We start from the raw sequence: 143,336 nt of genomic DNA on the forward strand, positions 1-143,336 counted from the left end.
TTGGTTTTTTGTTCTTGCGATAGTTTACTGAGAATGATGATTTCCAATTTCATCCACGTCCCTACAAAGGACATGAACTCATTCATTTTTTATGGCTGCATAGTATTCCATGGTGTATATGTGCCACATTTTCTTAATCCAGTCTATCATTGTTGGACATTTGGGTTGGTTCCAAGTCTTTGCTATTGTGAATAGTGCCGCAATAAACATACATGTGCATGTGTCTTTATAGCAGCAAGATTTATAGTCCTTTGGGTATATACCCAGTAATGGGATGGCTGGCTCAAATGGTATTTCTAGTTCTAGATCCCTGAGGAATCGCCACACTGAGTTCCACAATGGTTGAACTAGTTTACAGTCCCACCAACAGTGTACAAGTGTTCCTATTTCTCCACATCGTCTCCAGCACCTGTTGTTTCCTGACTTTTTAATGATTGCCATTCTAACTGGTGTGAGATGGTATCTCATTGTGGTTTTGATTTGCATTTCTCTGATGGCCAGTGATGATGAGCATTTTTTCATGTGTTTTTTGGCTGCATAAATGTCTTCTTTTGAGAAGTGTCTGTTCATGTCCTTTGCCCACTTTTTGATGGGGTTGTTTGTTTTTTTCTTGTAAATTTGTGTGAGTTCATTGTAGATTCTTGATATTAGCCCTTTGTCAGACGAGTAGGTTGCGAAAATTTTCTCCCATTTTGTAGGTTGCCTGTTCACTCTGATGGTAGTTTCTTTTGCTGTACAGAAGCTCTTTAGTTTAATTAGATCCCATTTGTCAATTTTGTCTTTTGTTGCCATTGCTTTTGGTGTTTTAGACATGAAGTCCTTGCCCATGCCTATGTCCTGAATGGTATTGCCTAGGTTTTCTTCTAGGGTTTTTATGGTTTTAGGTCTAACGTTTAAGTCTTTAATCCATCTTGAATTGATTTTTGTATAAGGTGTAAGGAAGGGATCCAGTTTCAGCTTTCTACATATGGCTAGCCAGTTTTCCCAGCACCATTTATTAAATAGGGAATCCTTTCCCCATTGCTTGTTTTTCTCAGGTTTGTCAAAGATCAGATAGTTGTAGATATGCGGCGTTATTTCTGAGGGCTCTGTTCTGTTCCATTGATCTATATCTCTGTTTTGGTACCAGTACCATGCTGTTTTGGTTACTGTAGCCTTGTAGTATAGTTTGAAGTCAGGTAGCGTGATGCCTCCAGCTTTGTTCTTTTGGCTTAGGATTGACTTGGTGATGCGGGCTCTTTTTTGGTTCCATATGAACTTTAAAATAGTTTTTTCCAATTCTGTGAAGAAAGGCATTGGTAGCTTGATGGGGATGGCATTGAATCTGTAAATTACCTTGGGCAGTATGGCCATTTTCATGATATTGATTCTTCCTACCCATGAGCATGGAATGTTCTTCCATTTGGTTGTATCCTCTTTTACTTCCTTGAGCAGCGGTTTGTAGTTCTCCTTGAAGAGGTCCTTCACATCCCTTGTAAGTTGGATTCCTAGGTATTTTATTCTCTTTGAAGCAATTGTGAATGGGAGTTCACTCATGATTTGGCTCTCTGTCTGTTGTTGGTATATAAGAATGCTTGTGATTTTTGTACATTGATTTTGTATCCTGAGACTTTGCTGAAGTTGCTTATCAGCTTAAGGAGATTTTGGGCTGAGACAGTGGGGTTTTCTGGATATACAATCGTGTCGTCTGCAAAGAGGGACAATTTGCCTTCCTCTTTTCCTAATTGAATACCCTTTATTTCCTTCTCCTGCCTGATTGCCCTGGCCAGAACTTCCAACACTTTGTTGAATAGGAGTGGTGAGAGAGGGCATCCCTGTCTTGTGCCAGTTTTCAAAGGGAATGCTTCCAATTTTTGCCCATTCAGTATGATATTGGCTGTGGGTTTGTCATAGATAGCTCTTATTATTTTGAAATATGTCCCATCAATACCTAATTTATTGAGAGTTTTTAGCATGAAGGTTGTTGAATTTTGTCAAAGGCCTTTTCTGCATCTATTGAGATAATCATGTGGTTTTTGTCTTTGGCTCTGTTTATATGCTGGATTACATTTATTGATTTGCGTATATTGAACCAGCCTTGCATCCCAGGGATGAAGCCCACTTGATCATGGTGGATAAGCTTTTTGATGTGCTGCTGGATTCGTTTTGCCAGTATTTTACTGAGGATTTTTGCATCAATGTTCATCAAGGATATTGGTCTAAAATTCTCTTTTTTGGTTGTGTCTCTGCCAGGCTTTGGTATCAGAATGATGCTGGCCTCATAAAATGAGTTAGGGAGGTTTCCCTCTTTTTCTATTGATTGGAATATTTTCAGAAGGAATGGTACCAGTTCCTCCTTGTACCTCTGGTAGAATTCGGCTGTGAATCCATCTGGTCCTGGACTCTTTTTGGTTGGTAAGCTATTTCTCCCATCTCTTCTTTGTTTCCTTTATCCTCTTCTCCCATTTTCTTTTGGAGTTAGTATTTTAAAATTCTTAGTTAATCTCCATGCACTACTGGCTTATTAGCTACATTCTTTGTTTTGTTTGTTTAGTGGTGGTTCTAGGATTTACCATAAATATATATATATATATATAAACTTATTTCTATTAACTTCCAACTAATATTATTCTACTTCACATTTCACCTATTATATGAGAACTTCACAAGAGTATACTTCTGTGCCCTCCCTCCCATCCTTTGTACTAGTGTTGCCATGCATTTTATTTCTACATATGTTATAAACTCCTATAACAAATCATTACTATTTTTTCTTTAAACATCAGTTTTTTTTTTTATCGTGGCAGAAAAAAACCACATAGCATACAATTCACCCTCCCAACAATTTCCAAGTATAAACTATAATATTATCAACTACGTGCCCTTTGTTGTGTGACAAATCCCCAGAACCTCCCTATTCTGCGTGACTGAAACTCTACATCCGCTGAATAACTCCCCATGTCCCCTCCGTTAATTATGGTTTACAGACTTTAAAAAATAATAAAAATGTTTTCATAGGCACTGTTTCCAGCACTTTTTATTCCTTTGTGTAGATCCATGTTTTCATCTAGGATAATTTTTCTTCTACCTTAAGAATTTCCTTTAATATCTCTGCAAGTGCAGGCCTGGTGACTATGAATTATCTCAGTTTATTTTGGTCTGAAACAAACTTCAGCTTCTCTTGATTTTCAAAACAGCATTATTGAAGTGTAATTTACATACCATCGATTCGCTCATTTTCTTCATTTTAGAAGAATATCTTCTCTGCATATAGAGTTCTAGGTTGATGGAGTTTTTTTGCTTTTGTTTTCTGTTCAGTACTTTCAAGATGTTATTCCTTGTCTTCTGGAACTTGCTGTGTTTCTGATAAGAAATTTGCTTCCATCCTTGTTTGTGTTTCTCTTATTTGTATTTTGTGTTTTGTCCTGATTGCTGTTAATATTTTCCCTTTATCACCACTTTTTAGGAATTTAAGTATGATGTGCCTTTATGTGCTTTTTTTGGTGTTTATGCTGCTCTGGGTTCTTTGGGCTTTGTGGATCAACAACTTTAGAGGTTTTACCATATTTGGACAAGTTTTGGATTGTTTCTTAAAATAGTATTTTGTCTTCCTCCTCCTGTTTTTCTGTGACTCCAATTACAAATATATTCAACCCCTTGAAATTGTTCCATTGAGTCTCTGTTTATTTTTCCCACCCTTTCTTCCTCTATTTTTCCTTTTGAGTAGTTTTTATTGTGTCACTGATATTTTTTCTCCAGTTTCTAATTTGCTAATAATTCCATCCAGTGATTTTTTTCATGTTGTATTTTTCATACCTAGAAGTTCCATTTATTTATTTATTTATTTTGAAACGAGTCTCATTCTGTTGCCCAGGCTGGAGTACAGTGGTGTCATCCTAGCTCACTGCAACCTCCGCGTCCCAAGTTCAAGTGATTCTCCTGTCTCAGCCTCCCAAGTAGCTGGGATTACAGGTGCCCACCACCACACCTGGCTAATTTTTGTATTTTTAGTAGAGACGGGGTTTCAACATGTTGGCCAGCCTGGTCTTGAACTCCTGACCTCAGGTGATCCACCTACTTTGGCCTCCCAAAGTGCTGGGATTACAGGTGTGAGCCACCATGCCTGGCTTAGTTATTTTTAAATCTTCCATTTCTCTTTTCATTATATTCATATTTTTCTTCACATTCCTGAATATATTAAACATATCTATGATAGCTATTTTGTTTTCTAATTCCATAATCTTTCTCATTTCTGATGTTGTTTTTATTGACTATTTTTTCTGTTGTTTATGGATCACATTTTGCTGTTTCTTGGTGTATCTGTTATTTTTGGATTGGATGTTAGGCATTGTGAAATGTATGTTACAGAATTTTAGTGGCTTTCTCTAAAGAAATTTGGCCTTTATCCCGTGAGGCAGCTAAGTTACTTTAAGATCATATTGATCCTCTTGATATTGAGAATTGAGTCTTGTTTTTAAGTTTTATGAGAGCTGGTCTGGAATAGTCTCTACTCTACAGATTTTTGTTTGTTCGTTTGTTTTGAGACAGAATCTCCCTCTGTTGCCCAGACAGGCTGGAGCACAGTGGCGCCATCTTGGCTCACTGCAACCTCCAACTCCCGGATTCAAGTGATTCTCATGCCTCAGCCTTCTGAGTAGCTGGAACTACAGGCATGCGCCAGCACGCCCAGCTAAGCTTTGTATTTTTAGTAGAGATGGGGTTTTGTTGTATTGGCCAGGTTGGTCTCAAACTCCTGGCCTCAAGTGATCCACCCATCTTGGCCTCCCAAAATGCTGTGATTACAGGCTTGAGCCACTGTGCTCAGCCAGATCTACAGATAATTTTGCTCTACTACTAATACATGACCCTTCTGTTCTTTACTAAATGCCAAGGGTGTTTAATGAAGACTCTTCACTCTGGCTGGTCAGAGCTTGAATGTGTCCTAACCTTGTGTGAGCTCTGATAAATTTCCACTTTACAACCCTCTACATGTTCTTTATCTAGCTTTGTGGTGTTCACCCTTTTGTGCATGGCTTAGACTTTGGCATAAACTCAAGGGGACCCCTAAACAGATTTCTGAAGCTCCTTTTCTATAGAGTTCTTCTTATGTATAACTTTGCCCTGCTACTTGCAACTACTGTAGGCTCCATGAGTGCCAGTTTCTGTTCACCTCAACTAAACAAGACTTCCATACTCTCCTGGGATCTGTTATCCTGCACCATGGTCCAGAATGAATCCTCAAGGAGAAAGTTTAGGATTCATAGGGCTTACTATGCTTATTTTCCTTTTCTCAAGTTCACAGTTCTGTACCATTTGTCTGATGTATGAAAAAAATAGTTTCTTATATTTTGTCATGTTTCCTAGTTATTTTGGTAGAAGCATAAGCATGGGCCCTATTACTCCATCATTGCTCAAAGTGAAAGTCAAGACATGTATTGCTTTAAGAGTGTGTAATTAGGCTGGGCGCGGTGGCTCACGCCTGTAATCCCAGCACTTTGGGAGGCCGAGGCAGGTGGATCACAAGGTCATGAGTTCAAGACCAGCCACGCAAACATGCTGAAACCCCGTCTCTACTAAAAAAATACAAAAATTAGCCAGGCATGGTGGCATGGGCCTGTAATCCCAGCTACTCAGAAGGCTGAGGCAGGAGAATGGCTTGAACCCGGGAGGCAGAGGTTGCAGTGAACCGAGATTGTGCCATTGCACTCCAGCCTGGTTGACAAGAGCAAGACTTCATCTCAAAAAAAAAAAAAAAAAGAAAACCCAAAAACAAGATAGCCCATGGAACAGAATAGAGAGGAAGAGACAGGCCCCCACATATACTGTCCTCTGATTTATTACTAAAGTCCTACTGCAATTTAGTGGGAGGAGGAAGATCTTTTAAATAAATGATAGAGAAAAAAATGAACTATATCCCTACCTTACATCATCCATATAAATTAATTGGGGATGGAGCATAGACGTATGTGTAAAAGGATAAAGCTTTCAAAACAAACCATGGGAGAATATCTTCATAACCTTCAGGTAGGCAAAGATTTCTTTTTCTTTTTTTTTTTTTTTTTTTTTTGAGACGGAGTTTTGCTCTCCGGGCCACCATGCCTGGCTAGTTTTGTATTTTTTAGTAGAGATGGGGTTTCTCCATGTTGGTCAGGCTGGTCTCAAACTCCTGACCTCAGGTGATCTGCCCACCTTGCCTCCAAAAGTGCTGGGATTACAGGTGTGAGCCACCGCGCCCGGCGAGGCAAAGATTTTTTAAACAGGACATAAGAATAACTGAAAGAAAGACTAGTAATTGACTTCATTAAAATAAAAAACTTCTCCTCAACCAATCACAAACTTAAGACAGTATAAAGGCAAACCACAACTGGGGAGAGAATGTTTGCAATACATATTTTGGAAAAAGAACTCATAACTGGACTATATCATGAACCTTTTCAGAGCAATTTTTTAAAAAGACTGACAACACAAGTTTCAAAAAGATCAAAAGACTTGGATAGACATTTCGCAAAAGAAGATATCCAAATGGCTAATAAACATTTCTAAAAGTGTTCAACGTCATTATCTATCAAGTACAGGCAAATTAAAACTACCATAAGGTAGCACCTCATATCCATCTAATTTTAGAATGACTAAAGTGAATAGGCTGAGAAATCTAAGAGTTGGTGAAGATATAGAGAAACTAGGAGTCTCATATATTGCTTATGTGAGTATAAATTTCCATAAACATTTTAGAAAACTACTAGGCAGCATCTACTAAAGCTAAGCAAACATATAATGCATGACTGGGCAACTCAGCTCCTGGGCTGAGTATATACCCAAGAGAAATGAATGCATATGTCCACTGAAAGACATGTATATAGCATACTCATAGCAGCATTAATAGTAATAGCCCCGAATTTGAAGTGAACCAAATGTTAGTCAACAGTAGAATGAATACATTGTGGTATAGTTGTATCTGGAATACTACACAGCAATGACAAATGATTAACTGGATGCAATAACATGGGTGAACCTCACAGACATAAAGTTGAGCAAAAGAAGACATGAAAAATTACCCTCTTTGGGCTCTCTTTTTATATAAAGTTCAGGTAAACTATTGTATGATGATAGAGTTCAGAATAGTGATAATATTTCTTGAGGGGTATTAGCTGATATAGTGCATAAGGAGACATTATGGGGTTCTGAAAATTCCTATATCTTTATCTGATGGAAATTACATATGTAACAATGGATCTGTACACTCAAGATTTGTGCACTTTGTTGCCTATAAATTACATCCCAATTTAAAAAAATCTTGTATTTCTTACAGCAAGCATAAAACTAATGATGTGCTAATTATTTTTGACTTCCATATTTTCTTCTGGTAGTTCACATTATATATATTAAAGTTAGTTGTTCAACATGACTCTGGTTCCTGCACAATCTAGTTGAATGGAGTAATAGTTACATTTTGAAATTTTATGTATGCAGTGGTTCCTTGGTATCCATGGGAGGCTGGTTCCAGAACCCTCTTGGATACCAAAATCTGCAAATGCGAAAGTCCCTGATATTAAATGGCATAGTATTTGCATGTAACCTATGCACAGCCTCCTGTGTACTTTAAATCATCTCCAGATTACTTATAATATCTAATGCAAGGTAAATGTTATATAAATAATTGTTATATTGTATTGTTTGGGTAATAATGGCAAAGAAAAAAGTCTGTGTATGTTCAGTGCAGACACAACCATTCATTTTTTTCCTGAATATTTTCGATCCCTGGTTGGTTCAATCCTTGGATGCAGAACTGTGGATACAGAGGGCCGACTGTTATTTCTTCTCTCACTATGTTGCCCGTTAAACTATTAATTTCATTTTGAACTCGCCATCTCAGACAGTGATTGTTTATCATTACTTTTTTTATCCATTTTACATGTTTGTCCATTCTATCATCAAATTTCAAAATCGTTTCTACTAAACCTAGAAAATAGATATTTTTCTTTCCTGGAAATAATGTGCTTTTGTTGGCTAAATATCAAAACATAACATTATTCTTTTAAGAATATCATGCCAACATTTTATATCAAAGTTTATATTCATTTAATACTCTCAATTGTTGCTATTTTTAAGCCTTTTTTTAGATATAATTATTAGATACAATTTCAACAGCTCTGGATTCAGAGAGACAGATATCGATGTGTTCTTTAATAAATTGTGGTGTGTGTGTATGTGTGTGTGATGTAAGGCCCTCTAAAGCACAGGGACCAGAGATAGACTCCTTTTGCCTCAATTCAAAGAGGCTACTGGCTGGGTTCATCTGTTTTTTTTGTTTGTTTGTTTTTGTTTTTGTTTTTTTTTCTGAAAAAAGATTTTTCTGTTTTATTGTCTTTTACATTTAAAAAAATTGGAATGTGGAAACAATTCAAAGACTACAAAAGGATATATAGAAAAAGTGAGTTTCTTTCGCTCATTCCCACTGCCTTTGCGTCCCAAGGCAGCATCCGGTCCTGGGCACTGTGTCTCCTCTAAGAGGCTTTCCACACACATCTAAACACACACACTCTAACACTCGCTCCGTTTCCCCCACAATCCGCAGCATGCAGCCTGCTGTGTCCACCTCACATATGCACTGGACCTTGTCCTCACTGGGACGTCCAGATGAGTGAGTGGCTACAGAATAGCATGGCTGGTGAGCGCCTGGTGAGCTGACAAACCAGCTCTCCAGAAAAATTCAGAGCTCTGAGCCGTAGCCATTGCCAATGCTCATGGTGTAAATATTGCACCGTGGCTGGGCCAAGCTACCAACAGTCTAACAACTGACTGGCGAATTGTCCAGAATACTTTTTTTTTTTTTTTTTTTTTTTTTAGTATTTATTGATCATTCTTGGGTGTTTCTCGGAGAGGGGGATTTGGCAGGGTCATAGGACATTAGTGGAGGGAAGGTCAGCAGATAAACATGTGAACAAGGGTCTCTGGTTTTCCTAGGCAGAGGACCCTGCGGCCTTCCACAGTGTTTGTGTCCCTGGGTACTTGAGATTAGGGAGTGGTGATGACTCTTAACCAGCATGCTGCCTTCAAGCATCTGTTTAACAAAGCACATCTTGCACCGCCCTTAATCCATTTAACCCTGAGTGGACACAGCACATGTTTCAGAGAGCACGGGGTTGGGGGTAAGGTTATAGATTAACAGCATCCCAAGGCAGAAGAATTTTTCTTAGTACAGAACAAAATGGAGTCTCCTATGTCTACTTCTTTCTACACAGACACCGTAACAATCTGATTTCTCTTTCTTTTCCCCACATTTCCCCCTTTTTCTATTCGACAAAACCGCCATCGTCATCATGGCCCGTTCTCAATGAGCTGTTGGGTACACCTCCCAGACGGGGTGACGGCCGGGCAGAGGGGCTCCTCACTTCCCAGACGGGGCGGCCAGGCAGAGGCGCCCCTCACCTCCCTCCCGGACGGGGCGGCTGGCCGGGCGGGGGCTGCCCCCCATCTCCTGGACGGGACGGCTGCCGGGCGGAGACGCTCCTCACTTCCCGGACGGGGTGGCTGCTGGGCTGAGGGTCTCCTCACTTCCCAGATGGGGCGGCTGCCGGGCAGAGGGGCTCCTCACTTCTCGGACAGGGTGGCCGGGCAGAGGCGCTCCTCACATCTCAGATGATGGGCGGCCGGGCAGAGACGCTCCTCACTTCCCAGACGGGATGGCGGCCGGGAAGAGGTGCTCCTCACTTCCCAGACTGGGCGGCCGGGCAGAGGGGCTCCTCACTTCCCAGACGGGATGGCGGCCAGGAAGAGGCGCTCCTCACTTCCCAGACTGGGCGGCCGGGCAGAGGGGCTCCTCACTTCCCAGACGGGATGGCGGCCAGGAAGAGGCGCTCCTCACTTCCCAGACTGGGCGGCCGGGCAGAGGGGCTCCTCACATCCCAGACGATGGGCAGCCAGGCAGAGACGCTCCTCACTTCCCAGACGGGGTGGCGGCCGGGCAGAGGCCGCAATCTCGGCACCTTGGGAGGCCAAGGCAGGCGGCTGGGAGGTGGAGGCCACAGCGAGCCCAGATCATGCCACTGCACTCCAGCCTGGGCAACACTGAGCACTGAGTGAGCGAGACTCCGTCTGCAATCCCGGCACCTCGGGAGGCCGAGGCGGGCAGATCACTCGCGGTCAGGAGCTGGAGACCAGTCCGGCCAACACGACGAAACGCTGTCTCCACCAAAAGATACAAAAACCAGTTAGGCGTGGTGGCGCGCGCCTGCAATCCCAGGCACTCGGCAGGCTGAGGCAGGAGAATCAGGCAGGGAGGTTGCAGTGAGCCGAGATGGCAGCAGCACAGTCCAGCCTCGGCTCGGCATCAGAGGGAGACCGTGGAGAGAGAGGGAGAGGGAGAGGGAGACCGGGGAGGGGGAGGGGGAGGGGGAGAGGGAGAGGGGTTCATCTGTTTTTTTCCCCTAACACCTGTTTGTAGTAAGCAGTTGTAAATATCCCGATATTGAGAGCACTTCTCATTTCAAATATTTAGTTCTGTTGTCCCCATAGGAAAGAGTGGCTAACATTTACTGAGTGTTTCCTATGTGCCAGACATTGTTCTAAGCATTTTACATTTATTTACTCATTAAATACTCAGCATTTACTCGTAAGAATTCTGTAAGTCCGGACGCAGTGACTCATGCCTGTAATCTCAGCACTTTGGGAGGCCGAGGTGGGTGGATCACCTGAGGTCAGAAGTTCGGGACCAGCCTGATCAACATGGCAAAACCCCATCACTAATAAAGATACAAAAATTAGCCAGGCGTGGAGGTTCACACCTGTTACCCTAGCACTTTAGGAGGCTGAGGCGGGTGGATCACTTGAGGTCAGGAGTTTGAGACCAGCCTGGCCAACATGGTAAAACCCGTCTCTACTAAAAATACAAAAATTAGCTGGGTGTGATGGTGCATGCCTGTAATCCCAGCTACTTGGGAGGCTGAAGCAGGAGAATTGCTTGAACTGAGGAGGCGGAGGTTGCAGTGAGCTGAGATCATGCCATTGCACTCCAGCCTGGGTGGCAAGAGCGAAACCCTGTCTCAAAAAAAAAAAAAAAAAGAATTCTATAAAGTAGGTACCATGATTATCCCAATTTTACAGATGAAGAGACTGGATAGAGAGGTTAAGCAAATTTCCTAAAGCATTGAAACATCCCAAGAATGTCAACACTTCGGTATTAAAAGCTTCTCTCTTAAGTCTGGGAGAAGCACAAAAACGTGTTTGTCATCAAATCTACCTATCCAGCCCCAACATTCCCCTGGAGTTCTAATCCCATAAGTCCAACCGAGTACTAGAAATGTTATTTTACATGTTCCATAGGCATCTTCAACTCATGTTCAAAATCAAACTTATAATTTTCTCCTCCATACCTCCTTTCCCTCCTGTGTTTCTTATTTTAGTGAATGGCACCACAATCCGCTCAGTCATCCACGCCAAACTCTGGGATGATCTTGGGCTCTTCTTTCTCCTACCACCGAGTCCTTCTTATTTGAACATATACATGCATACTGACAATGTTCTGTTTCTTGATCAGGGTTGGTGACAGGCATATGTTTACTTTGTGACATAGTTATCAAATTGTACACTTCTAATTTATGCACTGTATGCAGATATATATACACATCTATATACATATACAATGCAATTACAATTTAATAAAACTATTTAAATTTTAAAAATTTAATTCATTAAAAATGAAAAATGTACTTTAAAAATGTACCTCTAAAACTGCTTTAAATTATATAAATGTAACAGAATGCCATGATTAGGTACGAATTAGGGCTCAGGTCTTTCGGAGAAAAGTTAGGCAAATCTCTTCCCTTTGTATCCATTTGTATTTACGATTTACATAAGGCCTGAGTAATCTCTGAAGAGAAGTCGTGACCTATTTCAGACATATTCAAATATGACTATGGACTGCGGGTGACCCCCACAGAAGCCGGAGGGCAGGGAAGGAGATCAGAAGTCAGTGAGGGAGACTCACTATAAATAGAAGGAGTTGGCACATGAACCAACTCTAGCAATAGATCGTAAGTAATGGAACGGAGTGCTGGTTCCAGGTACAAGACAGAGGCTGATACTGGAGATGATTTAAATTTGGTCACTCCAGTGGTAGATGTGCACCCTGGGAGACATGGGTTATGAGTTTGAGTTGAAAGAATGAAACCACTGATCTCTAAAACGTAATGAGGTTTAGTCAACCTTACTACGATCCCCTCCTCTCTTCCACTGAGTACTCCTCAAAGGGAGCATCTCTTTCTTACTTCCAAGGAGCAAAAACACAAACCTTCTCCCTTGAATGCAATGCAGCCTCCAAGTTCCATGGCCTTCAGGCTACGGCCGAATTCCCGCTCCACCTGCATGTGGCATGGCTGCGTTCCTGCTTCATTGGTTCCTAGCGGTGGTGGTGGTGGTGATAACATCAGCAGGGATAGAGTTACAACAGGAGTTTGACTCTTGTGAAATTATTAGGGCCTGAGGTTATGGAGTCCCTGCCTGGATGTCCATGGCAATGAGAAAAAGAGCCATATAACTAACAGCTCAGGCAATTTCACTGCAGGACTTCTCCAACTGAGCATAACACAGAAAAATCATTCTCTCCATTTCACAAGAGATAACTTTAATCTCAGGCATCAAGCCAAAGCAGCAGCATTTCAATTCCACTAACAATGGCACATGGCAATGATTGGAGTCAACTGCCACTGTGGAGAGGCCCTTCCCTGAATGGTTGGGTTCTGAGTATGCAGATTTATGGCTTGGCTAGCCATGGCCTAAAGCCTCCACATTTTGCTTGCTTGCAAAAATTCTAGGTTAGCCAGGCATGGTGGCTCATGCCTGTAATCCCAGCACTTTGGGAGACTGAGGCAGGGGGATCACTTGAGCTCAGGAGTTTGAGACCAGCCTGGGCAATATGGTGAAACCATGTCTCTACAAAAAATACAAAAATTAGCTGGCCATGGTGGTGTGTGCCTGTTGTCTCAGCTACTTGGGAAGTTGAGGCAGAATTGCTTGAGCCTGGGAGGAGGAGGTTGCAGTAAGTCAAGATTGTACCATTGCACTTCAGCCTGGGTGACAGAGCAAGACCTTGTATCAAAAAAAAAAAAAGAAGAAGAGGAAGAAGAAAAGAAAAATCTCAGAAAGTTTGAGATTTCTGCTTACCTTTATGAAATTTTTATTTTTTTTATTTTTAGATGGAGTCTGACTATGTTGTCCAGTCTGGAGTTCAGTGGCTATTGACAGGCATGATCATATCACACTGAAGCCTCAAACTCCTGGGCTCAAGCTGTCCTCCTGCTTCAATCTTCCAAGTAGCTGGGACTACTCAGAAGTGGCCCCTGCACCCAAACCTTTGTGAGATTTTATAATACCTCAGAATGAAAGTCTAGGATGCAAGAAATAATAAAAAAGCAAATGGTAAATATGTGGATTAATAGGGCCGGGCATGGTGGGTCACACCTATAATCCCAGCATTTTAGGAGGCCAAGGCAGGAGGATTGCTTGAGTCCAGGAGTTTGACACCAACCTGGGAAGCATAGTGAGACCTCATCTCTACAAAAACTAAACAAAAATTAGCTGGGCATGGTGGTGTGTGCCTGTAGTCCCAGCCACCTGGGAGGCTGAGGTGGGGATCGCTTTAGCCTGGGTGGAAGAGGCTGCAATGAGCTGAGATTGTGTCACTGCACTCCAGCCTGGGTAACAGAGCAAGACACTCTGTCTCAAAAAAAAAAAAAGATAAATATAAGTAGATCTTGAGTGTATAAAACTGTAATAATAAGGTCTAGTGGGTTTTTCAAAGGTACAATTAAAATATAAGACAATTGTGTGTGTGTGTAGGTATACATATATATATATAGAGAGAGAGGAAAGAATGGAGTTACAGTGTGTCTTAAATTTCTTGTATTTTGGAGTCTGATTAACTTCAGACTTTGATAAGTTAAGTATATATGCTAAAATTTCTAGAGCAATCATTAAAAGAATAGAAAGAATGTATAAATTCCAAAATAGTTGTAGGAAATTTGAAATAAGAGACATTCAAGAGAAGTGGAAATCCAAGTACCATTTCAGAATGATTACACTGTGTGGGGATAGTGGTAAAAGATGAGGTTAATGATATAGGAATCGACCTCATAGGTTGTGATGTATAAAATATATAATATATATATAATCTAAGCTTTATGTATGTGTGTGTGTGTGTGTTTATGAAATCCACCAGAACTTATTTGTGTGTGTGTGTGTGTGTGTGTGTGTGTGTTTTCCAGACATGATCTCACTCTGTCACCCAGGCTGGAGTACAGTGGTGCAATCATGGCTCATTGCAGCCTCGACCTTAACCTCCCAGGCTCAACCAATCCTCCCACTTCAGCCTCCATGTAGCTGGGACTACGGGTGCATGCCACCACTCCGGCTAATTTTTTTTTGTATTTATGTGAAGATGAGGTCTTGCTTTCTTGCCTGGGCTGGTCTCAAACTCCTGGGCTCAAGTGATCTGCCCACCTTGGCCTCCCAGAGTGCTGGGATGACAGGCGTGAGCCACTGTGCCTGATCTGGATTTCCTTTTAATTATTCTACTTGAAATTTGTTGGGCGTCCATAGCTTGATATCTTCATCAGTTCTGGAAAATCATCAGCCCTTGTCTCTCCACGTATTGTTCCTGCTCCATTCTCTCCCTCTTTTTTGGGCTTCCAATTAGACATACCTTGGACTGTTTCATGTTCCCTTCTTAACTTGTCTCTCACAGTCTCTCTCTAGGATGCTTTTTGTGTGTATTTTTCAGCTCTCTCTTCTTGCTCTTTGATTCTATTAGCACCTGCTTCCAGTTGGCTGTAAAACCAATTTATTGAGTTTTATGTTTCAGTTATATTTTTCACTTCTAGATGTTCCATTTAGGTCCTTTCCTTATTTACTTGGTCATTCTTTAAAATTTTCTGTTTTCTGCTCATATTTTGTCTTTTATTTTTTAATGGACTTAAGATTCATAGAATTGGATAAATCATAATTCTTGGTTTATGGTTCACTGTCATCAGTGCACATGGACCTCTTATTTGTGTATGAGTATATATCTGCAGATATTTGTAAAACAATGTAATAAATGCCTAGATTCCCACCACCCAACCCAAGAGCTACAAGAGTACTCTCCCCAACTCTCCCCTATCCTACAACTCTGCCTCCTCCTTTCCAAATTTGTGATTTATACTCTGGTTTCTCTTCAAATTGTATAAATCTTTCGCCTTTTACCAAATTTGTGATTTACATTCCCTTTGTTTTTATAGTTTTATCAAATGTATATGTGGCCTAAATATTATTCAGTTTTAGTCACTTTATGGTATATATAATCTTCTAGGACTTTTCAGAAAAAACCTCAATGTCATATTCACTTAGATTTATTCATATTTTTGCATGCTCTATATAATATTTCATTGTGTGACTATTTTGTGATTATTTTATCCATTCTTTTGTTAGTGGGCATTTGGTTGTTTCTAGTTTTCTTTCCCCTACCACGAACAATCTTGCTATGAATATTCTTGTATCTGTCTCTTGATTAACTATGAGCAGAAGTTCCATTGGGTACATATTAATAACTAGTGGTGAAATGCTAAGTTTTAAGTGTATGAAAGATTAGTAGTCGGCCAGTACACATCAGCAGAACTATTGGCTAGCATCTGGTTTGGCTGGATCTGTTCTGCTCGGTCAGTCCCGTGTGGTACTGGTTGTTAAAACTTTGTATGTTATCCTTGAGGGACTATGAATGGCAAACTTTGCAAGCCAAATTATTTTAAAATGCTTATTCTAATCTATACACCACCAAAAAATGTGTAAGAAATCCTATTGATTCACATTCTGTCCAACAGTTGAGATTGTCAGATTTCTTAATTTTTGCCAATCTGATGAGAGCACATTGGTTTCTCATTCTGGTCTTCATTTGCATTTCCCTTGTTACTAATAAATTTGAGCATGTCCTCAAGCATGTATCTGCTATATGTGTTTTCTCTGAGAAGTGCCTGCTTATGTATCTTGCTTATGTATCTTATGTATCATGCATTTTTCTATTTGATTGCCTTTTTCTTATTGATTTGAAGGAGTTCATATTAAAAAAAATCCTAGATCCTGATTCTTGGTCAGTTACGTATGTTACAAATATCTCCTCCCCATTTATAGTTTATCTTTTCACTTTCTTTAAGATGATTTATGAATAGAAGTTCTTAACTTTAATATAGTCAAAGGTATCCAGCTTTTCATTCCTAGATAGTGCTTTTCTTTTTTTCAACTTGTTTAAGAAAATCTTCTTAATTCAAGGTCAGAAAGACATTTACCTATACATCTGTGATGGTTAATTTTATGTGTTAACTTGAGTGAGTCATGGAGTGCCCAGATACTTGGTTAAACATTATTTCTGTGTGTGTTTGTGAGAGTGTTTCTGAATGAGATTAACATTTAAATTGCAGACTGAGAAAGCAGATCACCCTCCCCAATGTGGATGGGCCTCATCCAGTTCATTGAAGCCCTGAGTAGAATAAAAAAGCTGAGTAAGAAAGAATTCTTTTTCTCTGCTTGACTGTCTTCAAGCTGGGACATCAGTTCTTCTTCCATCTTTGGACTTGAACTGGAACTCTACTATTAGCTTTCCTGGGTCTCCAGCTTGCCTTACTGCAGATCTTGAGACTTCTCAGCTTCTGTAATTGTGTGAGCCAATTCATTATACTTATCTATCTACCTGTCTGTCTATCTATGCATCTATGCATCTATGCATCTATCTATCTATCTATCTATCTATCTATCTATCTATCTATCTATCTCTATCTATCTATCCATCCATACACACACACACACACATACACGCGCACACACACACCTTTGTTGGTTCTCTTTGTCAAAAGAACCCAGACAAATGCAACTTCTTTTTATTTATTAATTTTTTTTGAGACAGAGTCTCCCTCTGTCACCCAGGCTGGAGTGCAGTGGCACAATCTTGGCTCACTGCAACATCCACCTCCTGGCTTCAAGTGATTCTCGTGCCTCAGCCTGCCGAGTAGCTGGGACTATAGGTGCGTGCCACCACACCCAGGTAATTTTTGTATTTTTAGTAGAGACAGGATTTCGCTATGTTGGCCAGTCTGGTCTCAAACTCCTGGCCTCAAGTAATCCACCCACCTTGGTCTCCCAAAGTGGTGAGATTACAGGCGTGAGCCACTGTGCCTGCCTGCAACTTCTGTTAAGAGTTTTGCATTTGACATTTAAATCATTAACCCAATCCAACTGGAGATGAATTGTGTATTGTGTGAAGTAGGAATTCAATTAATTACTTTTCCAAATGGGTAATCCTTTCCCCTCCTTTTTCCACTTATCTGCCATGCTGCCTCTGTTACATATCTAAGTTCCACATATAAATATGTTTTTGAGCTCTCTAGTCTATTGTACTGATCATGTTGTCTCTCTGAGCCAGCATCACATGGTCTTGATGCTATATCTTTTTAATAAGTCCTGATCCTGATAAGGCAAATAACACCTCTTTATTCTTCTTCTTCAGAAGTGTTTAGGTTAATTAATGAGATCTCCTAGTACCCAGTTTGGAGCTTTTAATACCATTTTGAATTAAAAGCATTCTAAATCCTTGGAAAAAATGGCTATTTTGTACAGAAAATGCACAAAATTAATTGAAATGCTTTCTTGTATTAAAAAGCAAGGAAACTACCAAATATGGGCTTGTGAAGGACCCAGCAGCCAACTTAAAGAAGCTACCTTTGGTCAAATTTGGGAAAAATAGAGCATAATAGAAGAATACCTTCAATGGATTAAAATATATCAAACATGTTTAAATGCATGAGTTCATTATCTTACCAAAGGCCGGGCACAGTGGCTCATGCCTGTAATCTCAGCACTTTGGGAGGCTGAGGTGGGTGGATTACTTGAGACCAGGAGTTCAAGACCAGCCTGGGCTACATGGCAAAACCCTGTCTCTACAAAAAATACAAAAATTAGCTGGAGGTGTTGGTATGTGCCTGTGGTCCTAGCTATTCTGGAGACTCAGGCAGGAGGAGCTTCTGAGCCTGGGAGGTTGAGACCTCAGTGAGTCATAATTGTGCCACTGTACTCCAGCCTGGGTGACACAGTAAGACCCTGTTTCAAAAAAAAAAAAAAAAGTTATAACTTTACCAAAGAAAACCCCACAAAATCCTTATTAGTCACCTTTGTAATATGCAAGAGAACCAAATTATTACTTTTATTTCATTTTTATTGAGTTAAAAAAGACACATACTAAAGTGCATCTTAAAAGTATAGATCTTAATATATACAACCTAATGTACAACCTTAAATGTATTGATTGATGAAAATTGACCTGTATGTATATCTATGTAACCATTACTCAAAAGATATATATATCTACTAATGGAAATATACAACACTACTAATGAAATCTTGCCCAAAAATTGAACCTGTATCTGAGCAAACCACTAAAACTAATTACAAGTTTACAGGAAATATAGGTGATAGAGAAATATGATAAAACTTCAGAGGCAAAATCCAAACTGGGAAATTCTCAGGATAAATGATTTGGTTTCTTCAACAAATACAATTGCTGGAATAAAAAAGAAGGAGGGAATCTACAGATTAAAAAAGACTTAAGTGGGCCGGGAGCCATAGCTCATGCCTGTAATCCCAACACTTTGGGAGGCCGAGGTGGGTGGATCATTCGAGGTCAGGAGTTCGAGACCAGCCTGGCCAACATGGTGAAATCCATCTCTACTAAAAATACAAAAATTAGCAGAGTGTGGTGACGCGTGCCTGTAATCCCAGTTACGCTGGAGGCTGGGGTGGGAGAATTGCTTGAACCCAGGAGGTGGAGGTTTCAGTGAGCCAAGATCATACCACTGCACTTCAGCGTGGGCAACAGAGTGAGACTCCATCTCAGAAAAAAAAAGCTTAGATTACATCAATTGATTATAATGTATAAGAAAAATCAGAGAAATTTGATTGGATATTTAACTAGATATTTAATGATTATTATGATATTAAGAAATTATTAAAATTTTTAGATGTAATGGTATTGTGATTATGTTTAACAAAAATTTTTTTATTATAGAGATAGCTACTAAAATATTTATTGATAAAGTACAATGTTTAGCAATTGCTTCAAAATAGTACAAAGAGAGGAAGAGTAGAAAGTATAGATTACGGCTGGGCATGGTAGCTCACATCTGTAATCCCAGCACTTTAGGAGGCCAAGGCAGGTGGATCACCTGAGGTCAGGAGTTTGAGACCAGCCTGGCCAACATGGTGAAACCCCGTCTCTACTAAAAATACAAAAATTAGCTGGGCATGGTGGTGCCCACCTGTGGTCCTAGCTACTCAGGAGGCTGAGACAGGCGAATTGCTTGAACCCGGGAGGCAGAGGTTGCAGTGAGCTGAGATAGCACCACTGCACTCCAGCCTGGGCAACAGAGCAAGACTCCATCTCAAAAACTATATGTATATATATGTATATATATGGATTAGACAACATTGGCTAAAAGTTTATAATAATTGAATCTGGGTAACAAATACATGGGGAGATATTTTTCTATTTTATTTAAAAAATATGTTTGAAACTTGTCATGATAAAAAGTTAAATTGTAACTTAGTTCTTGATTCTTAACTTTTTCATACTAATTTAAGAATCAGGTTATCAAATTGCATGTATTTTGATTGAAATTGCATTGAATCTAGGGATTAATATTGGAAGAACTGACATCATTGCAAATTATAATTTTTTAATCCATGAATGTGAAATATTTCTCCATTTATTAAGTCTTTTAAAATGACTATCAGTAAATATTCATAATTTTATTAATCTTTTATTATATTTATTATTAATATATAACTTTTTGTAATGATTGTAAATGGTATACTTTTAAAATTATGTTTTATTATTGTGCAAATATAAACATGCAAATGACTTTTGTATATTGATATTTTATCCAGACTCCTTGCTAAATACAAGTACTCTAACAATTTGTTTAGATTCTTTTTTATTTTCTAGTTAATTATTATGTCATCTGAAAATAATGATAGTTTTATTTTTGCCTTTTTAATCCCAATATGCGTGCACCTAATAAAATAGAATTAAAATATATAAAGAAAATTTGATAGGGCTACAAAAGACAAGAGGTAGACAATCCTCCACCATGGTGGGAGATTTCAATACATTTAAAAAGTTGTTGATAGGTCAAACAGATAGAAATTTAGTAAATATGTTGAAGATATGAACAACGAAATTGAAAAACAGAGACTTAACATATACATAATTCTGCTTCTTACGGTCAGAGACTACAAAATCTTCAGAATTGTCTTGGTTGTCCAATTGCTGCAGAAACTTGGTAGTGTAAAACAACTACAAGTATTTATTATTTCTCAGATTCTGTGGGTCAGAATTTAGGAGTGGCTTAGTTGGGTGATTTTGGCTTAAGATTTCTCATGAAATTCGGAGAGATGTTGTCAGGAGCTGCAGTCATCTGATGGCTTGACTGGAGCTGAAGGATCTGCTGTCAAACTGACTCACTCACATAATCACCAGGTTGGTGCTAATGGCTGGAGGTGATGCAGGACCGATGAGCCCCCACATTGGGGCTTAGCCCAGGAGGGTCCTTGGCTTCACCCAGGAAGGAATTCAAGGGCTAGCGGTGGTGGTTAGACAGCACCTTGTAACTTCTATTGAAGTGGCCGTGCACAGTAGCAGCAGAGCTGCTGCTCCTTGAAGAGCAGGGCTACCCTACTGGCAGTGTGCCCAGAGTAGCAGCTCAGAGGCAGTTCTGCACTCATATTTATACCTACTTTTAATTATATGCAAATTAGGGGGCAGGTTATGCAGAAATTTCTAGGAAAAGGGTGTTAACTTCTGGATTCATTGCCAGGTCAGGTCATTGCCATGGAAAGGGGCAGTAACATCTGGATATTGCCATGGCAATGGTAAACTGACATGGCACACTGCGGGGGGCATGTCTTATAGAAAGCTGCTTCTACCGCAGCCCTGTTTTAGCTAGTTGTCTATTTGGTCCCGTGTCCCCACCTCTGGAGTTGAGTCCCACCTCCTACCTCAGAAGGAGGGCTCACTTCCTCCCCATGTAGGTCTGCTTGAATGTCTTCATGACATGGCAGCTGGCTTCCCAGAGTTAGCTATTGAGCTACCTCAGACAGCAAGGTGAAAGCTGCAATGTATTTTATGATCTAGCCTAAGGAGTCATACACTGTCATTTCTGCAAATTCTATTGCTTGTACATGTTATCCCTATTATCCAATGTGGGAGGAGGCTACCCAAGGTCAGACATACAACGAGATGAGAGTGAATGAAGCCACCTTGGAGACTGACAGCTGCGCACACACACAGAACATTTACAAACTTTGATCACATACTAGTCACAGAGCAAGTTTCAACAAACTTCAAAGAATAAGTACCATACAGGCAAGATTCTTTGATCACAATTCAATTAAGTTAGAAGTTAACAACAAAAATATAAACTAAATATTACTATCTAGAAATGAAAAATACACTTCCAAATAACTCATAGGTCAAAAAAATCATAATATGAATTTAAAAATACTTGGAACTAAATGATAATGAAAACATATGAGATGCAGTGAAAACAGTTCTTTAAAGATAGTTTATAGCCTTACATATTTATATTAAAAAAGAAGAAAAGCTGAAAATTAAGGAATTAAAACAGTTCTTTAAAGATAGTTTATAGTCTTACATATTTATACCAAAAAAGAAGAAAAGCTGAAAATTAAGGAATTAAAACTGTTCTTTAAAGATAGTTTATAGCCTTACATATTTATATTAAAAAAGAAGAAAAGCTGAAAATTAAGGAATTATATTTTCAACTTAAGCAGTTACTTAAAGAATGAGTAAACCCAAAGAACGTAGAAGGAAGTAGATAATAAAAATGGGAGCAGAATCAACAAATTAGAAAAGATACAACAGAGAAGATCAACAAAGTTAAGAAGCTAAGCATTTGATTCTTTTTCTTTTTCTTTTTGAATAGAGACAGGGTCTCACTATGTTGCCCATGCTGGTCTTGAACTCCTGAGCTCGATCAATCCTCACACCTTAGCCTCCCAAAGTGCTAGGATTACAGGCGTGAGCCGCCACACTTGACCTAATTCTTTTTTTTTTTTTTTCTTGAGAAGGAGTCTCGCTCTGTCACCCAGGCTGGAGTGCAGTGGTGTGACCTCAGCTCACTGCAACCTCTGTCCCCTGGGTTCAAGCGATTCTCCTGCCTCAGCCTCCCGAGTAGCTGGGACTACAGGCGCCTGTCACCACACCCTGCTAACTTTTGTGTTTTTAGTAGAGGCGGGGGTTTCACCATGTTCTCCAGGCTGGTCTCGAACTCCTGACCTCAAATGATCCACCCACCTTGGCCTCTCAAAGTGCTAAGATTATAGGCATGAGCTACCACACCTGGCCTAATTCTTTAAAATGATTAAAATATGGATCTCTGGCAATGTGAATCAAGAAAAAGAAAGCAGGTACAAATACATATTATAAAGGAGGACATAATTATAGGTAAAGCAGAGATTTAAATGATAAAATAATTTTATAATAACTTTATGGCAATACATTTGAAAACTTAGACAAAATAGACATATCCTTTAAAAATATAACCTATTAGAAGTGGTTAAAAAATAGAAAGCCTGAACTAGTACTTTAGGTAGTCCTGTGATATGGTTTGACTCTGTGTCCCCACCCAAATCTCATGTTGAATTATAATCCGCAGTGTTGGGGGAGGGGCCTGGTGGGAGGTGATTGGAAGATGGGAGTGGATTTCCCCCTTGCTATTCTCATGACAGTGAGTTCTCACAAGATCTGGTTGTTTAAAAGTGTATAGCACTTCCCCCTTTGCTCTCTCTCTCCTGCTCCTACATGTGAAGACGTGCTCAAGTCCCCTTTGCCTTCTACCGTGATTGGAAGTTTCCTGCGGGCTTCCAGTCATGCTTTCTGTACAGCCTGCAGAACTGTGAGTCAATTAAGCCTTTTTTCTTCATAAATTACCCAGTCTTGGGTGAGAACTGGATAATTTACAGCAGTGTGAGAATGGACTAATACATCCTGTTAAGGAAATAGAAGCAATAGGAAAAAAAAATTATAAACACCAGTTCTACAGATGAAACACATGTCTTACACAAATCTCACAAAAACTTACAAATATCAGATAATTCCAGTCTTATACAAACTTTTTCAGAGAAAAAGAAAAGAGGTGGTTGGGTGCGGCTACAGATTAGCTGGGCATGGTGGTGTGCCTGTAATCCCAGCTACTTGGGAGGCTGAGACAGGAGAATCGCTTGAACCCTGGAGGCGGAGGTTGTGGTCAGCCGAGATCGCACCATTGCCCTCCAGCCTGAGCAACTTTGAAACTCTGTCTCAAAAAAAGATAAAAAGGAAAAGAAAACAGGTAATACTCCCCTAACTCATTCTACAAGGCTAGACTAACCTAGATGCCAAATCACAGAAAACAAAGAGGAAAATTCAGGCTTATTTTTGTTTATTAATATAGATGCAAAAATCCAAAACAAAATATTTGCTGATTGAATCTGATGATATTATCTATGTAAAATAAACCATAACACTCTATGAGTGAGTTGGGTTTATCCCAGGAAAGTAAAATTTAATATTAGGAAAATCTCTAAATATAATTGAACACATTATATGATCAAGTGAAAAGATCCAGCCTTTGATTAATTTCAACATACATTTGACAAAAACTCTCAGTAAATTAGAAATAAAGTGGAACTTCATTCACCTGATCAAGACGGGTCTCCAAAAACCCTATAATAAATGTCATCCTAAAGAAGAACTGTCAGAAACATTAAAGTTATGAACATGACAAATACACCCACCATCACCGCTTCTATCCAACATTGTACTCTAGGACCCAGCCAGCACAATAAGACAAGAAAAATAAGTCAAAGGAGCAAGATTATTTTATTTCTCTAAATATACTCAACATAGTTATTTTATATTCTGTGTCTCATAATACTATTAGTTGTTATTTGCAGGTATTTTTCTACTATGTGTTGTTTTTGCTGGTTGTATCAGTTAGGGTTCTCCAGGGAAATAGAGCCAGTGGTCTATATGTAGACATATGGAAGGGGATTTATCAGGGGAATTGGCTCACACAATTATGAAGGCCAAGAAGTCCCACGATACACTGTCTGAAAGCTGGAAAACCAGGAAAGCCAGTGGTGTAATTCAGCCTGAGCCCAAAGGCCTGAGAATTGAGGCAGACAATGGTATAACTCTCAGTTTGAGCCTGAAGGCTTGAGAACCAGGAGCTCTGACGTCCGAGGGCTGGAGAAGACGGATGTCCCAGCTCAAGAAGAAAGCAACTTTGCCTTGCTCTGCCTTTTTTGCTCTATTTGGGACCTCAATGGATTGGATGATGCCTGCTTACACTGATGAGGTCAGATCTGTACTCAGTTTACTGATTCAAATGCTGATATCTTCTGGTAACACCCTCACAGACATATCGAGAAATAATGTTTTACCAGCTATCTGAGTATCCCTTAACCCAGTCAAGTTGACACATAAAAATGAACAATCACATTGTTTCTTATTTACAGTGCCATGTTTCCTTGTGTGTTCAGTGACAGACATTTAACTGTGAGTTATTCATTTTCTTTGGAATTTTATCTGTGGAAATTATTTGAGGCCTGAGACAAAGATTTACATTTGCTTCTGCTGGGCACCTGAGGCACTACCAATCTGGTACATTTTATACCAAATTCTTGGCTTGAGTTTTTCCAGATCCTTTAGGTAAAGTGGATCTGACTGCATGTGATGTGAAATTTAACTCGTAGTAATGGATACTCAGGAGGTGATTCTTCCTTCCTACACTCATTACTACTGCCAAGGTTTAAAGCTTGCAATTTTCTTACAATTTCCTAGGTTTGGGGATGAGGTTTTTTCTAGCTCTCCTGTACATTGAGAGTACAGCCCTTTGGGGTTCTAAGCTTACGCAGGGGAGTATGTGACCATCTTGGGCAGACTCGGGTTTTATCTTTTATCTCTGGTGCCCTGAGAGATCATGAAAACTGAAGTTAAATTTCATCTGTCAGCAAATGACCCTGTATTAGTTATTAAATGCCATAATATTGCGGCATAATACCATACCATACCAAAGCTCAGTAGCTTAAATTAATAAGCATTCATTATTGCTCAAGAGTCTTCAAATTGGCTCGACAGTTCTTCTCATTCAGCTGGTCTCATTAATGTGTCTGCAGTCAGCTGTGGACAGGTAGATATCTCTGCTGCTCTTGCCTGGGCTCTCTCACATGTTTGGAGATCTGCTGGCTATAGGCTGGTCCATGATGATCTTGGCTGGGACGGTTGGGATGGTATAGCTCTCTTCCACCTTGTCACTCATCCTCCAGCTGTCTCAGGCTTGAGGCTTGTTCTTATAGTGAAGGCAGGAGACCAAGAGAAATAGTAGAAGTATTCATGTCTCTGAAGGCCTAGGCTCAGAACTGGCACACCATGACTTCTTCCAGATTCCATTGGCGAAAGCAAGTTACAAGTCCACTCAGATTTAAGGGGTGGGAAAGTAGGGTCTGCCTCTTTTTTTTTTTTTTTTCTCCTCAGAGATCCTTGTTCCAAAGAGTCCACCTGTTGATGCAGGGAGTTGCAAAGTCACAGGGCAAAGGAGATGGATTCGGGTGGAGATAGAGAATTGGTGCCCTTTTTGCAACACATCTTTCACAGCCTCCAAGGCTAAAGTTGGCTTCAGTGCTCTGCTTACTTCTCTGGTTCTGCCTTTACCTAGATTTTGGCTGGAGTGATTCTTATTTTCTTGCCAGCACATTGATACATTTAAGAATATTAAAAATGTACATAGTTATACATATATATTCTCTTCTTTATTGTGTTTTAATAAAAATATTTTATCTTTTTTTTTTTTTTGCTATTTATCATGCTTTCAGTGGGAAGATCAACTAAGGCAACTGTCATACTGATTGACACTGAGTCTCTGTCTTTGCACATGTGACTCTCTACCTGAAAGTCTCTCTCCCAATCTTTGAGACTCCATTCAAATGCTTCTTTTGTGCTTCTTTTTTTTTTTTTTTTTTTTTTTTTTTGAGATGGAGTCTCGCTCTGTCGTCCAGGCTGGAGTGCAGTGGCATGATCTCTGCTCACTGCAAGCTCCACCTCCTGGGTTCATGCCATTCTCCTGCCTCAGCCTCCCGAGTAGCTGGGACTACAGATGCCCGCCACCATGCCCGGCTAATTTTGTTTTTGTATTTTTAGTAGAGACGAGGTTTCACTGTGTTAGCCAGGATGGTCTCGATCTCCTGATCTCATGATCTGCCTGCCTTGGCCTCCCGAAGTGCTGGGATTACAGGCGTGAGCCACCGCACCCAGCTTTTTGTGCTTCTTTGACTATCCTCTTCACCTAGGCAGAGCTAGGCCCAGGGTGAGCCCCTTGTCCAAAAATTATTAACAATTTTAAGACAGTGACAGCAGAATATTCTACCAAGAGTGATGCCCTTCTACATGTGGGGCTCTGTACGACTGCACAGGTCACACTCCCATGAAGCTGGCCCTGATAGTAATTATTGGTTTACATCTCCATCTCCCTTATTAATCACTTATTAATCACTGGATGGCTATGGGAGAACACTGTCTAAGGTAAGCCTGTCTGATTAATCTGTATGCCCCCAAGAGGCTAGCAAGGTGCCAGGTATAATCAGTAAAGGGTTGTTGAATGAACAAATGAAAATAACATTGTGTTCTCAATTCTAAAATGCACCAACTCTAATAGCTTTAACAGAAAGGTAGAAGAGCCATATTAAATGTCCCTGTTTATTGTAAGATGCTTTCCAGTTTCAGAATAGTTTACAAAATACAGGTCTTAGAACTGCGAAAACACCGTGGTGCTTTTTAACATCCTCTATCACAGCTGTTCTTTTTTTTTTTTTTTTTTTGAGACGGAGTTCCAGGCAGGAGTGCAATGGTGCAATCTCTGCTCACTGCAACCTCTGCCTCCCGGATTCAAGCGATTCGCCTGCCTCAGCCTCTGAGTAGCTGGGATTACAGGCGCCCAACACCACACCGGGCTAATTTTTGTATTTCGGGTAGAGACAGGGTTTCACCATGTTGCCCAGGCTGATCTCGAACTCCCGACCTCAGGTGATCCGTCTGCCTTAGCCTCCCAAAGTGCTGGGATTACAGGCGTGAGCCACTGTGCCCGGCCGTCAGCTCATCCTTTTTTTTTTTTTTCTTTAAGACTGAATCTGGCTCTGTTGCCCAGGCTGCAGTGTGGCACAATCTCAGCTCACTGCAACCTGTACCTCCCGGGTTCAAGCAATTCTCCTGCCTCAGCCTCCTGAGTAGCTGGGATTACAGGCACGTGCCACTGCACTCGGCTAATTTTTTGTATTTTTAGTAGAGACGGGATTTTACCATGTTGGCCAGGCTGGTCTTGAACTCCTGACCTCAGGTAATCCACCCGCCTTGGCCTCCCAAAGTGCTAGGATAATAAGCATGAGCCACTGCGCTTGGCCCAATGGCTGTTCTTATGCTCCACGGAAAGTGAGATGTTTCCTTCAGTTCTAAAGTGGGTTCCTGGGAACAACTTTCTTATTTTCATGACATCTGCTCTTGACTGAACCCTGGGCTGGAAATGGTCTGCAACCTCACTTCATGATTGAAGAGACAATGAACTGTTCTTGTGAGCAGCAGGGTAGGTGACCAATCTACTAGTCTCTTACCAGACTTCTAGGTATCCCTTGGGAAGAGGCTCTCCAAGCCCCTTATGTTATTTAATGTAATGTGGCATCTTAAAACATCATCTCCCTGGGGAAAAGAGGTCTTGGCTCCCAGTTCTAGCTCTTCTGGGCCTTTGGCTTCTCCTTTCCGTGCCTCACTTTCCCCCTTTATACAGGGAGGAGAGCCGGTGGCCCCACAAGGAAACAGAGAGCAGGGAGTTGTTGGGGTGCGGGGTGGGGGCCGTTGAATCAGAACAACTCCAAGGTATGTTCCTAGAGAGGTGGACAGTCTCTCAAGCCTCCCAAGCCCACACCTCACCATCCCAAGCTTTCAAGACCGGAAAAGATAGAGGAGGGAAGAGGGCTTTAAGGATGCCCACTGAACCTCCACCCCCAACTTTTAGCGCCGGAGGCAGTGTTCCCTCACACCCACCCTGGAAAGCCGGAATCCGGAGCCACCCCTTCCCCCACGTCTTCAGCCCCTCCCCCTGCGGCTTCCCCACCGTGGCCCCCTCCCCCCCATTACAGCATCGCTCTGGGCGCCAAGACGGATTCAAGCCAGGGGACTGCTGCAGTCAGCTCTCCGCCTCTCGGCTCCCGCAGCCTGTGTCCGGGCTCTGCAGCCTCCAGCTGTGCTTCGGACAGTCCCTTTCCCCCAACCCCGACCCCGCCATGGCACAATCCCAGGCTCAGGGCCCAGAGGCGGGCGGGCACAGTGGGCACGGGCGGGGGCCCAGCACAGGCGGCAGGTACAGCGGGGTTCTCCCTCCACACTGGGGATGCCTCGGCTGTGCGGACTGTGGGTGGGGGACGCCTGCCAGCGGCTCCGAGGCCGGGCACAGCGCCCCATCCTGGCAGGGGCTGGGGCCGAAGAGGGGGGCTCCCTGACCCCAGGCCAGGAGCTGAGGTTAGGCGGCCGACCGGGAAAGCCCGAAGGAGAGTCTCCTAAGCGGACGGGCCTGGGGGCTGTGTGTGACATTCAGGGCGTGACTGCCCCTCGGCGGGGGGCGAGACCCGGTCCGTGAGGCTGAGCTGGTCCCCGCCCGCCCGCCCGCCGCTGCCGGGCTTGGGTCCGTGTGCCCAGGTCGGCTGTGCGTGGCCGTGACACTTCGGGTGCCTGTTCCTGGGTCCCCGGGGAGGGGGATCTCATTCCTGCCCCTACGCTGGGCGCCCCCAGCACCGTCGCTCAGCGAGGTGGGCGCTCCTCCGGGACCCCGGCGGCCGCCCGCGGGCGGCGACCTCGGCCCTCCTGGGTCCGCGCGGGGGCGGGGAGCTCGGTTCCCCTCCCTCTTCCTCTCCCTCTCCCTCTCCCTGCTCGGCTGCCCTGCGCGGGGGCGGGGGCGGGGGCGGGGGCGGAGCGCGCGGGCGGGATCCCCCCGCCTCCCCTTCCCGGTCCCCGGGAAATCCAGCCTCCGTGGCTTGGCCGCCTCCCGCTTCCGCGCCCGCTGCCGCTCGGCGCTCGCTTGGGGCTCCGCAGCCGGCGCGGCCCCTCAGCTGGGGGCTCCGCAGTGCCGGGCCCCGGTCCCTGCCCGCCTGCCCAACGCCGCAGCGCCCCCGGCCCGGGCCGCCGGCACCATGTAACCCGGCCGGAGCCCGAGCCGGGCCAGGTAAGCCGCGGGGAGGAGTGGGGACGGGGCCGCGCTCGCGGCGCCCTCTGCAGCGCCCCCCAGGCACGGCCCGGCTGCGGCCCCGGCGCCGCCCACGCCCCGGGCTCCGGCACTCGGCTCCCGGCCCCGGGAGGGGGGAGGGGCTGGGCCTCCTCAGCTGCCCCCGCTCCTGCCCCGGCCTGGCTGCCCGCGGGCCCGACCCGAGGGGCGGGCAGGGGACCACGCGGACCGCGGACCCACTCTCCCGGTCAGGGCCGCGGGGGCAGGCCAGCCCCGGCCCAGCCCTCGCCCGGCTGGAGGCTCGGGTCTGGGAGGGAGTAGCCAGCTGGTTGTGGGGGGAAGTCGTGGTGCTGGGGAGATCCGGAGAGAAGTTTCCTCTGCAGGTGTGTGAATGTGAGTGCGTGTCGCTGTGTGTCTGTGCCGAGTGTGTCACTGTGTGGGTCTGTGGGCGATTGTGTGTGCCGGTGAGTGTATGCCGTGAGTGTGTGCGTGTGTCACTGTGGGCGAGAGTGTGTGTGCATGTTAGTGGGTGTATGCAGCGTGAGTGTGGAGGGTGGTACTGTGTATGCATCTGTGGACATGTGAGTGAATGAGTGTGTGCTGTCCCTATGTGTGCCTGTGTGTGTCTGTGAGTGTGTGAATGGATGTGTGTGCCGGCGTGACTGTCCCTGTGAGTGGGTCCCGGTATCTGCCCTGTGTGACTGTGTGTGTGTGTGCGCGTGTGCGCGCGCGTGCGTTGGCTGTGTGAGAGAGAGTGTATCTGAGCGCGGTTCACTCTGAATCACCCACACCTGTGCTCTGTCCCCCCCACTGTCCCCCCATTCCTGGTGGGATATGGGACAGGGAGATGAGACTTTTCCGAGGTCAGATCATTCCCCCCTTCTCTGGGGACCCCTGACCCTTGATTCAGGCAAGAGCTTTGTGGCACTCCCCAGCTTGGTCTCTACCTTCACCTACCTCAGGGGATGCCCTCTGGGATGTTGCTGGTCGTGTCCTTCCTGCACGCTAAGGCCCCTGGTGGGTGGGAGGGGGGATCTGGGGCGAGCTGGAGTATGTGCCTGCGTGTGCTGCTTCTCCTTTTGGGGGCCTGGGAACTTGTGTCATCTCAATAATGCTTCACCAAGGGCCTTTTAGAGCTAGGAGATGAGGAGGCCAGGTGGAAGCGTCTGCCCTGTTAGTCATCAGAGCAGGTGGCGCTCTCCCAGACTTCCAAGTCCCAAACCTTCAAGTTCTGGGTCATTGGTTCAGTCCACTGGCTCCGGGTGGGTCTGTACTAAGCTCTTTGAAGTAATAATAATAAAATAATGCCCTCATATTAGTTCAGGGCTTTTGAAAATGCTGCCCTCTGAACTCTTCTCATTTCCCCAACAGCCTTGGGAAGCAGGCAGGACAGGTATCACGTTAAGCCATATGCAACTGCAATATTCAACTGTTTTTATTTAACCTACAAAAACAGCAATTTCATATGGTTCAACCAAATATAATGCCGATTTACAGATGAAGATGTTGAGGCTTGAGAAATGAATTGCATTTTCCACAACCACACACTGCTAGTTAGTGGTACAGCAAGACTTCAGCCCAGGTCTTTCAGTGACCCAAAGAACTGGGCTGGGCCAAGGTTAGAGAGTGGTACTTCCTGGTGTGCTCTCTCTGACCCTGGGGGCACTGCCCTCTACCACTGCGCAGCATTCCCTGAATGCTGGGGCTACTTCTGCACCCAGCTGCCAATGCCTAAAAGAGTGGGGGGGTGGGGGGAGAAGAGAGGAGGGAGGGGAGGGAGAGGCTTCGTGAGTTGGCAGTGAATCAGGGTCTAAAAAGGGAGCTGGGAGGGCTAGGGTGGCAGGTGTTTCTAAAAGGAACATGAACATAGGATGAACGGCCTCACATACAGCCCCCGCATCTCCCACCCGCCACTGCCCCACTGATCTGGCAGGCAGGGCCCGCTGAATTTTGTGCCAGGGGGCTCACATCCAACGAGTGAGCTTGTATGTAGCTGTAGAATGATGGCCAGGAGAGGAACCTTAGTATTGACTTGGTCCAACCTCTTCATTACAAACCGGGGACTCTGAAGCCCCAAGAAGGGAGGGGACTTGCCCAAGGTCACACAACAAATTTGTGAGTTCCTAGGCTAATCTTAGACGAGGAACTTTGCAATCCTCCATGTTGCCTTCTATTCCTGAACTCTCCCCACCCCCATCAGAGCTGAGTACAGGGGATTTTTGGAAAAGAAATGAAGACTCAAAAAGCCTAAGGCTGTACATCTTTCAACTTGGGACTCCTTGCCAAAGAGAGGGCGCTACAGATGTCGCTGGGGGTAGGGATTCCTAGCCACACCCACCACCGAGGTAGGCCATGGGCTTGTCTTGTCTTGATTCCTGCTGGTGAGGGGCTGGAGCTGCTACAGGCCAGACTCCCAGACTTTCTCATGTTAGTACCTGCTTTCAGCGGCTGCCTGACACCTAACATCATCTCTTCCAGCTGATGTTGGGGCTCGAGCTGGCTAAGCTTGTTTTCCTTCATCCTCCCCAGTTTCCAGTGCATTTTGCCTCTAGCTGGATGGACCATTCCTTACCTTATTGGGTTCCTAATGAATAGAGAAACTTCTGGGGCTTGTCTGATTTAGGAAGGGTCTGTAGTTACCCCCAAACCCTTTCTAATGAAATCTTCCAGGAGTCTAGGACAAATGATAAAGGGATTACCCCCATTTTACAGGTGGGGAGACTGAAATTCAGCAAGGGGCCCCGTATTTGGTTGTTTTTTAGTTTTTTTGGGGTGAGGTGATGAAGGGAGCAAATGATGATAAAAACTTTTGCCTAGAGGAGCTTCCAAAGACCCCTTCTGGTCTTACCATCCCCACGGTCAGGAAACCTTCCCAGATTCTGATTTCATTCCCACTTGGTAGAGTCAAAGCTTTGTCACTCAGTGGGGGTTGGAAGAACAGCTGCGTACCCTCCACTATGCAAGCATTATGTCTTGATTTCCTCTTTATCCACCCTGCCCCTCCCCAGTCTGAAGGCTGCTGGCTCAGCGGGCCTCCTGCCGTCTGGGGAGTCTGGGTTTGAGCTGGGGTGAGGCGGTGGCACCATCGTTATGGTAACGAGGTGCCAGCTCATCATTGCTAATAACTTGTCAGGCCCCTGGGCTCCATGCAGCGTCTCTTCCTACCAGCCCTTCTTCCCATGTCACAGACAGAAAAAGTAAGGCTTTGATGGAGGGGTCTGGGAATAAGGGAGTCTGGAGAAGTGGGTGGCCTTGTCCCTGGGGCTGTAGCTGGAGAGCTGCGGGGAGGCTGCTTGGAAGTTGGTTTACACACATGGTTACATAGGCTTGCATATGATTGCGTGGGCTGTTAACATGTGAAAACACTCAGAACATGCTTATATAAACTTATACAGGCTAGCTGACATGTTCATGTCTTTTTACACAGCAGCCCACAGGCAAACATGCTTCCAAGCATCAGAACATGCTTGTGCCTGAATACTGTCTCTACCATCTGCACATAAGGCACCCAAGAAATCTGGGTTTGTGGGGGTGTCCAGGTATGTGGGTGGGGATCTGATCTTTTTCTGATGCAGCTTCAAAGTGTCTTGTTAACAAAGGGACAGAATGGTCCCAGGGTTCCTTCTTCTTCCTTCCAGTTAAGAGCTCAGAGTGGAAGTGGGCTGGGGATGGTGTCGGGGGCCCAAGCTCCCAGCTCCCAAAGGCCCCTGCTTCTATGCCCTTTGAGCTCAGGTAGACCCTGCCCCCCTCACTGTCTGTTCTTTCTCATCCTCTCCTCTTCCTGTGTGTAAATATTAAAGAGCTGAGCCTGCAGGGCTGATGTAGACATGGGGAGAGAATGAAATTAAAAAGGATTCCCTCGCCCCCATCTCGACACCCCCGCCCCGCAGTCCCTCGCTCCTGCTTCTTCCCCTCTCCCCTCTCCCCTCCCCTCACTCAGTGCTTCCACATGTCTCTCCTCCCCCCAGTCCAGATGGGAGCTGGCTCCTTCAGAAAGGGGGCTCAGAACAGGGTGTGGGGAGCTACCTCTCTCTGCCTCCCCCCACCACATCTGTCTGCAGGGCTGGGAGCCCCCACGTGAGTATTTCTTTTATTTTTGGGGTGGTGGTTAAGAAGGAAAGTGGTTTTTAGAACCAGCTGTGAGTGGCATTGAGAGGCTCTGGGCTGAAGGAAGGTGGGTGGGGTCCTCTCTCAAGGTTCCCTCAGGGAAGCCCCATGTCTGGGTTTCTTTTCTCTCTTGGGACATAGAGGGAAGGTGGGGGGGGGGTTGTCAGGTGCCCCCGGTGGATGGGAGCGACAGTGGGAGGGGCAGGGGAGAGGGGCTTCTGTTCTAAAGGGGGTGTGTGGTGGGGTAAACCTGTTCCTTCCTGGCATCCTGCGTTTCTGGCTACCGGGGCCGGCAATGTAGCTGGGAACTGTCCCGGGTGCTGAGTGGGACTCGGCGGGGATTTGCTCCTTCGGAGCTGTCCCGAGTGCTGAATGAGGCTTCGTTCGGTCCCGATGGTGGAAAGGCGGAGGGCAGTGGGGAGGGCTCACTAGAAAAATTCTCCCAGATGACCCACTTTCCAAGGGCAGAGTCCCTGGATGGAAATATGGATTTGGAGTTCTCCCTATGGTTTAGGTTTCACAGTTGTTAGTGGTATTTAGGAACCCTTCCCCCAAGGGGCCCCTCTCCCCTTTTGCTGTTTCAGTTCCCTCTCTCCCTTCCAAAACCATTGTACTGTTATTATCGGGGTAGAGTTGGAGAATGATATTGTGCCTGTGAGATCTCATCTCCTGGGAACGTTTTTTTAGCGCAACAAGCTCAGAGATATTGATACCAGCCTTTCACCTACTGGGTCCCAGAATTTCAGGCTCAAGGTGGTTCTGGATTAAGAGAACGTGGGTCTTTCTGGTTAGGTGTGGGGTGGTTACAGCTCAGGAGTTCAGGATAACTTGACTGGCCACTTGATATTCCCTTGCCCATCATACTTTGGGATTTGGGACAGGGACACTGAAATATTCTGCAAGCCTGTCCTGTGTTCTGCCCACTTCCAAACCTAGCTCAGAGCAGCATTTGGGAGAGACTTTTGTTGGGGAGGAAGATTTTTAAGCAAAGGATTCAAGGAGTGGGTGGGGTTGTTCAGTGCCATGGAGAAGAGAAGGGGGAGGCTACTGGAGACAGGGCAGTGGGAAAAGAGGAAGATCTGGGGGAGTAAAAAATATTCAAATGGAGGGATGAGGTCTGGGTTTCAGTCTTTAGTTCTCTTGGATATCTTTCTCCTTATGGCTTAGAGTCAGGGTCATTTCAAGTATCTGTATTCTTATGCACTGTCTTTGTAACCATGAAGGGAATAGAGCAAGGAGTTTCTTAAGGTCCCTTCCCTTGTCATCCCAGGGGGATGAAAGCCAAATGTCAGGACATGCAGATGAGTCTGTAGGGGAACAACAGGCAGGAAGGGATGATGGTGGCTTCACTTCCCATCCCCAAGAGCACAATCAAACATTCAAATGGGATCCTCCCTGTGAGGGGAGGAAGGAGACAGTTTCCAGATAATACTGGGCAAAAATTGGGTGTGGCAGGGAGTTCAAGAAAAGGGAGAGGTATCTAGGGATCTCAAACTGAACCAGTTGATCCCTTCCCACATGTGACTTGTAGTTCATAAGGAGCCCCTCACCCATCATGTTTTTGATGTAACTCATCAAGATGATTCCTGCCTTCTCTAGCTGCTTGGGAGGAGCTGAGTTTTCCTCTGCTGTGGGTGCTGGGAGGTGGTGGGTGTGGGTGTGGGTGCCTGTTTGGGGAGGGGAGGTGTTTGTGCTCCACTCAGCTCCCTTGGTTACATAACAGCTTTGATAAGACTTTACTTTGGAGCTGCTGCTACTGCCTGAAGCAGTCACCCCTCCACCCCCACATGAAATGCTAGATGTCCACCCCCTTTTCCCTGGCCCCTTAGAGAGTCCTGCTCTTCCTGATCCACTGTTCCAGCAGCTGCTTCCTTGCCAGGAGGTGTCTGCAGCTTGCCTCCCTGCTCCCTTCCCAGCTTCTGCTTTCAAAATACTTGCTTCTTTTGTTATTTGAGCCCAGGTCACCACCTTTACATTTTTAAGCCTCCTGGTCTACCCTCTCCCTTGTAGGGCCCACAGGCTGGGAAGGGAGGGATTCACTGATCACGAAGCTCCCCTCTAGGGAAGAAAAGGGGTGTTTTCTAGGAGGTTTTAGCACCCACAGTTAATTTCCTTACTATTTCTTCCTCTGCCCCAGTAACTTTTGGAGTTTGAGAGTGTTAGACCTTTACCCAGAGGTGCTGGGAGGAAGGATTTTGGCCTTGATATTTTCTCTTTCTTTTCTTTCGTTCTTTCTTTTTTAGAGTTAAGGGGTTGCATATACGGGGGGATTGTCTCCTGGGTTTGAAGAGGTACACCTACTTTATTGTTACTCCTACCCAGGTTGTCTGAGGAAATACTCGTTTCTCTAGGCATGGGATGAGGGCATGACAGGGCCCTTTTAAAAAAAAAAATGACGATTTTTTCCCACTGAGAGTGGGTGGGAATGGGATGTGTCCAGGAGTGGGTATATCTCATTGATAACAGTAACAACTTTCCAAATAGAGAAGTGGGAGACTAGCAAGAGGAGAGAGCAAATGCAAACTTGTGATGTACTTGGAGAGAATATGAAGGATAGAAGCCAGGGGAGGGGCTGGATATCTCTGCAAGATCTGGGACTCCAGTACACATGCATGCGTATTTCTGCCTGTGAGTGAGTATATGACTGTGTATATGTACATAAGTATATGTGAGTATGCTGTGTATATGTGTATAAGCACATCTATTTGTATAAGTGTGGATGTGTGTATATATATATGACTCTATGTATGCATTCATGTATATATGTGAATGTGAAGGAAATTACTGAATTAAACCAATGTGTGCATGTCTGTGTGTGTGTATGTGGTGTGCTTATCCAGTAATGCCTTTGTGTGAGTGTAAGCATGCATGTGAGCATGTATGTGGGGCATGCATATATGTACCGTATCAACCACATATGAATATATGTACACAAGTTGAGGCAAACCTGTGAATAAATGTAAGAAAGAGAGAGACTGATTCTGACTGAACATTGGGCTACCCAAAAGTGTCTTCCCATCAGCTTGAGCTTGATCACCCTGCTACTTGTAGCTCTTCTCCAGAAAGTAGGCTCCCTGAGGTCTCTCAAATTCTCATGTCCTTGGGAGCCAACTGTTCTCCATCATATGAAAGAAGTTTGTGGAGGGAAAACCTGTAAGGCCTTGGGGATAGCCAAGTAAGAAATCCAGGCTCCAGGCTGTTCAGATGCTATGGTGCTCAGGGCTGTATGTGGGGAAAGAGGATCAGGGCTTAAACATTGGCATTGCTACAGAAGTTTCAAAATTCAACAAGTTGGTCCTAGTGGATGAAAGGGGTAGTGAGTAAGAGGGGGGCCCAAGTGCGTGCATAAGCCTCATACATACAAGATGTGACAATACACGTGTACAGGTACATGTGCATATTACTTGTCTGTGCCATAATAGGCATATATCAACGTAGGTGCACTTTCTAACATGTACATCCATTAACAAATCTACAGGAGTGTCTATACCAACACGGGGATTTGTCAGCATGCACATACATGCTAACATGTATACTTGTGAACAGAATTTACAGAAATATGTGGGCATATGCTAACACTTGTCTGATTACAACCTATGGCCATATATATGTGCATCTCACTCATCTGGGTTAACAATAGCCTGCAAACATACCCTTCCCCATCGCACGTGCCTCACCCAATGCATCCATTCATTTAACCAGCATGTATTTTATGCCTCTAATCTGCCACATGCTGTGCTGGGCACTAGGGATGGTCCTTGACCTCAGATAACTTGGAATCTTGGGAGAGCAAAGGACCTGGAACCAAATAAGGAGAGTGTTAAGGAAGGTAGACACACGTAAGTGTTCTTTGGAGGGAGTGGGGACCTAAAGAGAGGTAGGTTGGCTCTGGAGTGAGGAAGGGAAAGGTTTGGTAAAGGATCCATAGAAGGGGAGGCTTTTGAGTTGAGGTTTAAAAGTTGAACAGGTGCTTACCAGGTGAGCAACTGTGGGAACAGGTATTTCAGTGACAGGAAATGTTCCAGATGGTCTTCCCACTTCCACCCTTGCCAGCCCCACCTCCGTAGACTCTTTCCCAAAAAGCAGCCAGAGGAAAATGAGGTCTTGCCTTTCCAGTGGCTTTCCATCTCACTCAGAGTGAAATCCAAAGTGTAGTGCGTCCTGAGCAACGTGAGTGCTACGTGTGCAAAGCCCCCTATTACCTCCTGGATCTCAGGGGCCACTCCTACGTGGGTTTCTTTTCTGTTTCATAAAAAGCACAGTTCCTTGTGGAGGCAATTGCGCTTGCTTTTCCCCTCAGCCTGAAATGCTCTCTAGGCAACTCACTTCCTCACTGTATCTGAGTCTTTGCTTAAGTCACATTTTTGGAAAGACCTCCCCAACAGTCTATCTTAAATAGCCCATTGTCATTCTATCTCCTCACTCCATTATTATTACTATTATTATTTATCTCAGTACTTGCCACCACCATTATTTTATATATTTGGTCATCATCCCTCTTTTTCCACTAGAATATAAACTTCATGAGCATGGGAGCTTCATCTGCTTTGTTCATTGCTGTATCTACAGTGTCCAGAAGAGTATTCTGCTTGGAGTAGGCAGTCGATACATATTTGTTGAATAAAGAAATTTTAGCTAGCCGTCAGCCAGTGAGGAGAAAGGATCAAGGTGAACAAGATGCAAGGCAGGGAGACCAGTTAGGAACCTGTTGTCATAGCTTTGGTGAGCAATTAGGATAAGAGTGGCCTGATGTAGAACACCAGCAGTGGGAGTGGAGAAAAAGAGACACAATGTACAAACACATGCATGCACAAATGTACATGCATGTGCTTGTACTTTAATCACATCTGCTGTTTTAGTAGGGGAAGGCTAAGGAGGAAAGTAAAAGTGTCTTTATGTGTATATGTGGTATGTATGTCATGAACACCTCATGACAGGCTGGACACCCTCCAGCTAATGCCAACTGCAGTTCTCCCTTCCTTTTGGATCTTGTCACCAATATCCCATGTATGTTCATTCCTGCCAGCCAGGCTGCAGGGGGCTGCCATGCGGGGTCTCCGTGGTTCCACACTGTCAGTGATGCAGGGCTCCTGCCATAGGGAACAGGAGTTGGGAGCCAGGTCTTGAACAAAGGGAATGGTCTTAGGAGGTCAGAGCCACAGACAGAGACTTAGAGACACTTGGAGAGAGGCACGTGGACTGTGAGAGGAGTAGAGAGAAGGGGAATGGCTGCGGAGAGCTCAGAGATGGAGAGCTCAGGCATGGCCCAGACTTCCTGAAGCCAGATGTGGTGGGGGTGGGACAGCATCCTTAGGCAGCTTCTAATGCCTGGCCCCAACCTCTTCCCTTCTTCTCCTGCTCCACTTCTGGTCCTCTACCCTGGTGGTGTGGATGCCTTAGCCAAGTATGGACTTAGGAATGATTTGTCCCCAGGGTTGTGATGTGAATTCAGGTATATGGGGAGACCTGGAGGAAGGGGTCCCCATTTCTATAACACATTTTGTGGTCTGGCAATAGGGGAGTAATTTCTCTGAGTGTCTCAACTTTTGTTCTTTTCTTTTCTTTTCTTTTGAGATGGAGTCTCACTCTGTCACCCAGGTTGGAGTGCAGTGGCATGATCTCAGCTTACTGCAACCTCTGCCTCCTGCTTTCAAGCGATTCCCCTGTCTCAGCCTCCTGAGTAGCTGGGATTACAGGCACTTGCCACCACGCCCGACTAATTTTTGTATTTTTAGTAGATATGGGGATTTCACCATGTTGGCCAGGCTGGTCTCGAACTCCTGACCTCAAGTGATCCGCCCACCTCGGCCTCCCAAAGTGCTGGGATTACAGGTATGAGTCACTGCACCCGGCCTGGTTGTTTTCCTTTCTCCCAAGAGAGCATGGAGAATTGAGCTTGTGTTGCAAAATGAGCAACTGAGGTTAAACCTCAGGCAGGACCAATCAGCTGCTAGCATTAAGAGACTAAGGCATAGTATGTGGGGAAAGCTGGGAGGACAGCTGCTAAGAAAAGGAGGAAGTGGGAGTTGGGGGTCTGCCCCACCCCATGCCACTCCAGGGACCTCTGGTGGAGGGGAGTGGTCAAGGCCTAAGATCCTCTTTGACACTTCCTCCCCCGGACCTGCAAGCATGGGGCTGGGTTGCTTCATGACCGAGAGGCCAGTGATAGAGCCCCTTCCAGGCTCTAGGGGTGAAGGGGGGCCTCTTGCCTCTCTCCTCTCTCATCTGGGCTAGGGGCCAGGGTGCTGCAGCCGCTCCCCTCCCACCTGGGCTGTGAGCATGGGGGTTGGGCCGAAACAGCCGCCAGAGCCGCCCACCTGCCCGCGGTGTCATGGCAACGACTCTGCCCACGTGGACGATGAGGAAAGGGAGGAGAAGAGAGGAGAGGAGGCATCACAGCAGACACGAGGATGGGAGGGGCTCTTCAGGGTCCTGCGGGCGGAAGCCCCCACCCCTCTAGCTTGGCCCCGGCCCTAGCTCCTTTCACCCCAGATCCCCTGGGGCAGGGTGGGGCTGGTGTTCCAGCTCTGGCCTCGGAGTGTGCGTGTCCTTGGATGTCCTGAGTAATGATGACCTTGGCTTCCTGCACTGTGGGGCCCTGGCCAGGGTCCTAGGGTATATGGGGCTTTGGCATGTTCAGGCGTCTCCCTCTCTCCTTACCCCGCAAGTCGGGGATGGTGCCTGGGGCTGAGGGGATAAGAGCCCGACCTACTTCTCCATTTTCTCACTATTTTTCAAAAGGAAAATGACCCACTTTTCAGCCAATCGGACTGGGGCCTGTTCCCCGGCTGATTTCCTGAGCCCCCCTGCCCGGGCCTCTGCCCCATCCTCAGCCTATTAGCCACGTGGGGGACCCACTTCCTAAGGGTAGCAGGTGAACCTGTGTGGAGGGGTCCTCCCCTGCCATCTGCACCAGGCTGAGTCTGTTCTCAGTGAGGCAGGGGTGGGCCAAGGCCTGGCTGAGACCACATCAGCTCCGCATTGAGCAGACCCCCTTGTCTGCCTCCACCCTGGGCACTGTAAGGGTCCTGCTTGCCATCCCCATAGACCCCCAGGGCACACCTCGAGGTGAGGCAGGAAGGACTTCGGAAGGGTGGAAGGAGGATTCTGCCTCTCCTCTCTCCCTGTGTCAGTGGATGGTGGCAGGCTGTCTTCCCAAGCTGCTTCATTTCCACATGGAAAGGGAGCCTGTGGCACTAGAGAACCATGCTTGTCTGTCTGTCTGTCTGTATGCCTGGCTGGCAGAGTTCCTCTGAGAGACCCCCCCTCTGAGGGTTCTGCCTGTGCCTCATTTCCCAAGCCCCTCCTTTTCTCTAGGATATTGGTCTGGGCCTCCGAGCCCCCTCCCTCCCTCAGCTATATTGGCCTGGGCTGGCTTGGGGGGTGATTAGGGATTTAATTATTTAGTTTCTCCAGCTCAGTAGATTAATTCCATCCATCACAGGCAGGCTGAGCCTTCTTCCCCTCTCTGGACTGCCTGGCCAACCCCAGAGAGAAGGAGCATCATGGCTCACCTGGGCCTAGTACTGGATCTGGGAACAATGGATAAAGTTCTTGTTTGGGGAGGATTTAATGAATGACCTTGAGCAGATGTGGGTGCCTAAATGCTGTGAAATGAACATGTATTTCTGTCATATGGGGATAAACATGTGGACATGTATTTAAGGTTTTGTATCTGTGCAGCTTCTATGCACACAAGCATCAAAGTCTATTGGATGGATAGCCACGGTGGCTCAAGCCTATAATCCCAGCACTTGGGAGGCCGAGGCAGGAGGATCACTTGAGCCCAGGAGTTCAAGACCAGCTGGGGCAACATAGTGACACTGTCTCTACAAAAAAAATAAAAAATTAGCCAGGCACGGTGGTACATCCCTGTAGTCCCAGCTACTTGGGAGGCTGAGGCAGGAGGATTGCTTGAGCCTGGGAGGTCAAGGCTGCAGTGAGCCATGACAGTGCCACTGCACTCCGGCCTGGGTGACAGAGCAAAACCCTATCTCGAAAAAAAAAAAAAAAAGAGGAAAAAGGATCTATCGGATGGAAATGCACATGAGGTGTATGAACCCTCATAGGAACAAGTTTGTGTGGGTCTGTGTATACAGCGTGACGGTGACTATATAGATGAGGTCAGGTGCTGTGTAAGTTGTGTATGGATGACTGCGTGGCTGTGTAATTTGCCTCTGGCTGAACACCTGTTAATTTGTGAATGAACAGTCTTGGGGCAGTGTATAGCTGTGTATGAGGAAGAGATGACAGAGATGGAAGGTTTCCTGAGGCTGAGTGATGAGAAAGGGCACACTGGGGTCCACCTATTGGCCTCCTCAGACCAGTTTGGTCAGGGAGACATGCTACTTTAAAGGTGCTCTGAGGCCGGGCGCGGTGGCTCACGCCTGTAAGTCCAACACTTTGGGAAGCTGAGGCGGGCAGATCACGAGGTCAGGGAGACCGAGACCATCCAGGCCAACATGATGAAACCCTGTCTCTTCTAACATGCAAAAAAGAATTAGCCAGACGTGGTGGCACGGGCCTGTAGTCTCAGCTACTCGGGAAGCTGAGGCAGGGGAATTGCTTGAACCTGGGAGGCAGAGGTTGCAGTGAGCTGAGATCGTGCCACTGCACTCCAGCCTGGCGACAGAGCGAGTCTCTGTCTCTAAATAAATAAAATAAAATAAAATAAAATAAAATAAAATAAAAAATAAAAGTATTCTGCTCAGCCTAGGCCTTGGTCAGGCCTGGATCCAGACTCAGATTCAAATCCTTCTTCCACCATCTGTGTGACCTTGGGAAATTTTCTTTACATTTCTAAGCTTCAGTTTCCTCACCTGTAAAATGGGAGTAATAATAGTGCCTACTGCAAAGGATAGTTGTGAGGATTATATGAAGAAAAACATCTAAAGCACTTAACACTGGGTCTGGACAGTTGTAGGTATTCAGGAGCCTAACCTTAGACTTCAGAGTTGAAAGGCACCAGAGGTTGTCTGGTCTGAAATGTATTCAATGTATTCAGTGCTTGAATGCACTCTGTACCATCCTGCAAAGCAGTCCTCAACCTCTGCTTGCATGCCTCCCTGGACGGGACACTCCCACCTCTTTAGGAAAGCCACATCACGCTGGAGCGGTTCTATCTGCTGGGGAGTTCTGGTCCAGCTGCAGGGAGTCATTGCCTTCCTTTTCTCCCCTGTTTCTCCCTGTTGCGCTATGCCTTAGCTGTGGGGCACTCCTTGATGGCTCAGTTGCTGACCCTGAACTCACTGAGCACCTACTGTATGCCATGTGTGTTCATACAGAGATAGATCCCCTGAATCCTGGCCTTCAAGGAACTCACAACTTACAAACAACTCTTTACCCTACTGTGGGGAATAGAGGTATGAGACCCAAGAGGAGCTGGCAATTGTGGTGTCCTGGGATTGATGGGAGGGCAATTTTAGGGGAAGGCCTCTTGGAAGAGAGTACACCCGTGCAGCAGCAGAGGGTTTAAGGTTGGGAGGACAGGGGTTTTGCAGTCTGAGCTGCCTTTTCTATGTGCTCTCATGCTGTGTCCCTTAGCTCCTGGCTGTCTTCTCTGAAACCCAGAGAGAGCAGAGGTATAGATATCCTTGAAGGTCAGGCAGGGTTTCAGGCAGAGCTGAGGGGTGGGAGGTGCCACGACGTGAACCTGGCAGTCAGCCAACCAGCCAGCCTTCATGGTTGGCTTCCTGTGCTGGACTCTCCTGTGGGAAAGGCTCAGAAGGAGGGCTCAGGCCTTGTTGCTAGAAGCCCCTGTCTCAGCTCACACAGAGAGCTTACGGGACAGTGTGCTAATCCAGGAGGCTGTCCCAAGCTCTGGACACCAAGAGGGGACCAGATGCCTGGGCCAGAGAGTAAGAAAGGTCATTGGTATGGCCAGGCTGAGTAACTCCTGCCCAGTGGACCCCTGCCATGGGCTTGGGCTCCTACCTGCTATTCTTTGATGGCCCTGGCAGGCTCAGGTGTAGAGCATCCTGGAAGCTAGGGCAGCACCAGTCCAAATCACATACAAATGAAAGAAGGTGCTTTGGTGCTAAAGTCAAAAGAAGCCAACATATAGAGACATATGTGCAGTTTCTTTGGATAGGTCAGCTTAGTTACTCATTGCCACAAGCTAAGGAGGTAGGTATTGTGATCCCATTTTACAGATGAGAAAACTGAGGCTCAGGCAGATAACACAAATTGCTCATGGGCATAAAGGTAGGTTGTGACATAATGGATGGAGGTGGATGATTGGCTTTCCAATACCCAGCTATGAGGTTGCTGGGCTTTCCCTTCCAGATCCCTGGAGTTGCAAGAGAGACCACTAACCCTGGCTACAGGGGTTTGTGGGAGTCTGCAAATCAAGGTCCTCTAGTCCTCTCAGGTGCCACCATCTTTGGCTACCAGGTCTTTGCTCTGCTGTCTTTGGTACGCTTAGGGTGTGGGAAGTCTTCAAAAGAAGCCCAGGCAAACAGAAATTCCTGCATGCGTGAAACAGATGAGTTTTCAGACCACCCATTTCTGATCCAAACCAAGTCATGTATGGATAGTTACAGCCTTTGCCCAAAGCTGTCTAGAGATCCTCTCCCTGTCTCCAAGTCTCATGCATTTAAGTAGTTTCTCCCTAGTTAACAATAGCTAACCCTTAGCACCGTGCTAGATACTTTACCTGCATTATCTTAGTCCTTGTAACATCACAATGAGAAAGGGACTACTCTTGCTCCCATTTGAAAATGGGGAAACTGAACTTGAGAGAGGCAAACAGGCTTCCTTGAGGCCACACGTCTAGTAAGTGGTGGACCTGGGATATGGACTCAAAACAGTTTAGCTTAAGACCCAGAAGCCACAGTTGCTCACCAGCTGCCCCTAACGAGGGTCCTAGAGGAGTTCGGGTCCTAGAGGAGTTCTGGTCCTAGAAGTCGTCTCTCAGCAGTGTGCAGTCTTCCCCAAAGAAGGCCCCTGGAGACTTTCAGGAGAGGGGAAAAGTGGAAATGATAAGGCAGCACAGCCTAAGAATTGGTTCAGTTGACAGAAAAGGAAGAGATAGCTGAGAAAAGGCTGGAAGCAGTTGGCCATGCCTGCAATTAGGGGGCATGAAGGAGTGAGGCTGATCAGGCTGAATTGTGTCTCAAAGGGCCTATGGCAGCCCTGGAGAAGGAGGAGGAACCTCCTCCAATGCCTGTTGGGTACATGGCCCTAGCTGGGAAGGGAGCTGGGGCCCAGCAAGTCTGAGTGAAGAGACCTATGTGGGGCTGGGTGGTAGACCCCGAACCCTGCTCCTGCAGCCCATCCCTGAAAGTTGTGCCTCATTCTTTCTCTCTGCAGCATGGGGAGGGCCACCTTTTTCCTTCTTATTCTCCCTTCTCCCTCCACTACCTTCCCTGAGCTATGCAGAGGGACATATCTGGGGGAGACCTAGATGCAACTGGAAAAGAACCATCTTTACCTGCTAAGCAGAGCGGCTAGACAAACATCATGAACAAGGCTGGGTATAGAGGCTGGATTTCTAATACCAGATTCTCCAGGACTCTCCAAAGCCTTTGAAGAGAAAGGAGTGGAGGTCCTTTCTGTGGGCCATTGTACATAGGAGCAGAGTGGGTGAGGGCAGCAAGGGAAAACATTCATTCACAGAATAGGTATTTTTTGAACACCGTTTAGTGGCAGGCATTGTTCTAGACACTCAAAATGCTGCAGCACACAAACAGACACAGTCCCTGCCCTTCTGGAGCTTATATTCTACTATGGGGAGACATACTATAAACACGCAATAGACAAAGAAAATAATTTCAAAGGGCAATCAGTGCTCTGAGGGCAATGAAGCAGGTGATATAGAGCATACCCAGGGTTGCAGCTCAACTTTAGTTGGAGCGAGTGATCAGGTAGGCCTCTCTGTCTCTTCCGAGGCAGAGGAAGCCATGGGAATATCTGGGGCAGAGTGTTCCAGCAGAGAGAACATCAAGTGCAAAGCCCCCTGAGGTGGGATTTTCAAAGAGATTATAGGTAGTGTGGGTTATTCACAGGCCGAGCACCGTCCAGTGGGTCAGGAGATGGATTTAGACTTGTATCTGCCTAAATGGCTCGAGTGTTTTGGAGCTGTAAACCCATTTTCTGTAAAATTTCTGCCCTAAGCCCCTAGGAAGAGTTGATTAAATAAAGTAATAAAGATGAATGAATAAAACGGCAAGCCTTCCTCCTTCCTTTCTGTTCCCCCTTCTTCCTTCTCCATTTTCTGGGGCAGTGAGGGGAAAAGGAGGTGATTTCCCTTGGGGTCCTAAGGAGTGGGGTTGGATACAAGGCATGCCAAGTCTTCAGCAACAGGGCTGGCTAGTGGGGTTGAGGGAGGCCAGGGACTAGGACACCAGCCCAACTACAGAGATCCTGCCACAGGCATCTGGGCAAAGCCAGTGTCAAATCAGTCAGGGGGGCTCAGTCAGAAATGGATGCAGGAAGAGACAAGGGGCTGGGCCGGAGTGGGCAGAGGGATGCCTATCCATGGGCACAGTTGAATAATCAGGGGTATGAGCTGCAGGTCAGAGGCTCTGTGTTAGGGCTCCCAGTGTGAAGGGCTGGACAGAGAAACTGAGGCACAATCCTGTCTATACTGGTTGGTTAACACAGGGAGAGGGAGTGGGTAGACAAAGCCTAAAACTTTGGGATCCCAGGGACACACATGGCTTATCACAGGCATGGAGGAGCCAGGCCAACAGCAGCAAAATGAATTCTAGGCCTCACTTGCTGGAAGTTCTGCTGTGTTGGAACTGGTGTGGGGATGATCTCATAGGCTCCAGGTGAGGGGATTGGATAGGGCTGACCTTCACAAGGGAACAACTCTTAACATTTTGCTGCTGTTTGGATCGTCATGTCCAGCTTGTAGCTCTCCCAGACAGCTTCCTGGGGAAGGAGTGAATTGGCTAAAATTTGACTTTTGAAGTCTTCATCTTGGCCCAAGGCATCACTTTGTGCCAAATGCTGAGATACTGGTCTTTGTCAAACACACCTGGATCTCTGGGTACCCAGATGTGGACAATCTAGAGTAAGAACACCTTATCTTTTCCCCAGGTGAGTATCTTTGGTCTTAGATGGTAATCCAGAGAAATTAAGTGACCTACCCAATGTCACACTGTAAACCAATGGAGGAAACAATGATAAAGATAGCTACCGTTAGTGAGTCTTTATCATGTGCCAGGGACAGTTCTAAGGGATTTATATGCTTTACCTTGTTAAACCTTACATCATTCATACCTTTATTATGGCCCTAATATTATCCCCATTTTACAGATTAGGAGACAGGTTAAGAGAGGTGAATCACCTACCCAAGTACACACAGCCAGTAAGTGAGTGGAAAGGGATTTGAGCCCACAGAGTCTGATGACAGAGTCCACACCAACAACTGCTTTAATCAAGAGAGTTTGTGAGTTGCCTAGGTCTCAAGAAAGGAAAACCAACTGATTTGGCTGGGCAGGGCCCTGGTGGAGAGGGAGAGAAAACACTCTGACTCCTTCTCCCATTTTCCTTCTTTTTCTGGAAGGTAATTGCTTGGGGCAGTGACAACCTCCTGGCGAATTACACAGCTGGTTTCCCAGTGAGATTTGTAACAACAACCCCGCCAGCCTGGCAGCCCCCAGCAAGTTCCGGTTTAAGAAACTAATTGCTGGATTGTGTAGTTGGTGCTAAATTGGGTAATTTCTTGGTGACGGCATCTGTGCCACTTCTTCCATTCCCAGATAGATTCGAGCTGCATCAGAGAAGAATTTGTCACACACGGCACCCTCCCAGACTCCTTCACTCACCATTTTCCAGCCAGCCATAGGCTACTGCAAAAGTGGCTGCTTCCCTCGGCCCCCAGCTTCACCATTCGGGCAGCTCTCTGTGTCCTGGGATAGTGGATGGATGATTTGGTGCAATAAAAATGGGAAAATAACACCAGCACCCAGAATTGTCATAGGACTTCAGGGAGCGTCCTTTATTCTATACTAATCTGACCTTGGGCTTGGTATAAACTCAGTGCTCACCACACATGGGAAAAGGCTAAATCACACTCTGGTTAGCTCTGGGAGATATGTATGGATGAGGTCTTTTTATTTGTTTGTTTGCTTGAAAAAAACATATTCACTTCCATTACTGTGCCCACTTCAGAATGGCATTGAATAAGTTTGACTTCTCTGGGCTGGCAACACAGACAGGGGAAAAGCTAAGGCTTTGGAATCGGCCAACACTGGATTTGACTTCTGGCTTTGACAACAGCTCTCGGTGTGACCTTGGGGAGCTCAGTTAGCCTCTCCAAACCTCAGTTTCTTCTTCTGTACACTGGAAGGTGGAGGGGGGGGGGTTGTGGATAATATCTATCCTTTGGAATAGTTGTGGGAATCACATAAAATATCATAAACGAAAGCATCTTGTTCTTTGTAGACTCACATTCACTCAACAAATGCCTGCCATATGCTAAGCATTGTTCTAGGGACTGGGGAGAATTCAGTGGATAAGATGGATAAAATTCCTGCACTTATGTGGAGCTTACATTCTAGTGGGAGAGATGGACAATCTAGGAGTCACACAAATTTAAAATGGTAACAATATAAGAGACAGGTACATGGTGCCTTGAGAGCAAACAGCAGGGGGATCTGACCTAGTCAGGGAGGCCAGAGAAAGCTTCCCCGAGGAAGCAACAACTGGGCTGAGATCTGAAGGGTGTGTAGGAGTTAGCAAGGCAGAGGTGGGTAGGAAAAGCTTTCCCAACAGGGGGAATAGGCCCCGTGATGTGAGGGATCATGGGACTGACAAAAGACTGTCCTGGCTGCCGCAGAGAAAGCAAGGGGAGCATGTTGTGAGAGGATGTTGGAAAAGTAGGAAGGGCCAGACCCTGCAGGCCTTGTTGGACAAGCGAAGGCATTTTATCCTAAGAACATCAATAAACCAATGAAGAGTTTTAAGCAGAGAAGTGACATGATGAGATTTGCATTTTCAAATGACCATTTGGATTGGAGCGGGGTAAGAACGGAAGCAGGGAGACCAGTTAGGAGAAGACGTGCAGACATGCAGGCAGGAGATGGTGTTCTCAGGAACAGTTGGATTCGTTAGCAGTGCTTTCTGCTGCAAATACTACAGGAAATCTGGCCAACAGTGGTTTAAATAAAGAGCGCATTCCTTATCACATGTAGACCTGGAGTAAAGCAACTGTTAATGTTGGTTCCATGGCCCGATGATGCCAGAACTGACATCTCTGCAGTTCTCTAGGCCTTTTGTGGTGGCAAGATAGCGGCCCTAGCTCTGGTTGTAGTCAAGCCAAGAATAAGGGGAGGAAAGATGGCACTAGCAATTCCTACCCCTTTGGTCACAAAGGCAAAATCTTTCCCAGAAACCCTCATCATGCTTCCATGTGTATATCATTAGCCAAAATGGAATCATGTGGCCTCTAGTTACAAAGGAGGCCAAGATAAGGACAAGGAGGCTGGGAATGAGTTTTAGTGAGTCAGCCAACAGTGATTTGGTGGATGTGGAATAAATGGCACATCTGTTTTTTTTTTTAGGAAGCAAAATCCATAGGGCATGGTGGTGGATTGAATTATTAGTCCCTTCCTCACTTGTTTTTCCCTCCCATTGATTTTGTTTAGTAATGGAGTGAAGGTGGGTGATGTGGGGGGAGGAATATGATCATAAAGCATAATATATAGGAGGAAGCCAGTTGTTAATTAAATATTTGCTTTAGAAAATCCATAAATTGGATATCTCCTGCTCCCAGTAATTTGGATTTGATTATATTGTTTACTATTTGGACACTGGGGATTTTGTAAATCCAAAAGAAAGGCTTCTCATGAGGGATTACACGTATTAATGTTTTAGAGTTTGTAAGAGTGATTTTATTATTTGATACCTATTGAAATCCTGGGAGATAGGTGAGCAGGTGTCCTGAGGCTTAGAGAGGGTAGGCCGCCTCTGCTACGTCAGGTGTCACATACGTTCTGGTCTCAGGACTTGTGCTTTTCCACTATACAGGGCTGCCCTGTAGGATCTGGGTAAAGGAGTTGAGGGGTGATCTGTCTGGAGAGCAGCAATTATAGGGCCCATCTTCTCCAAGACGAGAGCAAGGAGAACATGGATTGATGCCAGAGGGGCTGAAGTTTCATAGGATCTTGATGAAAGCTGAGCAGCTTGCCAGCAGCACCTGTGTGAAGCAGGAGACAGAGGGGCACCTGGGAATGTCCACCCCTGGGAAGTTCTGTGAGGCTCTAGCTTGATGTCACCATGCACAGAGCAAATGGGATAGTCTGGGCTTCTGCCAAAGTGGCCTTTTGTGCTGTGAGTCTCAGATATGGGTCCTGTCTGGGGCAGGAAGAGGGAAGAGAATGACATGGATGAAGGACCAGGCTTTCTGTCTTCTTTCCAAGGCAGAGAGATGCTTCCAGGTGCTTTTTCAACAACTATTTGAGAGGCTATCTTGATCTGATATTCCCTCTGTTTCCCCAAAGAAGGGCAATGGAAGATAATTGTCATCTAGAGCCAGGCAGTTGGTATCTGTGAGGTCACCCTAGTCTCTCTTTGGGCAGGGTAACCAACAGCTTCTACAGTCCAGGCTCCAGGGTGGGCCAGGGGCTGGGTATGTCTCACCTTGTCCTCTATGGAAGATTCCTAGGAAACCACAATCTTCTTCATTGTCTCAATCCTTCAGGATCAGGAAGTTCTTCCTGATGTCTGACTGTGCCTCTTCCACTACTATTAATCACGCTTGCAAAGCTAGCTCTTCTTCCTGACATCCCTGTGTCTAATAATGACATCATTAGTCTTCCAGTCACGGCTGCTGCAAACTTCAGAGTCGTCTTCCTTTCTGATTTTCTCTCTCCTATTCCCACTATTTGCCATTTCCTGTCTGCCAGAACTTTCCGAGCCTACCCCTTAGAATTCCCTATTTGCACACCTCTTCTCCCTGTGCTTGTTGTTTCCTCCACTGGGTAGGTTCTTTTCCCCATCACCTATGTGTATGGGACACACAGACATCTTGTACTCCATCACAAACATCCTCTCCTCTGAGAAGTCTTCCTTGATTGACCTCTATTGAATCTTGTCCCATCCTCATCTGAAGTAGCCTAACATTTTGGTACCTCTTTCCAGCACAGTCATTTATTCATCTACTTAGTGAGTGTTTATTAAGGACTGGCCCTGGGCAAAGCCCTGAGTTAGGTGCTGGAGATCCAGAGATGAATAGGACTTGGTTCCTATTCTGAAGAAGACCACATTCTAGGTGAGGAGATAGAAACCGAAACAGACATTTTCAATGCAGTGTGATAGCTGCTTTCATGGGGACACCCAGGGTGTTATAAAAGCCCGATAAAGAGCATAACCTAGAATAAGAGCACAGAAAGTCTTTAAGGGAAGGTGGGGCTTAATATGAGTAAGTTTTAGCCAGGGGGAGGGCTTTGAGGTGGATGAAAGGAAATTCTAGAAGGAGGGAAGAGTTAGTGCAAAAATAAAGTGGCCTGAAATAACTCTGTCACGTGAGAGGTTGTTCCCCTGTTAGACTATAAACCTCTCGAGGGCAGGGACCACTCTTAAATCACCTCTATACACTTCTCACTCTCTTGCTTATGGTAACTGTTCAATAAATGTTTGTGGAATGGAATCATATTTGAGGGCAATGGAAAAAAAAAAAAAACAACGCAGTGGCTCAGCACCATGGACAGATCCCACAGACACCTGCAGTTGGAGGTAGTCCAACCTGTAAGCTCATTTGAATGTATTTGCATAATGAAGCCGACCTCATTTCCCTGGGGGTTCAAAGGCTCTGCATCATGGGGGATCCAATCAGTCCTGGTTTGGGGGAGTTGGGAAGGGAAGCTGTCAGGGCCAGAGACCGGTCCTCTGAGGACTGTGGGAAAATGTCTCTCCCCTTTTGCTTACCATCCTTTTCTTTTCCATCAGGATTCAGTGGTCCTGAGCCTTCTGAAGTTAGGCTTCTGCCTGGTGGTGGGGATCCTGACATCAAGGATGGGACACCCTGGATGGTGAGTGATAGAAGAGTCTGGGAGATGGGGATTAGACTCAGGTTCTCATACCAGAATAATGGGTTTGAATCTTGATTCAAAGTGACTCATCCACTTACTGGCTTTGTGACCTCAACGTTTTGAGCTCAATTTTCTCATGGGTAAGTGTGGATAATGTCTGCATTACAAGATTTCAGTAAGATTAGAGAATATCAGGTATGCACAATACCTGGTATATAGCGAGTACTTGGGAAATAGTAGGAGATGAGGGGTGAGCAGGATCTGGAAGAAAGGTGGGTGTGGGGAGGTGGTGGTAGGGAGAAAGAGAATGAGTCCTGGAGGTGTTGCTGTCTGGAGCCTTTGAGGCTGTCATCCCTCCTAGTCAGCAGATGGCCCAGGAGCCTGGTCGAGGATGAGGGAGGGCACCGTCTGCCAGCTCCTCTGTCCCTGTCCCTCCTGCTGTCACTCCCTCCTGCCGTAGCTCCTATCCTGGCAGCTCCTGGAGTCCTGATTGGAGGCAGCTCTTGCTGAGAGCTGACCTCTCTGTCCTGTAGCCTTGGCAAGCCTGGGATGGGGGCCAGGAGCACTGGTTCCAGAGTTTTTTCTCCATCGCTTTCCTGCCTTGCCTTCCCTCTGTTCCTGGGAGGAGGAACTCCTGGGTTCCAATCCCAGTTTAGGATTCAGATGCTACTGTGTGTAGCCGCTGTTCTTCTTCTTTATGGATTTTCCTCCTTCATGATTCCCCTCCAGTGGAATGGGAATGGAGGGTGGGGGTAAAAGGCAAAAGGGGTAATTTCATAGGGAAAATATTTGGAACCCAGAAGAGGAAGGAGGAAGAGTCATCTCAGATTCTCCTTATTTCAGTCCACAGGGGAGGGAGAATGAGCCTGCAGCCAGATGGAATGCACAGGGTGTGGAAGGAAGGGGAGGAATTTTTCTGTGGGATGGTGCTGGATATGTAGATTTGGGTCCAGTGTTCTCTTTGTTCACAGCAGCTGGGAGCTATGACCCTGAGGCCTGGCTCTTGCAACAGTGGGGTGTAGGGCAGGGTTGGAGTAGAGATGTGGCTGTGGATCTATTTGCCTAATGCCAGCTTGTTAAAAGCTAGTTCACCTAAAGACTGGTTTCTTTGACTATTTTATGTCTCCCTGGGTATGCTTTTGTTTTTGGTAATCTAAGGACATATTCACACACATACACACACATCCCAAAGTATATCTATATATTTACACATAAATGTGTATATATATGTATATATAAAAATATTTCTATGTGTATATAAAAATATATATGCATTTTTAACTATTTATTAATATACATTTACAAATATAAAAACAAACAAATATATATATATAAATTTAGAGGCCAGGTCTCGCTCTGTTGCCTGGGCTGGAGTGCATTGGTATAATACAATCATGGTTCACTGCAGCTTTGAGCTCTTGTGCTCAAGTGATCCTCCCTTCTCAGCTTCCCAAGTAGCTGGGACTACAGGCATATGCCACCACACCTGGCTAATTTAAAAAATTGTTTTGTAGAGACAGGGTCTTGCTTGGTTGCCCAGGTTGATCTCGAACTGCTGGGCTCAAGTGATCCTCCTGTCTTGGCCTCCCAAAGTGCTAGAGTACAGGTGTGAACCACTGTGCCCAGGCTCTAAGGACATTTAAAAACCCATTTGACTGAGGGAATATCTTCTTGTGAATAAGTATTTATCAGATTTGCAGCATTCATTGAATGATGGGATTATTTTGTGCCCTTGAGTATCTATGTCTATTATGACCATTTAAAGGACTTTTTAGTCCATTTGTGGGAGGATAGTGTGATTAATCATAATAAATTGATATGTATTACCTAAAGGGATACAAGGATGCCTAATAAAAGATGCTTTTAGGTGAAGAGGGCTGTTCAATTCAAATACCTTTTCTCCCTATTTTTCCAGGAGGTTTCTGGGGCCTGGCCCCCAAGACTATGAAGAGCCTTTGCTGAGGCCATGAGGGGTTACCATGGCGACCGAGGCAGCCATCCCCGCCCAGCCCGCTTTGCTGACCAACAGCATATGGACGTGGGCCCTGCTGCCAGGGCCCCATACCTGCTGGGCTCCAGGGAGGCCTTCTCCACCGAGCCCCGCTTCTGTGCCCCGAGAGCTGGCCTGGGACACATTTCTCCTGAAGGGCCCCTGAGCCTGAGTGAGGGGCCGTCGGTAGGCCCTGAGGGAGGGCCAGCGGGGGCCGGGGTTGGGGGGGGTAGCAGCACCTTCCCCAGGATGTACCCTGGCCAGGGCCCCTTCGACACCTGTGAAGACTGTGTGGGCCACCCACAGGGCAAGGGTGCCCCCCGCCTGCCTCCTACACTCCTGGATCAGTTTGAAAAGCAGTTGCCAGTTCAACAAGATGGCTTCCACACACTACCATACCAGCGAGGGCCAGCAGGGGCAGGGCCCGGGCCAGCGCCAGGGACTGGCACTGCCCCAGAGCCCCGCAGTGAGAGCCCTAGCCGCATCCGGCACCTGGTTCATTCTGTGCAGAAGCTCTTTGCCAAGTCCCACTCTCTGGAGGCGCCGGGGAAGCGGGACTATAATGGGCCCAAGGCTGAGGGAAGAGGTGGCTCTGGAGGAGACAGCTACCCCGGCCCGGGCTCCGGAGGCCCCCACACCTCCCATCACCACCATCACCACCACCATCACCACCACCACCAGTCCCGGCACGGCAAGAGGAGCAAGAGCAAGGACCGCAAGGGGGATGGGCGGCACCAGTCCAAGTCCACAGGCTGGTGGAGTTCCGATGACAACTTGGACAGTGATAGCGGCTTCCTGGCGGGTGGGAGGCCCCCTGGGGAGCCTGGTGGTCCCTTCTGCCTGGAGGGTCCAGATGGGTCCTACCGGGACTTGAGCTTCAAGGGGCGCTCGGGCGGGTCGGAAGGCCGCTGCCTTGCCTGCACTGGCATGTCCATGTCACTGGATGGACAGTCGGTCAAGCGAAGTGCCTGGCATACCATGATGGTCAGCCAGGGCCGGGATGGATACCCAGGGGCCGGGCCAGGCAAGGGACTCCTGGGTCCGGAGACCAAGGCCAAAGCCAGGACTTATCACTATCTGCAGGTGAGGCTTTTTTGGGGTTGGGGAACAGAGTCCTTAGCCTTCACCAGTCTTGTCAACTAGGGAGCAGTGGAAAGGGTTGGGTGGGAGCCAGCTGTCCCTGTGATGGAGGGCCTGGGTGTAGGGAGGCTCTGCCCTGCCCCATTGGGTCACTCTGAGCTCCTTTGGGGCTTCACTTTCCCCATTTGTGCAATGAAGGGGCCCTTCTGTTCTAATGATGTGTCTGTCCCTAGAGACTTTCCCTTGACCTACTGTTTTGGACAGGCTGTGCTGATCTCTGTCTTCGGAGGTTGGAGGCATAATGAAGTTGAGGGCAGGCAGTAGACAGGATAGAGAGGCGCACCTTAGTTGTAGCTGCTCTCAAGATTGAAGGTTGGCAGTTGGAAAGCAGTTCTCCTGCCCCAAAGCCTTCTCCAGCCCTCTTTTCTGCTATAATCCGGATGGCCCACATGTTTGAATATGAAGATCAGTTATTTCTAGAATGTGCCTCTGCTGAGGTTTGTCATTCCGGGGTACCGGTGCTGGGATAGCCGAAGCTGTGGAGGGGTCCTGGGAGTTTCATGTGTCTCATGTGTTTTCCTAGGCTGGGGGACAAACTGGGTTTCAGCCCTGATACAATTCAGGCAGGGCCTCCTGGGAGTGGATGGTGCAGGTGATAGCTGGCATGCTGTTCTCATCTTGTCTTACCACCTTTATGGTCTCTGCAGGTGAGGCCAGGAGCTCTGATTCCTACTTTTTATGGAGGCTTCACCCCAGCCTCATCCAGCCCACATCGTTTTCTTAAGTCCTGCCGTAATTTTAGGAGAAAAAGTCAATACAAGTTCTGGAGGTCCAGTGTATTTCCGCATTCCACATAGTTGATACAGATCTATTTATTCAATGAGCATTTTCTGGGTGCTGTGGATACAAAGATGAAGATACAGATGCTGCTTGTGAGGAGCTCACAGTGTAGAGTGGGAATAGACAAGGAAGCAGATAGAATACAGTGTGATGAGGCTGTGATAGGGGAGAGCCCTGGACATCTTGGGAACACAGAGGAGACACCTCACTGACCTGGGTGAGGAATGTCCCCTGAGCTGAATCTCAGTGGAGGAGTTGCAGTTGTTGAGTGCTGGCTAAATGTGTATTGGGAAGAGACTATACAGCATGTTCAAAGGTATGGAGAATAGAGGCTGTGTGTGTCTTTGTGGGACATTGGCCTTGCTGGGTAAGTTGCGCACAAGTTAGGGCTCTCCTCGAGAACTCATGAAGGCCCAAGGGAGCACATAGGGCCACAGTGCAAGCAAGAAGGGACTTCTGGATTGGCCTGGTTTGCCCCCTCCCTGGGTAGGGAGGTGCTCTAAGCTGGGAACTGCAGGGTGCAGGGAGGCAGCACCCATCCTTTCTCCCCCATAGCCGATTCCTTGCCATCCCTGAAGACTTGTTGCCATTTTTCTCCTCCCTGCTGCTTCTTCAGGGCTGCCCTGACCTCCCTGGGGGCTTCGTTTTTAACATGCACCTCACAGTGTCCTGCAGAGGAGCTCTGCAGTGGCTAGAATGGGAACCCTGCAGTATGGCCTTCCCATCTGCTGGCCTGCCTCTCTCCACCTGCCTGCTGCTCTCTGTAGAGAATGGGGAAGGGGAATGATCCCTCCGGTCTGGAGTTCCAGGGCATCTGAGGACTGGGAAGTCTGAGCCCATGTGGGGAAGAACCAAAGGGCTATAGGGACCCTCCAGACAGCCTCGCACTCCCCTGGTACAAAAGCAGGGGAGGCTGGCCCCATGAGGCCGGGTGTCTTTGTTGGACTCCCGATCTGATTGTCGAAGCCCTGTTTCTCCCACTGGGTACCAGCTTTCTCTTAAGCCTTTTCCAGAATCCCTCTGTCCACTCTGAGCCCCTGTTTCTTTATGGAGCCTCATCTCTTTGTTTCCCATTATCCAAATGAGCCCCAGCCCCTTGAAGAGCCCTGCTCCTGCCCGTGGGTTCCTTCAAGGGACCCCATCTCATCCCCAGAGTCTCCACCTTTCCCCTGAACCCTATGCTCTCCCTGAGGCGTTACCCCTTTTGGAGCTCCCATCCCTACCCCATTTAACCTGTTCTTTACACAAGTGTTTTAAATCCTCCCTACCTCCCCCAGTCCTCTCCCCCACGTCTTCACTTACACCTCATTTTCCGAAGTGTAGGCTGACATCACGGACTCCCTCAGCTTCCTGACAGCATCTCTCTAGACACATCCAAATTCCCAGCCACCCTCGTCCCCTTCCTTGGCTCATAGGAAAAGCTGGGACCACCCATCCCAGGCTGATCCTTCCTCCAGGGCTTGATCCCATCTCATCATGACCCCCTCCATCCCTGAACTGTTCTCCCTTCTGAGGTTTAAAGACTATTTTTACTGGCTCTTTCCATCATTCTGAAAACATGTCCAAAGTCGCTTGCATCCTAAAAAATATTTCTGCAGCCCCATCCCACCTTCCATGTCCTTCATAATCGAGTTCTTAGAGCATAGACACCTACTATTCACTTCCCTTCAATTCTCCCCTCACTGCGGTCTGATTTCCAAACTCCCTGTCATTGACATGCCCTGGCAGTGGCCACAGATGATCTCTTGAGAGCTATCTTCAAAAGCTACTTTTCAGTGCCTATAATAATTGTTACCATTTATTGAGCACTTTCTATGTCCTGGAAACTCTCTATTGGCTCATTTATCTTTGCCACCAACCCTCTGATGTAGGCATAAGTATCATGACCAACTCGCAGACAAGGAAACTGACACTTAGAGGTTAATCCGTTTTGCTTAAGTTCACCTATCCAGCAAGTGATGGGGCCAGAATTGCACATGGATCTTCTAACTCCCGAGCCTGAGTTACTAACCTCTGAACGCACTGTGGCATTTGACATAATCGACTCCTTTTATTCTTGAAATGTCTCCTGTTTCTATGACATGGCATTTTCCTGACTTCCCTCCTACCCCTCTGCCCACTCCTTCTCAGGTGACTTCACAGGCTCCTCTTCCTTTCTTCACAGTCCCTTTTTAAATGTCAGTGGATCTCTGCTCATCTCTCTTCTTCTCTCCCCTGGGCTGTCTCATTCACTGCTATGGATTCAGCTGCCGCCCATGACTCCCACATGTCCGCCTCCAGCCCCGATCTCCCCACTGAATCCCAGAACCAAACATCCAACCACCTGCTCAACAGTTCTATGCCAAGCTCAAGGTGCTCAACCCCGACCCTACCACCTTTCCCCAGACTTGTTTCTCTGGGGTTCTATGGCTCAGTGAGCAGCAGCACCCTCCCCCAGGTCCTCAGCCAGCAGCCTGGCAGTCATCCTCGACTCCTCCCGCCCCCTCATCCCCCACGTCTAATCAGGCTCACTGATGCTCCTTAACACCTCTCATTTCCATCTCCTCCTCTTCCCCCTCATTGTCATTGTCTTAATTTAGGCCTCATCATCTCTTGCCTGGATAACAGCATCAGCCTCCTAATTGGTCGTCCTCTCACCACTTGAGCCTCTGCCCTGCTCCTGGCCCTCCACAATCCAGCCTCTGTTTGGACTGTGGGAGAGCTCTTTCTGCAACATAAATCTGATGTCACTCTCCTGCATGAAGCCCTCTGTGGCTCCCCACAGCGGGGAAGGAGAGAGGATTTGGAATGTAAGCAGGTTGAAAGGATGAAGGAGAAGGAGGGGTAGAAGGTTGACTGAGGTCAGGTGATGCCTGACTGCTGGGCATGGGATTGACACAGGTCACTTTGGCCTCTGATCATCAACCGCTTGACGCCTGCCATGTCACTCCCTCAGACTCTCTAGGTGGCCCTTAATTAAGTGCAGAAGGTCTGTGGAGGATGACGAGGTGTCTCTTGTAAGGGACGGGGACAGCCTGAGACCCTACCTCCCCTTCTGCCTCTGCATGTACCTGAGTGTGCCTGTTCAAGCCAGGGCAGGGCATCTCCCACTGGCAGTGGGGAAAGAGTCCTGGCCTCTAGATTTAATAGGGTCATGTCTGAGAGACAGAGACCCCTGTTCCTGCAGGTGCCGCAAGATGACTGGGGGGGTTACCCCACCGGTGGCAAGGATGGGGAGATCCCCTGCCGCAGGATGCGGAGCGGCAGCTACATCAAAGCCATGGGGGATGAGGAGAGCGGAGACTCAGACGGCAGCCCCAAGACATCTCCCAAAGCAGTCGCCCGACGCTTCACCACCCGTCGCTCCTCCAGCGTGGACCAGGCCAGGATCAAGTAAGGACAGGGAGGGCCAGGGGGTGCGGGGTCAGGAGGCTGATGCTGGACTCCTGCGGGAGATGTGTGTAGAGTGGGTGCCAGTCAGGTAGTCCTGCTTAGGTTTCAACTGGGGTGTCTCACTCCACTCCATGTAAAGGGAGGGTCTTGGTGGGAGTCCTTCTCTGGTGCCTCTTTGGGAGTCTCTTTACCCAGGGTCTCCTAAGGGATCTCTCTTTGGGGGTTCTGAGGAATAGGACTTACTCAGGGGCCCCAGTGCTATTATCTCCCCTCCCCCACCTCCTAGCAGTCCACTGTTCTGACTCCGGAATTTTGCCCTTTTCCAGCTGCTGTGTCCCACCCCGGATCCACCCCCGGAGCTCCATCCCTGGCTACAGCCGTTCCCTCACCACTGGACAGGTAGGGAGAGGCCCAGTATGCCTGGAGGAAAGAGTGAAAAAGGGATTCAGTCCCATGCTCAGCTTAGGACTTAAAATCAGAGGGTCTGCCTGTGGAGAGAGCTCAGGCCTGGCTCTGGGGAAACTGGGAAACCTGCCTTAGGACTCCTGGAGCTGACTCAGGCTGGGAGTCTGAGAGAATCACAGCCTTAAAACCCACCAAGTGTCCTCAAAGTGATGAGCTTGTAAGGGCAACGCCAGTGCCCTGGGGCTCTTCACAGGCCTGATTGCTCCCTCCTTGCCCCCATGTAAAAGGTAGGATTGGCCGGGTGCAGTGGCTCTCACCTGTGATCCCAGCACTTTGGGAGGCCGAGGTGGGCGGATCACGAGGTCAGGAGATCAAGACCAGCCTGGCTAACACGGTGAAATCCCGTCTCTACTAAAAATATAAAAAATTAGCCTGGCATGGTGGCGGGTGCCTGTAGTCCCAGCTACTCGGGAGGCTGAGGAAGGAGAATGGCGTGAACCCAGGAGGTGGAGCTTGCAGTGAGCCGAGATGGTGCCACTGCATTCCAGCCTGGGCGACACAGTGAGACTCTGCCTTAAAAAAAAAAAAAAAAGGTAGAATTGATTTGTACAGACAGGGCGCAGGCCAAGCTGCAGTCTCAGACATGATCTGGGCCTGAATTCTGCCACCTTACCCCCCTGTCCCGAGAAACCACCAGCAAAAGACCTTACTTTTCAACACCTCCGTTTCTCATCTTTAAAATGGCAATGGTAGGGACAGTTGTTTTGCAGGGGTTTTTGAGAGTTCAGTGAGAAAATGTATGCAAACACAAGGTACTTGGCCCGAAAATGGCATTTTATAAATGTGAGTTCCATATCTAAGTGTAGACTTTCCCCTTAATTAGACGGAAGCAGCAGCATTTAGTGATTAAACACATGAGATGGGGTTGAATTCCAGCTTGGCTACTTACCAGCTGAGTGACCTGGGGCAAGTTACTTGACTTTTTTTGAGCCCCACTTTCCCTTTTTAAAAATAGGCATCATAATAGTGTTCTTGGCACATAGCCAGCACTCAATAAAGGTTAGCTATTTTTACTGTATGCTGGGGAAAAAAATGCAATGCAAAAGACTGTCCACATTGGCTCTCATTGTTCACTGCTGCAGTCTCTCAGTATGCCTTTGTTCCATTGCCTGAACCAGGAAATCTGATTGGCACAGCTCGCTTTTTACATCAGACCAGCCTATGTTGTTAAACCCACGAGTTAATGCTTAGCCCTCATTTTACCTCACCCATCAGCCACATGTAACACAGTTGAAGACTCCTTCCTTCCTGAAAGACTTTACTTGGTTGGCTTGGAGGACACCACACCTTCTACATTCTAGATTCCCTCCCTGGCGGCTTATCCTCAGTCTGTGTCTTGGGTGCCTCTATAACTCCCCAGGATCTAAACACTGGAGTTTTCTAGGGCTCAGTCCCTGGACTTCTCTCTATACCTACTCCTTAGGTGATCTTGTCTGGGCTCATGGCTGAGAGCCTGATGACTACCAAATGTATATCTCCAGCCCAAACTCTCCTGTAAATGCCAGGCATATATGTCTAACTGTGTATTGAAATCTCATTTGGATGTTTAGTAGACATCTCAAACTTAAGATGTCCAAAACTAAACTGCTGATACACACACCCTCCACAATCCCCTCCCGTCCCTGGCTGCCGCAGTTGCTGCTCTATCCTCTGAATTCTCCGTTTCAGATAATGGCAACTTTATCCTTCTAGAAGCTCTGGTTTAAAAGCCTGAAGTCAGTCTTGACCACTTTCTCTCTCTCACAACTCACCTCCAATCCTTCAGCTTATCCTGCTGGTCCCACCTTTAAAATATATCCAGGATCCAACCACTCCTCACCATCTCCACTGCCACCGGTTCTTCCAGGCACCATGTCCTTTTGTCTGGACGATGGCACTGCCTTGTAGTTGGTCTCCTGTATTTGCTCTTGCTCCACTTCATCCTCTCTCATTACAGCCCACATGATCTTTAAAAACTATAATCACACTCGCTCTTCTGTTCAAAACCCTCACGTTGCTCAGAGTAAACATCAAGAACCTAACCATGGCTTTCAAGGCCTGCATGACCTGGTGACCTCGCTGGAGTGGAGCTGCCTCTTGAGTTCCTCTCCTAAGGCTGTTCCCCTCCCTCCCACTCCAGCCACACTAGACTCCCTAGGGCCCTTGCATTTGCCACTACCTTTGCCTGGATGTCCCCTTCCCAGCCACTCCCATGGATCACTTCCTAACTTCTTTCAGGTCTTTTCCCAAATGCCCTAAAATTTTAATTTAACTCTCCCTTTCCAACATTTCCTATTCCCCGTCCCTGTACTGTCATTGTTGAGGTCTTCTCTGTCTTCTTCCTCCTGCTCTTTCTCCTTCTTCTTAGCACTTTGCATTATCTAACATCACATATACTTGACATATTTAGCCTGGAGGTATGGCTTCTTATTCTTGCTTTATAGAAGATGAAATAAGTTTAAAGCACTAGAGATGTCACCCTATTATGTCTCATAATACTTTTTTCCTCTTCAGTCTATTTTTTTTTCGTTTAGTATTTGCCTAAAACACCTTTTTCCATCTTTTACTTTAAAGCTTTTTGTCTATGTCTCAGGTATATTTTTTGAAAATAGTTATAGCTACATTTTACCTATATCCATTCTGATAATTGCTTGAGAGTTTAGTACATTTATATTTATTGTGATTACAGATTATCTGTGATTACCCCTTGGCCTAAACCTAGGGTAGTGTGATGACCCTAGCCCTAACCCTTGGGTTTATTTCTGTCATCTTATTTTGTGCCTTCTATTTATCTTGCCTTTGGACTGGTGCTTTCCTGCTCCTTTGCTGCCTCCTTTTGGTTTGAGTTTTCTTTATTCTTCTCCCCACCAAATCCCACACTGGTTTAGTAGTTATATATTCTATTTTATTCTTTGTGGTTACCCTTATAATTTTCATATGCATATTTGACTTAACGTCTGAAGCTGACGGTTTTTTCTGTGCTCCTCCTAAACAATACAGAGACCATAGGACAGTTTGATTTTGTGTGTGTGTGTGTGTGTGTGTGTGTGTGTGTGTGTGTGTGACGGAGTCTGGCTCTGTTGCCCAGGCCAGAGTGCAGTGGCTAGATCTCTGCTCACTGCAACCTCCATCTCCCGGGTTCAAGCGATTCTCCTGCCTCAGCCTCCCGAATAACTGGGATTACATGTGTGCGCCACCACACCTGGCTAACTGTTTTGTATTTGTAGTAGAGATGGGGTTTCACTATGTTGGCCAGGCTGGTTCCCAACTCCTGATATCAGGTGATCCACTCACCTTGGCCTCCCAAAGTGCTGGGTTTACAGACATGAGCCACCACACCTGGCCGACATTCTGATTTTGATGACCTCTTCCCTTCTTGTTCTTCTTTTTTTTGGCAACAAAAATTTATTTTCTCACAATTCTGGAGGCTAGAAATCTGACCAAGGTGTCAGCTGGAGTGGTTTCCACTATTCAGTAATTTGTATTTTTATATTTTTTATGTTGTTGTTTGGAGAACAAAACATTTTAAACTTGATGATGCATAATTCATCAATTTTTCTCTTCTTGATTGTGCTTTGGTGTAAAATTTAAGAAATCTTTGTCTAATGCAAGATCACAAAAATTTACTCTAATATTTCTCCTAAGAATTTTGTAGTTTAACATTTATATTTAGATGTATGACCCACTTTGAGTAGTGTGTGTGTGTGTGTGTGTGTGTGTGTATGTGTGATTCAAGTTAGGGGTCCAGCTTTATGTTTTTGAATGCGGATATCCAATTTTCCCAGCATCATTTGTTGAAAAGGCTTTTCTGTCCTCATTGAAATTTCTTGGCCCCTTTTTCAAAACCAATTTACCATAAATGCATGTGTTTATTAATGAACCTTAAAATTTATTCCACTGGTCTGCTTGAACCTATCTTTATGCTATTACCACATGCTTTGATTGCTGTAACTGTGTGGTAAGGATTGATTTTGGTAAGCTGAAATTATACAATTTTGTTACTCCTTTTAAAGACTGCTTTGTGTTTTGTGTTTCCTTTGCATATACACATGGATTTTGGGTAGGCTTGTTGATTTCTATAAAAAATATAGTTGGGAATTTGAAGGGATTGCTCTGAATGTGTAGATTAATTTATGGAGTATTGTATTCTTAACAATATTAAATATTATTATCCTTGAATATTGGATGTATTTCCATTTATTCAGTTCTTCTTTGATTTCTTTCAGCATTTATTTTACTTATTATTATTATTATTTTAATTTCTTTTTTTTTTTTTTTGAGACAGTCTCGCTCTGTCGCCCAGGTAGGAGTGCAGTGGCATGATCTTGGCTCACTGCAAGCTCCGCTTCCTGGGTTCACGCCATTCTTCTGCCTCAGTCTCCGGAGTAGCTGGGACTACAGGCGCCCGCCACCACGCCTGGCTAATTTTTTTGTATTTTTAGCACAGACGGGGTTTCACCGTGTTAGCCAGGATCGTCTCGATCTCCTGACCTCGTCATCCGCCTGCCTTGGCCTCCCAAAGTTCTGGGATTACAGGCATGAGCCAACGCTCCTGGCCTATTTTACTTTTAATTTTTATTATAAATTGACAAATTGTGGGTGTATATATTTATGGGGTATAAAGTAATGTTATGACTTATGAATACAATATGGAATAATGAAATCAAGTGAATTGACATACCCATCAACTCAAATACTTAAGTGATCTTAGGACACTTTAATTTCCTTGACTTCTTCCCTTCTTATGTGGACTTATTGCCCAGTATTTTAGTTCTACCTTTTAACCTGTCAAATTAGTCTCTATTATTATTGTTACTTTTTATATTATTAGCTCTTGATTGTATGTACTCACATCTCTACCTTTTTTACTCCTCACTTTACCTCCTTACATCTCATTGTTTCCTCCTAAAGTATATTCTTTAGTAATTTTTTCAGTGAATATCTGTTAGTAGCAAACTTGGACTTTAACAAAAAATATATTTTACCCATACTGTTTGATACAGTTTAGCTTATTGTGGGAATTCTAGCTTAACATTTATTTTCTCTAAGTGTTTTGAAGATATTCTTTTGTCATCTGTCTGTTGTTGCTGTTAAGGAGTCTGCTATCATCCTGATTGTCTTTGTAGGTAGTTTTAATTTCTCTCAGGTTGCTGTTGAGATCTTGCTTTGATTTTATTGTTCTGCAGTTTTGCTATGATATGTTCATGTGTGTGCTCCATAGGTCTGTGGATTCATGTTTTTCATCAATTCTGGAAAATTCTCTCATGGTATAGTTTGCATAGTATATCTTTTCCCCATTCTTTTACTTTCAACTGTTTGTGTTTCAGATTTAAGGTATGTCTCCTGTAGACAGCATCTAATGGTTTTTTTTTTTTTTTTTGCTTTATCTTATCACTATGCCTTTTGAATGAGTGTTTTGTCCATTCATGTTTTATTTTATTTATTTAATTTGTTTTTGAGGAAGGGTCTTGCTCTGTCATTAAGCTACAAGGTAGTGGTGTGAACATGGCTCACTGCAGCCTTGACCTCCCAGGCTCAATCAATCCTCCCACCTCAGTTCCCCAAGTAAATAGAGGTAAATACAAGAGCCTCTATAAATATATTTTCCTCACTTCCTCTCTTAACTTCTTTAAAAGATGTAAGATTACACAAAGCACTTATTATAATACCAATGTTGGTTTATAACAAGTGTTAGGTTTAAAACATATATAGGTAATATATGACAGTAATAGCACAAAGGGGGAAATGAGTTATATTAGAGCAATGCTCCTATATTTTACCATAATTATATTTTGATAAGCTAAGATATACATTGTAATTCCTAGTGCAATCACTAAGAAAGTAACTCAAATTGTATAGTAAAAAATTAACAAATAAATGTAAATGGTACACTAAAATATTTATTGATTTAATACAAAAGAAGACAGTAAAGAAGGAACAGAGGATCAAAAAATAATATGACAGTCCAACCACATCAATAACCACATTAAGATGTGAAGGTCTGTGAATTTCAATTAATATGTGAAATATATTTCACATATTTACCATTTCTGGTGCTCTTTATTTCTTCTTCTGTATTTGAGTTACCATTGGGTATTACTTTATTTTCCCTTTAGCCTGAAGGACTTCCATTAGTGCTTCTCATAATATAAGTCTCCTGGCAATAAATTATTCAGTCTACATTTATCTGGAAATGTTTTTATTTTTACTTCATCTTGGAAGAATAGTTTTGCTGGATATAAAATTCCTGGCTGACAGTTATTTTTCTTTCAGCACTTAGAATATACCATTCCACTGCCTTCTGGTGTTCATTGTTTTTGATGAAAAGTGAGTTGTTTCCCTCTATGTGATGAATTGTTTTTCTTGTGCTGCTATTAAGATTTTCTGTTTTCAGCTTTCAACATTTTGACTGTAATTTGTGTGAATATAGATCTCTTAGTGTTTAACCTACTTTAGGTTCATTGAGCTTCTTTGATCTCTAATGTTTTTTGTTTTTTAATTAAATTTGGTAGGTAGGCACAGTAGTGGGCACCTGTAGCCCTAGCCACTTGGGAAGTGGAGGCAGTAGGATTGCTTTAGCCCAAGAGTTTGACCTGTAGTGCACTATGTTATGATTGTGCCTGTGAATAGCCACTGCACTGAAGCCTAGGCAACATAGTGAGACCTCATCTCTAAAAAAAACAAAAACAAAAAACGAGAACAAAAACAAAAGGAAAGTTTTTGGCTATTGTCTCTCCAAATATTTTTTTCTGCCCTATCTCTTCCTTTTCCTCTTTTTTTTCCCTCCTCCTTCTGGAACTCCCATCACATGTATGGTGCTACGCTTGATGTTGTCCCATAGGCCTCTGAGGCTGTGTTCATTTCTGTTTAATATTTTTTCTCTCCATTATTCATATTGGATAATTTATACAGATCCATCTTCATGTTTACTGATCATTTATTATGGTGAGCCCCTCTACTGAATTTTTAATTTCAGTTACCCTACTCTTCAGCTCCAGAATTTCCATTTGTTCCTTTTTTTAATCTCTCTCTCTTTGTTGTGATTTGTATTCATGAAGTCATTGTTGTCATGCTTTCCTTTAAATCTTTAAGCATGGTTTCCTTTAATTCTTTGATATATTTATAATAGCTGCCTTGTAGTCTTTGTCTGATAAAAGCAACATTTGGGGATATGCATACCTTCTTGTTTATTTGCATGTTTCATAATTTTTTGTTAAATACTGAACATTTTAGATAATATATTGTAGTAATTCTAGATTATGTTTTCCTCTTGAAGATTGTTATTGCTTTGTTTGTTAATCCCTGAATGAAATCTGTGAAATCTGTCTTCCCTACAACATGTGGCCTCTAATGTTTCCATTCAGTTTTATTTCCTTCTTATTTTTATTTTAAGCCTTGTTTCTTAGGGATTTCCCCCATATCTGCATAGCTTAGTGTTCAGCCAGAGATTTTTCGGAGGTTGTGCTCAAGAACCTCAAGCTAGTTAGACTTTCTGTCTGCCTATAGTTCTATGTGTGAGCTGGGGAGGGCAAAGTTCAGGTTGTTTTCAAACCTACCCTGGCTTTTACTCTTCACCAGACTCTTTTATTTCCCCTGCGCACATATATAAGCTCCATTGGCTAGGGATGTGTGGGTGGCTCAGGCTTCTCTGGTCTCTGCTGTGCATTCACCCAGCTTCGAGTTAACCCAAGATATGTGGAGAGCTTATCAAACTCCCTTGGTCTGTCTCACTCCCTGGAATTTTCTGATAAATTCCTGGTTAGTTTGCCAGTCCATTGTTTGGCCCAAACATTGCTGAAACCCAGCCTAACAGTGCTTCTGGCCTTTCCTGTTCTTGATATTATAACTGACAATGCTCCAAATTAAGTGGAGCCCTCTGGCAGAGGCAGTGAAGCAGCTGATTTTTCACAGGCGGCACCACGTTTGTTGAAGTATTGCAACTGATAGCATTGGGAGCCTGGTGAACGAGAGCAGCCTCAGGCAAGAATACTATAGAGTCGTGCTATTCTTACCCAAAGTCCAGTAATTTTTATGAATACATGTTTCTTTGTTGTATGTCTTTGATTGATTTGCAGAGTGATAAAATGGTGGGTTTTGACAGTTTGTCCTGCTTTAGAGTCGTATTTTCTTCTGTTCTCAGTTTTATCTTTTAAGCTTGGAACTTTTAAACATCATTTAGAAGTTATTTTATTTTAGCTAAGGTAGCACTAGCTGCTTTAACAGAGAAATCTTGAATTCTCAATGGCTTAACTCAATAAAAGTTAGTTTTTGTTTATGTCACAATTTGTATTTTCTATTGCTATGTAAGTTATCCCCAAATGTAGTATCTTTAAACAACAAATATTTATTATCTCACAGTTTCTGTGGATCAGGAATCTGAGTGCAGCCTGGCTGGGTGCGACTGGGTCAAGTGTCTCACAAAGTTGCAATCAAGGTGTTGGCCAAGGCTGCAGCATCTCAAGGCTTCACTGGGTGAAGATCTGCTTCCATGCTCACTCACATGGCTGTTGGCAGGCTACAGATCCTTGCTGGCTACTAACCAGGGACATCAATTTCTTCTATGTGAGACTCACTACAGGGCTACTCACAGCATAGCAGCTTGCCTCCCCCAGAGCAAAGGCTTTGAGAGAAAGAGAATAAAAAAAGGTGTCTAAGATGGAAGCCACGGTCTGTTTGTAACCTAATCTCAGAAGTGATATCCCATTGTATCTGCCATATTCTATTCATTAGAAGTGGGCCAATAAGTCTGGTCCACACTCATGAGAAAGGGATTACACAAGGGTGTGAGTTCCAGGAGATGGAGATCATTAGGAGCTATTTCAGAGGCTGTCTCCCACATAGTACACTCACCTTCAATGGAAATTTATCTGTGAGAAGCATGAGCAGCTTGGGTTAGGAGTGAGTTCCCCAGGAAATATTTTGCAGTTGCTTCTGTTGGAATATCCCTGGTTTGGAACTATTTTATGCTAATTTTTAATTTTAGGGGTGTGGCCCATGAAGGTTCATGCAGATACACAGTACCGTGGCTGTGTGAGGACCAGCTTGTAGGTACAGATTCTTAGGGGATTTGCCTCTTTTCCCTTCCCGCCATCCCTGTACTTCAGACCAGCTTCCTTGTCATCAGCCTGTGGTGATGACTAATTTTTTTATTCTAGTCTACATTTTCATCAAAGGTTTCACTTTTCCTAACTTTATGCAGGTTCTCCTTTCCAATTCCGCGCTTCATGTGGGCCCAAAGCCTTCCTCCTATGCCCAAGTGGGTGTTAAAACCTAAGCCTTTACCAAAACGCTGAGACCAACAGCCCCTGCCCCCACCTCCCGCCTCCACTGGGCTGTTTGCAGCATTGGCTCACACAGTTAATATTCTGATTTTCCAGTCTCCTCTTTGCTTTTGTCCCCTGGGGACTTATCTCGCTTTCTTGTGAGCTCAGCTATGCATATAAAGCAACATTTGTTATATTTTATCCAATGTTTTGAAATGGGAGAGTTTTCTAAAGGTTATCTAAACTAAATAACTCAAGTAAAGTATACACGATGTTGCCTGGCCCCCTGTTGGACCCACCAACTCTAGTCTGGACAATTTCCAATTAGACACAAAGCATTTTTACTTTAAATATTTCATGAGCTTGGAAATGGCTACTGATTCCAGTCTGGTTTGGAGAAAGGCTAAGGATCTCATCCCAAGAGGATTCTTTGACTTTGAGTCTCCTGTAAGTGGATGTTGGGGGAAGCAGGGTGGAAGTCAGTGCAGGGATAATAGGAGCATTCACAGTACAATGTTACAGTTTTATAATTGTAGGATAGTAAAGATCAACATGGGTGTAATATTTCTCTGAGAGTCTCTGAGTCCGTGTTTCCCTTGTGTCCTGGTCTCCTGTTGGAACCCCAGAAGCTCCTCTTGGCCAGCTGAGCTGGCGGGTATATGACCCCAGGGAGTTGTTCACCTTCTTTTGTCTGCCTTGGATAGAATTGGTTGTGAGTATTGCCTGTGGGTGGGATTTCAAGAGCTGCAGAACCCCAGGGAAAGAGGCACTTCTCATTCTGAGTGGTATTGTCACTGCGATTTAAGAGCCTCTTGTTGCTAATAATAGTAGCTATAGTTTATTGAGCATCTACTGTGTGCCAGATATTATGCCTAGTGCTTTATACACAGAAGAGGGCTAGAGATACAGAAATATACAACAGAGTGAGATTCCTTTCATCCCTGGTGTCTGGACTCGAGACCAGCGTGCTTTCTGCTAGGGTTAGATTAGCTCCCCTGTGCTCCAAGAGGGACACTCTGGGCTGCATTTGTTCTAATTGGGGAGTGTCTTGAGCCTAGCCCAGAAATAGCAGGAGTTAGTTCAGTTCCTGTGTTTTAGGAAATACACTGGCAACTGTTGTCTTTGGTGCCCCAGAAATACAGAGACAGAAAGGCTGAGAGGTAGATGACAGAGCATCATGGTGAAAGCCACAACTGTCACACAAGTGTGGCTTGTGTCAGTCAAATATGAGAGAACTTAACTTCTGCGGGGTCTCGGATTGATTTTCCATGGCCTGGGATTTCCATACACTTGTAATGAAGCTCCTTTAGAAAAAGCTTCAAAAAGTTCAGACAGTCCTTCTTTTCAATTAGTAGGCCCACATTGGAACCAACGAATCTAAATCTCCAGCAAATTTGGCTCTGAGCTTCTAAGCAGCCAAAGCAAGAGAAGTGTTTTGTTAACCCTGGGTTCAGATCCTTGGGGTGGGGCCTGAGTTAATGTAGGTTTAACAAGCTCCCCAAGAGAATCTGTTGCTCAATCAGCCTTACATGGGAGCCAGGAAGCATGACATTTAATTTCAGTTTTATCACCTACCAGCTGGGCATCCTTAGACAATTCACCTGCCCTCTCTGGGTCTTGTTTGCCCATTAATAGATTGGAATAGAAATGGCTCTATTTGAAGTAGAATCCAGTGAAATCATGTTATGCTTTGGAGGCTGAATTATGGAAACACTGAGCTGCAGTTTACACATGGATCAGTCCACTCCTTTGAGCCTCTGTTGACTGCACGTAAATATAATGCCGTGAATCTTTCCTGGGAGATGTCACAAGATGCAGCCATGTGATACTTGCTGTTATGTTTGCCATGGGATGCTGTCGAGGACCTTGTCCATGACTTCATCCAATGGACTCTACATAATCATCCACAGGGGATGATTGTCTCTTAGTCTCAGGGACAGGAATTGTTGTGGTTCTCATGGGCATCTGGCCTGTGTTTACCAGGGAGGCCCTGAGACCTTCGCATGCCGCTAGCCGAGGGCTTACTATGTGCCAGTACCTGTACCAAAAGGCTCACATGTTTTTCTTTCAGTCCCCTCAATAGCCATATGAAGATGGTACCATTATCACTCCCATTTGACAGGTGAGCAAACTGAGGCCCCCAAACTTTAACTTTCCCAGGCCATTCTGCTAGGAAGTGGTAGAGCCAGCACTTGAATCTAGGAGAAGTCTCACGCATAGCCCATGCAGGCAACTCTGAGGCTATACTCCCTGATGCTTTGCCTGCTTGGAAGCTCAGGGTTAAATATGTGCCCATCTTGAGCAATGTTCAGGACTTTGTCACCTGTGTTCTGGGTGTAGCACTTACCTCTGGTAGCACCTTTTCCTGCCTTTACTTTTTCTTTGCACCAGTTCTCTCTTGTAATGTGAATGAAGCTGCAACCTCTGTGGTATATTTAGTCTTCGTGTGGTGGTGTGCGGCACAGTTCCACGAACAAAATTTTTGTTTTGCTTTTTTTCATACTTTAACTTTTTTTTTTTTTAACACCATGGATTCTGCACCACCAAAATACGAAAAACAAAACCAGAACCTCATCCAGCAATGGCTAAGCTTTCCTCAGTGGGGGAGGGTAGAGAAGGAACCCACAGGTTAAGCCAGAACCCGAGTGAGTGGATAGAAGGTTGGGGAAGGCAAGGGCCGGGTGCGGTGGCTCACGCCTATAATCCCAGCACTTTGAGAGGCCAAGACGGGCAGATTATGAGGTCAGGAGATCGAGACCATCCTGGCTAATACGGTGAAATCCCGTCTCTACTAGAAATACAAAAAAATTAGCCGGGCGTCGTGGCAGGCGCCTGTAGTCCCAGCTACTTGGGAGGCTGAAGCAGGAAAATGGGGTGAACCCGGGAGGCAGAGCTTGCAGTGAGCCGAGATCGCGCCACTGCACTCCAGCCTGGGCAACTGAGCGAGACTCTGTCTCAAAAAAAAAAAAAAAAAAAAAAAAAAAAGAAGGTGGGGGAAGGCTTGGGACACTGGTAGGTTAATAACTTTGCTCCATCACTTACGCATTAGTTTCCATCCTGCCAGTTGGTATTTTATATATATATAGCATATATACATGTAGTGTATATATATATATAGTATATATGTAGTATATATATAGTACATATATGTAGTGTATATATATATAGTGTATATATATAATGTATATATATATATACACAGAGCTTTCAATCAATTTTGTAATGTAATGGATTATAAATAATAAAAGATGTCCTCCATGAAGTCCCCACCCCCATACTGGGCAGGAGGGTGCATGCCAGGTCCCTGGTCCTCTCTGTTGGGGTCAGGTGAGAGAAACGTCAGGGGATGGGACTAGGTGGAGAGAAAAACATGGTGGTCTGCAGTCTGGAGTGCAGCCAGCCAGACACCTGGAAGAGGCATAGGTGGGGTGGAGGTGGGGGTGGGGGTGGGATATTTAGAGGAAAGACTGGGCCCCAAGACAAGCCTTGGGAGCAGAGTGGGGCAGAGATGCCCCCATCTTTCTTTGCAAAGAGTTAGGGTTTCTTTTAGTTAAAATGCGGAAGAGTCGCCTACAGCCTCTGCAGATATAGAGAGGTCTTCCCCTAAGGCAGAGCACCCCAGGGACTTCCACCCCCTCCCGGCACCTTATAACTGTCCTCCCGACCCCCTGCCCCCCAGCTCAGCGATGAGTTGAACCAGCAGCTGGAGGCCGTGTGCGGGTCGGTGTTTGGGGAGCTGGAGTCCCAGGCCGTGGACGCCCTGGACCTGCCCGGCTGTTTCCGCATGCGGAGCCACAGCTACCTCCGGGCCATCCAGGCCGGCTGCTCTCAAGACGACGACTGCCTGCCCCTCCTCGCTACCCCTGCCGCTGTCTCAGGGAGGCCCGGCTCCTGTGAGTACACCTTCCTGCCCCTGGCCCGGCCCTAGGCAGGAGAGCGCCCTGGGTCCGGGTTCTGGCCTCCCCCTCGACTGTGCTGTGACCCGCGCAGATCGCTCGCTCCCGGGGTCGGATGACGGGGAGAGCGTCCGTTGGCGTGTGTGCAGCAGCATGTGGAGTGCGCGCCGCTGCAGGGTCCCGTAGGGCCTCTTGAGGGTGGGAGTCGGGCGCGGGCCCAGGACCCAGGCAGGGCCGCGAGCCTCACCCACTGCGTCTCTGCGCTCGCCGGCCACAGCCTTCAACTTCAGAAAGGCCCCGCCCCCCATCCCGCCGGGAAGCCAGGCCCCGCCCCGCATCTCCATCACCGCCCAGAGCAGCACCGACTCCGCGCACGAGAGCTTCACGGCGGCCGAGGGCCCCGCCCGGCGCTGCAGCTCCGCCGACGGGCTGGACGGCCCCGCCATGGGTGCGCGCACACTGGAGTTGGCGCCGGTGCCGCCCCGGGCCAGCCCCAAGCCCCCCACACTCATCATCAAGACCATCCCTGGCAGGGAGGAGCTGCGGAGCCTGGCGCGGCAGCGGAAGTGGCGGCCGTCCATTGGGGTGCAGGTATGGAACGGGGAGGCGCCCACGAGGGCTCTGACCCTGGTCGGTCGGGGCTGGGGTGAGGGGCTGGAAGCGGCCTTCTGGATATATCGACATTCTTTCTGGCTTGCCCTGAGCTGCAAGTGAACCCCGTGCCTGGACATCGACGGGGCTGCTCCAGCCAGCCCCCGCCCACTCCCTCGTCCCTCGTCCTGGCACCATCGCCCCTCCTGACTAATGGAGGGCTGGAGGGCCGTGCCCAGTGGTTGCCACTTTGAGGCCTGTGACCTACCGCCTGGGTCTCTCATCTTGTTCAGGCAGATGGTCTTTGCAGGACCTGCCAGCTGGCTTGGGGCGCAGCCATTGCTAGCCGTTCTCCCCGGGAAGGGCTTTCACCTTGGCTCGCCACAGCCACTGACTCCTCCACCCTGCCACCAGGTGGAGACGATCTCAGATTCGGACACCGAGAACAGGAGCCGGAGGGAGTTCCACTCCATTGGAGTGCAGGTGGAAGAGGACAAGAGGTAAGTCACGGTGGGAGTGCCCAGGCTTCGTTGGGAGACAGGAGGAGAGAGGGCTGCATAGTGTCCCCACTAGCCCAGTCTCCCTGCACATCCTCTTTTCCTGGAAGTGAGACCAAGCCTTTTTATAGAGGGTGGTCAGAGCAGCCACAGGGGCTGTTCCATAGAGATGTCACCAGAGGAGTCATCAAACCTAGAGTTCTTGTGCCCATGCCCACCCCAGGTGCTCAGAGGCAGACGGGAGATACACAGCAGTTGCAGGGAAGGAGAGAATGGGAAAGGTTACATGTAGGTGCCGAGCAGGCCTCCAGCAATTGTCCTTTCCAGGGGATGATAGGATCTGCCAATCCCTCATTACATCCTGTGGTGTACAAGTATGTGAGCTCAAAAAGAAACAAACAGGAAGATTGCCTCTCAGGAGCCCCTGGCAGATATAACACTCCTCCTCACTTGGCTCACACAAGCATTTAACCAGTTGGGGGTACCTATTACATGCCTGAGTCTGTGGTGTACCTGAGATAGTACAATTAGCAGCAGCCACTATTCTGGCATTAGGTGGCCTCAGAAACATTGACTCCTTAATTTTCACTGAAGAATTAGCATTGCCAGCTCTGGAGGGGATACCAGAAAGAGGCCTCTCTGTTGTTGGGTGCCTATGGGGAGAAAGGGTGTCTGGGAGCTTGCCAGGGGCTGGCCATAACGGTTTCATGGTATCTGAGCTTCCCAGGCCATACGACTGGAGGAATAAAACTAGTGTCCCAGGCCAGGTGCGGTGGCTCACGCCTGTAATCCCAGCACTTTGGGAGGCCAGGGTGGGCAGATCACTTGAGGCCAGGAGCTTGAGACCAGCCTGGCCAACATGGCAAAACCCCATCTCTACTAAAAATACAAAAATTAGCTGAGCATGGTGGCACACTCCTGTAGTCTCAGCTGCTCGAGAGGCTGAGGCATGAGAATTGGTTGAACCCAGGAGCCTCAGGTTGCAGCGAGCTGAGATTGCACCACTGCACTCCAGCCTGGGTGACTGAGTGAGACTATCTCAAAAAAAACCCAAAACACAAAAAACCGGTGTCCCACTAGCAGTGGTTCCTCGCAGCTCTGTTCCCAGTTGCCGTCCTTCGCCCAGATTTCCCCAGCTATTTCTGGGATGTCCTTGGGATGTCTTGTGTTTGTGCCTGATGAAGTTTTTTTGGTGTTCCTATGGGATTCACCATTTTTCTCAACTTCTGATTTGGCTCCGTGAAGTTCTGTATGCTCCTGGGGCTGTAAATGCCTTCATCGAGGGTGGCATAATGCTGCCCTGGTTGCCTGCATGACTTCTAAACCTGCTGTCCACCAAACTTTTACTGTGCCACAAAGATTTCAGAAGAATAGCATTTTATGGCAAACCCAATTTGCAAATCTGTGACTTGAATTATTGAGAGATGGGGTAGGAGTCATGGATGGATGCAACTCTATGTTCTGAATCCTACCCACCCCCAATTCTAGTGCTATCCCATGGACCACCAAGCCCACTCACTCCCTTTAGAGGCTTTTTGGTTCCTTGTCTAGATAGGTCCAGGGGGGTGGGGGTTCCCCACATTCCTCCTAATAACCCTTGAATCCTGGGAAGAGTGCTGCAGGCCTTCTAGCTGAGACTCTTGCTAAATCAGCAAACTCTTGTCATTGATTGATTGATTCATTCATTCATCAGATACTTACTAAGCACGTGTTGTATGACAGCTCCTATGCACTGTGTTAAATGCTTCAGGAAACATCAAAGACATGACTTCTGCCCTCACAGAAGCTATGGTCTAGAGGGAAATCAAGGCAATGAATAAATAATCCTTGAATAAAAATATGACAACACATTATGATATAATAAGTAGTGGGATTTTATTGCATATTACGTAGGAATATGAAAGAAAAAGGAGGAGATAAGAGAGAAGAAGGGACCTTATTTAGATTAAGCAGGTGACATTTAAGCTGAGACTTGAGGATTGACTAAGAACTCTCAGGTGATGATTGGAGGAAAAGCATTCAGGGGAGAGGGAATAGCATATGTGGAGGTGTTGGGGCAGGAAAGAGTTTGACATGCATCGGGAACTGAAAGAAGGTCCATGTGGCTGGTGTGGAGTGGGGCAGGGGAGTGGGAAGGGAGTTAATTGGAGAACAGGCAGGGGCAGGTTATGCAGAGCATGGACATGATAAGGAATTGGAATCTAATTATGAGTAATGAGTAGCCATGTAAAGGTTAAAGAAGGAGTGCAACATGATCTAACTTATGTTCATGAAAGATCACAAGCTGCTGAGTGGAGAATGAATTCGAAGAAAGCAATAGTGGAAACGAGAAGGCTAGTTAGGAGGATTTTTCATGATCCAGAAGAAAGGTGATTGTGTTTTGCAATGTGGTGGCTATTGTGATTGGGATGTTTTTCTTCTATTGCATTTTACAACTAGGCACTGCTAGTGTGTGGTAGCACTGTTAGGTTTATTTACTTTTATTTTTATTTTATTTTTTTTGAGATGGCATTTTGCTCTTGTCGTCCAGGCTGGAGTGCAGTGGCATGATCTCAGCTCACTGCAACCTCTGCCTCCCGGGTTCACGCCATTCTCCTGCTTCAGCCTCTCAAGTACCTGGGATTACAGGCACCCGCCACCACACCTGGCTAATTTTTTGTGTTTTCAGCAGAGACGGGGTGTTGCCATGTTAGCCAGGCTGGTCTCAAGCTCCTGACCTCAGGTGATCAGCCCGCCTCGGCCTCCCAAAGTGCTGGGATTACAGGCGTGAGCTACCACACCCGGCCTCTACTGTTAGGTTTTGTATGTTTTGTATGTTGATTTTGTATTCAGTAACGTTGCTGCTGAATTAGGTCTCTCTTATTAGTCTCACAGGTTATCTGAAAATCATGATGGGCTTCCTATATAGTCAGTTATTTTTCTGTGAATGAAGATATTTCTTTTAAATCTGTATTTTCATTTATTTTTCTTGTAATATTGCATTGAATAGGACTTCTGTTCACTGTTCAGTAGTGTTGACTTTAGTGGCTATGTTTTTCAAGATGATGTTTGCTACAAATTTTGATGGATACCATTTGTCAGGTTAAGGAAATTCCTTTCTATTCCTAGTTGGATAAGCATCTTATTTTTATTTTTTAAAATAGAAAATATGAGTGAAATTTTATTGAATGTTTTCTCAGAATCTATTTAGATGATCATAGATTTTTCTCCTTCCATGTGTAACATGGCGAATTATATGAATGAATGGATTTTCCATTCTTTCATTCCTGGGATAAACCCTGCTTGATTCCATTGTCAGTTTGGATTAAATTTGGCTGTGAGTCACAGGGCCTCAGTAGTGTCTTAAACAAGTGTATTTTTCTCTCACTTAAAAAAAAAAAGCCAGCTTAGATGTAGGGAGTGCAGTGTCAGAACTCCAGGCTCCTTCTATTTTGTACATCACTTCATGTCTAGGGACCTTAAGTTCAAGCTCCCCCAGTCATGTCTGCATTCTGAGCAGTGAGAAGGAGGAAAGAGGAAGAGGGATGCAGTCCATCCTTTTTAAAAAGACTTCCTGAAAGTTACACACAACCAGTTTCATCACATTGGCTAAAATCTCATCACATGGTGGCACCTAGCTGCAAGGGACGCTGTAGGGTATAGTCTTTTAGCTGGGAAGCAATGTGGAGGGTGTAAACTACATAGCTAAGAATCAGGGTTCTCATGACTAAAGACAAAGAATAGCTATGTGGAGCTCTAAGGGTTTTTGTTACAGTTTTGCTATATTATTTTTATATACATTATTAGATTTTTGAACAGTTGCTACTTTAAAATTTTAAATCATTTAGATTTATGAATATATCATAAGTGATATATCATAATAATTGTAAGCCTACAATTTTTTACTGCTTTTCAATTCAGGTATTAGAGCTAAGATAGGCTCCTAAAATGAATTTGGTAGGTTTCTCTGTGTTTTTGTTCTTTGGAACAATTTGTGTAAGACAAGACTTATCTATTCTTTAGGTTTGGTAAAGGTTACCTATAAAATTATCTATGCCTGATGCCTTTTGGGGATAGGAGAGACTTTTAAAACTACAGCTTCAGTTTCTTTAGTGACTATTGACCTATTCTGGTTTTATTTTTTTTCTTGAATCATTTTGGTGATTTATATTTTATTTAAAAAAGAAACATTTTATAAGAATTGACAGTTTTCAAAGTTTTTGGCACAAATATTCTTTCTCATAGTATTAAAATGTTATCAATATTTATTGCATCTCTATATTGATATCTCCCTTTGCATTTCTTCTTCTTTTTTTTTTTGAGACAGAGTCTCACTCTGGAGTGCAGTGGTGTGATCTTGGCTCACTGCAACTTCCACCTCCCGAGTAGCTGGGATTACAGGCATCTGCCACCATGCCCGGCTAATTTTTGTATTTTTAGTAGAGACGGGTTTTCACATGTTGACTAGGCTGGTCTCGAACTTCTGACCTCAGGTGATCCGCCCGCCTCAGCCTCCCAAAGTCCTGGGATTACAGGCGTGAGCCACTGTGCTTGGCTCCCTTTTTATTTCTAATACCATGTATTTATGTCTTACCTCTCTTTCTTGAGTCAGCCTTGCCTGAGGTTTGTATATTTTATAATTAAACATATTTTTAGGCTAGACCTAGTAACTCATACCTATAATCCCAGTACTTTGGGAGGCTGAGGTGGGATTGCTTGAGATCAGGAGTTCAAGATGAGCCTGGGCAACGTAGTGAGACCTGATCTCTACAAAAAATGCAAACATTAGCTGGGCATGGTGGCATGCATCTGTAGTTCCAGCTCCTGGGGAAGCTGAGGCAGGTGGATAACTTGAACCCATGGGTTTGAGGGTGCAGTGATCTCTGATCACACCACTGTACTTCAGCCTGTCTCTGAGACTCTGAGACCTTGTGTCAAAGAAAGAAAAGGGGGGGAAAGAAAAAAATACGTATGTTGAAACTTACATTTTATTCGTCTTTGAAAAAAACTAGTTTTTTGTTTTGGTGAGCAATCTTTAATATTTCCTTCCTTCTACTTTTGGTTATTTTCTTTTGTCTGCTGTGTTTGTCTTTCTTTATGCCTCTTGAATTCATCCCTAACTTTCAATATTTTTTATTTTTTAACATGTGCTGTTAGGGCTATAATTTCCCTTATAACTATATCCTTTTATGGCTATATCTCATAAGTTTTGAAAAGCGGTATTTTTATTGTACATATTGAATATGTAACTTTCATCTTTCATCACTTTTGTCGTAATTTCCTTTTTAACCTATGAATTTTTAGAATTTTTTTTTTTTAGTTTTCAAATGAATTTTTTTGACAAGGGACAGCCTTTTCATTATTGATTTCTAAATTTGCTACATTGTGGTCATATTATGTATCTATTATATTTATTGCTTAGAATTTGTTGAGACCTCCTTCATTATATGTATATATATCATGTATTAGGGGGTCCCCAAACCCCAGGCCGGGGACTGGTATTTGTCCATGGCCTGTTGGGAACCAGGCGGCACAGCAGGAGGTGCGCAGCAGGTGAGTGAGCATTACTGCCTGAGCTCCGCCTGCTGTCAGATCTGCGGTAGCATTCGATTCTCATTGGAGCCTGAACCCTATTGTGAACTGCGTGCATACGTAAGGGATCTAGGTTGTGTGCTCCTTATGAGAATCTAATGTTTGATAATCTGTCTCCCGTTACCCTCAGATGGGACCGTCTAGTTGCAGGAAAACAAGCTCAGGGCTCCCACTGATTCTACATTATGATGAGTTGAATAATTATTTTATTATATATTACAATGTAATAATAATAGTAGAAATAAAATGCCCAATAAATGTAATGTACTTGAATCATCCCCAAACCATCCCCTACTACGCCCCCCCGCAGCTTCTGGAAATTTTTTTTTTTCTTTTTTTTTTTGAGGCGGAGTCGCGCTCTCGCCCAGGGTGGAGTGCAGTGGCGCGATCTCGGCTCACTGCAAGCTCCGCCTCCCAGGTTCACGCCATTCTCCTGCCTCAGCCTCCCAAGTAGCTGGGACTACAGGCGCCTGCTACCATGCCCGACTAATTTTTTTTGTATTTTTAGTAGAGACGGGATTTCACCATGTTAGCCAGGATGGTCTCCATCTTCTGACCTCGTGATCCGCCCGCCTCGGCCTCCCAAAGTGCTGGGATTACAGGCGTGAGCCACCGCGCCCACCCAGCTTCTGGAAAAATTGTCTTCCACAAAACTAGTCCCTGGTGCCAAAAAGGTTGGGGACGGCTGTCATATATGGTCAAATTTATAAATTATATTTTTCAAATGTTTATCTTTTTTTTGTACATTTGATCTATCAGTTCTGAGAGGTGTGTTAAAAATGTCTCACCATGATTGTGGATATGTCATTTTCCCTGGTAACTTTGTTGATTTTTACTTCAGTTTGAGAGTGTGCTGTTTATAAGCATTCAAGCTTATGATTGTTGTATCTTCTTGGTGGCTTGGCTCTTTTATTATTAAATAGGCTGCTTTTCATCCTTACTAATGGCTTTTGCCTTGAAGTCTTTTTTACCTGATTTTTATTGCTATGGCTGCTTGCTTTTGGTTAATTTTCCAATACATCTTTTTCCATCCTTTTATTTTCAACCTTCCTATATCCTTATGTTTTAGATGTGTTGCTTATTTTTTTATTTTTATTTTTATTTTTTTGAGATGAGTCTTGCTCTGTCACCCAGGCTGGAGTGCATTGGCGTGATCTCAGCTCACTGCAACCTCGCTTCCTGGGTTCTAGCAATTCTTCTGCCTCAGCCACCTGGGTAGCTGGGTTTACAGGCATGTGCCACCACACCTGGCTAATTTTTTTGTATTTTTAGGAGAGACAGGGTTTCGCCATGTTGGCCAGGCTGGTCGCGAACTCCTGACCTTAGGTGATCCACCCCGCTCAGCCTCCCAAAGTGTTGGGATTACAGGAGTGAGCCACGATGCCTGGCCTATATGTGTTGCTTATAAGCGATTTATAGCTAGAGTTTAGACATATTTAATCCATGTATATATTTTTCATTACTGACTTGAGTTTATTTCTATCATCTTGACTTGAGTTTATTTCTAGTTGACATGCTTTTTCTTTGCTTTCTCCCTTTCTTTTTATCTTATGTTGAACTGATCAACAGTAAATAGAGTTTACTTTCTCTTCTTCACTCCACTGGTTTGGAAGTTTACATTTTAGTAGTGATTTCCCTTAAACATTTGACAGATATACTTAATTTCATATTTTCCTAATAACGTCTAACATTAGTCAGTACTTCTGTCCTTCTTAGGCACCAAACAAGAATCTTGGAACACTTTAATTTCCTTCTTAGTTTTCTCCTCCCATCTTCCATGTTATGTTTATCTAGTAGTTTGATTATACCTCTTTAAAAGTCTCTGTGAAATCAGCTGCTGTTGTATCTTTTATGCTTTAACAGTTTAGATTTACAAACGTGTTTCCGTAATTTGTGTGTTCACTATTGTTTTTTACTGCCCTCTTCTTCCTCCTGGTTCAGTTTCCTTCATGCTGAAGCACTGCTTGAAGTTTTAAAGTTAATATCTCCCTTTGAGGCTTGAGGTTTCTTGTGTTTCACAGGTAATACTCATTTGAACCCCACACCTCCACACAAGGAAGCCTTCATGTTCCGATTTCCCAGCATCCTCCTTCCAGGCCACATTCCTGCATCCCTGGCATGAGCGTTTTGAGTCCAAGTTTGCAAATGAAACAGACCTTCTTGGCTGCCGACTTTGCGCACAGGGTCTCTTTCCAGCTCCCCTTGCTGCACAGGTTTGGGGTCTCTCCTCTCATCCTCCCTCAGCGTTTTCATCCAGCCTCTAGCATATGTCTGGTCTGATCTCCCTGTGGTTCACTTGGCTTAGACCCCCTCTCACTATATGTGCTTTGAATTTCCTTCCTGTTTCTGATACCTGGAAATTTCTCATTCCTATTTTCAAACCCAGCATTGTAGCAAAAACACCTTTTTGATTTTTAAAAACCCAGTATTTCTATGCGTTTAGGGTGTGAGTGGGAGCTTCCTAAGTTAATTCAGTCTACTCTATTGATCAGTGGTCTGGGTAAGGCTGATAGCAGTGGATACAGAGAGAAGTGGGCCAATTTGAGCAGCATTTTGGAGTGAAAGTCAGGGAAGGGAAGGGACAGGCAGAGAACGTGGCCTTCCTTGCTCTTGTGTAAGTGCTTGGTGAAGTCTTGATGTGGTGGGCTGAGTAGAGGACATGGTGTTGAATAAGCATCTAAAGAACCAAACTGCCTGGGACAGGTGAGCACACTGGGAATTCAGAGGGAGTGACAGGTGGGGAGAGGGGAAATCTGGCCCATCTCTTTGGCCAGGCTCCCTGGCCTGTCTGCTGCAGGCGTCCTTAGTCATACACCTGCCCAGTCCTTTCTGTCCCTTATGTCCCTGGCACTTTAAGTCTGACTCCTCACACACCATGCCCCAACTGGTGCATAAAAGCGAGCCATGAATTCCAGCAGCCTCGCCTGGCCAGCATTCAGGCCTGGCCCGCCACACACAGCCCAGCCCCATTTTCTTTGACTCTCTTGTCCTTACTGCTGTCTCGCTCATCCCAGTATCTGTTTCTCTCTCTATACTTTGGTTTTAAAAATTGCTGAGCAGGAAAGGTCTCTTCTCTTCTGCCTTTCAGGGTGTTCCCTGCTCACCTCTTGGGTGAGGATTTTGGACTTATTGTCCCTTCTGTCTGGGAATTGTCTGTGAGTCCTTCCAGTTGCCCAGTGTCAGTGATGACTTGGCTTAGAATATAAGGGGAGGGGGCTGACACCCCTTCAGTTCTATCTCCACTGCACACCCCCACCCCCCGCCAAGATTCATCTGTCCACAGATATTTATTGGATCTGTATTATTTGCCAAACACTGTGCTGGACACTGAGGATGCAAAGGTGAGCAGAACCAGAGACAGCTCCTGCCCATGCAAAGCTTACCACGAAGTTAATCTAAGAATCTCATTAATAATGTAGCCGCTGTGCCGGCTGCCACAAAGGAACGGCATGTGAGCCATGACAGTGTAGACTATGGGGCTTTGAGTCTGCCAGAGGGGTCAGGCATGGCTTCCCTGGGAAGTGACATTTGGGTGGAGATCTGAAGGATGAACAAAAATTAACTGAGTGAAAAATGGGAGATAAGGTTCCAGGCAGAAGGAATAGCATATGCTAAGGCCTTGTGGTGAGAGAGAACATACTTAATCAGTTACCAGCCGTGTCTCAACATGTCCTTATGGCACCTGTTTCCCTAGACCCAGCACACTCTGGGCCATGATAAAAGGATGCATCAGATGTCTTGCTGAATATTAGCAAGGGGCCCTCTGAAGTCATAGAAAATGGGATTTTTGCCTCCAACTCTTTCTAACCGTAGGGATCTGCCTGTATCTTCCACCTCTAATTCCTCCCAGACAGACCTTACCTTAAATTGTAAATTTAGCAAAAACAAAACCAAAAACATCAACAGCAAAACCCACCAAAATAAAGAAACAAAAACCACCAGGATGCCCAGTTAAATTTGATGATCAGATAAACAATGAATGCATTTTAGTAAGTCACATGCAATATTTGGGACATACTCATAGTAAAAAAATCTGTTATTTATCTGAAATTCAAATTCAACTGGGAGTCCTATATTTTATCTGACAACCCTACTCATACCTGCTTGTGCCCACGAAGGGCCACCTGGAGAACTCTGTGGAGGAAGACCTGCCTACCCTTTCCTTAACATTATGGTCATTTCTAGCTTTGGGAGCTTGGGAAGGGTATGTGCTGAAAGAATGGCCCCTTGAGGCCTGGGAAAGAAGCTTCCATACCCATTAAGTTATATTCCAAGAACAGTCCTGCAAAAGCAATATGAAGCTGACTACCCAAAGCCCTGGGCACAGATGCTACCTCCATTCCTGAGCCTGCAACTTTAGGACGGTTCCTGACTGACCCTCATGACTCCTCCTGAATCTCCCACCCTAGCCCCACCTTGGCATCCCTGTCACAGCCCCCAGGCTGGAGTGGTGGGTTCAGTGACCCCTGCTTGATTATATGTTTAGGCTCTTAGATGCCTTCATACAGGAGCTTCTATAGAAGCTAGTTTGAAGGCTATGCCTAGTTGAAATGACACCGTCCTTCCCCCTCCCTGCCCACTCCCCCTCCCACCCTTCCTGCCTGCTGCCAAATACTCCTGGCAAAACCTCTTGACAACTTCTGGATATAGAGCTTTCCTTGGATACTGTGTCTCTTGGGATAATCCAGCTTCTACCCAGAGGCTTTTATGTTATCCCCCAGAGAATCACAGTAGAAACTCTCCCTGAAGTAGAATCGCAGTGGAAACTCTCCCTGAAGTAACCATGATAACAACTTGCAGAATCATCAGGAATGTAATCATTGTCACCTTGGAGCACTCAAAGGGAGGAGGCTTCTGCAGCCACATTTAAAGGCTTGGGAGAAAATATTGTGAACGCATTGTTACGCATTAATGACAATTCACAGCTGAAGCCAGTTTTTATCCTGTGCTGACAGCTGTTGGTGGAGACCACAGCAAATACTGCCAAATCCAAAACTAAATAGCGACATAAGCCCTTAACTTCACTATTCTAAAAATTCATCTGTTATAGTTAGGAGTGGGTTTGACTGTGAGTTATAGAAAACCCCCCAAACAACAGTGATTTAAATATGATAGAAGTTTATTTCTCTCTTACTTAGAGGAAATCCAGGGAGAGTTAGTTGAGGTCTGGTAGATGCCCCACAGTGTCAGGACCTGGAGGCTTCTATCTTATTCCTCATCCCCCACCCCACTTAGCACTTCCCTTTGGGCTCATGCTCCAGAATGGCTGCTTGAGGTCCAGCCATCATGTCTGCATTCTGGTGATCGGGAAGGAGGAAGAGACAAGGAAGGGCATACCCCCTCCTTTTAAGGACACTTTCTGGAAGTTGCACATGCCACTTCTACTTTTATCTCATGGGCTAGAACTTAGGCACATGGCTACACTTAGTTGGTAGGGAGATTGGGAAAGAATCTTTATTCAAAGTAGCCATGTGTCCAGCATAAAATGATGGGGTTCTGTTACTAAGGGGGAAATGGAGAGTGGATCTTGGAAGACAGTTAGTGGTCTCTACCATCCTTCCTTCCAACCAACCAACCAACCAACCAACCAACCAACCAACCAGTGTGATGAACTGCCCTATTTAGTGAGGAGACACTTATGCAAATAACCAGCCATGATACAATGTGATATGGAGTATAAAAGAGTTTTGTTCAAAGCGCTGTGGGAGAACAGATGGAAATGATCAACAGCAATCATAATAATTAATAACTACAATGCCCTAGCCGGGTTCTCAGTGCTACATTCCGATGATTGTGTTTGTCCAGCTCCCTCTCTTTTCAGTGAGAGCTGCAAACCATTCTACTTCTCTAGAATAGCTAACACAATGGGCAGGCAGGGTGCTGTTCTGAGTTCTTTATGGATATTATCTCACAACAATCTTATGAACTGCTACTATTATCATTCTCATTTACAGATGGGAAAATGAGGCACAAGCCACCGAGCTGGGTTTTGGACCCGGGCAAGGCTCCAGAGCACACGGGCCTAACCGCTCTGTTCTGCTGCCCCCACCCAAAGCTGCTCATTTTCATTCCTTCCCCTACTCCCCAGACATCTCCAGCAGATAACCACCCCCCATCGCCCACTTCATTGTGATGATTGGGGTCAACTGGTGGGACTTCTGTCCACTTCCAAGCCAAACCCCAGCTTACTTAGATATCTTCCCTTGCCTCTTCCACCAGCCCTGCCTTCATCTTAGGAGTCAACCCCTCTAAGCCTCGGTTTTCTGATCTACAAGTAGGGCTGACACTAACATCCATAGAGTGGGACTGTTTGTGAGGATTGAGCATGTTTATTCATGGAAAGTGCTTCTCCTGGCACATACTAAGTGCTTAGAAGATGTTATTCTTTTTTATCCTCCTTATATCTGGTTCCTTCTCTCTTCTCTCTCTTCATTTCATTTCTCTTTACAGGTTGTGTTAATGTTGTATTCCTGCTGAAACATTATCACAAATTCAGTGATGGAAAACAATACATATTTATTATCTGGGGTCAGAGTCTCAATGGGGTTTCAAACTGGGCTCTGGGAGGCTCTGGGAAGAATCCATTTGTCACCTTTTCCCAGTTTATAGAGGCTATCTGCATTCCTTCACTTGCAGCTTGCTTCTATCTTCAGAGCCAGCAGTGGTGGGTTGAGTCCCTAGGTTGCATTATTCCAACCTTGATTCTGTCATTCCATTTTCTTCTCTGACTCTTCTTCCTCCCTCTTTCATTTATAAAATGTGATTACACCAGGATAATCCAGGAGAGTCTCCTCTTCTTAGTATCCTTAACTTAATCGCATCTGCAAATTCCTTTTTGCTGTGGAAGGTAACATATTCCTGGGTTCTGGGGATTAGGATGTGGATTCCTTTGGTGGCTATTATTCTGCCTACACCACAGGTTCTTTCCTCTTGGGATACAGCAAGCAAGAAGCACCCAAAACAAAATATCCCTCTTTAACAGTACATTCTCTTCTGTCTTCCTCCCTTCTCAGCCAGGCTTTTTGAGGGTTGCCTTGACTAGTTTTCTCCACCTCCTGACAACCTGCTGCAGTCTGCATCTGCCCCCACATTCCACCAAACCCACTCTTGCTTGGATCACCCGTGGCTTCCAGATTGCAAGATCCGTGGGCACCTTTCATTCTTAACCGGCTGCGTTTTCCATGTTAGCTGCCCATTCCTTCATGAGACCTTTCTGTCCCCTCTCTGATTTTATGTCACTTTCTGGTGGTTTTCTCCCCCTTCCTTTCTGGCTTAGACTCCTCTATGAGCTGCACCGTCTCCACCCACCCCTGAAATGTCCGTGTTCCCCCGGGGTTTGGATCTTGGATCCATTGTTCTTTTCTTGGGTGAGCTTGTCCCACACTGCTGGTTTTAAATGCCACTTGCACAGGGATAAGCGCCTCCTGCTTGTGCTGTACACATCTCTGGCTGCTGGCCAGGAGCGTTGGTGAGGACTGTGCTTCTGGTCATCCCATCAGCTCCTCGACTTCCTTGGTCTCCTTTGAGGCAGACATGTGAGAGAGCTCACTGAGGCAGTGGCTTGAGAAGCATGCAGCCTGGGGCACTTGGTCCTTCTGTTCCCGGCAGTATGGCTGTTTCCATCGCGATGGAATGGGATCCTCTCAAGACATCTCAGAGGACAGGCGGAAGGCAGCGAACATGGCAGTGCCGAAGGACAGAGCTGTGTTTAGCAGGGGTGACAGGAAAGCACGCAGGTGTGGCAGATCATCAGGCGCGTATTTATTGGAGCAACCCCCTCCTTTACCTTTGTGGTTTGCAACAGCTGTAGCTCTGAAGGAGCCACAAGCTAACTAGAGCACAAAGGCACAAAAACATTCAAAGCAAGTCAAGGTGCATCCTAACAGTGCAGCTAGACACTCAAGACTCTCACCAGAAAGAGAACAATCTGCCTGAACGGCAGGGCTGCCTCTGAAGCCAGGAGGGCTGCTGAGGGAGGTGTGGTACTCAGGAGTGGTCTCGTGGGCAGTGGAGGGTGAAACAGGTGAAACAGGACTTAAGCAGGGAATGGACAAGGAGCCAGGAGGAGGAAGGCCGTTTCAGGCAGAGGAGTAGCGTGTGCAAAGGCTTGGAGTCAGGATCGCTTCTAGTCGATTCAAGGAACAAGGAGAATGTGGGGGAGATGAGGTTGAAGAGGAGGACTGTGTCCAGGACATCAGGGCCTCAGATAATGCTGGTACAGGAAGTCTGAACTTTGTCTTGTCGGTAGTAGGGGGCTGTGGAAGGGTTTTGAGTAGGGGAATGACTTGGCAGAGCTCAGCTTTAGGAAGACTATTCCAGTCTTGGGTGGACTGGGGAGGGCCCCAGATCTTAAAATATGCAAAATATAATTTTAGAGAGAGGAACTACCTTGGCAATTACTTATCTATTTCTATAATTGTATATATGCGTGTATTTTAGATGTATATGTGTGTATATTTATATCTAATACATATATTTTAAATACATACACACATACACATTGGATGACCTAGATGGAGGGTGAGTGACAAAGGCACACAGTGAGAAAGCCAGCATTAGAACTCAGAGCTAACTCCTGGCCCCGTGCTCTTCCTCTGCAGGGTACTGATGGAGGCAGAGGTATCTGAAAGGAGGCCAGTCTAATCATCAGGGCAGATGGTGATGCAAACCTTGACCAGGGCAGGACAGGGCAGACACTGAGGGGAAGACTGTGTGGGAGGCAATGAGGATATGTTCTCTCTCCTTCTCCCTCTCTGGGTGGGGGTTGGGACATAGGGCTCGTTGGAGACTGCACATGAGTGCATCTCTCCTTCCTGGGTCCTGCAGCATCCTTCTGGGCCTGGTTTCTATGGCAACAGGCTCCCAGCAGGCAGCCTGCCAGCTGGAGAGAAGTAGGCAGGCAGGCAGGGAGAGAAGGCCTGGGCAGCAAGAGAAAGGCTGAAGTTGCGGGGGTTGGGAGAGTCTCTTGAGGAGGTGGAGGGACCCTAGAGCTGGGCCCACAATCCCTTCTGACCATGTAGGGGTGGAGGTAGCTCAGGACACACAGGCTTTTCTTTTGTGGTCCTTGAATTTCCAAACCTTGATCTTCTGTTTATCCCCCACCTCCCACATCTCCTGACTCCCACTTCTTAAAGTATTGCCTGGTCCCAACCTCATGCATCTTAAGCGGCCACTGACTTCTTTATAGAAAAGAACTCTGAATTCAGGGAAAAAATGAACACGGCCAGTTGACTTTTTGGTTTGCATAAGATTTGCATATTATTAACTCAAGACAAGAAATTTCCAGGCCCTATGTCATTCCTGCAAACAACTTAATTCAGCTCCACTGGCACTGACTTACTGTGTCTGGCCAGGCTCTGGGCTGAGCCATCGGGGTCCCTAGAGAAGTCCTCCCAGCTGCAGGCCCACTCCACCTCCAGCTGCTCCAAGGCATTTCTTCCTGTGATGTTCTAGCAGCTGGTGCAGTGGGAAGTGCTTGGACTGTGGAGCCCGGCAGCGCTGAGTCCAAATCCTGGCTCTGCTACTTTGAAGCTGGGTTTACTTAGTTTACTCATCTCTAGGTAGAGCTGAGGACACTCTAGTGCAGCTGGTATAAACTAGCATAGACATAGAATTTGTTAAAATATTGAAATACTTCGGCCAGGTGCGGTGGCTCACACCTGTAATCCCAGCACGTTGGGAGGCCAAGGCGGGTGGATAACCTGAGGTCGGGAGTTCGAGACCAGCCTGACCAACATGGAGAAACCCTGTCTCTTCCAAAAAGAGACAAAAGGCGCATGCCTGTAATCCCAGTTACTCGGGAGGCTGAAGCAGGAGAATCGCTTGAACCCGGGAGGCGGAGGTTGCGGTGAGCCAAGATCGCGCCATTGCACTCCAGCCTGGGCAACAAGAGCAAAACTCCATCTCCAAAAAAAAAAAAAAAAAAAAATTGAAATACCTTCTGCCTTCACTGGTAAAGAGCCACCACCCTGGCTCCTCCCTGACCCCTCTAGCCCACCCCACAATCTAACCTCTCCAGGGCACTGCTGCAGCATTTTGGTCTGTGCCTGCTCTGCCTGGTGTATGCCAGCATCTGCTCTGTCCATGGACTGAACTGGTTGCTAAATAGCTTGGATATCACCCCTATCTAGAGGCAGTGCAATAGGTAGGTATATTATGTATGTAGCTGTTGCAAGGACCAATATATTTAAAGTGCATAGGTTAATGTCCATCACTTTGTAGGTTCCCTTTCTCATTCCCTTCCTTTTTTTTGCTTGGGGTGGGGGTGAGAGCTGGCATGAGCCTGGGCAATGGGGGATGACAGCCACCCCTCTCCCCAGGCGAGCAAGGTTCAAGCGCTCCAATAGTGTGACGGCTGGCGTGCAGGCAGACCTGGAGCTGGAGGGCCTGGCAGGCCTGGCCACGGTGGCCACAGAAGACAAGGCCCTGCAGTTTGGACGCTCCTTCCAGAGGCACGCCTCTGAGCCCCAGCCTGGGCCCCGGGCCCCCACCTACTCAGTCTTCCGCACGGTCCACACGCAGGGCCAGTGGGCCTACCGCGAGGGCTACCCACTGCCGTACGAGCCGCCGGCCACCGATGGGTCGCCCGGCCCTGCCCCCGCCCCCACCCCCGGCCCTGGGGCCGGCCGCCGTGACTCCTGGATAGAGCGCGGTTCACGTAGCCTCCCTGACTCAGGCCGCGCATCCCCCTGCCCACGCGATGGCGAGTGGTTCATCAAGATGCTGCGGGCAGAGGTGGAGAAGCTGGAGCACTGGTGCCAGCAGATGGAGCGTGAGGCGGAGGACTATGAGCTACCCGAGGAGAGTGAGTCACGGCATCGGAACAAGGGACTCTGGGGACCATGGCCTCGTGTGTGCTCAGGAGACCCTGATGGGGGTGGCTGGGGCTGCAGTGTAACAGGAGGCCCCTTCGGTTGGTGCCTCACTGGTCTTCTGCACTGGAGCGTGGCGGGTCAACATCGGCAGCAAGACATGCTGGGAGCTCTTGAAAGGGAGCAGGGTGCACATGGTGCAGCTTTAGAGGCCAGGGCTGGGACTGCAGACACTGCAGGCCAAAGGGCTGGGCCTTCTATGGATGGCTGCTAGTCCAAATCACCAAGTTTATGGGGACTAAGGGAACTCCGTTCAGATCTGGACTGGTGTGGGGATCCAGGTGGTGCGACCAAGATTACAGAGAGGGAGGCAGTTCACAATGTCAGATCCTGTCTGAGGCACAGAAGAGGGAGATTCAGCCAGGGAGATGTGGCCCTGGCCCGAGGGAGAGCATGGCCCTTCCTGTAAGTCAGATCCACTGGGAGACACAGTCTTACCCCAGAATCTCTGAGTTGAGGGGACAGTGACTATGAAGATGTGTTATGTACGTGAAATTACTTGGTCATTCTTAAAGAGCCAAGGAGTCTTGCATGCACTGGGGAGTGATGAACAAAGCTTAGCCAGTGGGTGGTCATTGAGCTAATGCCCTGGCCAAGGCTATAGGGCTAGGCTGGGGCTGGTTTCCGTCTGTTCTCTGATACGGGAGGGAGAAAGGATAAAGGAGGATGAGCACTCAAGAAATGTAGGCTGTATGAAGGAGGGAACATCAGTGTCTGAGGATACAGTCTTGGTGTAGTGGAGCGAGAACTTGTTAGGAACTTGAGGATGGGATGGGGCTGGGGCTGGAGGAGACTGATGGATACACAGTGCCAAGCAACCGAGGGGTCAGCGTCATTCAGGGCAGACTTCGTGGAGGCTGGGGAAGGAGACGCATCATTTCCCTCCCTGAATTTCCTTCTGCTTTCTAGTCCTGGAGAAGATCCGCAGTGCTGTGGGCAGCACACAACTTCTCCTGTCCCAGAAGGTTCAGCAGTTCTTCCGGCTGTGTCAGCAAAGCATGGTGAGTGCCCGTAGTAGTAGATCCTACCAGATACATGTGACCCAGAGTGTGTGTGTGCTGGAGGTGAGACAGGCAGGTGACCCAGAGTGAGTGTGTACCAGAGGTGAGACCAGGCCTGCATGCCTGCTGGGGTAGCTGTGAGTCTTGTGCCTGGAGGTAGGACCAGGTGTTTGTGCACAAGAAGGGGAGGCCTGGGCTCGCTCTTGTCCCCCTGTCTCCCAGCCCCCACTCACTCTCCCAGGCTGAGCTTCCTGGCAGTAAGGGTGGATAGGACTTTCTCTTGTCCTGGCTGGGGCTCAGACCTCCTTGACCACTTTCCCTCCATCTTCCTCTGTTGCAGGATCCCACTGCGTTCCCTGTGCCCACCTTCCAGGACCTGGCGGGTTTCTGGGACCTCCTACAGCTCTCCATCGAGGATGTGACCCTCAAGTTCCTGGAGCTACAGCAACTCAAGGCCAACAGCTGGAAACTCCTGGAGCCTAAGGTGGGGCTGGGGTCCCTTCAGGCAAAGAGGCCAGACTCTGGGAAATTCCCCTCCCCAGAGAGGTAGAGGGTGGGACGAACAAGGGGGCAGGGGAAGGGATCCATGGGCAGCAAGGGCAGCCTTGGACAGGTGATAGGTGACCATCCCCTTCCAGAGTGACCACGCTCGTGGCCACTGCCGTCTGCTTGGCCCCAGTGCTCATCACTGCTTGAGCTGCCAGAACCCCAAGGCTTCCTCAGCGTGGGGGAGCGGGGTTGGGGGGATGGTGGCGGCTGCAGCTGGAGAGAGCAAAAGTAGACCTTACGGAAGGACAGACTGTCCTCAGTTCGGGCCTAGGCATCGAGGGCAGAGCCTTGAGGGTCCCCTCAGCCGCCAGGTCGCTGGACCTTGTCTGCGATGAGGGCCAGAGGCCTGGTATGTGCACCCTCATTGCGGAGCCTGGGTCGGGAACTCCCTCCACTGGGTCGGGACCCGGAGTGAAAAACCGGCTCTGATGCCAGCTGTTGAGAACGGCGCCACCAGGGGGCGCTCGAACGCGCCGCGCTTTGGTGGAAAATGTGGGGATTTGACCTTGTCGGAACAGGAGCACCTGGGGCTTCAGGTCACGGGATCCGTGGCGGATTCTGAGCGCCATCGCGTTCGGAGCCACGCGGTTGTCAGCACTCCGGGCGCGGGGGTGCGGGGGCGGACACCTGGGTGTTGGGATGGTTCGGCGCCCCAGCTCAGCGACGCCCTCTGCCCCGCAGGAGGAGAAGAAGGTCCCTCCGCCGATACCAAAGAAGCCCCTGCGGGGCCGGGGCGTGCCGGTGAAGGAGCGCTCCCTGGACTCCGTGGACCGGCAGCGGCAGGAAGCGCGCAAGAGGCTCCTGGCGGCCAAGCGCGCCGCTTCCTTCCGCCACAGCTCGGCCACCGAGAGCGCCGACAGCATCGAGATCTACATCCCCGAGGCCCAGACCAGGCTGTGACCGGTCCGGCCCGCCCAGCCCGGCCCGGGCCCGCGGTTCTCCACCCGTACTGTACACCCAGCGTCGAGGTCACTGTGAACGCGGGCCGCCCCGTGCGCCCGCCCCACCGGCACCGGACGCCCCGGCCCCCGGGCCCGTCACACTCTCGTGGGTTTTTTACCTTCCTGATCCCACGCGAAGGCGCCCGGGCTGGGCAGGGGGCCGTGCCTCTCCGCCCTGCGCCCCTCACCTGGATCCCCTGCCCACCTGGTCCGACGCTTTGTCCCCACCTCCTCCCCATGGGCACCATCTCTGCCATTCTTTCCCCCGCGGGCCAGGCCGGGCCAGGTCCCTCATCTGGGCTCTGCGTCCCCCCCCCCACCCCGCGGGGCTGGGCTTCGTGGGGATCAAGCTTCGTGGCTTTTTATGAAGAATCCCGAACCCTGCCTAGGAGCCCGCCCCACCCTCCCAGGGGCTCCATCCTCAGCCCTCTGCCCACTGGGCCCAGGGACCACAGTGGCTGGACCAACCCAGGACCAGGGCGCCTGGGCCTCTCCCCTTTCCCAGCGGCTGGGGAGGGGAGATGGGGGCTTCCCCTCACCACACCTGTGGCTGTTCCCACATCCCCTTGAATATCCCAGGAAAAATAAAACGGCAGAACTGCACTCGAGCCAGCTGCTCTCTCCAGAAGAGGCCACCTCCGTCCTGTGTGTGGGAGGACGGGGGTGAAGGGAGAAGGGACCGGGAGCCCACTCTCTTGGTTTGGAGACAGCAGGGGTTGCCTGAGCTCCTTCCAGGGATGGGCCAGCTGGTGGAAAGGAGATTCGGCCCCCTGATGCCCACAGTAAGGGCCTGGACCCTCCTGGAGGGGCCCAGGTGGGGTGAAGAGGGGGAGGGTGTCAAGCTCTCCGTTCTTCCTATTTCGGTGTATCCCGTTCTGCCTCCCAGTCCGCAGGGTTCCCCCAGAGAGGGAAGTCCGGAGCTCGCCGGGCACGCAGCATGTGCTCAATAAACCGGGAGTGTGGTTATTGTTAGGTATTGACAAATAATTGGTTTCCCTTCCCCTAGAGGCACAATGTTTCTTCTGCTCCAGTCATTCCTGATCAGCAGCAGAAAAACTTCAGTCCTGCCGCATTTTCTGATGCCTCCTATGGGTGGCCACCTTGGTGGAGGCTGGGGTGGGGGAAGAGGAAGTACAAAGAACAGAGCTCTCCTGGGAAGCTAAATGGCAACCAGAACCTAGTATCGATGGCTTTATTGAGTGGTCAGTGTGGGTCAGGCAAGGGGTGAGTGCTTTACATGAATGTGGCTGGTCCTTACGATAGAAGAGAAAGCCAAAGCTCAGGGCAGGTTACAAGACCTGTCTGAGGTCACAGGACTAAATGTGGTGGACCCAGGTCTAATGCCAAATCATGAGCTTTTAGCTTTGCAGGCTTCTTAGACCAGAGAGGGCTGATGGCAGTCTCCACCCAGAAAGCCCCTTTCCACTCCTTGAGCAGTCCTTTGGGTTGGTGTGTCACCTCCAGGCAGGAGGAAAAGCCTTCAGGATTGGCTGCTTTTCTGGGCCACACTGGGTCAGCTAATTCTTTTCATTCATTTATCCAGCAGACATTTATCACTTTTGGGCGCCACAGGAATAGCCCTGAACAAGATGTAGTTTCTACCCTTAATGGAGCTTATGGTCATATGGGAAAAACAGACAAATAAGCAAGCAGTTAAAATACAGGAGTAAGTGCCAGAAAGATGATTAGAGATTAGCTGCTGAAGGAGGGCCAGGGCTGGGAAGAATGTTCCAAGATCAGGGAACAGCTGTGCAAAGGCTTGGAAGAGGAAGAGACATTGGGAGCACAGAGACTTGATTATATCAGTGTTTGGGTCTCATTGAGGCAGGTGGCCTGGGTCTTGTGGGCTGTAGGGAGCCATAGAAGGGTTTTGAACAGAGGAGTGGCATGAACGTTTTATAGACTGGTTTGGTAGACAACTTTGGAAAAGCAAGAGATGGTCCACGTACACACATGAGCCTGGAAGGTGAGGAGAACTCTAATGTGATCTGAATTCCCAAAAGCAGTCAGTTTGGAGGTGATCCCATACAGACTCCTGGGCCTGGTCCAAGACTTAGTGAATAGACTCTGCCCTCGAATAAGGTTTTAACAAGTGCTTCACAAGATTCTGAGCAGCCAGCTTTGGGAAGACTTAAATTGGATGACTGTCCAAAGGTCTCCAGTAGAAGGGCTGGGTCAGTTTACCTCTCTGAGGTTGTTTTATCATCTCTAAAATTGGGGGCATGGGTGAGGTTTGAACTCAGAGCAATGCTGTAAAACAGATATTGTTTTCACCCCCATTTACAGATGAGGAAATGGGCTTGGAGAGGTTTAAACAGCTTACCTCAAACCATGAAGCCAGGAAGTGGCTGAGTCTGAGTTTAACCTTTACATTTATACAGCATTTTATGGGTCTATGACTTTATTCATAGAGTTTTCTATGTCTGGTGTGGATGAGTCTCCTTTGGTTCTTGTGGCCTAGGTAGTTATGCTGAGCCCCATAGATAGTGAAAGATTAGGTCCAGTCCTTTTGCTTGAGTTGCTTACAGTCTGGCCATGGCCAGCATATAAACAGAAAGTTATGGTGCAAAGGGAGACCTGTTCTCCCAGAGGGGCCAAGGGATTGAGAGGAGAGAGCCTGTAGCAACCAGGGTGTTTTAGTCCATTTTGTGCTGCTATAACAATACCACAGACTGGATAACTTATAATGAACAGGTATTTATTGGCTCACAGTTCTGGGTGCTGGGGAATTCAGTGTCAAGGTGCTGGCAACTTGTGAGGGCCTTCTTGCTGTGTCATCCCATGGCAGGTGAGAGGGCAAGAGAGGGCAAGAGGGAGTTGAACTTGCCCTTTTATAAGGGTGTCAATCCACCCATGAGAGTGCAGCCCTCATGGCCTAATAACCTCTTAAAGGTCCCACCTCTTAATACTCACAATGACAAATTTCAGTGTAAGTTTTGGAGGGTACAACCATAGCACAGGCAGTCTGGGAAAGCCTTCTGCCTTGTGAGTTGGATCTTGCAGGATGAATTAGCATTTTGTAGTCAAGGAAGAGAAGGGAGAAATTCATTTCTGGCCAAGGGACCAACCTGGGCAAAGCCATGGAAGCACATGTGTGTTGGGAAGGAAAGCATAGGCTGGAGAGGGTGACAGGTTATGGTGGCTGTGGAGGGCGTGGAGGAGATACGGCCAGAAGGGACCCATAGAGTTGGGAGTGGGAGGCTAAGATGGAAACCTCATAGTTTTATTTGAAAGATAAAACTATGGCCAAAAGAAAGGAAATGGACTGGAGGGGGCAACAAGACAGCAGGGAGACCATTCAGGGAGCTGCTAAAGTGGTCCAGGTAAGAGATAACGATGTTGACTTTGAGAGACATTTAGGAGGCATACGTGCAGTAAGCTGGATCTGGAGAATAATGCAAAGATGGGACGCCTTGAAGGTGTCACTCAGATTTCTGGCTTAATGAATGAGTAATGCCACGAATGGACATAGGACATTACAGAAGGAGCAATACAGTTGGGAAATACTTAACATGTCAATAACCATTTACTGAGCACTGAGAAGGTGCAAACTACTATGCCAAGCACTTTATACACATTTAGGTGATTTAATACTCACAGCAACCCTAGGAGTGGGTACTATTATTGTCTTTTTTTAAAAACAAAGAGTGTAAATAGCTTTTCTGAGATAAGCAGACAAGAGTCAGGATTTGAACCCATGGCTATCTGATTTCTAAGTCTATGCTCCTGAGCCCCTCAGCAATTCTGCTTGAGGGAACTGCTAGCCATGACTCAAGACTCAGCTCAAGGCTTGGTTCCTCTAGGGAGCCTTCCCTGAATCTTCCTGGCTGGGCTGAAGATCCTCCTCTGTGCTGCGTGTGTATACTTCTATCATCACATTTCTTACATTCTATTGACATTTTGTAGACCCATCTGTTTCTTTAGTCAGAGAACTCTGGAGGCAGGTTGGTCCCAGTCATTTTTGCATCCCCAATGCCTAGCACATGATTGGCTGACCAAATGCCAGTTACTCTGGGCAGTTCTGTTCCCTTCTCCTCTCCACATATTCAGTTAGTGAACAGGTTCTGCTAACAACGGTCTCCTAAATATTTATTTGTACTGTTGGGGCTCAGAAAGCGATACCCCAAAGACTGGCACTTTGACATGCTGAGAGGCCTTCGAAGCTGCCTCAGAATCAAGGTCCCTCTAACCTTCTCTCCCAAGTATAGGGAGGCACTCTCTCTAGAATTTCCTAATCTGATCGAGAAAACGTCTTTCCAAAAGAAACAAAATTGCCTTCCTCCCCTCTCTGAAATCTCATCTAGCTCAGAAAAGAAGACTGAGGAAGGCAACTACGCCTGGATGGATTTTTCACAAGATGATGCCTGTTTCTCGGGCTCATTCAAATTCTAAAGAGAATCATTTACAAGTTAATTTCTGTCCATTTTTTCGCTCTAAGAATCACTTGCTGCCCTCAGAAGAATTGTCTATATTCTCCATCTCTCCCCTTCCCCTATGAAAAAGAGTGTATACGCTTCTGTACCCCATTGGGTTATTGGGTAATCATTCTCCTGTGACCCTTCCCTTCCCACCCCCTCGCCTCCCCGCCCCGTGCTATGCACGTTAAAATAAAATTTTGTATGTCTTTTCTCCTATTAATCTGCCTTTTGTCAGTTGATTTTCAGTGAACCTTGGCCCCTACAATACTGTTCCCTTTTCTCCATCTTCACTGCCAGAGCTTAGCTTTGAGCTGTTTGAGATAATAGAGGAAGGGTGTCTAATGTGATAAGCAGTCTATGTATGAGGCTTCCTCTGGAGGTGACCCTTAAGCTTGAAAATTGTGCCAGAGCACAATCTGGCATAGTAAAGAAAGGTGGGAAGGGCACTACATGGCCAGGCACGGTGGCTCATGCCTGTAATCCCAGCACTTTGGGAGGCTGAGGCGGGCAGATTGCTTGAGCTCAGGAGTTCGAGACCAGCCCGAGCAACATGGTGAAACCCAGTCTCTACAAAAAGTACAAAAATCAGCCAGGCCTGGTGGTGTGCATCTGTGGTCCCAGCTACTCGGAAGGCTGAAGTGGGAGGATCACTTGAGCCCAGGAGGTTGAGGCTGTAGTGAGCTATGATTGTGCCACTGCACTCTAGCCTGGGCAACAGAGCGAGATCTTGTTAAAAAAAAAAAAAAAAAGCGGCCAGGCGCAGTGGCTCACGCCTGTAATCCCAGCACTTTGGGAGGCCGATGCGGGCAGATCACCTGAGGTCGGGAGTTCGAGACCAGCTTCCCCAACATGGAGAAACCCCTTCTCTATTAAAAATACAAAATTAGCCGGGTGTGGTGGTGCATGCCTGTGATCCCAGCTACTCAGGAGGCTGAGGCAGGGGCATCGCTTGAACCTGGGAGGCGGAGGTTGCGGTGAGCCGAGATCACGCCATTGCACTCCAGCCCAGGCAACAAGAGTGAAATTGAAAAAAAAAAAAAAAAAAAGGTGGGAAGGTAGATGAAAAAGCATCAATAAGGCACTGAGGTGTGAAACAGTGTGGTCTGCCGGGTTTAGTATGTGCGAGCAAAATAAATATGCTGGCTGAGATTAGTGGGATGAGGGTGGGAAGGGCCTTGTGGGAGCATTAACAAGCTTGAGCTTTGGGACTTTTCTGTATATGATAAAATTGATGTCTGTATAGGGTACAGTGGGGACACAGAGGAGGAAGTGAATACTTGTACCCAAGAGGTCATGTAAGACTTAGGTTTTACTATATTTGAATTATTTTTACACTAACAATAGCCACATTTATTTCCCTGCTGGCTGTGTGCCTGCCACAGTACTTTACAAATATTATCTCTTCCAACCCTCACACCATCCTTGCGAAATGGGTGTTATTACCTCTACACAGAAGGGGAAGGGAGGCTCAGACGGGTTAATAATGTTCCCAAGGTCACTAGAAAGCTAGCCCGGATCCCAAGAGGTCTTAAAGCACTAAAATATACTCTTCTAAGAAGAGCTTCTTGAGGTCAGGGATCATGTCTTTTGTTTTTGCGTGCCCAGACCTAGGTCTTAGAAGACGCCTAATAAACATCAGTTGAAAAAAATGACTGGATGATCTTTCACTTTTTCCACGCAGAAAACACGTGGCGACATCACTGAGAAACCTCCCGGCCAACAGAGGGCGCGACGTCCATTTCAGCGCAGTGGGGCCCAGTTGCGGATGCCTAGCTTCCTTCCGTCCTTTGGCTAAAGTTCAGCCAATCCCTGCGCTCCGAGAGAGCCGGCGGCCAGTGGGCAGGGTCACGGGGCAAGGTCCCGCGGGCCGCTGGGTGCGGCGACTTCCGTGCTCCCGGCGAGCGGGCGGAGAGCGGGGGCCGCACTGGGGAGTGTGGGCTGGGCCGCAGGTGAGCGCGCGGTCCCGGCGAGCAGGTCGAGTCAGTCCAGGCCAGTAACCTCTGAGTTACGGGAGGAGTGATCGCTAGGGTCCACCCCGGTCCCGGCCAGATCTGCCAGCCCCCCTCTCTGGCGGGTGTTCTGGTGCCAAGTCTGGGAGCCCAGGTAGCCCTCCGCAGACAGGGCTTCTCGGCACCTCAATGAGGACGGACGTTGATGAGGCCATGAATGAGGTGGGCTAGGGACAGGGGACCGGGAGCCTCACAGAAGGGAGAAGGGTAGCCATTTGGATGGACCTTCACCTCACTTGCGCTCCCATTCCTGGACTGCGCTCGAGTGACTGTCAGGGCTAATTCTTCCGCCTTCTCAGGCCTCCTGTGTCCTTGTTAGCAGTTATTGAATTTGGGACTACGGCTTCTGGCCTCGTTGGGCCTCCGGGCCCCCGCACTGGGGCAGGTTTCCCAGCAGCCCAGTTGACCTTTACCGGATGCTTTTGGCAGACGTCCTCCATGCCGGGCTGGAAATATGCGTCACAGTGTTTTTCAGACACTTTTGCCTCTTTCATTGTGATACCCTGCCTGGGGACGACTGTGATGGAGTCTTTAGGTTTTTGTAATCAGCAAAGGCATCTGTTATGCTCCTGCCACCTTTTGGGGGAGAGTGGGTGGAGGATGTTGTGATTTTACACTAGGGAGTTTGGGCTGTCATTCATTCGTTCAGCAGACCTTTTTTGGGCACTCTGCCAGGCAGGGTAGGAGAGGTGCCTGGATGGATAGGGCATAATTGGGCCAGACAGACACGGTTCTTAGCCTTTTGGAGCTTAAAGTGTCTTGAGAAACGCAGGCAGGGTAAGCCAGCATCGTGCCTGACACAGAGTAAGTGGTTATAAGTGTCGAATAAAGGAATGAATTGACTTATTTGGGAATGATTAGAATGTGAGCAGGACGGTAGCGAGAGACTTTATGCTGCATGTGAGAGATAGTTGTGAACTCATGCGCGATATGTTTTAAGACAGGTTTGGAAATCTGAACGGACAGTTGCTATTTAGGGAAGCATTTACTTATACAGAGGACTTGCTTTAAAGGTGGAAGTAAAATGGAGAAGTATTAGGTTTGGGATTCTTCAGAGGTGCCTCTTTTAACTATTACTATGTCTCTGAATTTCACAAATCCCTGAGTACAATCTCAGAGTTTGGGAAAAGGAAAGCTCTTCTAGGTAATGAAATGCCAGGCTGATGGGAAAAAACTGTAGGAAGCTCTCCCTAAGTCCAGGGTTTGGACAGAAACCGTATACCTCTGCAGTGTGTTCTTCCCACTAGAAAGAGTGTAGGCTTTGAAATTGGAGAGGCCTGGGTTCAAAATCAGTGGCTCTATCACTTCTAGTGATCTTGGATAAGTTAACATAATGTCTGTGAGCCTTTGTGGCCTTCACAAGAGTCTGGGCTAATAATTCCTACATCATAGAGGTGTTAAGAGGATCAAATGATGATTAGTGTGTAAATTGTCATCATAGTGCCTGGTGCTGAGACAATAAGCGGGGGAGTCTTGGAGATGCTGCAATTTTTTTTTTTTTTAAATTTCATGATGCTGCCTTATTGCAGGGGTCCTTAACCCCCTGGGCCACAGACCATGGTGGTCTTCAGCCCATTAGAAACTGGGCTGCACAGCAGGAGGTGAGCGGTGGGCAAGCTGGCAAGCATTACCGCCTGAGCTCCACCTTCTGATAGATCAGCAGCGGCATTAGATTCTCACAGGAGTGCAAACCCTATTGTGAACTGCGCATGTGAGGGATCTACGTTGTGTGCCCCTTATGAGAATCTAATGCCTGATGATCTGAGCTGGAACAGTTTCATCCCGAAACCATCCCTCTCCAACCCCCATCTGTGGAAAAATTGTCTTCCACGAAACTGGTCCCTGGTGCCAAATATAGATTGGGGACCGCTGCCTTATAGTGTTACGTCCAGAGAACATTGGGATTCCTTCAAAGAGAATTGGAACCAAAGAGAGAGGGGGAGAATCATCTTATCCTTGGTGAGGTTTCGATTGTTCACTTTAGATCAGAGATAGTAGTGTTGGAGAAATACCTACAGGGGCATAAACAGAAAGATCTTTTAGTGAATACTTTTGGGCAAGTCTCTTAACCCTCTGATAGTGGGTTATGTATCTACCTCACGTGGTGGACATGAGGATTAAGAGAGTGAGTGTATATGAAGCACCTAGCCCAAGGCCTGGCATGTAAGTGCTCAATAAATGGTAGCTGTGTTATTATAACTGTGAATGATCTTTGATAATTGATAATGGTAATAATCATTTGAGACGGAATTGGCCATTAGAGTGATCCAATTTGTGTGTTTTTACATTACTTTGGTATTGCCCTACTTCAATTCAGGAGGCCCTGAGGCCATTCCACTCCGCTCCCCGCCCCACCCCACCCCCCGGGCTTGTACAGTGGTTTTTCACAGAAAATCTTCAAGTTCTGCGGTATCCAGAGTATGTATAATGATTTGTGATATTTTCAGGAGTTTTTATGTAAATATGAAGGTATGGGTTTGGTTGAAGATAGGATTTTTTTTTTTTTCTTGAGACGGAGTTTCGTTCTGCCGCCCAGGCTGGAGTGCAGTGGCTTGATCTTAGCTCACTGCAACCTCCGCCTCCCAGGTTCAAGTGATTCTCCTGCCTCAGCCTCCTGAGTAATGGGGATTACAAGCCTCCCAAAGTTCTGGAATTACAGGTGTGAGCCACTGTCTTTAGCCAAGATAGGATATTTTGAAAGTGGTTTAGTCAGCAGATTTGTAAAGTATAGGTTTGTTCCATTGTTAGAAAAGCCAGGTTCAGAACAGGATAAAACCATTATCTATTTACCTAAAATCCAGAATAATTAGGTAATGCATTATGTATTTGACTGTTTAAATATGCTCCTTATGCTTTACATGAGGAAAAGGAACGACTTTTCATATTGTGAAACCAGGAGATTCATCGTAGATTGTGTTTCATGGGGAAAAGGTGGCCGGCTGTGCTCATGGAGAAATTTCATAGAGCAGAGAAAGGCATCTTTTTCCCTTCTTGAAATGTTGGCAGACTAGGTCCTGGGGTCAACAATAGGCTTGAAGCTCTATTAGGTAAGGCTCAGAGGTCCCCTTGTGGGGAACATTGTCATATATTGGTGCACACTTGTCAAAGAGTACGGTCCGTAAAATGGAGATCCTTCCTTCATCCCTAACAATGGAATCTTTTGAAATTTCCTAGATTATTTCAGGGATCCACCTCTCGCATTGCTCTGCACGGGGGTGGGTGCTCAGTAAATTGTGCCAGGCTGGCCAGGTGTGGTGGCTCACGCCTGTAATTCCAGCACTTTGGGAGGCTGAGGTGGGTGAATCACGAGGTCAGGAGTTCAAGACCAGCCTGACCAACATGGTGAAACCCTGTCTCTACTAAAAAAATACAAAAATTAGCTGTAATCCCAGCTACTTGGGAGGCTGAGGCAGATAATTGCTTGAACCTGGGAGGTGGAGGGTGCGGTGAGCTGAGATCGTGCCACTGCACTCCAGCCTGGGCGACAGAGCAAGACTCCGTCTCAAAAAAAAAAAAAAAAAAAAATTGTGCCAGGCTGCTTGGTAAGTGGAGAGCCCTAGTGGGTTGCTCTTATTTGGTGGGAGATGATGCTGGGTTCTCTAATGCTGCCTTGTGCTTTTCCGCAGATGTCATGTGGCCTGTGTTTTGGACCGTGGTTCGTACCTATGCTCCTTATGTCACATTCCCTGTTGCCTTTGTGGTCGGGGCTGTGGGTTACCACCTGGAATGGTTCATCAGGGGAAAGGACCCCCAGCCCGTGGAGGAGGAAAAGAGCATCTCAGAGCGCCGGGAGGATCGCAAGCTGGATGAGCTTCTAGGCAAGGACCACACGCAGGTGGTGAGCCTTAAGGACAAGCTAGAATTTGCCCCGAAAGCTGTGCTGAACAGAAACCGCCCAGAGAAGAATTAATGGAGGACACAGGGCCCTATGGTCCTACTGTGGGTGGTGACTTGTCCTGCTACCATGTTGACAGAGCCCCAGAACCCACATCTAATTGGCTTTGTTGCTTATTCTGGCCCCTCCCACACCACACAGCCACACAAATACTGGCTGCTCCTTGATGGCCAGGCAGACCCAGCAGCAGCCGAGGGGCCAGTGAAGAGGAAGGCCGCATCTGTTGTGTGGTGGCCACAAGCACTCAGGCATCTGAGTTTACTGGTGCACTGCTGGGAGGAGAGTTATGAGATGAACATTGGCTGTCAATCTCTGTGGGCAGGCGGTTTGGCCTCTAGTGGGAATGGCTGGGATTTGGGCGTTGCCTTTAGGAGGGATACCTGCATGTCTAGTTCCAGTCTGCACTGGAAAGAATTCAAATATGCACCTGGCTCCCTTCACTATTTTGCCCTATCTTTTGTGCTCATTCTTACTGAAATCTGTCTTGTCAGCTCAGGAATGGGATTCCCCCAGGAAGGAAAGCATTTTTCTGTTCTGGGAAGCCCAGACTGTTCACTTTGGGGCAGGGACGAACATGTGCCTCGTGAATTTGCTTGAAAACAGTCACCATCTTCTACCCCCATCACTGTATAGTGAAAAACCTGATTAAAGTGGTATCTGAGAACCATAATGATTGAATCTTATCATCCAGATGGTATTTGGGGGTCTTCTTAGGAGTTAGGCAAGTACAGGCATTTTAGAGCAGGATAACATTGGTATTAAAGGGTGCCAAGGAGCCCTGGAAACTGCTTTACTAGTGCGGTTGCGCTGAACCCTGGAGGCACAGATTCCCAGGAACCTTTTTACCATTATTACAATTGGCTGCAGCACCTTCAAGTCTAAATGGAGGTAGACCTCACATACACACACATAGACGCCTTTCCCTATAAAGGTATATACGCACATTCAAGAAAATTTGGTAGGGATTTTAAAAAGGTCACCCATGTTCCCAGCTCGTTAATAACAACCGTTAACATTTTGTTGTCTTTTACTAATTCTCTGCATAGGTTTTAGAGATAGTTATCATTACTGTACATTTAATTTTATATACTTTTCTCACTATTATCATTTTCCCATTTTACATGGTCATCATAATTGGTTTTTTGGAGACAGGGTCTCACTCTGTCACACAGGCTGGAGTGCAGTACAATCACGGCTCAGTGCAACCTTGACCTCCTGGGCTCAAGTGATCCTCTCACTTCAGCTCCTCAAGTAGATGGGACTACAGGAGTATGCCACCATGCCCAGCTAATTTTTTAATTTTTTTGTAGAACCAGGTCTCACTATGTTGCCCAGGCTGGTCTCAAACTCCTGGGCTCAAGTGATCCTCCGGCCTTGGCCTGTAGTTTCTTTTTTCTTTTTTTTTGGAGATGGACTCTCATTCTGTCACCCGGGCTGGAGTGCAGTGGCGTGATCTTGGCTGACTGCAACTTCTGCCTCCTGGGTTCAAGCGATTCTCCTACCTCAGCTTCCTAAGTAGCTGGGATTACAGGCGTGCGCCATCGTGCCTGGCTAGTTTTTGTGTTTTTAGTAAAGACAGGGGTTTCACCATCTTGGCCAGGCTGGTCTCGAACTCCTGACCTCAAGCGATCCCGTCTGCCTCGGCCTCCCAAAGTGCTGGGATTACAGGTGTGAGGCACCGTGCCTGGCAGTCTGTAGTTTTTTTTTTTTTGTTGTTGTTGTTGTTTTAAATATGGAGTCTCGCTGTATTGCCCAGGCTGGAGTGCAGTGGCGCGATCTTGGTTCACTGCAACCTCCACCTCTTGGGTTCAAGCGATTCTCCTGCCTCAGCCTCCTGAGTAGCTGGGATTACAGGTGTGCGCCACTATGCCCGGCTAATTTTTGTATTTTTAGTAGAGACAGGGTTTCACCATGTTGGTCAGGCTGGTCTCAAACTTCTGACCTTGTGATCTGCCTGCCTTGGCCTCCTAAAGTGCTGGGATTACAGGCATGAGCCACCGTGCCTGGCTGTAGTTGTTTATAATAGCAACATAATTGTCTATCAAGTGGGAGTATGACATAAGTTTATCCTGGACAATTTCCATATTGCTGGACATTTGAATTGTTTCTGGTTGGTCACTCGTTTAGATACTGCAACAAATATCTTATATGAAGCTTTTCCTGAGTTTTGGAATAAACAGTAAAAATAGTAAATGTCATTTTGGATGAAATGGGATAAATGAGCAGTTTTGAGGATCTCATGCATAATACCAAATGTCTTTCCAAAAGGGCTCTAGGAGTTTCTACTAAATGTTACCACTGAAGACGTTGCTGGTAAGGCTGTGAGGGGAGTAAAAGCAGAGAGCAGGAAGAAGCATAAGAAGCTGTTGCCTCTTGAAGCCGACTGATGTTTAACTAAAGTCAGCACAGGGCAGTAGTGAGCATTTGATGAATTGATCTGCCTCTAAAAGGGAGTGGGTATTGGCCCTGCTTCTTAGGTTCTCTCTCCTGAGGCCTGATGGTGTCCACAGGTGGGTGAGGGTGGAGTTCCTGAACAGTTAGAGGGGCCAGCTGTGAAGAGGTGCCAGCTGGAGGTGCCTTCCAGGACCCGGTGGTGGCCTGAGAGGAGGGAGCAGGTTGAGTCGTTGGCTTCTTCTAAGGGTCCCTGAGGCCTAGTGGGAATGCGGAAATGAGCTGCTGTTGCTTCCCAGGGAACAAATCAGATGGAACTTGGGGAGAGACTGTCAGCTACCAAGTAAGATTTCTGGTTCTGGCTGCAGGTTCTGGCTGATGAGCAGGCCTTATCGGCACACCAGTGCTGCCACCCTATGGCAGTCCTGGGCATTACCAAGCCTGCAGTCACTTCCCTGGGCTAAACCAAACACTGGTGCCGACAGAGGTCAGGTGACAAATGAGCCACCACGCTGGCAGAAAGTACAGACCTGCCGAAAGGGGGCAGTGGCGACTCACCTTCCAATCTGCTGCTCATCCAGTGGTACCAGATTTTTGAATTTTTCTAAAAGATGTTCTAAGAGCTCCAGAGGGGGTAAAAAAAAAAAAATGAAGAGATGCTAGAAATTCAGGGTTTTTTGGTGTGTGTAATCTTCTGATTTTTAAGTGTTGATAATTCATTATACAAAATTCTAAGCATGCTATCATACCCGTGGGGTTAATTTGACCCAGTGGCTGCCAATTTGTGACCTCTCAAACTGCCTCCTCCTTCTGATGACACCTATAATTATGGTTTTTTTTTTTTTTTTTTTTTTTTTGGCGATCTAACAACTTGTTACAAATATTAGATCCCAGAATTGGTTTCCCTCAAAACACTTTTGGGCATCCTGTACAAAGGCAGCTTAATAACCTAAGAAAAATGTGAGGATGGAAAGCCTACAGAAATAATAGCAAACACATTTCCCATGGACATTTTTGGATTTTCAGATCTTTTAAAATATCCCTGTCACCACCCGTTGGCCTCCACTTGGTGTCTGGTCGAGAGAGCCCTATCTTTGGGAATCCAGGTGGCTCCCTTCTTCCAGTCTCACTTTGATTGTGCCCCCTTTTAAATTCTTTCCTTTCCAAGGGCACTTCGTCACTGAATTTCTTCCTCTAGCAAGTCTATTAGTGTTCTCAGCTAGATCTTTCTTTCCCACAGGCTGGCTGAAATCAGCCGTTGCGGTGGCTGTAAGATAGTATATGTGCTCTTGCCTCTGCTCGGGTGACATTAGATAGCAAGGTTTATGTGGATGTGGGTATAGACAGGTCAGGGTTGCTGGGATGAACCAAGGTGCAGACCGGTTTTCTTCCATGCTTGCTGATTCACCTTGGAGGCATGTGACCCTCTTTTTGACTGGCCTTCCAGTCACAGTTCACTGAAACACATGAGTGAGTGGATGTGCTTGGGGCTTTTTGCTCCCCCCTTACCCCCGTCTCTTCCCAGCCCAATGATGGTGGTGGCTTTAGTATAGGGTCCTCTCCGAGCACGGCAGGAATCACTTCTCTCCCTGCAGCGGTTCAGTGTCTGGTGCTTTTCCACTCTTTCTAGACTCTTTCCTGTGCCTGTTGCTGTGTTAGCACAAGTCGGCTGGGCAGCTGCCAGAACAAGCCTGCCAGGGAGCCTTTTGACTCTGGTCAGCTCCCCAGGGCTCCAGGCTGGTGGGACTGCCGCTGAGTGAAACATCATGGAATTAGCCTTGCCAGAGTCTGGGTTGGGAGCCAGGCAGTGAAAATGTAAAAGCCCCTCCGCCTTGCTCACTTTTCCTTTTCTACTTTGCTTTAGATCTCTAAGCACTTGTAGGGTAGGGAGCCAGGGCAGTGTAGCAGAGGAAAAATAAAGTGGATTCTAGAGTCTGACAGGCTCGAGTTATGAATGCTGCCTCAACAATTAACTGGATGACCTTGGGCAAGTCACTTAGCCCTTCTGAACCTCAATATCCTCACCTGTAAAATAGGGGTAAGAATTTTTGTTGGGTTGTTGTGAGGATGAGGTAATTATGTAAGGTTCTTAGCATAGTGACTACGCTAAGAACTTTACATACATTGTCGCAGACTGTGCTAAAACTTTACATACATTACCTCATCCTCACAACAACCAGTAGGTACTCAGTAAATGTTAGCAGCTTTAATTGTATTGCAGGAAGAACCTACGTTTCCTGCAATAGTTTTGTGTATCCTTGTGACCCTGGGAGGTGGGGATCTAGGGGAGAGAGCAGCCTTGGCTGAGGGACAACAGGGACCCTCATAGACCTGGTGGTTGAGAGCTGCTTAGAAATATTTCACAGAGAGAACTGGCTTGCATAAGAACCAAGAAGCACAAGCTGGTCAGGAGATTGCAGGCTTCACACCTGCCTTAGTGGTAGTTCCATCAGTGCAGTCTGCAAAGTCAGAGGGAAGCAGATTGGCCAGAATGCCCAGGAGGTCACAGATCAGGAGAATTGGGAGGGGAAAGAGCCTTGGACTTGGAGGCAAGCGATCTGAGTGATGACCTGGGGTATGCCGCTTCACCTCTACTGGCCTTGGTTTCCCTGCAAAATGGGGAACGTGTTCCCTGCTGATCGTGTGAAAAGAGTGAGACAACCAGTTTAGAGTGCTCTGAAAACATGCAAGTGCTAGATATTACAGCCCAGTAAAATCTCCTTTATCTAGTTGGGATGGCAGCCAGTCTGAATAATAAAACACAAATACATGTGCTATTATTTCTTTCCTGTACGGAGCGTATTTTATAGTATTTGCTAAGTAGAAGTCTTTAGGGGAATCAGTTTGAAGAGTGAAGAGTAATTAGTAACTGGTGTATCAGTTTTCATCCTGTTCCAGCAGTGCCTCTGGTACTTAAAAAACAGTTTATTCTTTTTGAATTAAACTTGTTAACATCAATTATCTGTTAATCAGATCCTTTTTACATAATACAAAAGTAAACCCTGGCTTTGTTTTTTGTTAAAAAATGCCTAATGGGCCCTTCTAATTATTCAGATTTAAAAAAATCTTTACTAGCGCCCCAGCAAGGGCAGCTTTTCCATCTAGAAGAATCCAAAGTCCTTAGGGCCCTTATTCCCTCTCTCACTGCCCAGTTTCTTCACTTCCAACCCCTGCTGCAATTCCATTTCTCCTTCTCTGAGCCTAAGCTGCTAAGTGCAGCTGGAGTAATTTGCATAACCATCTTGCCCGGCCCTCTTCCTTCATGGGTTGTGGATGCAACAGAGTCTGCAACACTTCAAGGTAATTTGTTTTTTTTTTTTTTTTTTTTTTGAGACGGAGTCTCGCTTTGTCACCCAGGCTGGAGTGCAGTGACAGGATCTCAGCTCACTGTAAGCTCCGCCTCCCGGGTTCACGCCATTCTCCTGCCTCAGCCTCCCGAGTAGCTGGGACTACAGGCGTCCGCCACCATGCCTGGCTAATTTTTTGTACTTTTAGTAGAGACGGGGTTTCACCATGTTAGCCAGGATGGTCTCGATCTCCTGACCTCGTGATCTGCCCGCCTTGGCCTCCCAAAGTGCTGGGATTATAGGTGTGAGCCACCGTGCCCGGCCAAGGTAATCTTTTTTTAATCCAAACTCCTCGAGGCTCCCAACCCCATCCCTGTGCCCTTTGTTGCTCTTTACTGCTTGCTCTCTGCCTCCACCAATACAGTGGTCAAGGCATTTTGGTTCAAAGCCTTTGTAATTGCAGATCTTATATACTGGTCATATTCTCACTTTTTGCAGTACACAACATTCTCTTCATGGGATTCTCCCTTGACATCACCACATCTCAGTTTCCTTTTCCAGCTCTCCTGCCCCTGCTCCCTCCTGTTCTAATGTGAGTGCTTTTCCAGCTTCATTCTTGCCTGTTTTCTTGCTGGACAGTCTTAGCCTCATCTGTGGCTTCACCCACCCCAGTGGCGATGACTCTCAAATGTATATCTCTAGTTCAGAATTTCCCCCTAAATTCTAGATCATTATCCAAAACAGCATACCACCCATCTCTGTCTAGATTTACCATATAATATAATGGTTGAAATGTTGACCTGGGTTTGAAGCCTAACTCTGTAATCTAGCTGTGTGACTAGAGAAGTTATTTAAATTTTCTGAACATCGTCTGTAAAATGGGGCTAATTCTGCCTACTTCACAGAGTGGTGACATTGACATAATGTTTATGTTTATAAGACACCTAGTGCAGTGTCTGGCAGAGTCTCTGCCCTCTGTCCTGTTGTTCAGGTTGTTTTTGATCTTGCCCCTCCTCCCTCCCATGGATTCCATCACCCACCCATGGTGGCCACTTCTACATCTGAAATCCATCCTTTGTTTTCCACCTTATTCCGCTGCTTTTGGCCCTCTTCATTCCTTGCCTAAGCTTTTGGTTTCTTCCTGAAAATTCTCCCCATTTCTGCCAGCATTTTCTTTCTGAAGACCTTCCTGGCTCCTCGCCTACAGGAAACAAATGAAAGGCGCTTACATGTCATGCAAGCTCTTTCACCATCTTGCCCCTGCCCACCTCCTTAGCTTCATCTCCCATTGTTCCCCATGATAGAACCTAGTTTTTGCCACATCTTGAATATGTTATGCCCATTTAAACTTTGAGACCTCCATGTGCCCTACACATCGTGCCTCCTTGGTACTTCCCTCACTGGCTGCCTGGTAACTAGTAAACTCCTAGTTACACTATAGGATTTAGCATGCGGGGCCACCTGCAGTTTTCCTAAGCACAGATTGTCTTTCCTGCTCTGCTTCTCTAGCCCTGTGTTCATTCTTCCACTGCAAGAATGTTGTTAAATAAGGCACTGGGATTGGTGTGTCTGTATCCCCCCTAGACTGTGAGTTCCTTGAGGGCAGGGACCAATTCTTACTCCTCTGCCCCTTGCAGAGTACCTCACAAATGATCATTGTCAATAAATGTTGAATGAATTAAGAGGTCCTGGAGTGTGATTCTGGGATGGAGCACGTACTGGGGCTGGGTGTGGGGACAGGTCTCTTAGAAGGATAGGGAGCAGGGCCGCCAGGTGTGTGCTTTGAGGTGCCTGGCAGCTTAGAGCTAATGGCAGCTGTGTTTTGCTACAGCGTTACCTTCCTCAAGGCTGGTAATGGGATGAACCAAAAGAAACTACTGACTTATTTTTCTAGGGGACTGGGGCTTGGGCAGAAGGCTGCATTTTCCTCCTGGGTAGGACCTGGATCAGGATAGCCCATGATGAATTTGACCCTGATGACTCTATAGTGGGGAACAATGTCCTCAGGAAAGCATTCAGGAAACCCTTCGTGTAGTAGTGATCAAAGCTCTGGAGCAGCTCAGCAGGATGGATGGGAAAACTCCAAGGAATCCAGCAAGGCCCTGGGTCTGAGCCCAGGGATCCTCTTAATGCACTTACCAGGTGGAGCTCTCCAGCAGCCTCTCGGCAGACCCTTGGACCAACCCTTTGGTTTGAGGAATCCTGGGAAGGGGTGAGAATGGCTTCCTGGAGATCCTGTGGGAGCCACTGCTTCTGGAGTGTCTCTGTTTTATCTCCATTTTCCCCTTCATGCCTTCCCTCTAGCCACGTGCCTGAGAGGGTGGGGTGGGCTGGTAGGTGAAGCCTGTAAGCATTGAAAATAGAGATGGGGAAGGCTCTGGTTTCCCCACCTCCTCAAGAAGCAGACTATAAACCTTCTTGTATTTATATGAAACCCTCTTTCCACTTGTCTGTCATTCCCAAGGAGTTCAAATAAAAGAGAGAAAATCACTGATTCTTCTTCTGCCCCTCGAGTGGGAAATGGCTCCCCCAAGATAATGGGATTCTTAGCAGAGCTGGCCCTGTGGCCGCCCCATGCCCCCTCCCTTTCCCAGCTTGCACCTTGTCATCATGCCAAACCAAGGTCAGCTTCTGGCCTGCAGTTTGCTTGAGTTGACGATGAGGGGAAACCCTCTTGGGTGCCTGCCGGCCGTAGGGCATAGCCACAGCCCCTCTGGCTGGTGGCTCATGTGACTTACCTCTGATGAAGGTTGCAGCCTGCTTTTCCTGCCCCCTCCCAGTTTTGTTTGCCCAGCACACAGACCAAAGAATAACTCCTGGGGTACCTCTGCCCCTTTGATCCTCTCCAAGCTGTTTTCCCCACGTGCGGGAGGGTAGGAGGTCACAGTCTTTCCCACAGATGCGAGTCCTGTGTGTTTATAATTTGGTTGATTGATGACAAGGTGGATTGTTCAGCTGCTATTGTCCCTAAAGCCCTGTCCTTGGCTGGCTCTCACCTCACTGATATATGCTGGGGCCTTGATGGGCTCAGACCCCACCCCACCCCACCTCCCACCCTGCAATCTGCTCTCCTCAAGAAGCTCAGCTCTGGAGCTAGACTGCTCCCATTCAAAGCCCAGCACTGCCTCTTACAGCTGCAGTCCTTTGGCAAGCTTCTTCTCAGTGTCTTCTGTGTCAAATGGGGCTAATGTATGACTTATGGGGTTATTGCGAGGATTCAAGGAAAACACACCAAAGCATCTGGAACAGTGGCTCACATATAGTTAGCACTAGGAAAAGTTGGTTGTTGTGATTAGAAGTATTTTTTCCATTCTATGCATTTAGCCACACTTTAGGACCCTGATTTCTCTCTGGGCTCTAAGAGAGGGTGCCTGAGTGTAGTGGGGAAACTGAGGCCTACAGTAGCCCTGTGGCCGACAGCTGGGGAACCATGAGGGTACCCTGATCCTCAGCCCTGAGGCCTGTTGGCTGTGCTGTTTGTTGCTTCTCTGCCCCTGTCTCACTGTCCCTGCTCTGAGTCCCCAGGCCTTTCCTGGACTGCCTTGGTGTCTTGTAGCAATCCCAACCTGCACACAGCCTTGGTTGGCTCACTGATTGGCCTTCAGGCAGTTAGAGATTTCTGGAGGAGGCTGGAGAAGCTGAGGGTTGACTGAGGGTGGCGCTGAGCTGAGGGGACCCTGCCCGGGCTACTGGGGCTCTTGGGGGTGTGTTGGAGGAGGTCCCCCAGACTCTTGCTCATGACCCCCAGACAGGGGAAGTGTCTTAGTTTGTCAGGGCTGCCGTAATGAAACACCACAGAGTGGCTCACCGACCTCAGAGACTTATTTTCTCACAGTTCTGGAGGCTGGAAGTCCAAGATCAAGGTGCCAACTTGATTGGGTTTTCCTGAGGCCTCTCTCTCTGGCTTGCAGGTGGGCACCCTTTTGCTGCCTGTTTACATGGGTATCTCTCTGTGCCTGTGCACTCCTGGTGTATCCAAATTTCCTCTTAAAAAGACACCATCAGGTTAGATTAGGGCCCACCCTAATGGCCACATTTTAACTTAATCTTATCTTTAAAAGCCTATCTCCAAATACAGTCATATTATGAAGAAATATGAAGTTTAGGACTTCAACATATGAATCTTGTGGGGACACATTTCAGCAGTAACAGAAAGACAGACGGCAGCAGCATGAAGCGGGCTGCTGCCGCCGGGGAAACCTCTGCAGCCAGAGCCTTTAATGGGGAGGCGCTCAGCCTACCCTGGGGAGAGGCTGGTGTTGGGTCCTCCTCCCTCTCTCCCACAAGAGGCCCTAGAGTGAGAACTAAACGCCTGAGGCCGGAAGGCTCTGTGAGCTGATTATCCCTGTGGTCTCTGGGGTGAAGGAACAGTCAGCAGGCCCCAGGCACTGTCCCGTCCTTCCCCTGCCTTATCAGAGCCTCGACTCCCTTCCGCCTCTAGGCTGTGACCCAGGCTCTCCCCATGAGCAGTGACTTTGAAGGGGGTAACATCGCCACCTTTGTTTTAGCTGAGCTCTGCAGCTCTCCACGTACCCCACCTGGCAGGGAGTGGTTTAGAAATAGCACTGAGAGTTCAAACATCACTTCTATTATTTTTTCCAGGAGATTTACTTGTCTGACTGAGTTGGTTTAGGCTGATATTCTAGTAAAGACTTTCCTCTCTGAGTGCCATGTGTTTTCTGATAAAAGCTGAGGGCGGGCAGGGAAGTGGCTCAGAAACTTTCTGGAAGTCAGAATTGGCCACAGATGACAAGTAAGTGCTTTGCCTGGCCCTGGAGCCCACCTCCCCATCAGTCTTTCATGCAGCCCCATTAGGTGGGCTAGAGATCATCTCAGGGTCCTCTGATGGTGCACTGCCCTCCCCCAGCATCCTACATCTCCCTCTGGGGTCAGCAGTTCTGGGTCTTTCACGGCCTCTTGTCCCCCCAGGCCCAGAAGCCAGCATCGGAGGGGCAGGAAGGATGGATGCTTTAGGTCCAGCTGCCCGCTGCCTTCTGCCCAGCCAGGTCCACAGAGTCCTAGGATTGCAGAGGTTCCCTGGCTTCTTGGAAAAGGGCTAGAAGGCAGCCACCCTGCTTTTCCTGTGGACTTCATTAGTCTTGGGAACCCAAGGCAGACAAATCCCAGAAAAGAAGAGAAGGAAAACTGTGCTCACTGAGCTCCTTTAGGCTGAGTGTTGTGCCGGATGCTTCTGATATCTCATTTAATCCTCTCAAGAGCCCTGCAAAGCAGGGGTTGTTTTCTCCATTTTATAGATAGGGAAACTGAGACTCAGGGGCTAAGTAACTGAATCGCACGTTGAGCGAGTGGTTGTGCTGGGAGCAAAGCCTAGGTCTGCAGGCTTTGGAGCTCTGGTCTACTTCCAGTGAAGCTGGCTGTTCTTCCCAGCTTCACTGTGCCCTTGGCCTTTCTTCCCCTTGGACAGTGGAGGGTGGAGGGTGGGAAAGTCAGTGGGGGCTTCCTCCCCTCCTCTTTCCTTTCATCTCCAGAGACCTCTTTGTTTTCCCTGATTCCTGGACACACTGGGCTCAGGGCTCCTGACTGACTGGGCTGCAGCTCTCAGATCTCCAATGACTAGGAGGGAATGAATGGGTTGTCACCTCTTGACCTGTATCCCCCACCCCCACTACGTCTCCTACCTCAGCAACCACAATGGCTTGAGGCTAATTCAGTGCCGTCATTGTTGACCGTGGAGAACAATGCTCAGAGACAGGCTGCTGGCGGGACTGGGTGCAGCCACCTGCTCCTCTCCAGCACTGTTTCTCCCATGCTAGGAAGTTGGGAGATGACTTTCCATGTGTGAGATATGAGGGTCCTGAGAGGAGGTGTGAGAGGAGGGAGCAAACGGTAATCTCCCCATTCCCCCATATCCAAACCATTTCCCAGTGCCAAGCAAGGCTGTGGGTACTATGGGCTTCCTCTTACTAGGCTGTGGGTCACATGGCTCCCCCTCTCACTAGCTGTGAGACCGTGGGCAAAGTCACTTAGCTTCTCTGTGTCCTAGTCTTTAATATAGGGATTTACTACCTCCTTCACCAAGTAATTGAGGGGAAATCTCTTAGCATAGTGCCTCATTCCATAGAAGACATCAGTTCTCCCTCTTGCCCCTGCTTTCCTGGTAATTGGCAGGTGCGCTTGATCTTTTGGGCCAGCTTGTGCTGGGAGGCAAGGTGCTGTGGGGAGGCACAACCTGGGAGAGTCTTTCCTGAGTCCAGCTGGAGCCAGAGATAAAGGAGGCCTCCCTGCTTCCCCAGCTGTCTTGCTTCGCTTTGCTTTTTGTAACACGGAGGAAGCTGAAGGCATTGTGATTATCGGCTCCGGGAAGATAAACTTGAAGGGTGACTTAATGAGCATTTGTAAACCTATCGAAGGTTATCATTCAGGGCAGAGTGACCGGCGGACACGCGGAAATGGGTTTAGTATGCAGCAAAGGTATGTGAGTAGACATGAGAAAGCCTTTCCCAGCAGGAGAAGGTCTGGGAACTTGAAAGGGGGGGTCGGGGGTGAGACTGAGGAAGCCTGTAAAATCTTTAAAAATAGGTCATTTTGTTCTGACTGGGCTTGGGTGGGGTTTGGTTAAGAGGTGAAGGGACAGGTCAGAGACCAGCCAGGAATTCACCCTTGAATCAGAAGTCAGGTGAGACTGGCTGGTGGCATCCTTAGGCAAACAGAGTTGCGTTTTATAGGGGAGCCTGGGCTAGGGGGTAGACAGGGAAACCCTGCCTCTGGACCCACCCCCAGCTTTGACTTGCTGTATTTTCAGAGACAGCACAGGAAGTGGGCCTTCACAATGTCAGGATACAGGAAGCTATCGGACTATTGAAGGCCACTTCCTGTGAGCTGGTCATTCACATACGTTTGTCACTGGCTATCAGGCCTTTTGGGCTCTGCCATTGTCTGGAGGGGCTGCAAAAGACTAGGGGCTGCCAGCAGAGGCTTTTGGACACAGAATACACTATTGTGCTGAACTGGCAGCACCCCATGGTGTGGGGAGGAAAGTGGTGGGTAAGAAAGGGGACGCCTGGCTCTCATTGTCATTGGTTGCACAATGGGGTTGGGGGTTGGGTCCTCTCCTGCTCATGGGAGCCTGAACTTCTGGGAGATGAGATGGCTACACAGAAGCCTGGCTTTAGGCATGATACCAGAGTGAGCTGGAAAGGAGGTCCATCACTTATTAGCAGTGATGGGCTTTCTAGATCTCTGCCATTGGCCAGTGTGACATAGCATGGGCTTGGAGTCAGGCAGACCTAGATTTCGAAGTCATACCTCACTGCTATCAATGGTGCAACTTTGCGCATATACCACCCTACCCCTCTGAGCTTTGGTCCTGCTCCTGTGAAATGAGGATAGTAAGAACTGACTCATAGGGATGATCATTGCTTGAAATAATCTGCTGAAGTCTTTAGCTTGATACTTGGCACTTATTAGATGTCTAAGAAATATGAGTTCCTTCTCCATCCTCATCTCCTTCCCTTCTAGTTCACTTCTGACCCTACTGCCTGGTCTGCCAGTGAGCAAGTGAATTAGTGAGTGCAGGGATATGAAGAGATATTTTAATATCAGCCCAAACAAAGCATTACTTCTGCCTTTTTTTTAATGCCAAGAATATCAAATAGACCGTTAATTATCTGCACTAATGGATGGCACAGTCACAGATCATTTTTTCTGGCCATGTGCCTTTGGCCTTATGTGTGAATCTGGGTGTGTCTGATTTCTGGAAGTTCACATCAATGCAGTTGTAACGGGCAGACCTGCTCTGGAGGAGATGAGTTAGAGAACTGTCTAGCAGCCCATGAATTTGACCTGCTCAACTCTGAGACCCACTGGTGCCAGGAAGAGGCCACTCTCTTTCTCAGCTGTCTGATAGGTGGAAAACCATGGACTTTGGAGGCAGACACTTGGGTTCAGATCTTGACTCTGGCCCTAACTAATGGTGTGACAAGGAAAGTTATTTGACTTCTTTGAGTCTCTGTCTCTTTACTTATAATCTGAGCTTAATCATATTTACTTTGCAGGTCTCTGTGAAGATAAAATAAGGTAATGCACATGCTCCTCACCTAGTCACGTTTTCTTTCCATTTCTTTCCCTTCTCCTCTTTTCTCTGTCACTCAGCCCTACCCTGAGCAGAGATCCCTTTCTAATCATTGCTGGTGTACAGATATAGTTAAGTGTTTGGACTTGAGGATCCTACTGCCCTACAGCACAGGAGAACCAGGCCTCTGTTCATTGTGGTAGCCATTAGCCACATGTGACTATTTAAAGTAAAATGAACAAAAATGAAAAATTAGCTCCTCACTAGCCACACGTGGCTAGTGGCTATTGTATTAGACAGTGGGGACAGACATTTCTATCATTGCAGAATGTCCTATTGGATAGTGCTGAGTGAGAGGGTGTGATATAACCATGGAACCTGATAAGCGGAAGGAAATAAATTAATGAGGAAAAAGGATTTGGGTGGCTGAGAACTGAGTAAAATAGTATCCCTCTACTATTTGAAGCGTCTATGGGGTTTGGACTCTTGATGTTGGTTCTCTTTTTCCATTGGTAGAGTTAATCCAGTGCACACTTGGTCTAACACTCAAATGCCAGGAACCTCTGGGGCTGGACTGAGAAAGCTGCCCAAGCAGGCCCTGTGCTCCACAGATGGGTCATGGCCAGGCCTTACTGACTAACAGAGTTTGCCTTGTGTTCTATGGCCCCTATACAGGTGTGAATTGTGACGGCTTAGGCCCAGGGAAGCCACAACTGCCCTAGGACTCTTTATACCAATACCTGCCACTCTAGACTCTTCCCTTTGTCTCCCATCCTTGTCACAGAAACCATAGACAATCATATGGCCTTGCCCTGATGTCAATGACAGACTCATCCCCCAAGCATAGATTGTAGTTGTGGCATGTGGCTCGTAGTCTCTCCCTCCTCTGCTGCAGGCACCGATCCCACCACTCTTAACCAGGCTGCTCACTGAGCCTTCGTGGGCTGCTGGGCTCTGGAATTATTAGCTTTGTTGCCAACAGCCTGGTGTGCATGAGTCCTGGGCACCCCTGGACCAAAGCCATCCAACCTCAGCTGCACATTCCCAGTTTATACAGTTTATCAGCCCTGCTTTGCTTCCTGACACTCTGACTAGCCTTGTCAGCATCCCCCTCTGCTCCCCTTGGAGGAATGGGGCTGGGTGTCTGTACTCCTAAGCTCTGGACTGGGCTCCTGCTCTGAACATGTCTGTTTCCTGAAACCCCAATTCTGAAATCTGTCTGCTCTGCACATCAAACTGGCCTCAAGATACCAGCATTGGGCTGGATCTTGTATTTGGAGTAACTCACCCTCCCTGCCCATGTCCCAGCTTCCTGTCCTTTCCCATCAGCTGTACCAACAGTGGAGGCTCAGCAAGCCTGGCACCTGAGGCCATGGCTGTTGGACAGGTCTAGGAAGGCCCTGTAGGCTGGCCTACCATGGGGGGGTTCCCAGACGTCACAGCAATTAGAGTTCATAGGAGCTTGGCAGGTGCCAAGGTTAGGAGCCTATCTGGGATCACGTGTGAGGCCAAGTTTTCCCCAAACTTGGGAGGGATCAGGGTCTGTAGCCCAGAGTATGTTCTGCTCCCATTGCTCGTTTCAGAGTTGTAGATCTTGAGGCAAAGAAAAGAGAAATGGCCGCACAAGGCCACACTGGGGTGTCTGAGTAGTGATCAATCATCCAGGTTGCTTCTGAAGTCTCCTAGCCCTTTTCATTCAAGCCTGGGGTCACTCTCTTGTTCTCTAGCACAGAATAAGCTGTTCTCTTGTCCCCTATCTGATCTCTTCCTCTTTCCCTCCCTGCCCGTGTAAAGTTGTGTGAGAAAGGTGGTCCACAGGCACCAGGTTTCCAAAGACACTGGCAACTGCCCCACCACCAATTCTTACCTCCGCCTCACCCGACTGCCAGCCAAGGGGTGGTGGTATCCGGGGAGGGATCTCAATCCCAGAAACAAACAATGTCACTGCCGATGCCATTGTTGGAGGAAACCCAGGGGACAGTCTAACGGGTGCCTCCCTCTACCTCCCTGCCTTCCAGGGCTTTTCTTTTCCCTGGCGCTGCTGCCCTTTGTCCTTCCTATCTTGGGAAGGATGGGAAAGGGCATGTGGGGGGCTGGACAGGGCTTTAGTCAAGTGACCAAAATCCAACTCGTTCAGGCAAAAAGACCTTACTAGTTCCCAGGGCAGCTTCGGCGACAGACACGAGATTCCCCAGTACTATCTCTCTGCCCCTCACCTCCGCATCTCTCTCTGGGGTGGCCCCAGCCTCTCATGGCAGACCTATTTCTTCCATGTGGAGGAAAACAGGGCCACTGATAGCCCTCAGGTCTTCTGTGTTCCAGGTTCTGTCAGTCACAGGAGAGGGCTGACTATCAAATTGGTTTCTAAATCCAAAAATCCTAAAGAAGGGACACACAGGTACTTGTGTCCCTTGACTACTAAATAGTTTCTGGGAAGAAGATGTGTTAGGTAAGACGAGGCAGCTTCTGCAATGGCCTGTGGATGGGGTCACAGTTCCCAGAGAAGGCACATGGTTCCTCAGATGACGTTTCAAGAAGGAACAGGTGTGACAACTCCTCTTGAGCAGAGCAGGGGTTTGCAGGGATGGTCCCGGCCTTCTCTGCTTTGGTGATTTCTTTTCTTTTCTTTTCTTTTCCTTTTCTTTTCTTCTCTTCTCTTCTCTTTTCTTCTTTTCATTTCTCTTCTCTAATCTTCTCTCCTCTTCTCTTTTCTTTCTTTCTTCCTTCCTCCCTCCCTCCTTTCTTTCTCTCTCTCTCTCTCTCTCTCTCCCTCTCTCTCTCTCTCTCTCTCTCTCCTTTCTTTTCTTTCTTTCTTTCGGAATCTCCCTCTGTTGCCCAGGCTGGAGTGCAAGTGGTGCGATCTTGGCTCACTGCAATCTCTGCCTCCTGGGTTCAAGCGATTCTCCTGCCTTAGCCTCCTCAGTAGCTGAGATTACAGGCACCTGCCACCACGCGGCTAATTTTTGTATTTTTAGTAGAGATGGGGTTTCATCATGTTGGTCAGGCTGGTCTCAAACTCCTGGCCTTGTGATCCACCCGCCTCGGCCTCCCAAAGTGCTGGGATTACAGGCGTGAGCCACTATGCCTAGCCAGTGATTTCTTAGAAGTGCACTAGCCTTAAAAATGGAACTGAGGTGAGGATAGCTAAGAGGATTCCTAGGATTGTGGTCTGGAAATGGGTGTTAAGAGTGGCCCAGCTAGCCCGGTGTATTGGAAAGTACATGGCTGTAGAGCCAGGGAGACCAAGGCTTGGCATTAGCTCCACCCCCACAAGTGACTTGGCCTTTCTGATCCCATCTCTAAAAGTGCACGAGATGTGTTTCCCTGACCTCATCAATCTGTGGATTCAAATGAAATCACACTGGCTTTAATGTTCCACTTTTTCTGCCTCATATTCCCCCCCATTTCTAGGACCCCAGACTTCTACCTACTCAGAGAGACCCCGGGCTATCTCTCATGTGCTCACAGCCTGCTGGTTCATGACTGGCCCTGGCTTGCAAGCCACAGAAGGGCTGCAAGGCCCCTGGAGGAGTCCTTACTCCATCTGTGTCCAGTGCTGTCCTGGTCCCCTCAAACTTGCAGACAGCCCGGGTTCCAGGTGGCACCATATTTCCACTGGTCCTTATTCAACTGGAGCCATTTGAAGCTCCATGAAGAAGGTGGGAGAAGGTTCCTTTCACCACATCCAGATCATACCTTGTCACTGGCCCCCAAAGCAGTGCAGCTTGTGAGGCTTCCCTCATAAAATCCCCCAGGAAAGAAAGTTCTTTGGTTTCTGCCAGAAGATCCCCTCTCTCTTCCTGAGGTTCTGCCCTGGTCCTAGGAGCTGGGCCAGGGAAGGGTCATCTTGCCCTGGCCTCATCCAGAGGCCTGCCCCCTGCACACTCCTTCCATATCAGACCTTCCCCTTATAAATATATGCTGGGAGGAGTGGACGCTGGCCTTTCCACATATCAGATATACCTGGCTTTGAATCCTGACTTGCCATATCTAGAAAGCCCTTCTTCACTAGAATTACAGTGTCCTTTTAGAAGGATTGTTGTGTGGATTAAGGGAGATACAGGATATGTGCTCAACAAATGTTAGTTCCATTTCCTCGGTTCACAAACTCATTGCTCTCTTATTGGGAAGGCTGGGATGCTAGCACCCCTTATTTGTGCAGCTGCTGGGAAACCAGGGGAGCAGGGGAGCAGGGCCTGCTTCAGGGCCTGAGCAGGGGAGCAGGGCCTGAAGGCCAGGAAGACCTGGCATGGCTTGGCCAATGAAGCTGGCATTCATCCAGCTTCTACGGGCTTTTCAGGGGAGCTCCATGGGTCCAAATGTGGTAGAATCAAAGATCCTAACTGGTGGTTAGTTGGGCCAGGGTATGAGACTAAAGGTCATGGAGAGGTAATCCTGGCTGAGATGTGGGCAGGGGACCTCCAACATAGGAGGGGAGCAAGATAATGTACTTTTTTTTTTTTTTGAGGTGAAGTCTTGCTCTGTCGCCCAGGCTGTAGTGCAGTGGTGCGATCTCAGCTCACGGCAACCTCCACCTCCCAGGTTCAAGCGATTCTCCTTCCTCAGCCTCCCAAGTAGCTAGGATTACAGTGCCTGCCACCATGCCTGGCTAATTTTTGTATTTTTAGAAGAGATGGGGTTTCACCATGTTGGCCAGGCCAGTCTCGAACTCCTGACTTCAAGCGATCCACCCACCTTGGCCTCCCAAAGTGCTGGGATTACAGGCGTGAGCCACCGTGCCCAGCCCAAGAATGTACATTTTGGGCATCCTGAAAACCTGTGTTTCAACTGGACTACCCCTGCAGCAGGTGTGTCTACCCTGCTGCAGATGAAAGCCCAGCTTCCCTCCTGGGCAGGAGTCCTTCTGCAGCAGCCCTGTTGGTGGTCACTCAGCTGCTGCTAGGATGCTTCTGAAAGCAGGTCCATTGAATAGGAACGACCTGTGCTCTAGATTCAAAGCCACCTCCGTATGTTGGAATGAGAAAAATCTAACAGGAGTAGAGGGTAAAATAACAAACTGCATAAAGACAGGATGGGGAGAGCTGGTTTAAAGATAGTTAATCTAAAAAGCAACCTTGGGGGCCGGCACTTTGTGAGAGCCTGTAATCCCAGCTCTTTGGGAGGCCGAGGTGGGTGGATCACTTGAGGTCAGGAGTTCAAGACCAGCCTGGCCAACAGGGTGAAACCCCCATTTCTACTAAAAGTACAAAAACTAGTTGGGGATGGTGGTGCGTGCCTGTAATCCCAGCTACTCAGGAGGCTGAGGCAGGAGAAATGCTTGAACCCGGGAGGTGGAGGTTGCAGTGAGCCGAGATTGCACCACTGGATTCCAGCCTGGGTGACAGAGGGAGACTCTGTCTCAAAAAAAGAAAAGCAACCTTGGCGGAGGCTCGGGGGTGGGGACAGGGACTCCACAAGGGGGCAGGGGAAAAGGACTAGGCTGAAGTCATTGAGAAGTCACTTGGGAAGTGTGAGAGCTTCCTGAAAGGAGGTGTCCTCCCCAGTGAGATGTTCTGGGTTCTGGGAGCCAGGCCTAACTGTCCCCCAACCCCTCCCCCTGTTCCCTAGGAACGGCCCCCAGAGAAAGTTCTTTCTGGATCATTCAGTCCCCAGTAAAAGTTGGGACCAGGTCATTGACCCATAAAGGGATACATGGAGGTGGTGTCTTTGGGGACCAGGCAGGCTATAAGGAGTGAAGTGGAAGCAGATCCAGGAACACTGAAGCTGGCAGCTTCCCAGAGGAGGTGGCTTGTAACCTCAAGAAGGCTCATAGCTGCCATTTGCCTGAGTACCCAAGATAGGGAGGTGGCCACTGTGCCCTGCTGTGCCTGTCCAGCCTTCAATGCCCATGGAGAGACACATGGAAGCCCAGGATTAGCCACATGGATGAGTCGAGGTGCAGTTGCCCACATGGGCATGGACAAGGGCACACGCACACCCGTATGCAGACACAGACCCTGACATACGCATACCAGCACCTTCCCATCTTCAGCCACTCTCATTCTGGAGAATTCATCCAGGCCCAGGACTGCTTGACCCCTCCTCCTCTGCCCTCACACCCAGACTCCAGCCAGCCCCACCCCTGAGAAAGTACAGCTCAGGGGTCCCCAGGGCTGCACAGGAAATGCTTTGCACACTATGGGTCAGCCAGGCTATTTTCTGTCCCAGGACTGGAGGGAGGTTGGGCCGGGAGCAGCCAGTCACGACACAATCAGCTATTTTCTGCCTGTTTCTCTGTAGCTTTTTCTCTGCCTCTACCATTTGTAGTCAGTGTTTCTCTGTCTCTCCGTGTCCCTGTCCTGTCCCTGTATTTCTCCTTTAGGCCTCAGGGTCTTTTGACCCAATGCCTTTGCTGCATTTCACTCAGTGATCACCTATGTACCCTATAAAACTCAGCTCAGTGACACCTCTTCCAGAAAGCTTTCTCTGACCCATCACTCAGTCCAATTTAGATGCCCTTCCCCTTTGCTTCCGGAGCTCTGTGCAGGAAAACTCTCCGAGCTCTGTGTGGTTGTGGATGCAGTTCGTTCCTGCTTCCCCAGGTGGACTGTGAGAAACTTGAGGGTAGGTGCCCTGTCTTTTTTTGTTGTTGTTGTTATTTGAGACAGGTACTTGCTCTATTGTCCATGCTGGAGTGCAGTGGTGTGATCATGGCTCACTGCATTCTTGATCTTCTGGGTTCAAGCCATTCTCCCACCTCAGCTTCCCAAGTAGCTGGGACCACAGGCACATGCCACCATGGCCAGTTAATTTTTAAAATTTTTTTAGAGATGGGGTCTTGCTATGTTGCCCAGGCTGGTCTAAAACTCCTGAGCTTAAGCACATCCTCCTGCCTCAGTCTCCCAGAGTGCTGGGATTATATGCACAGGTGACCTGTCCTAATGACTGTTTCTCAGCATCTGCACACATAGGTATACGTCCACACCTGCATCCATGTTTATGTCATTTATTCATTTACTTGTATACCGGAAGATTACACTGTGATGATTAAAAGCCCAGACTCGAGTCAGACTGCCTGAATTATATAATCTCAGCTGTGTGACCTTGAGCAAGTTGTTTGAACTCCTTGTGTCTCAGTTTCCTCTACTATAAAGTGGGGATGATACCAGTACCTGCTGCACTGAGTTGTTGGGAGGATGAAACAAGTTAATACATGTAAAGCACTAAGAATAGTTCCTGGCCCACTGCAGGTACTCCCACATATTAGTTGTGTTCTTATTTCACAAGTGATAAGATGGAGAAAATTGCATTTACCAGTACTTCCCTCAGGGAGCACACTATCTGCTTGGGAAGGATGCTTTGACTAGTTGCTAGGGGGTAAGCCCTCTTGTCAAGGGATATATCCTTGAGTGACAACAAATGGTTGCTGAACTCTTTATTTAAAGAGGGTAGGCTGGGCGCGGTGGTTCACGCCTGTAATCCCAGCACTTTGGGAGGCCGAGGCGGGTGGATCACTTGAGGTCAGGAGTTTGAGACCAGCCTGGCCAACATGGTGAAATCTCCTTCCACTAAAAATACAAAAATTAGCCAAGCATGGTGACACATGCCTGTAATCCCAGCTATTCGGGAGGCTGAGGCCGGGAGTCACTCGAACCTGGGAGGCAGAGGTTGCAGTGAGCCGAGATCGCACCACTGCACTCTAGCCTGGGCAACAGAGCGATACTCCATCTCAAAAAAAAAGAAAAGATAAATAAATAAAATAAATAAAGAGGGTAAGCCAGGTGCCATGTCACATGTCTATAATCTCAGCACTTTGAGAGGCTGAGGTGGGAGGATCCCTTGAGCCCAGGAGTTTGAGGCTGCAGTGAGCTATGATTGTGCCACTGCACTGCAGCCTGGGCAACAAAGTGAGACTCTGTGTCAAAAAAAAAAAAAAAAAAAAAAAAAAAAAAGAGGATAGATTGGGCAACTGCAGGGCTTTTGTTTAACTGAGTGAGATGTGCTGCAGGTTTTGGGCCGGAACTGAATTGTCTGAGACAGGAGAGTCTGGGCATGGCATGGGGCAAGGGCAAAAAGGAGGATGTATTAGTTTCCTATTGTTGCTGAACAAATTACCACAAATGTGGTGGCCTAAGGCAACACAAATTTATTATCTGACAGTTCTGGAGGCCAGAAGTCTGAAGTGGATTTTACTGAGCTAAAATCCAGGTGTCAGCAGGCTGCATCCTTTCTTCAGGCTTTAGGGGAGAAACTGTTTTCTTACCCATTCTAGCTTCTAGAGGCCACACACATTCCTTGGCACATGGCTCCTTTCCACCATCTTTAAGCCAGCTCAAGTGACATCACATTACTCTGACCTCCACTTCTGCCTTCCTCTTGCACTTTTTTTTTTTTTTTCTTGAGACACTCACTCTGCTGCCCAGGCTGGAGTGCAGTGGTGCCATCTCAGCTCACTGCAACCTCCACCTGCTGGGCTCAAGCGATCCTCTCACCTCAGCCTCCCAAGTAGCCTGAACTACAGGTATGTGCCACCATGCCTGGCTAATTTTTATATTTTTTATAGAGACGGGGTTTCATCATGTTGCCCAGGCTGGTCTCAAACTCCTGGGTTCAAGCGATCTGCCCACCTTGGCCTCCCAAAGTGCTGGGATTACAGATGTGAGCCACCAAGCCTGGCCTCCTCTTGTGCTTTTACTGACTCCCTTGATAATCCAGGATAAACTCCCTGTCTTAATGTCAGCTGATTAACAACCTTAATTCCATCTGCAGCATTAATTCCATTTTGCCGTGTAACCTAACATATTCATAGGTTCTGGGTTTAAGACATGGACATCTTGGAGGTGGGGGCCTCATTCTGTCTTCCACCAAGGACTACTGCTGATAGGAAGGAGACTGGGGAATACACGTGTTTGCTGAGTACTGGGGGGCTTTGCTGTGGGGTGTGCGTCACCTCTGACTTCCTTACAAAACCTTCAGTGGTCAGGTGCTTTGGGATATGGATTTTCTTGGGGGGACATATGAAGACATGTGGAATATTGGCTCAAGGATTGGCAGGAGGCAAAATCTGAGGCTTCCCTCAACAGGGAGAGCTGAAAGCTGGGTCACATATTCATTCAATCAACCTCTATGAGCCAGGCTGGGCTCAAGGGTCATCGCCTTCAAGTCATTCACAATGTATTAGAGGGGACAGGTGTACAAACAGGTAAGAGTCACTCTGGGACAGGAGGATCAGTGATGGCAGTCTACATGGTTGCAGCACAAAGGAGGCACCCAACTTAGCCTGGAGGGAGGAGAGGCTGGGCAGACTTCCCTGAGGAAGTGATGCCTCAGCTGAATTGAGAAGGATGAATAGAAATTCACCAGGTGAAGAGAGGGCAGCACATTCTAGGCAGCCTGGACCATCAGAGAAAGGGTGTGGAGATGAAGGTGCAAGCTGATATGGTGTGTGTGTGTGTATATTGTGTGTGTGTAGTGTGTGTGTGCATGTGTGTGAGACTATAAGCAAAGTTCTGGCACAATAGCAGCACTCAGTGAATATTTCTAGAATAAACACTTCAGTGTTATGCTGTTTTGTTTGTTTCTTGGCAGATCACAGCCCTGCCAAACTAAACCAAATAGGAGACACCTCCTTTTAGGGAAGCCCCCAGGGTTACTGTGACCCATCTGAGAAATATTTTTTCAGGATCTCTCATTAGGAAAAAGAGGAAGGTTTGTTCCATATCTGATGTCAAATGTAACAATAACTCTTCACATTTGCAGAATCCTTTACACTTTGCTGGATACTTTCATTTGAAATGTCTCAACTGGTCAGTGTTTTCTTTTTCAGCTGAAGAAACTGAGGCTCAGAGAATTAACTATTGTTTCTCAAGGTCACACAGCCATGTGGCAGATCCGGGCCTGGACTCCGGCATCCCTGTTTCACAACCAGGCCCTGGCACCTGCTGATTACGGAGTGTCCTGCCCCTGCCCTCTGGCTGTGGAGGCAGCTGGGGAGCAGGGCTGAGTTGCCTGGTGCAGCTCATGATGTTTTCCCCTCTTTCCCGGAAGGGGTTTCCTGAAGGTGGAAGTGAGACCTGAAGGCATAGAGAGTGTGCATTGTTCAGCTGCACCTGGCGGTGAGCTCATGTCAGCAGACAGAACAGGGAAGGCAGCACCAGACCAGGAATTGGAAACTGCCTGAGCAGTTTCCTTGGCCCAGGTCCCTACATCCATCTTTGCTTCCTCTTTCTGGGAACTGGTCCCTTCCTTGAGTCCTGAGCTGACTCTCATGAGGCCAGGGACCTGGTGAGGCCAGGAAAGTCCCTCAGTTTCCCTGTCTGAAAATGAAGGGGTTAGGTTAGATCAGTTTGCCTAAGTGTGATCTGCTGAACATGAGTCCTACAAAATACTCCACAAGAATTGAGTTGGATGGCCAAATAAACCAGGGAAAAGCTGGCGATTTCTTCTAGATGTTCACAGTGCACATTGGCATAGTAAAGACTCTGAGATGTCCATAAATGAAGAAACCCAAGCTCACCAGTGTTTCTCAAGCAACTTATTTGACTACAGAACCTTTCTCATACTCCTCATAGTGTTCTGTTGATAATGTTCATCACACCATGGATGGGTTCGGTCTCTTGGTGGGTATCAACCCAGTGACCACAACCAAGAAAGATTTAGCAAGGGGATTTTATTACATGTAACAAATAAGGAGAACGCCAGGGGTAGTTTCCAAAGCAGTGTCTCCCTGAGCTGGGGCTAAGTCAGGTTTTATAAGCCTAGGATAATGAGGCGTGATCTGTTTGGATCTTGCAATGAGGTGATGTCAGGAGGCGTGATCTGACTGGACCCTGCCATGTAGCATCAACTTCTTTTTTATTGAGATGGAGTCTCGCTCTGTCGTCCAGGCTGGAGTGCAGTGGCGCAATCTCAGCTCACTGCAACCTCCGCCTCCTGGGTTCATGCCATTCTCCTGCCTCAGCCTCCCAAGTAGCTGGGACTACAGGCGCCCACCACCATGCCCAGCTAATTTTTTGTATTTTTAGTAGAGATGGGGTTTCACCATGTTAGCCAGGCTGGTCTCGATCTCCTGACCTAGTGATCTGCCCTCCTTGGCATCCCAAAGTGCTGGGACTACAGGCGTGAACCATCGCACCTGGCCAGCATCAACTTCTGAATTCAGTCCCCACTCCTCGGACTGAGCCCTTAGGATCCCCCTGTGGTTGCACCCTTGGTTCATCTGGGCATGCTCTGGTTATGTGACCTGAGGGTCCCTGGCAAACTCAAAACCAACTCATAACTTTCTTACATGCAAGTTGAACCAGGCCTGGTGTGGTGGCTCACACCTGTAATCCCAGCACTTTGGGAGGCTAAGGTGGGCAGATCACTTGAGATCTGGAGTTCGAGACCAGCCTGGCCAACAGTATCTACTAAAAGTACAAAAATTAGCCAGGTGTGGTGGGCGCCTATAATCCCAGCTACTCTGGAGGTTGAGGCAGGAGAATCGCTTGAACCCAGGAGGCAGAGGTTGCAGTGAGCCGAGATCATGCCACTGCACTCCAGCCTGGGGGACAGAGCAAAACTCTGTCTCAAAAAAAAAAAAAAAAAATGCTGAACAGGAATTTTCCAGCGTGGTTACAATAACACTTTGGAAAATGTCAAATAGATGATCTCTAAGGTCCCTCCTCACCTCTACTCCAAAATGTAAGGTCTTTGAGCTTAGGGACTATTGTTGACACTTGTCCCCTAATTTTGCCTGCCCAGCACCCTAAGCCCCCTCCTTGATTTGAGGGAATCTCATATGATTCCTGGAGGGAAGCAGCGCTCCATCTCTCACTATGGAGGTCACAAGGAGCAAGATATTTCCTCCTCCCTGTTTCTGGCTGCTGGTTGGGGGTATGTGATCTTGGCTCTAGACTTAGAATCCAGAGATGATGGCCTAGAGATAAAGGGACAGTGGGGGATTCAGATGGCCTAGAGATAAAGGGACAGTGGAGGATTCAGAGAGGCCATCCCCACAGGCAGGAATGGGCACCTACAGTAGTATTCTGCATGGATTCTAAATGAACACACAGATGGGCCTAAGAGAGAGACTGGGTTTCTTTTGTGTGGATCTAGGAGTTTGTTTCAAGGCTTCAAGTACAAATAGAGAGATTTTAGGTCAAAATATAGAGAGTTTTGGAGTAGGCTGCCTCTGAAGGCAATCTGATTCCCGTTGGTGGAGGTTGCATGAGCAGAAGCTGGTCAGCTGTTGGTAGAGAGGCTAGATCACAATGGGGTCCAATACCTGGCTGGATGGTGTATCAGTCAGCTTTTTCTGTGTAAGAACCATAAAACCTCAGTGCTATACAACAGTAAGGGCTTATGGCTCACAGGCCAGGCAGCTTTGCTGATCTTGGATGGGCTCATTCACATGTCTAGGGGTTGGTTGGTGTTGGCTGGTCTACATTGCCTCGGCTGGGATGACCAGGATGGCTTTGCTCTGCTCCGCATGTCTCTCATTCTCTCTCAGGCTCACCCAGGCCTGTTCTCTTGGCTATGGTGGAGGCACAAGGGAGCAGATATAAATATGCAAGGCCTCTGGGGGCCCAGACTCAGAACTGGTATCCAGTCACTCCTACTGCATTTTGTTGGTCAGAGTAGGCCACAAGCCAGGCCACATTCAAAGATGAGGAAATAAACCCTACCTCTTCAGTGAGATAAACTGCAAAGCGTTAGGACAAAGCCTGTGGGTAGAGGGAGGGATGAAGAATTAGGGACATTAATGCAATGCAAAATAGGTGGCAGTTAGACCAGTGTTTTTCAGCCTGTGTTCTATGCAAGCCTAAGTTTTGCACATTTTTCTCAGGGATCCCTATAAGCCTTGGGGGAGGCTGAGTGGGTTGGAAGTTTTCCTCTGGACTATTGTAAAAGCCTTTTAACTTAGTATGAATAATGGTACAAATTACTGAATACTCACTACACATCTGGTATATTTTAGCTCCCTCTTTAATCCCTTAAGAACTCTTGAAATGGGTATTATTACTTTTGTCATTTTGTTGATGAAGATACACTGAACCTTAAAAAGGTTAAGTAACCAGCCCAGAGTCACATGGTTTGGCCTGTCTGATCTGAGCGTCCTAGCCCTCAAATACTCTGCTCTTCCACCTCCTGTCTTTCCATTGTTGGGGCTGCCGATTGGTTTGACAGGTACTGGGGAGAGACCCAGACTGCAGGGAACCAGAGGACAGGTGAGAGCACAGGGGGAAGGCAGGAGAGCACAATAGTGGCTGATGGGCAGAGGATGGGGCAGCAGAAGGGCTTGAGGTTTTACATGGGGTGAAGGGCAGGTGTGCCTGTTACAGGGGTTACATCCTGAGGCAGAGCCATCCTGAGTGTGGGGGCTACCACAGGTGGATCTGGGTTGAAAGTTCATTTACTTCCTCATTCAACCGAGGGCTATTGAGTACCTACCATGTTCCAGGCACTGTTGTAGGTACTGGGGAATAAGACACACCAGGTTACTGCCCTTTTGAAATTTACTTCCCAATGGAGGGAGACAGACACTAAACCTATAGGTAAATCCGTAATGTAACTTCAGATAGTAATAAGAACTGAAGGCCTGGTCTCCCTGAAGGGGATTCCCCGGTGGGTTCAAGGTTGCATTGATGGCAGAATACACAGGCAAGGAGTCACCTTCCAGTGCTCCCTGTGGGGCTGTGCTGTCTGGCCAGAGGGAGAGCGCAGCCCAGAGGTAGATCGGCCGGAGGCCAAGCCTTTTTGGGTTGAATTCTCAGGCCAGGGCCTTAGGTGCCCTGGGGCAGGAAGCAGGTGTGGAGTTGGATAAGGACAGAGCAAAAATAGAGCTGAGGGTAGTAAGGGAAGATGAGGGAGGACTGTGAAATCAGAGAGGTGGGGATGGGCAGTTGGGTTAAGTTTGACAGGATGGAGTCTAGTTAGAGAACAGCCTGTGGAACAGGGCCTGGGTGAAGACCCTTAGGTCCCAGGGATCTTAGGTGCCAGAGATCAGTTCCAATGCCAGCTCAGAATGCAGTTGCTTAAAGTAATGCATGGAAGATGGATTTTGAGGCAGCCTCCCACTTTAGTGGGAAAGAAAGACTTTATTGGTAATGTCTGCCATGGTCATGGAAGGGAGAGGAGGAGCTCAGTACAACAGTGCACTGGGTATTTGGTGGGAGCAGCCCACCTTTGAGGGGTATTTTATCACTAATACCCTCTAGAATTGCCAGCGCATGGTGAAAATAAAAAGCTGGCTGAGTTTTAGGCAGCTTTATTGTTCTTTTTAAGTTTACCACAGACAGTGCACCCCCTTATTGCCCACATCTCGGGTTGACCACTCCCATCCCTGACTTTGGCACATCCCTGTACACGTGCAGATGGTAGAGCAAAAGCAAAGCACCCCTTTCTAGCATCTGTTATAAGCCTCCAGGGGCAGGACGCACCCTGTCTTTTTTCCAAAGACTTGGACTTGAAGGATAGCTTGCTGTGTTGCATTGGTCATATCACTTGGCTTTTAGAGCTTTTCTTCGTCTGTGCAGTGAAACACCTGGTGTGGCCTCATTCTAGCACTCTGGCATACATGGAGCACTCTGGCCCTGAGCTGGTGGACATCAGAGGTCTTGTTTGTACAAGAGCCCCTGGGCTCAGTTAGAGAAATGATTGAAAGGTATTTGAGAGTTGATTATTTGCTTCCTGGACAGTACTATTAAGACCTTCCCCCAAAGAAAGGAAAATAAATACTGCCCCAGCCTTTTGAAGGGGAAGGTCGTGGATAGGAATGGAAGACAGAGGTGAAGTGGAGTCAAAGGACATGGACTTTCTCTGGGCAGGGTCAGAATTGGCAAGGACGGCAAGATGTTATCTCTTGGTGGTGTTCAGAGCTGTGAGGTTGGCTGCAGGGGCTGTGACCCTTGGAGAGAGGTCATTCTTTTCCTTAGAGCTAAAGAGGGACCAATGGGGCCAGAGTCTCTGTGTGTACAGTGTATGGAGATGGTGCGGCCTGGGGGAGCAAGAGTTACATCTACAAAATGGGGGTGATGCTCCCTGCTTTACCAACCGTAGCAGGGGCTGTCAGTGTCCTACCCATACCCCCTTGGTACTGACCATCCTTGCACAGCTGTCAACTTGCATTTCTCTGCCTGAGGACATTCTCTGGATACAGGAGATGCTCAGCTCAATCATGGAGCAGTCTGGAAGCTTAGAGAGTTTAGATGCTGGGGACAGCTCTCAACCAATGATGTGTAGGAGTGGTGGATAAATATTCCAGCTTCCTGCACGGCAAGCTGGGGAGGAAGCCCCCAGTCCATGGGCCACAGTTGAACCCCCTGTCACAACAAGGGAACAATGGTTTGAACGGCATCTCTGGGGGACAATTTTGTTCTGTGCTGTCTCCAAGATGTCCCTAGTGGGACTGAGCCCCAGTTGTCCACAGCAATCCCTGTACACCCTGTATTGGTTTCCTCCTTTCCCTATCTCTTTTCTCTTGTGGTGGCTTTCTGGGATCAACCCCCAAATAAACCATCTTGCACTCAAATCCTTACCACCTGCTTTGGATGGAGGAGGGGGGATCCCAAACTAAGACATTAACCTAACTGATCTATTGTGAGCTTTTTGATAAGAGATACAGCTCTGGCAGGTTGATGATGGTTTCTGTAGCAGCTCTCTAGGAAACTAATACAGTAACCTGGTAAGTGCTTGTAAACTAAAGACTCCTACAAATATAAAGGGCTCTGGGACTGGTCAGGGCATGGTGAAAAGCACATGAACTTTGTGGTCAGACAGATAAAAATTAATATCCCAATTGGGTACCAATTGCTGCGTGACTTTGAACAAGTCACTCAGCCTCTCTAAACCTCAGTTTCCTTATCTGAAGAAGGCCATGGGCAGCAGTCCCTACTTCTCATGGTCTCTACAAGCACTGAAAAGGATATTAATAGCTGGCAAAGGGACTGGCATAGAGACTGGCTGAGGAGCAGGCACCTGATAGAGCATTCCAGCTCTTGAAGGCTAGCCTGCTGTGCTTCTGAGGTCTGTGGCCTGGCAGTCTCTTCTCTTTCTCTGAAAGGCTTGTGGCTGGGTGCTTTATCCCTGGAGTGGCAGGCGCTTTCTGTCCCCCAACCTGACTCTGAACCTGGCAGGCTGGTCAGAATGACCTCCGGGGCCAGCCTAGTCCTGGCCCTGCCTCTGCAGCCCCACCTGGCAGCCAGGCCTGTCCATGCTTATCAGTGCCTGTGTTTGCTCAGCATGGGTACAGTCCTCCTCCTCCCCTTCGGAAAACAAGAAAACATGTTTTGCCAGTGACGGGGTGGAGTGGGGTGGCCTCTCTGGCTCCAGGCTGGGCCCCCAGCAAGGCCGCCAGTGGGCGGGCAGCCTGTTGTTGTTGGAGTGGAGAGCTGGCCCGCCAGCCGCCTGTTTCCTCCAGCTGTCCAAGCACGGCGAGCTGGGGAGGAAGCCCCCAGTCCGTGGGCCCCAGTTGAACCCCCTGTCACAACAAGGGAACAATGGCTTGGACGGGCTGGTGGGTGGGTGGAAAGGCAGCCCCCTCTGATCCCTGCTTCCACCAGTGACAGAGACAGGTTGATTGGGTGGGGAGATTTGCTCTCCTCTTACTTCCCCCACCCACTGTCTTGTTTTCCACCTTGTTGGGCACACCGTCTCTCACCTCAGGGCCAAGGAAAACAGCGGTCTCAGGAAGCGTCTCTGGGCTGTTGCTGGGGTTCCACAGCTTTTGGAGGCAGCAGAGCTGGGGGAAGGGGCCAGAGTGGGACTGGCATGGCACAGGCTGCATTCTGCATGGGACTGTTGCTGAGTCATGATCTGTTTCCCCTGGGGCATCTTGAGGATTTTGTGTCTCTGCATCTTTGTGTCTTCAGGCCCTGTGTATGACCTGGCACAGGGCATGTGGCAGAAACAATTTCTTGACCCAATCAATGAAAGATTGAACATATGAATACGTTTAATTTCTAGCTGTGCTACCTGGCGGCTGTGTGACTTTCAGCAGGTTACATAACCTCTCTGGGCCCTATTTTCCTCATCTGTAGAATATGTACCTTATAGAATTATTGTGAAAATTAAATGTGCTTCTAGCATCTCAACTTTCTCATGGGGAGTGTACAACACAATAAACCCAATAGATTTTAGCTATCATTAGACTGTTGCTGTTGGTGGTGGTATTGTCAGTGTGTGATTTAGAGGAGGTTGTTACGGTATTTCAAGTAAGAGGTCTGTACTTACTTTTGCTTCCATGGGTACAGGAAAGAGAGCTGAGCAGATGCCACTTCTACTGGGGCTGAAGGTGCATCCCTGTACTTATCCACAGGCCTCTGTATGGTATGCTGGCCCTTGGGAGCCTGGTCAGCTCTAGTATTCTTTGGGAATTGGGAAAGTAGTTCTGGGTCTACTAAGAGACTCATGTGTGTCAGACGCTATGCTGGGTCCTTACACATCCATTACCTAGTTTAATCTTCACAACAACTCTGTGAAGAAGACATTATTATCCCCATCTTATAGATAGGCTGAGGCCTATCTATAAGGCTCTGAGGCTCAGACACTGAGGCTCAGAGAGATGGTATCACATGGCCTTGGCATGTGATTTGTAATTTGTAGAGCAGAGATTTCAGTCTAGGTCTTTGAAACACCAAGCCATGTTCATTTGGTTGTGCCTCCCTCCCTAGCGATAAAGATGTGCTACTTAACATCCTGGACTGCTGGTGGAGATTTGGCTCATCAATGATTGTAGACTCAGGATTGTAACAGGAAGTAAAGATGTAGGTTCAAGTATAGGGCCAGGAATGGAAACTGAAGAGTGAGAGGCTGAGCTCAGTATGAACTAGGACTTTTGAGGAGTTGTGTTCAAAGTAGGAAAGATAAGGATAGAGCAGTATTGTATATGGTTATACATATATCTGGGTATATTGGATTAGTTAGACTAATACTGTAACAATAACAAAAATAAAAACCCAGCTCTCTACGGCTTAACACGATAAAGGTTTGGTTTTTGCTTATTTCAGAGTCCAGTGCAATGGGGACAGCTCTGCTCCAGGCAGTCATTCAGGGACTCAGGCCCCTGTCATGCTGTGGTTCCATTGTCTTCTAGGGTCTGAGTCCTCCATTGCATCCTCTTTATCCTCCAGCAAACAGAGAGCATGGAGAAGGCACCACGGCCTTAACTACCTTGTCAAGAGGTAACACACATCATTTTTACAGTCATTCTATTGATGAGAACTAGTTGTGTAGTTCTACTAGATTCAAGGAGTCTAGAAATGAAGTCCAGCAGCATTGTCAGGAAGAAGAGGGCAACATGATATGAGTGAATCCAAGCAGCCTCTACCACAATAATAATCATTTAAAAATACAGCTAACAATTATTGAAGTCTTACGTGTATGATACTGTGCTCTATAGAGGTTATTTCATTTAATTCTCATTTAATACTTGCAACAACCTTGTGAAGAAGGTTAAGTATTTATGGAGATGATTCCTCCACTTTATAGATCAGGAAACTGGTAACTATTCATCTGCTTTCTCTCACTAAAGTTTTGTCCTTTGTAGCATTTCATATAAATGTAATCATATAGTATGGTATCTTTTGTGTTTGGCTTTTTTCACTTAGCATGCTCTTGAGAGTCACCTGTGTTATTGGTGTGATCAGTTTTTTTAGCTTGTCTACAGGGTTTTGTAGTGGCATTTTATTGTGGTTTTAACTTGTATTTCCTTAACGACTAGTATTGTTGAGCATCATTTCATGTCTTTTGGTTAATACTTTTTATGGAGTTCCATTTATCATTTTTTTCTTTTATGGTTTGTACTTTTTGTGTTGTTAAGAACTCAATGTCACAAATCTTTACCTAAATCAAGAATTTCTCTGGAAGTTTTATATTATTAGCTCTTCTGTTTATGTTTTTAAATCTATTTTAAGTTAATTTTTATGTATGGTGTGAAGTATAGGCTGACATTAATTTTTTTCTCCATATCCAATTGTTCCAGCACCATTTAATGAAAAAAAAAATTCTGACCTCACTGATTTACTTTGGGATCTTTGTCAAAAGTCAACTGACTATATATGTGTATGTCTATTTCTGGATTGTATTCTGTTTTATTACTCTATATGTTTATCCTGATGTTGATACCACACCCTTTTGATCATATATAGTAAATCTTGAAAATAGGTAAAGTATATGCTCCAATCTTGTTCTTTTTCTAGGTCAGTTTTTATCCAAAAGCCTGCTAAGATTTTCATTGAGGTTGTATTTCATTTATAAATCAATTTCAGGGGAACCAGCATCTTAAAAACATGAAGTCTTGTTATCCATGAACATGGTATCTATCTTACTTATTTCGATCTTTAATTTTCTTCACCATGTGTCATAGTTTTCCGAGTAGAGGTCTTGTACATTTTGTTAAATTGATGCCTAGATTTTAAAAAAATGATTTCAATGCTATTGCAAGTAGTATTTTTAAAAGTTTGAATTCCAATGATCCTTTGTGGTATATAAAAATATAGTTAATTTGTGTAAATTGGCCTTGTAAATTGAGATCCTGCTAAATTCAGTTATTATTTCTAGTATCTTTTTGTAGATTCCTTAGGATTTTCTAAATAATGATGTCATCTGAGAATAAAAATAATTTGACTTTTTCCTTTACAAGATATATGCCTTTATTACCTTTTCCTTGTCTCATTGCACTGGACAGTAAAATATTAAACAGAAGCAGTGTGGTCAGACATCCTTGCCTAATTTACCGTTAAGTATGATGTTAGTTGTAGGTTTTTTATAGACACTCCTTATCAGATTGAGGAAGTTCTATTCTTAGAAAATTGAGTTTATAATCATCAAGTGTTGAATTTTGTCAAATGCTTTTCTTGCATCCTTTGAGATGATCATGTGTTTCCGATATTCTAATGTTACACCAATCCTGCATTCCAAGAATCAGCCAACTTAGTCATAATGTATTATCTTTTCTATATATCACTAAACTTTTATTAAGGATTTTATGTGTCTGTGTTCACAAAGGGTATTAGTCTGTAATTTCTTTTTTTGGGGGGACGGAGTCTCACTCTCTCAACCAGGCTGGAGTGCAGTGGCACCATCTCGGCTCACTGGAAGCTCTGCCTCCTGGATTTAAGCAGTTCTCTGCCGCAGCCTCCCGAGTAGCTGGGATTGCAGGTGTTTGCCACTATGCCTGGTTACAGTCTGTAATTTCTTTCTTTTTTTGTGAATATCTGTTATTTTACTCAGGCAGATGCTTGTTTGCAAATTAAGTTGGGATATATTCCCTCTTTTTCTGTTTTCTGGAAGAGTTTGTGTAGAAGTGTTAATGCTTTTTCTTTACATATTTGATAGCATTTATCAGTGATGTCATGTAGGCCTGGAGTTCTCTTTGTGGGAAGGTTTTAAACTATGAACTTTATTTAATAGATCTGAGAGTGTCCAGGTTATCTATGTCTTCTTGAGCGAGCTTTGATTGTTTGTATTTTCAAAGAATGTGCCCATTTTATCTATATTGTTGAATTTGTTGGCATGAAGTTATTCATGATATGTCCTTATTATTCTTTTAATACCTGTAGGATCTGTACTCTTTTATACTTGATATTGGTAATTTGTGTCTTTTTCTATTTGTCTTGATCAATCTGGCTGGTGGATTATCCACTTTATTTATCTTTATATTTATTTTTAAAAAGTCAGCTTGGTTTGATTTTCTCTATTGTTCATATAGTTCATGGACTTCTGTTCTTTTTTTTTTTTTTTTTTGAGACAGGGTCTTTCTTTGTCACCCAGGCTGTAGTGCAATAGTATGATCACAGCTTAATGTAGCCTTGGCCTCCCTGACTCAAGAGATCCTCCTACCTCAGCCTCTTGATTAGCTGGGACTACAGGCACACACCATCATGCCCGGCTAATTTTTAAATTTTTCATAGACACAGAGTCTCACTATGTTGCCTAGGCTGGTCTCAAACTCCCGGACTCAAGCAATCCAATTGCCTTGATCTCCCAAAGTGTGGGGGTTACGGGCATAAGCCATCTGTTCTTATCTTTATTATTTTTTTCTCTTATTTTAGGATCAGTCTTTTTTTTCTTGCTTCTAAAAGTAGAAACTTAGATTATTGATTTTGGTATTTTCTTCTTTTCTATTATAAGCATTTAAAGCTATAAATTTTCCTCTAAACACTGCTTGAGCTGCATTCCACAAATTTTGTGTGTGTTTTCATTTTCATTTAGTTTAAAATATTTCCTAATTTTTCTTGTAACTTCTTTGAGCCTTGATTTATTTCTCTGTGTTATTTTCCAAATATTTCGTTTTTCCCAGGTACCTTTTTTAGTTTTAAATTCAATTTAATTATGGTCAAAGAACATAATTTGCATTATCCAAATCTTTATAATTTGTTGAGATTGGTTTTATGGTCTAATATTTGGTCTATCTTGGTGATGTTCCATTTGAATAAAAAAAATGTATACTCTGTCCTTAATAAGTGGAGAATTGTAGAAATGTCAATTGGGTTGAGTTGCTTTATAGTATTCTTAGAGGCTTTTAAATCCTCACTAATTTTTTTTTTTTTTTGGTCTACTTGTTTTATCCATTACTGAAAAGGGAGGGCTAAAATCTCCAGCTATGTAATTGGAGATCTGTTTCTCCTTTCAGTTCTGTCAGTTTTTGCTTCATGTATTTTTGAGACTCTGTAACTAGGTGCATACTGATTTAGGATTGCTACATCTTCTTGAATTTATCCCTTTATATTATGAGATGCCCCTCTTATCCCTAGTCATATTCCTTGTTCTAAAGTCTAGCTGGTCTGGTATTAATATAGCCACTAATATAGTTATCTATTAGTATTTGCATGGTGTATTTTTCTCCATTCTTTTTACTTTTAATTTATTTATGTCTTTATGTTTGAAATGAGTATCTTGTGGGCAGCATATAGTGGGCTCTTGCTTTCCTATCCAATTTTGTAATTTCTTTCTTTTAATTGGAATGCTTAGATCATTTGCATTTAATGTAAGCACTGATATAGCTGGATTTAAATCTATCATCTTGTTATTTTTTTCTCTTTGTCCTATGTGTCTTTTATTTTTTCCTTTCTTTTGGCCTTCTTTTGAATTAATTATTTTGTATGATTACATTTTTAAATTAAACTTTTATTTTGAGATAATTGTGGATTCACATACAATTATAAGAAATAATACAGAGAGATTTCATGAATCCTTATCCAATTTCTCCCAGTGGTAACATCTTGCAAAACTATGGCATAATATTGCAACCAAGTTATTGACTTTGATATAGTCAAGATATAGAATATTTCTACCACCACAAGGACCCCTCATGTTGCCCTTTTATAGCCATACCTGCCTACCTTCTACTTATACCTTCTCCGTAACCCCTGGAAACTACTACTAGTTTTTTCTCCATTTCTATAATCTTCTTATTTTGAAGATGTTATATGAATGAAATTATATAGTATTTAATCTTTTGGGAGTGGCTTACTTCACTTAGCATAATTCTTTGGAGATTTATCCAGGTTGTTTTATGTATCAATGGTTTGTTCCTTTTCTATTACTGAGTAGTGTTCCACAGTATGGATATACTATTGTTTGTTTAACCATTCCCTCATTAAAAAGTTGTTTCCAGTCGTTGGCTATTATGAGTAAAGCTGTTACAAACTTTTGTCTACAGATGTTGTTTTGGTAAACAAAAGTTTTCATTTCTCTGGGATAAATGTCAGGAGTGTAATTGCTGGGTCATGTAATAGTTGTGTGTTTACTTTTTAAAGAAACTGACAAACTATTTTCTAGAAACATTGTACCATTTTACATTCCAACCAGCAGTGTGTGAGAGATCCAGTTTCTCTGCATCATTACCAGCATTTGGTGTTGATGCTATTTTTTATTTTAGCCACTCTCATAGGTATATAGTGAGATTTCACTGTGATTTTATTTATTTATTTATTTATTTATTTATTTATTTATTTATTTATTTAGAGATGGAGTCTTGCTAGGTCACCCAGGCTGGAGGACACTGGCACAGTCTCAGCTCACTGCAACCTCTGCCTCCTGGGTTCAAGTGATTCTCTTGCCTCAGCCTCCTGAGTAACTGGGATTATAGGCACATGCCACCATGCCTGGCTAATTTATTTTTGTATGTTTAGTAGAGACGGGGTTTCACCATATTGGCCAGGCTGGTCTTGAACTCCTGACCTCAGGTGATCCATCCGCCTCAGCCTCCCAAAGTGCTGGGATTACAGGCATGATCCACCACGCCCGGCCTCATTCTGATTTTAGATTGCGTTTTCCTAATGGCTTATAATGTTGGGTATATTCTCAAGTTCTTATTTGCCATCTGTATATCTTCTTCAGTAAAATGTCTCTTCACATCTTTTGCCCATGTATTAATTGGATTGTTTGGATTTTTTTTACTGTTGAGTTTTTTTCTTTTTCAAGACAGGATCTCACTGTGTTGCCTAGGCTGGAGTGCATTGGGGTGATCATGGCTCACTGCAGCCTCAAAGTCCTGGGCTCAAGTGATCCTCCCACCTCAGTCTCCCAAGTGCAGTGATTACAGGCATGAGCCACTGCACCTGGCCTACTGTTGAGTTTTGAGGGTTCTTTATATATTCTAGATACTAGTCCTTTTGTGGATATATGGTTTGCAAATATTTTGTTCTCTCCTCAGCTTGTCTTTTTATCCTTTTAACAGGGTCTTTCACAAAGCACACATTTTTTAATTTTGATGAAGTTTGATTCATCAGTTTTTCCTTTTGCTTTTAGTGTGAAGCCTAAGAACATTTTTTGCCTATCCCTGGATTTCATTTATAAAATTTTATGATTTTACATTTAAGTCCATGATCCACTGTGTATAAGGTGTGAGACTTAGGTTGAAGTGCATTATTATTATTATTATTATTATTATTTGCGTATGAATGCTCAATTGCTACAGCACTGCTTGTTGAAAAGACTTATCTTTCCTCATTGAGTTGCTTTTCTCAAAAATTAGTTGGGAATATTTATGTGTGTCTATTTCTGAAGTCTCTATTCTGTTCCACTGATGTGTCTGTCACTGCATGGTACCATGTGGCTCTGATTATGTAGCTATGTAATAAGTCTCGAAATTGGGTTGACTGATTTCTCCCACTATATTCTTTTTTCCCCAATGTTTTTACTAGCTATTCTAGTTCCTTTGCCTTTCCATATAATTTTAGGACGAACTTGTCTCTATGTATAAAAAGACTTGCTGGGGTTTTGAAAGGAATTGCGTTAATTCTGTAATTTGGGGGAAATTATCATCTTTACTATGTTGAATCTTCCAATCCATGAGTATAGCATGTCTCTCCACTTATTTAGCTCTTTTAAAAATTGTTTTCATGAGCATTGTGTATTTATTTTGTTCTGTTCTGTTTTTTTTGGAGATGGATTCTCGCTCTGTCACCCAGGCTGGAGTGCAGTGGCATGATCTTGGCTCACTGCCACCTCCGCCTCCCGGGTTCAAGCGATTCTCCTGTCTCAGCTTCCCAAGTAGCTGGGATTACAGGTGTGTACCACGACACCCGGCTAATTTTTGTATTTTTAGTAGAGACGGGGTTTTGCCATTTTGGCCAGGCTGGTCTCGAACTCCTGACCTCAGGTCACCTGCCTGTATTGGCCTCCCAAAGTTCTGGGATTGCAGATATGAGCCACTGGCAGCATTGTGTAGTTTTAAGGAAACAAGTCCTGCACTTGTTTTGCTAGATTTACAACTCAATTTTTTTGGGTGATTGTAAGTGGTATTGTATTTTTAACTTTAATGTTAAGTTCAGTGCTATTATATAGAAGTACAGATGGTTGTCTACATATACAATTATGCTGTCTGCAAATAGGGACGTCTTATTTCTTCCTTTCAAATATGTATATCTTTTATTTCCTGGCTCCCTACTTGGCTTTCTCTGCACTGACAGGGGTGTTGGGAGCACCTTGTTATAGCCTAATGAAGGGGAAAGTCTAGGCTCCTCACTCAATCGCTCGTGTAGGAGGGAGTGTGGCTACACCGTACAACATTGTGTACAAATGTACACATATACAACATTGTGAGTTATACAGTTTTTTCATGGTGTTTTCCTGGAGTAGAGTGTTATTGTCTAAAGGTTTTCTTTCTTTCTATCCTGCTGTTTTCTTGTCCTTTGGCTAAAGAGAGTAGGCTTTTGTTGGAGCTTTATTTTTGGTCTGTGCCTGTTGGCATTTAAAGTTGCCAGCTTCTTCACCTCCAAATTTGGGATTTTTGAGGCCAAAAGAAAATCCAGTGAACTGTGTCATCTCATGTCATTTCTCTGGTCCTAAGGTCCCTAGCTCATCTTTATGGAAGTGGAAGCTACATGATTATGTTTTAGCTCCACTATTAGCTTATGAGTTATACCTCTTTTAAAAAATGTTTTTATAGAGGTTTCCATAGGGTTTACAATATTAATCTTTAACTTATTATCACATTCTACCTTCAAGCAATATTATACTGCTTCACATACAAGAACCATATAACAGTATATTTCTATTTTTTTTCTTCTCCTGGCCTATGAGCTATTACTGTCATGTTTTATTCCTACATATGCTATAAACATCACAATATAATGTTATTTTTTGCTTCAAACAGTCAATTGTCTTTTTTATTTTTATTTTTTTTTGAGACAAGGTCTCACTCTGTCACCCAGACTGGAGTGCAGTGGTGCGTATATGGCTTTCTGCAGCCACAAACTCCTGGGCTTGAGCGATCTTACTGCCTCAGCCTTCTGAGTAGCTGGAACTACAGGTATATGCCACCATGCTCGACTAATTTTTTTTTTTTTTTAAGAGATGGAGTCTTCCTGTGTTGCTAAGGCTAGTCTCAAACTCAGGAATCCTCTTGCCTTGTCCTCCCAAAGTGCTGGGATTACAGGCATGAGCCGCAGTGCCCAGCCACAATTATCTTTTAATGAGATTTTAAAAAGTGTCTTTTATGTTTATCTACATATTTACAATATTTTCTCCTTCATTCATTTATGTACATCTACATTTCCACCTGTATCATTTTACTTCTTTCTGAAGAACTTCATTTAACATGTCTTGTAGTACATATCTGCTGGCATGAATTCCCTTAGTTTTTGCTTGTTTGAAAATGTCTTGTTTAGCTGTCATTTAAAAAAATAACAGCTTTGATGAGATATAATTCACATAACATACAATTCACTAATTTAAAGTATGCAATTCAGTGGTCTGTAGTATATTCACAGAGCCATGTAACCAATCACCATGACTAATTTTAAAACTTTTTTTTATGCTAGAAAGAAACCTTGTACCCATTAGCAGTCACTTCCCATTGCCCCCCAAGCTCCCAGCACTAGGCAATCACTAACCTACTTTCTGTCTCTATAGATTTGTCTGTTCTGGACATTTAATGTACATAAAATTACACAATCTGTTGTTTTTGTGACTGGCTTCCTTCATTTAGCATAATGTTTTTATACACATTGTAGCGTATATCAGTCACCTTTATTTTTGGAATATATTTTCCCTGGGTTCAGAGTTCTAGCCTGATAATTGTTTGTTTTTCTTTTTCTTTTTAGCTTTAAAAATGTTCCACTTGATTTTGGCTTGCTTAGTTTCTGATGAGAAGTTTTCTTTCATTCTAATCTTTGTTCCTCTGTATGTAATATTTTTTTCTCTGGATGCTTTTAAGATTTCTGATTTTCAAGTTTTGATTATGATGTGCCTTGGTGTGGTTTTCTTTATATTTATCTTGTCTGGGCTCCATTGAGCTTCTTAGTTGAGATTCTGTGAGTTTATTATTTTCATCAAATTTGAATTTTTTGTCATTTTTTTTCTTTAAATGCTGTTCCTATTTCCTATTCCCGCTTTTCTCTTTTTACTTCTCAGATTTTCTCTTCATTAGACTACTTGATACTGTCTCATAGGTCACTGATGCTCTGCTCAGTCTTTTTGAATGACTTTCTTTTTTCTTTTTTTTTGAGACAGAGTCTCGCTCTGTCGCCCAGGCTGGAGTGCAGTGGCGAGATCTCGGCTCTCTGCAAGCTCCGCCTCCTGGGTTCACGCCATTCTCCTGCCTCAGCCTCCCGAGTAGCTGGGA

At 46.4% G+C, this 143,336-nt stretch overlaps 2 protein-coding genes across 7 annotated transcripts; both read left to right on the plus strand.

The window, feature by feature from the left end:
• Positions 1 to 29,117: 29,117 nt before the first annotated feature.
• On the plus strand, positions 29,118 to 96,950 carry DLGAP3 (DLG associated protein 3). Of its 3 annotated transcripts, XM_003812563.5 has the most exons (13): positions 32,923 to 33,050; positions 33,287 to 33,395; positions 51,324 to 51,406; positions 53,322 to 54,479; positions 58,483 to 58,688; positions 59,015 to 59,087; positions 72,075 to 72,288; positions 72,569 to 72,882; positions 73,297 to 73,382; positions 89,270 to 89,754; positions 90,731 to 90,822; positions 91,163 to 91,306; positions 92,053 to 96,950. In XM_003812563.5, exons 4-13 carry the CDS (start codon positions 53,373 to 53,375, stop codon positions 92,269 to 92,271), a joined length of 2,940 nt encoding a protein of 979 aa, XP_003812611.2. In that variant the 5' UTR covers positions 32,923 to 33,050; positions 33,287 to 33,395; positions 51,324 to 51,406; positions 53,322 to 53,372; the 3' UTR covers positions 92,272 to 96,950. The 3 variants fall into 3 exon arrangements, with proteins under 3 accessions (XP_034816772.1, XP_003812611.2, XP_034816767.1); XM_034960881.4 differs by lacking the exons at positions 32,923 to 33,050; positions 33,287 to 33,395 and adding an exon at positions 29,118 to 29,318; XM_034960876.3 differs by having other exon boundaries at positions 32,951 to 33,395.
• Positions 96,951 to 98,531: 1,581 nt separating this feature from the next.
• SMIM12 (small integral membrane protein 12) lies at positions 98,532 to 103,304 on the plus strand. Of its 4 annotated transcripts, none has more exons than XM_014344453.5 (2): positions 98,532 to 98,679; positions 102,366 to 103,304. In XM_014344453.5, the coding sequence occupies exon 2, from the start codon at positions 102,371 to 102,373 to the stop codon at positions 102,647 to 102,649; it is 279 nt and encodes a 92-aa protein (XP_014199939.2). In that variant the 5' UTR covers positions 98,532 to 98,679; positions 102,366 to 102,370; the 3' UTR covers positions 102,650 to 103,304. The 4 variants fall into 4 exon arrangements, with proteins under 4 accessions (XP_014199939.2, XP_063449044.1, XP_014199941.2 ...); XM_063592974.1 differs by lacking the exon at positions 98,532 to 98,679 and adding an exon at positions 98,687 to 98,719; XM_014344455.6 differs by lacking the exon at positions 98,532 to 98,679 and adding an exon at positions 98,747 to 98,901.
• Positions 103,305 to 143,336: the final 40,032 nt, after the last annotated feature.

The sequence above is a fragment of the Pan paniscus genome, chromosome 1, assembly GCF_029289425.2.
Source record: "Pan paniscus chromosome 1, NHGRI_mPanPan1-v2.0_pri, whole genome shotgun sequence".
NCBI classification, from domain to species: Eukaryota; Metazoa; Chordata; class Mammalia; order Primates; family Hominidae; genus Pan; species Pan paniscus.

Coding starts and splice junctions, on each gene's coding strand:
- SMIM12 (XM_014344453.5), top strand. CDS start 102,371: ATGTGGCCTGTGTTTTGGACCGTGGTTCGTACCTATGCTCCTTATGTC.
- DLGAP3 (XM_034960881.4), top strand. CDS start 53,373: ATGAGGGGTTACCATGGCGACCGAGGCAGCCATCCCCGCCCAGCCCGC. Junction 73,383..89,269: donor CAGGTGGAAGAGGACAAGAG/GTAAGTCACGGT, acceptor CCCTCTCCCCAG/GCGAGCAAGGTTCAAGCGCT. Junction 89,755..90,730: donor CTATGAGCTACCCGAGGAGA/GTGAGTCACGGC, acceptor TCTGCTTTCTAG/TCCTGGAGAAGATCCGCAGT.